Source organism: Lagopus muta, chromosome 4 (genome assembly GCF_023343835.1).
Source record: "Lagopus muta isolate bLagMut1 chromosome 4, bLagMut1 primary, whole genome shotgun sequence".
Taxonomy (NCBI): domain Eukaryota; kingdom Metazoa; phylum Chordata; class Aves; order Galliformes; family Phasianidae; genus Lagopus; species Lagopus muta.
Window position 1 is genome coordinate 58,526,042 of NC_064436.1, and position 144,179 is coordinate 58,670,220.

At 37.9% G+C, this 144,179-nt stretch overlaps 2 protein-coding genes across 4 annotated transcripts in view; one reads left to right on the forward strand and one right to left on the reverse strand.

The window, feature by feature from the left end:
- The first annotated feature begins 26,985 nt into the window (after positions 1-26,985).
- Positions 26,986-111,845, forward strand: SLC2A9 (solute carrier family 2 member 9). 3 transcript variants are annotated; one of them, XM_048942144.1, is made up of 12 exons: positions 26,986-27,063; positions 32,404-32,502; positions 41,509-41,669; positions 48,140-48,264; positions 49,351-49,496; positions 59,910-60,042; positions 66,187-66,374; positions 68,649-68,759; positions 77,331-77,432; positions 79,633-79,708; positions 98,017-98,144; positions 108,507-111,845. In XM_048942144.1, the coding sequence occupies exons 1-12, from the start codon at positions 27,001-27,003 to the stop codon at positions 108,762-108,764; spliced, it is 1,590 nt and encodes a 529-aa protein (XP_048798101.1). In that variant the 5' UTR covers positions 26,986-27,000; the 3' UTR covers positions 108,765-111,845. The 3 variants fall into 3 exon arrangements, with proteins under 3 accessions (XP_048798101.1, XP_048798102.1, XP_048798100.1); XM_048942143.1 differs by lacking the exon at positions 26,986-27,063 and adding an exon at positions 28,081-28,299; XM_048942145.1 differs by lacking the exons at positions 26,986-27,063; positions 98,017-98,144 and adding an exon at positions 28,065-28,299 and having other exon boundaries at positions 108,507-108,712.
- Positions 111,846-142,224: 30,379 nt separating this feature from the next.
- DRD5 (dopamine receptor D5) overlaps positions 142,225-144,179 on the reverse strand; it is a 2,003-nt gene continuing 48 nt past the window's right edge. Inside the window, exon 1 of the mRNA XM_048942146.1 lies at positions 142,225-144,179. This exon is cut by the window's right edge and continues 48 nt beyond it. Within this exon, the coding sequence (XP_048798103.1) occupies positions 142,761-144,179 (1,419 nt within the window). The 3' untranslated portion in view covers positions 142,225-142,760.

Sequence of the window (144,179 nt, forward strand, 5' to 3'; positions counted from 1 at the left end):
CAGGGAAAAATCCTGTGCTTAAGGCTTATTCAGTGCTTTAATATCATAATGTGTTTGTTTGTTTGTTTGTTTCCCAACAGTTTTGAAGTAAAGCATTCCTGATGCTATCATTCTGAGTAATGGACTCAGCAGCTGAAACAGAGGATGAAGAGTTTTCTTATTTTTACAGATACACTTTTTCACACCCTGATCCTATGTTAGCCTGTTGGGTATGCACCTGTGGGCCTTTTGCTGGCTGCAGCATTTCTGAATGTGCTTTTTAAATGTGGATGGAGAGAGAGTGAAAGAAAATGTTCTTCCTCAGTCATCTATTGTGCAGTATTGCCATGTGTGTTCACACTTGTGAGCATGCATGTGCATGTACACTCTTCTCATTGGAACACTGAAACCTTTTAAACGCTCAACATGTAGCAACGATAATATTTCTTTCACTATGTGGTAAAGCTTCTGCCCTAGAAAATGTGGCTACTCTTGTCTTTTACAAGAAGTTATTCAACTACTAAGCTCTTGATTTTACACATTCAAGTCGGAGTGGGAGAGCTTAGATCAAGTTATATACTTTGCATAGAACTGAAGTATCGTGTTTCTGAATCTGATTTGAAAAGACTGTCATCTGTGATGATGGCAGATTCTAGAACAGCGGGTCTGAATCCAGTGAAGGGATGAAATGGCTGCTCCGGTTGGAGCTCTTGGCAGCTCCCACAGCCCCAGTCTGCAGCTGAGGACTGATTGTACTCACAAAGAGTCAGAGGAAAAGAACAGGAGCTCTCAGGGAAGAAAATTCCTAAGATTTTCCTAAAAGATAAAATATGGAGTTAGTCAAAGACTCCCACAGATTGTGGGATGGCTCTGTTCCATAAACAGCCTGATTTACAGCAATGTCTGTTTGCTTTTCTCCATTTATATTCCCACACACTGTGGTCTCTTCCAAACACAGGACCCATACCAGTCACATTCAAGAGTGCTTCCTCAGTCACAGAGGGGCAGCGCTCCTGTTGTAGGAAAAGAAAGAGCTATTAACAATTGCACTGGGACAAATGAAGCCCCTGAATTGTCAGGAAATGACGTAAATCAGAAAATACATTATTTTAACCCTCAAAAGATGTCTTGGAGCAATAGAATATTTCTAAGACGGTGTTAGAAGAGAAAGGAGTACAGCATGCACAGGGAGATTTTGGCAGGAAAAATTAAAAAAATAACTGGGCGGTCTTGATCCTGAGCCAGACAAAAGTTCAGAGGAGGAACAGAGCTGCACTTACAGCAGCCTGACAAAACTTGGCTTTGCTGGGCCTCAGGGAAGGAATCAGAGGTGAAGGATGTATTGCAAAGAAGGGCACTGCACTTTGTAAATAGAATGGTTTCTAAATGTCCTTTGCTTTCTTGTTGCTGTCCTGACAACAAAAACAAATAGAATATTGAAAGAAATAAATAAAGAAAGGAAGAAAGGAAGACTACCTCTCTTCATCCATTTATTTGTATCAATCATCTGTAAACCAGAGACCACTGGAAATCAGGAGGTTCAGACTTTAATGGGGACTGTGTCAGGCTGAAGGATTACTGCCAGGCTGAATGCTGGGCATTGGATCAAGAAGCCTTGCCTCCCAAGTGGCTGCTGCAGGTAACTTGATAATAAAGACATTAACAGCTTTAAAGGCTTAGAGCTCCCTGAGATGGTTGTGTTTTCTCATAGCTTGTCATGGAGTATTCTGCATGGGAGTTCATCCAGACTGTTGAATTGGGACCCTGCAGATCTGATCTACCAGTAAGATCCTTGGATTATTTTCAATGACTTAGGCAAAAGCTCCTCTGTATCATAATGATGGACAGATTAGTTAACTCCACTCCTAAATTCTTTTTGTTGTTGTTCTGATCTTCTTGGAAAAGAACAAACTTGAAGTAGCAAGCAGAAAATCATAAGCCTCAGTAAACTGCAAGTCTGCAAATGGAAACTGAAGATTTATATAATACATATATTAAAACGCCTTATGTAAGGAAATATCATACTGAATTATGTATTTTAATATTGAATTTAATTTTAATACTTGATTGCAGTTATATATTAATATATCTACTGCATATTGTTTTCATATACAAAATGTACCAATGTAATAAGCAATAGAAGATAATGCACCTAAAGACTCTGACATGAGAAAAGCTGTACCAAGCTTTCATATATTGCAGGCTGCCCCATAAACTATCTTTTCAAAACCTGATAAAATTTCAGTGAAAAGGAATGAGATACTTCGTTCATCAGCATCTTGCAGAACCCAAATGGAAAGTATAATATCCACTATTGAACACATTCTCATTGATAATCATGGCCTAAAACCAGACGGTGTAAGTTTTGAAACTGCTCATATTTCACTATTATGATTTGAAAACAGCAGTTCTAAGATGTTCTCCACAGATGAGAAACCAAGGCCTGTGTCCTTGGAGCTTCTATCTTTGCAGACAGATCCTCTTTGCATCCCTGACAAACATCCAGTTCCAAAAACCTCTAGCCAAGTCCCAGTGAATTCCACTGGAGCCAAGTGGAAGCATTTACTTCTAATCTAGGAATGGGTAATAGAGGTGGGATGAAATCTATATCTTTTATTTTCATAGGATATTATAAATAAGGAATCATTTTTCATGAAATGAAAGCTCAAGTGTGTGGTTATTGATGTCAAAGGAGGGTACTACATAAAGAAGAAAGTCATGATACTGAGAGCAAAGTTTATGTTTTTCCTATCTATAAACTGTGACTTAGCTACTTAAAAATATATACCTTTGTGTTTCATTGTATAAATGTCCTTTTTTTTGTTATTTTTTGTTTGTGTGATCTGTTACATGGAATTTTATTATGACATAGATGATATAATGTGTTTTTGATGTTTGCTGTTACAATTTTTTTGCAAAATCTGTTGATCTAACATGAAGAAACAATTAGCCACATGCCTACTATCTGAACCTGTATCTAGGTTTTTCTGCTACGTGTTTGGAAAGCTGCTAACAGTGTGCTAGAAAACAATTAGTAGAATAACAGTTCATCTTTATGCAAAATGGGCATGTCTTTCTCTTATTATGTGAAGATAGCAAGTAAGATGTGGCTCCAAATGGATTGTGTTTCACTTGAATGGTTATTTTAATTTTGAAGTCATTTGTTCCCAACAATAACTTTTAAAAAATCTCCTGGTGTTCACAGAGTCCACTTGGAAATATGCTTGAAAGTCCCTGATTAATGTGACTGATTGGTATGTACCTACAGGTAATTTTACTGTTCAAATTTGTCATTCAGCAAATGCAGCATTTCATAAGACATTATGATGTAAGACATATTTTAACTGTTAGTACAGGGTCAAGGATAGTGGTAAGCTGATTCTATTGTAGAATTGAAAAGGAGTACTTGATTTTATAATTGTAGGCTCTATTGTAGTATTATATATATATATAAAATGAGGACTGGCACGATCAGCATTAAATAAGGCTTCTCTGAACAGTTAAGTATTTTACTGCTCAAGCCTTTGATGCAGATGAAGTGAGGAAGAAAGTTTTCCTTCCTTGTTATTTCGTATCAGTAGATGTTATCCGTAGATATTTCTTCCAAACTTCTTTCACATTCATCTTGCAATAAAGACTTAAAGGTCAGCATAGATTCCCTTGGGTCCTTGGCCTTCCATATATGTTGGCTATTAGGACAAGTGAGTGCACTACTAACACTGCCAGCTTCAAGGTCAGCATATATAAGGTCAGCATATAAGTTTTAGAAAACTGTAGGTGTTGCCAGCCTGCTAACCACATTAACATGGTTTTATATTTTCTCAGCCAAATCAGGGAAAATACACAATTATCCATAATAAAATGATCAGCAATAAAGAACAGTAGCTTTTCCAGTAAACATGTTTCCTTATGCCTTTACAAATGCCAAGTCTGACTAAGTAGTCCAGATCACAGTAGGAGGTGAATACCATGACCAAAGTGCTTACAAAGTGCCCTAATTTTCAGTGAATCACTTTTACAGATAGAGCAAAAGCAGCCATCATTACCTCTCAAATGTGGCTGATAAGTAGCAAATCTCCATCTACAAACAGGAAACTGGAATAATAATAAAAAAAAGAACAACCACAATTTGATATGGAAGCAGCCTGCATCACCTCAAAATAGGACTGAAGGTGTTATTGGAATCTTACAGATGTGTTCTGCCATCATCTTCAGTTTTCTTACTCCTTTCCAGAAGGGAAAATTCAGAAGTCTCAAGATCCTCTGCATGCTTTGTGAGAAAGGATGGTACACTGGAAGAAGATTTCTTCCTGGGGCAGAAAAGAGCCCTTGTGTCTGGACAAGACCCTAGGCAACTTTCTCCTTGAACAGAGGAGATCAGGAGACCTCTCAGGGTCTCTTCCAACCTCAGCCATTTTGTGATTTTGTGATTCTATGATTCATGGATTAAAGCAGAGGTGCACCTCTTTGAAAGGAAAACAAAGGAAGAAAATATCCACTGGCCACAGAAAAAGAAAAGAAAGAAAATGTCATGAGATTCCAAGGAAGAAAGTCAAGGACTTCTCTAGAAGCTCAGATCTGTGCAGGCAGGAAGGCTTCGTGCCTTCCACTGAACCTCCAAAAATATAATTTTCAGATGAACCGAGATAAAGCCAGTACATAAACCAGAGGAAGAGGATTTGAAAAAAGCCCAAATGTGGACTCAGAATCTTTGGGTTAATTCAGTTACTTTTAAAAAGTTAATGCTGTTCCGTTACAGTGCCAGCTGCCTCTCCTCCCAAAATAAATATGCTGGAGTGGTATTTATTGTGGCCTGTATGTCCGATTGGATCAATAAGTTATTTCTTCATCTGAGAATTACATTTTTCCCTTCTGTCTTTTCTAATATTTTGTTTCCTCATCTTGCATTTCACATTTATTTCTTCAAGACATTCTGATTTTGAATTTGTGGCTAAATATATTTTCTTTATCTGCACAAAAGAGACTCTATAAGGCATTCAGACAATAGAGGTCAGGACTTGACAAGTGCTCACAACTTTTAAAAATCAGATGATCTCCAGTTATGTCTTTTGTATGACATGCTGGTGGATATAAAAATTGTGAAATTAACAATATCTTTGCCTCAGTTTCCTCATCTTTAAACAAGGATTGATTGTAAAGGTAAAAATATTTATGTACTTCAATGATGTTTAAACCAAGTGTCTAATATTCTCTCAACCTGAATATTTCTTTTATTTAAGCAATACTTGAATATCTACACAAGGTTCATTTCTATAAGTGGGAAAAATCTCCCCCACATTCCTGTGTTCTTCCACACAAATTCAAATATTCTGTGGTTTTACCTGTCTGCAAGCTGCTTTCTATAGAGCAAAGTGCTGAGATACCAGAAACCTCAACTACTGTGCAGCATGGAGCAGAAATGATCATTTGCATCTGATGGTAAGGGAGAGCTGGGCGGCACTGTGTAAGAAAGGAGGGCACTTTAGTGGATGAGGGCTCTTTCTGAGCACATGTGGTATGTGGGTGCCCAACTGCAGAGAAGGGAGGAATGGGTGATGTGTTAAATGTAGTTGGACAGGAAAGGAAAAAAGCTAAAGCAGGAGTAGGAGTGAAAAAGAAATAAATACTGCTAATAGTAAGCCACATAATTGCAATGGAAGAAATCAGAAAAAGGTTAATCCTGCGATGTCAGAAAACCTTGATAATCAGGGGGCAAGCCTGCCTGTGTAACAATAAGGGGGCAAGCCTGCCTGTGTAACAATAACTACTCCTTCCTCAGAGTAGTTTCATCCCTGTCAATAAACTAAAGTTTAAATGTAAAATGAAAGTACTTCTGGAAGAATTCAGGGTTATCTCATCATATTTCTACAGAAATCACTGCATTTTTTCTTATGTTTATTTTGTTATTTTTTTGCTTTATTTTAAATCTGAGAATTTTAGAAATACTGAATAAGATGAAAATTTTTCTGTTAGCTTTATTTTAAATTGAATATATTTCATATTCTATTTTAAATTATTTTCAACAGCTTTATCCACAGAAAAAAAAAAAAGAGGAAATTAGTCTGTTTCATACCCACCAGGTATGAAACTTCTTCTCAGACTGAGGTTGAGTCCCTCCCTTCCAGGAACACCTGAGGGAATGCAGCTGAACTTCTTTGCTTAATTAGTCAGTATATCTGAACTTAGGATGGAGTAGCATGCTTAGGACAAGCAGTATAAAAGAGAGTTGGCATTGCTTAAAAGGAAAGACTGACTTAATGGAAGATTGTGTAGGGGATGAATGAATAGGTAAGTATCAGCCTAAATCAAGGACATAGTAAGTAGAAGACTATATTTAATATTGCAGGTATTTTTTGAATCTCTGTATTTATACGTTTGCTTACAAGGTGAGGAATTGAATTGAGGCATACTGACTTAATCTGTTAAAGGTATATGTCGATGATTATTTTTCAGTCTTACAAGCATACAGCATGCTGGCATGGATTGTGATCTATTTAGAGCTCAGATGACCAGACTTCTTCCATTCTGACTTATACTTTTTCCTTAGAATGGTTAAACTATCTCTACATATACATATATTTGCTTTACAGTTCAGGCAAAGATTTAATGCATGCGATTCTTTTAAAACATATCTACTACAGTTGTCATGAATTACAACAGATTCTAGGATTTTTTTTTTTATTTGTGTGTTAAAGTAGACATACCTTTAATATCCAGTACTCAAATTCATCAGGATATGCTTTTTAGATTGGAAAAGAAACATAGCTAAGAAACTATAAACACTTTCAAAGCTTATACATATAATATAGGAAATATTTATCATCCGTGATGTACCAACACTCCATTAAATTCTTCCTTATGGAGAATAAGTCTACACGACTGAACTGCATGTATACTTGAGTGTATACTAAAGCTTATACATTTTATTTCATTATTTCAATAGGTGAAACATCCAGGTTTTAGTCCCTGGATTAAAAAGTCAAGCTATTCCTCAGAGAAGCCTTTCAGGTACAGGAGATATCAACACTGTCTCTTGTGGTCAAAGATTAACTGAATACTTATATACTGTCTTCACCTGCAGCCTGCATCCTCCTAGCCTTTGTCTAACCTCAGTTTAACTTATTCAGGGTGGATTTAACAACTTGTTAAACTTAGCTTGTAGTCTTATCATAGTCAGTGTTTTGTGAGTGTTCACAGGAAAAATCTCCCTAAGATGTATTGTAGTGCCATCTATACATAGTCTATTCTTTCTTGACTGTGCATACTTCTATGGGGACTGCAGGAGCACAGCGCTGAGACTCCTGCACCGGTGTGGAAGGTGAGGTCTGAGGCTTGGTCTCTGTGCTGTCCCTTTCCCCCACATGCAGCTCTACGGCCACTAAACTGATGTGCACTGATGTGGCTGAATCTACCTCATGTCCCTGAGCCAGTTTGGAGAACTCTCTGCCCTTATCTCCTATAAATCCAGCTCGAGGCTGGTGAAATGATCACTTGGTGACTGCAGATTAGTGGGATTATATGGGGTTTATTTGGCCTGTTAGATTTAATTTACTGCAGGGTTTAGATGGAATTGGAATATTCAAAACTGATCTTATTAAAACAGAGCCTCTTTCATGTTTTAGAATGGCCCTTCAGCATAGTGGCTCAGAGTGTCCCACAGGATGAGGTTTAATTGTGTCTTGTGACTAAGTGGGACTTGTTCTCCCATTAGTTGTTCTCACCTTATGTTCTTGACTCAAATTGTCTTGCACTCCCTACCAAGAAACTACTTATCTTCTGGATAGAGAAGCAGAAGTCTAATCCTGGGGCTTGTTGGCAGTACTATGTAAATATTTAATATCAATTATAATGGTTCTTTGGGGGAAAAAGGGTGTATAATGCATAAGACTTACTGGCACTGCTATTACCGTGCCCTGGACCCAAGCCAAAAAATATGGTAAATGTTAGAGGAAGCACACTTAGACCCTTGCGACACTAATGCGAATACAGCATGCTCCCTATCAGTGCCTCTTCAAGTAGTGTGCTGTCATTTTGCTTGGATTTCACCACTTCAGTGGAAGTTGTCAGTCTCTGGTTGAATCCAAGACTGAGCTGCAGGAAGGTGATTTGAAAGCAACTTGGAAGAGCCAACTGGATTCAGAAGTCAAATTTGATTTTTAATTTATTACCATCCACGTGACTGAAGCTATAAAATGCAAGATTACTTAGGTGAGCTTATTCTTCAGGTACTCAGCTTGTTTCTCCTGAAAAGCTCTCTGCAAGGTAAGGTCAAATTAAAAAAATAAATAAATAAAATAAGAAGACAACTATGGAACAGGATATACATAGATAACAAAATTAAAAATATACATATATATTTTTATCAGTGTTTTAATGTCTGTCATGGGAAATTCTTCTATATTTACTAGCCCAAAGACCTTCTAAGACAAGTGCTGTTGTCTTTCTGAGGCTTTAATTGAAGTACAATTAATCTATTGACAGGAAAACTAATAAGCAAAGAAAATAAATGCATACTTTTTCTAAAGAATGATGTTTTTTTCTCTCATGTAATATACTACATTTAAGTAGTTAATATTAAGCCAGCTTAGGTGCTGTAAATTTCTCATTGCCTGCTGACTATGTTGTTTCTTAGTTAGCACTCAGCTCCTTCCGCTTCTTAGAAATTCAGTGCTAAAGGTTCATCCTCATGTGAGAGTTAAGTGGAAGTGCTGGAGAGAGGAAGACATTTCTTGAGGAACCAAGATGCATTTTATAGGGTATTTGGCTACTGTGCTTGAGGCCTTAGCATCTTTCAGCCAGTGGAGAAAGTTGGCACACCACCTCCCCACCTCCATCAGCAGTTCACTGACTGAAAGCTGACTTGCAGGCAGGGGTTGCTGTCTTTCCTAATCTCATCCTTTCTGCTGACTGGGAGGAAAGGAAGAGGCTCTTCATGTTTTCATTGCTTTCCTTGTGTGTCAGCACAGCAGAAGGTGCTCAGCAACCACTCATCTGCTTACCGGTTCACCAAACGTTTGTTTTTAAGGGAAATCTGATTCTGAGAGAAAGCTATGCATGTAATACACCTTTTATCTTCAAAAGGCATTGTTCTGAAACCACTAAGCTTCTCAGAGACAGAAGACTCTAATGCTTTTTTAATTGCTGCAAACATAGATTAATCATATGCTAATTTGATAGGTGGTTCTGTTGCAAATTTCTTCTGTCTCCACGTAGAGCAAAATACTTTTTTTTTTTTTTTTTTTTAAAGTCAGAGGAAGTGTCAAGTCTTTGGTATAAAATCTGAGTCTTCATCTTGTTGTTTGGAATAAGCCTCCTAACCTTTATACAAAGAAATAATCTTACAATAATAAAATCTGAAGAGGAGCCAGTACAGTGATTCCTTAACGTACGTAGTAATGTGTATAGAAATGCAACGCATGAACAACTCCTGTATCCTTTCTCTATTGTACTTAACAGTGATTTGTGTAAGTTAATGAGAATCTCTCCACTGGATCTTGTGGGGTATGGTTTAAGTCAAAATACATTCTTAAAACTGAAAGATGTTTTCTCAACTGGAAGGCAGGGTTGAAAGTCTTGGTACAATGTAGCCCTGGCAAAGTAATTAAGACATGTCTTACAGAATTAGACCCTGTGACTGAGTATATTTTATTGTACATATGATGAGACATTTCTTAACCAATAGGCCCGGTTCTGTATTGCATATTCTACATATGTTGAGGCTAGAAGAAGGCTTTCATAGAAGAAAGATTTTCTTGTAGATTTAAGCTGTTCTCATTTTAGTTTAGTTTAAAAAAAGAAAAAAGTCTACTGAAGAGTATTGAAGGCTTAAGTTAAGGATCCAATCTTGTATTTCTTCTTATTTGTTATCTTTTGGTTCCGCAATAGAAGAAAAACAAACCTATGTGTAAAGCAGGCAATGATCATTAACTGCCTGAAGTCTGTCAAGATCACAAAAACCCATCTTCTCAATAAATTTTGTTAATTTGCAGTAAATTTTCATTTCAAGATTTTTATGAACAGTACCCCTAGGCTATAAAATGCCTTACTTCTGCAAGGGCCCTTTGTCTTCAGAGGTAGGAGGCAGTAACTGACTACTCCAGAAGAGGAGACAGTAAGCTTGCCTATGGGCTTATTTTCAACTTCTGTATTTGTTTCTACATACCTGTTCATCCCCAGTGCTTTGGAGTTCTGCATAACAGCTTAATTCCCAAAATGTTTCACTTGGAATATGTAGGAATTCCATGTGCACTCAGTCATGAAGTGTAAAGAGAAGTTAGGCAGGTGAAGCCCCTTAATTTAGCAGTGAATACTTTTCCTTTCATGTTGCTAGACTGTCATAATAAGTGTAGTTATGTAGTAATGAAAAAAGTATGTGTAAAAATGTGTTTAAAATCCAAATATCTGCATTAGTGTCTGACACCTGAGATGGTTGTTGCCTGCCTTGTTCTGTACCACTGAAGCGGGGACACCTCGCTTCTGCATGCAGCTCTCCTTGCTTCTTCATTAAGCTGGTAAGCTGGTGCTTTCCAGCTACCTAGTCCAGATATTGTGAGTTCTCTCTGTAACATCTATGTGAAGGCAACCTCATTCCTTATTCACCCCTTCCTTTTCTCCCTGAATTGAAGAACAATACTGGTCCTCAGGCTATGGATAACTTGTTCCATGTTGCCTGGCAGTGGAGGAGGAGAGAAGAAAAGGAAGAAGGTGGCTGTAAGAAGAAAACCAAAGAACTGGAAAATCTACTGCTCAGTACTGATGATCTGGGTTGGTTTTTTTTTTTTTTTTTTTTTTTTTTTTTTTTTTTCTCCCCAAAATCAAGCCCCCACAAGCAGTGCCATGCAGAAGTACAAGATGGTTGCTCCCATCCAATGCCAGAGGGTTATACCTCAGGGGTGTATGTTTCCCAGTGAGTCCTTGGAGGTTGAAATCACTTCATAGTTCATAAAACTGTAAATCAAATTGCTGAATATAAATATTCAGTCCCTCCCTATTGTAAAAACAATGATAGATTTGAAATAGAAGTGAACTCCCTATTTCTGATCCTAGGCTGTATTTCAAACTGCTTGAAAAGAATGTATCATTACTGCTGGCTTTTAACTCAAACTGAGCTGGCCCATGAACAGGAGAGGAAAGTAACAAATCAGCAATGAATCATTTTGTCCCTTGTAGAGGGATCTTACCAAGGGGCACTGGTCCTTCTCATAGCTTTGAGTTAATAGCCAGAAGTTGTTCCTCATTCCTAACCCCAGTGCTAAAGTGTATGTGCCAATGAAGCTTTTGACTCATCCTTGACTTTTACTGAGAATAAACTTTTCAAACAAACAATGCATACAATGAGAAGGAGGAAAAGTCGTAAAGATCTGTTTAGCTAGGGAGTAGTCAAATCCCCTTGCTATAATTGCAGACAGACTTTCAGTTGCACCATGGAGTATGAGAAAAAAGCATTTATTATTTAAATCCTGCTGCTTAATTTACAACTTGCCAAGGTAGAGGATTTGAGCTTTTTGTGGTCATAAAACTATTTTGCGTTATTAATTAAATTTTAAATGGAAACATAAATAGGAAATATGGGGCAACATCTGGATTTTTCAGCTGAAAAATCTTCATTCTATAATAGAAAGCTGCTGCAGTATAAACTTCAGCACATAGCAAGATGTTGTGCAGAAGAACAAAGAAGTAATCTATTGGAACTCCTGAGTAAATGAAGCAGATATAGTGAGATCATAACACAGAACATGTATTGCCAGAGTTTGGTATCACCTTTTACACTTAACAAAGGTTTTTGAGTAATCTCAGACTGTTACAGATACGGAGTGGTTCTATTTCATGCAAAAACACCTAACAGTAACCTTGAGGAGGAGAATAAACTATAGTTAAAAACATTTTGTCAGCTGAGCTGTTGGTGTTTCAAAGTAATTCCTGTAAATGTGAAAGAACATGTAGAGGAAAAAAATGTAAAAGGAAATAACAGTCAGATTCCTCCCTCCTTAGCTACTGGAAGAAGAGGTGAAGCAGTATGTGATTAATAGCTGTAAGGTCTTTTCTCAATCTCTGTAGTTACTTGAAGCTGTTGCATTATGCTTTTCACTGCCCACATCTGCAGAGTCCCTACTATAATCACCAAGAATTTTTTAGGAACAACCTGTATTGCTAAGCAAGATAGCATCAGTTTAGAAGTGGTAGTGAATTAAGATGTGTTTGCATGTTTAGTGTATAAATGCAGAGTTTTGTCTAAGTTTTTGCATGCAGCCAGCTGTGAAGAAAAGTGTTGATATGGGGAATAGCACCATATTTTATCTGCTGTCCTAGAGATCCACTGTCAGCCAAGAACTTGCATAATACAGACAAGTCTTGATTTGGGCAGAGAGAGCTGTGGCTCATGTGGGACTGTGTGCAGGTGTGAGTCAGAACGAAGATGCGTATGTAAATGTGCTGCAATCTAACCTCATAACTGAGAGATTATCTTGTCCCTGCATCTCTTATCCCACAGAGGATCTTAAGCTTTAATCAATCATTGTAGGTCAGGATAGAGCTCGCTTGATGAGGTTTGAATGCTGTAGAGTCTGATGTGATTAATAGTGTTTGGCATTAGTGTTTCCTGTTCTAGATTTTGGGGTGAAGTGTAAGCATGGGTGATGTCTCTAAAAAAAGAAATGTGAAGAATGGCACACTGTGTTCTTCACTCCAACTAGGACAGTATTACTTATACACAAAAAGGAGTTGAAGAGTTAAAACTAGTTAAAGCTTTGAGCAAAATCAAGTCTGCAACAATAGCATACTGTGGGATGTTGCACCTTTTCTTTGTATGTGAAGGAAAATAAGTATTAATCAAAATGACCAAATGACAAAGTCATGGGGATGTGGGGGCTGTGGGCAGAACTGAGCATCAGAACTGAGTAGGAGGCCAGTCCTGCAGAGAGGTAAGAGAAGCTGAGACTGGGTTAGCAGCTTCAGGAGTGAGCTGTGTGGCTTGAGTTCAAATGATGTGAGAGGTTGAACTGGGAAAAGCAGTAACAGAATAGCAGCGGGAGACCAAATGGAAGAAATAACATCTTCCAAATTTCTGTTTCAAAAAAAGTATGAAATCTCTCAAATCTGCAAGACAGAGAATTTAAGCACTGAATTACCCCAGGGAGTTACACTTATGCAGAATATTCCACATGAAGAACATATACATATATATATATAAATATATATGGCATCTGGCATGTGTGCTCTCCTAAAACATAAGCATTTATGATGGCAGGTAAAATTTTATTTGACACAGTAAGAATTCATAGAGGTGCAACAGTGGCTACATTAAATTCTGTCCATGTTATTCTGGCATGCTAGATAGCTGTTCCTGGCAGGCTATCTAGAAGCTACATGTCACTTGAAACAATGATTATTAGACAATTTAGTTTTCTACTGTTCAGGCTTCCCTGGGTTATGCTTTACAGCCTAGTGAAATAGCCAATTTTCCTGCTGTTGTTAACTGTTTGAGAATTGACCCAGGTTAGGATAGAATTTGGGGATAGAGAACACAGTTCATACTAAGTGATCATACATGATCTTCAAGTTCAGTTTAGACAAATTAGAGCTGTTTCCCTCCTTTCTGTCTTTTCTCTCTACAGCTTTTAGGATTTTGAATACAAAGTTGGAAAATATGACTGCTGTGACATTAACATGTTTGCTTGTAGATTATCATCTTGTTCTGGCACAGCTGATAAAACAGTCTTTGGTTCTGTTTAAATGTCATACTGTTTGTTGGTAATCAGTAATTAAAACATGAAATGGGTATTTGCTATTGGTCTTTCTTTGAAACACTGTTGCACATTTTACACTGTTTGGTTTGAAGTTTAAATGCCATGCAGACAACTCAGGGGTAGGATTAATAAATTGTCTTCATCTCATCAGTTGATCCATAACATTATGGAAGATCACTAAGCAGTTTTACACTTACGCATCCACTGAGCTGATTTTTGTTATTTATCAGACTTGCTGGGAACGTGTTCTGAATTAAACTAACAGTGGAGTGGGGATGAGAAGAAGAAAATGTGCATAAGATCAGAGAAGCATTGACTGTATGTATTGCTTAAAAGTTTCAGAAGTTCCTGCAAGACATATTTTGCCATATTTGGCTGCTTACAATTCCCTGACTGGCTGAGGTGTTTTTAGACCAGACCTATTCTCACTAATTGAGACTTTTTATCATATATATATATATGTATTGCTCTCTATAACTATATGATGGGAGATAGCAGTGAGCTGGGGGGTCGGCCTCTTCTTATGTGCAACTAGTGATAGGACAAGAGGGAATGACTTCAGTCTGCGCCAGGGGAGATTTGGGCTGGACATTAGGAAATACTACGTTTCTGTAAGAGTGGCCAGGCAGTAGAATGGGCTGCCCAGGGAGGTGGTGGAGTCACCGACCCTGGAGGTGTTCAAAGAACGTTTGGATGTTGTGTTGAGGGATATGGTTTAGTGAGAACTATTGGTGACCGGTGGACGGTTGGACTGGGTGATCTTGTAGGTCTTTTCCAACCTTGGTGATTCTATATATGTATATGCACTCTATGGGGCTCAGGAGCATGCCTTACACACCTGATGTGCCAAAGCCATTGTTGAGCAACGTCAGTAAACAAAATTACTCCGAAAGTCAACTGTACATTCAGTTCTCTCAAAGGTTTTGTCTGGGGAGTAAAACAAAGCAGGCATGATGGACATATGATATTTAACACCCTGGGTGGTATTACTCTACTACAAAAACAGGGTCATAAAAGAATCTATAGACTTTCACATATTTAAAATACTTCCCGTTCCCAGACTTCAAGTATAGATAGCCAAGAACTGCCAAACTCCACCCATAGCTGTTGATGAACTGCTATATCTCAACTGAAGGAGAAACAGTGTAAGAAATTGTCAAACAGAATGGGAGTGAGAAGACAAGAATTTCAATTAAAACTGTCCTGAAAAGGAAGTAAACACTTAAACAAGAATCATGATTCCAGCAATTTTGGGAAGCTGGAGGTAAAAGTGAGGAAAAATAAAGGGATTTGGATCTACTTCCTACAATGTGGAGGTTGGTGGCCCTGCATGAGGCAGGGCAGTTCGAGTTTAATGATTCTTGATGTGCCTTCCAACCCAAGCCATTATGATTCTGTGAGAGGAAATATCTAGAGTAGGACATATTTCTTACTGCAATCTGGATCTGTAACAACACAAAGGCTCTTAACATTTACTCTAATGCTCTGCTTTTCTTTTCTGCTTCAGGGAACCAAAGTGATCCACAATAGATTCAACGTCTTCCCAAATTAAAATTTCTACTGGTCAGTTTGTTACAGTGTAAATGCTGAGATTTACTTTTCTACATTTATTTGTCTACATGAACAAATGGGCTCATCTACCACGTAAAGCAGAAAGTGTATTTCTACAACTGTCTGCAATCAGTATTAGGTTTGACTACTCAGAGGAGTCTGTTAAGCAAAAGCTGCTCTCACAACTGCTCTGCTTTTCAAAGTAACTCAGATTAGATTGAGCAATACGTGTTGCAAATAATGGTGGCATTGTGCACTGCTTTAACATGTGTTGAAATTAACTTTGCAGAAGTAACAAAAGTCAATAATATGACCAATGCCTGGTGTTTTAGCACTTGTGTAACTTGTATGTTGCTATACCTTCTCTTGGTCTGGAAGTTCAAATTATGCTTCACAGATCTGGCCACATAAGAACCTTGGCTTTCATTACAGCCATCAGTTGAGGGAATCTATACTAAAAACCCAATTGACAATTGCATATTTCAGTACTTGGGAAATAAGTCCGTAACTGCATACATTCTTCCTTAAGGTCTAGTGTCTACTACTTGGAGATTCCTGTTTCTGTTCTCAGGTTTATTTTATTAATTAAAAATGTAAGTCTTATCATGAAAGTAATGTTCTTGGAAACAACAGTATGCAGTATAGTAGACTTCTTCCTGGATTTTCAAAATATATGGCTTTAGTCATAAGATATAAGTCAGATATAAGTCAGTCACTGTCACATCGTTTTGGTATACTTGGCAATAAAACTTGAATCTTGTGAAATAATCTAGGTCCTTCTGATAATCTAGTGAAGAACACTGATATCAGATGAGGAAAATCATTAAGTAAAATTGTTCTTTCATATATTAGATTACACATTTTATTAGATAAAAATACTGTAGCTTGCTCAAATTGCAAATCTTCTGCAGCAAGGGTGGGCAGAAATCAAGTCTCATTGAACTTAGAAGCCAGTATTTGAAGTCAACAGCCACTGTGGGAAATATTTGAGCATGAGTGAGACAGAAGAGACAAAAGGAATCTGATAGCTGTCAGCATCAAGCCAAAAGAAAGCTGTGGGACTATCACAGGGTGCTGTGCAGGTGATAACTTGATGATTTATGTTATCTGAGAAGCTGTACATACATTTGCTTGGAAGTTTATTCCATTAAAAGCCAAATAATTTTCTCTCTGAAAGAGATCCATTTGCCAAATGCATTAGATCTTTCAGTGGAATTTAAGTACCTTCTCTGGCATGCTTCCTTCAACATCAGTAATCAGTGTGTGTAACAGTGCAGTGTGAAAAGTCCTTGGGTAGGCTTTCTTTTTCTTTAATTTTCTTCCTCCCCTTAACTGTGAAGTTGTAATATGTCCACTGCAGTAAAGCAACACAACAGGGAGAGCAAAAGAAATAATATATAGGGACTATTTCATTGAGGATTTGAACTAATGAGAAGTTATTCATGAAAAGTTACACACAACCTTGTGTTCCACTGCTGCAGATATGCTCAGCTAAACCTTGTGTGAAGTAGAGCCTGCCACAGATTATACTTCTTCTCCGCAGGATAAGTATGGATGCAAAATAATGGACTTTAGTCAATGCTTTTTATTCCATAAGCTGAATACAAAGATGTCTTATTCATTTGAAGTCACTGTGAAATAAATTTCAAATGTCTTCCTGGAATATTTTGTCCTGTTTAGGTAATTGTTTGTACAAATTACACAAGAAGTTAAGTAAATTACTTAAGGTTAAGAAGTATTACTTACCATTTTGATTGAAAATTGACATTTAAGTTTACTGCAGAAAAATTTCATTGCAACTTGCTTGCAAATAGAACAAAGCAAATCTTTTTATGGAGAATACTTTCTGCCCTTACTAGACTTAACCAGCCAATAGAATTCCACATATGACAAATAAAAACACTATTTTAAACACCTATATTGTCATCCACTTCCCTTTTTAGAGATCGCAGTTCAGTGACTCCGGAAATGAAAGCATGAAGTGAAAATATTTTTAGGCTCAAGATACTGCTTATGGGTAAAGAGCAAGAACAACTTAGATGTGTGAAGAATTTATTGTTAGTACAGAATTTATGAACAATTGTGTGTTTACTGTTAGTATAACTGGGATTTTAAGATCCTTACCTTGTCCCCAACTCTTCTGGGTCCTAAGGTTGATGGTTTTACCCTGACTGGAAGGGTGGGGACAGCCATATGTGTCTCCAGTCCTTGGTTCTTTCTTTGTTGGTTTGCAGGTCTTCATGACATCTGAATTTACTATATATGGTGCCTTTGATCTATGTTAGGTAATAAAACTTTATTTTCATTGTTATCTTTAAAACAAGCTTTGTCCTGCTGCAGCCTGTGGTTTTCAGTTAGCAGATGATAACTGCAGTGGAAGGCCTTAAAACAAGCTGCCTTCCCAGTACATACAAGGCCTACAGAAGAGCAGTGGTGGGACATTTTGTTGAGGATTGTAATAATAGGACAAGGGGTAATGGATTTAAATTAAGAGAAAAGACATTTACATTAGAGAGTAGAAAGAAACTGTTTACTTAGAAGTTGGATAGGCATTGGCATAGCTGCCTGGAGAAGTTGTGGATGCCTCATCTCTGGAAATATCCAGGTTGGATTGGGCTTCAGCAATCTGGTCTAGTGGGAGATGTCCCTACCCATGACTGGGCAATTGGAACTAGATCGTTTTCAAGGTCCCTTCCAGCCCAAACCATTCTACTGGTTTATTCACTGGTTTTGGATGGCATTTTTGGATTTAGGGAAGCAACTATGGAGAAAGGCATTGTCAGGGTAGAAGGGGGTGAGGGCACAGAATCATGGTCAGGAGGGCCAGTAGGTTAGACCGCAGCAGCCATGAGCTGCAGATGAAGGACAGCCAGGAGCAGAAGATACCTAGTGGCAGTGGCTAGGTTCAGACAAGAGCCCTGAACAGCAGACGTCTTCTGGTGAAGTGGCAGGCCTAAGAAACTGAAGTCAACAAGTCAGCAACATGCTGATGATCCCAGCACCCAGGACCAGACACAGCCCCAGCGATCTACAGATGATTGCATTGTTATGAGGCTGTTCTGAACAGCTGCAAGGTTAAAACTTGCTAGTGAAGACAGCTAGTGGGATCAGCTTATCCTGGACTGAGGACAACAGCTGAGAACATCACCATGCCATCAGGAATGAAGGTGGAAGGGGGAATCCCCTGTGTGGCTTCTCATAACAGATCAGATCTCAGAGGCTCTCCTCCTGGATGGGTGCCTGCAATGCCTGCATCCATCAACCATGTTGGCCCTGAGCCCAGGACATATTATGTGCTCAGAGCCCTGACTGAGAATGTTTGGAAATAGTAATAGCTAACAGACTTTGACCCCACTTGCCTTTGAAATGCAAAGCAGGCACTTCATCCCTCAGTTTCTCCATAATTTCATAACACTTTGAAATGTAAGGGGCTTTCATATTCATGTAATTGAGACCTACTGAGTGTGACAAAATATTCTTGCAATATTTTTAAAGCCACAAAAAAGATGCTTAAATGTCTCTGGTAATCACAGTCAAAGATAGGAGGAGGGGTATAGGGAGGGGAGTAGGACCCAACTTCTATCTATCACTCACTCGTTCCTCAAAGTGAGACAAAAACACTACGTTCACAAAGTACTGAGTTGTACTATATTTACACACAAAATTTTACTTACATAGAGGAGAGTAATGAACACTTCGAAGCCAATTCCTACAGCATGTTGTCCTCCTCTTTTAGAAGGAAATATTTTGGTAATTGGTAGAGAGAACAAATGTTGAGCTGCTTCTTGCCAGGTTTCATGAATTTGTGCAGAGACTAACTCGTTACACAAATATCCTTGTGTTATTTTTCATCTCTAGACAAGGAAAAGCTAGATATCAGGCCTAAAGCTACAGCTAAACAAGCTGAAAAGGTCTGACCACTTAAAGCCAAACTGAGGTTTGGGACTGTTTAAAATAACTGGGCAGGTTGGATAGGGTGAAGGCTGGCAAAGTTTGTTTTCCTAGCTTGATTTCCAGGACTGACTTTCACACAAAAGCAACACAAGTAGATATTTCTACTCTGGGCTTGCTCTGCCTCCTTTTATGCACATTCAGCAGCGCAAGGAATTCTTGGACTCTGGGCTCCAGCAGTGGCCTGTGGCTCCCAGGGGGCTGAAGAATGAGTCCCGCAACTCAAGTTCTGAACAAGCTGAAGACTGGCTGAGGATACAGTGCATGCAAAGATATTTTGCTTTATTTCCCCTTCCACAGAGATCATGAGTGATGTTTAAGGCTGGAATAAGTCAATCAAAAATGATTTTTTTGTGTGTATGTCAGAACTCGGAGCTTCATCTGGAAGGGCCTTGTGTTTTAGAATATTAGTGGTTTGAACACTCCTTCAAAAAAGATCATTAGCTCTGCTCCAAAGGTCTTAAGGGGAGTCGGAAACAATTCCTAAATGTAACAAGAATTTTTGCATTCCTGGTTGGAAAACTCTTTCACATAGTTGATTGCTAGCTCTTGGGTGCCTAAAATGAGGCCTCAATCAAAAAGGTGTGAAGTCTTTCCCTGCCTATTGGAGGCATATGCTACTGCTTCTCAGAGAGGAGGGAAGCTCAAGCCTTCAGTGCTTTGCAGAGCAGAAGTTACCTCACTTACAGCACCAATAAAGGTAAAATAAGCTGATCAAACATTTCAGTTTGGAAGTTTTGGAGATATTTTCTGAAATTTAATGGAAAAACCCTCAGAAGAGGGCTACTCTGTCTTCTTCAGTACTGACCTCCGAATTTCCACCCTAGAAAGACTTTATTTTGGAGCATAGTCCTGATTTTTAGCAAGAGCTACATTTAGGATATTTCCTATTCACCTGGAAAGAACATCATCAAGGAGCAACTCTGGTCTTAACTAGGGGTGTGACCTTACAGTAGAAAAGCTTCTACTTGTCAATATTTAATTTAACATTTACTAAATGGTGGGTGGACGCCAGGCTGACCTCACTGGAAATAACTTGGCAAAGATTTAACTAGCTTTCATTTGCATGGAAGGTAATGCTGGAAATAACCCTAATGTAACAATAACATTAAACCCACAGTTCATTAGATTTTTTTTCCTAAATGATGCCATAAGAGATTTGCATGTGTGAATAAGAGAAAACTGTTAAAACAGTGCTAATGACCAACACAGCAAAAGGAAATTATTAACCCCATTTTCCTTCAAAGAACTGAGAAATTACTGTAGCTGATCAAAGTCAGTAACATGGAATGATTAGTTCAGAATTTTTCAAAATACTCCGTATGTTTATATATTTATTGTTGATTTTGTTGTTCTTGCAGTTGTTGTTGTTTAGCTGAACTGTATTCTACTCTTTAACACATCAAGGAGTTTTTGAAGAACTGAAATCTGAGCATAGGTTTGGTTTCCTAATTTGAGACTGAATTTGTGAATAGGCTCACCTGCATGGAAATGAATCACATTTTTAAGTGTGAACAAGTATTCACGTGTAGCTACAAATATGGTATATTCTCTATTTATTTATTTTTGACATTTCTAAGTTCATAAAATTGAAAAAATTCTTATTGAATGTGAAATTAAATTCCACTGACTTCTCCCAGAATATTCAGTTGGTGAGCTTCTCACTTAAGCTTGCTTGTAAAGATGTCCTTTTTTATTTTTTTTGTTTATAATTTCAATTTAAAATTAAACATGCTTATTTCTTGTGTGCTATCTAACAAAGGAATTCTTCTTTATTTGTCCTGTTTCTTGGTTCTATCTGTGTAAATTGTCCTTGAGTTGGTTTCTTTGTATTCTTAGTCGAGTAGACATATTCATAAATAGGCCAAATTCATAAACTTGGACCTAAAACTTGGGAAAACTTGGATCAAGTGAGTAGTTCTGTTTAGTCTGACAGGATTAGTTCTAGCACAGTGGGCTGCTCTTCTATCATAATAAAGCTCATGTTTTGTCAACTGGCACGCCTTTCCAAAGCTTATAAAGCCACATGAACTGCTTTTGTAGCGTAGCAGTGCCAGCTTTTTGGCCTCCTCTTACTTATTTTACTGTCCTTATCTGAATCATGGGACATGCTGAGCAACGCGACCTTGCCACAAATGAGGGGTGCTATTAAGAAGTAGCACATCTGCACTGTATATTGTTAAATTGCTACAGCTTAACCACTTTAGATTAGTTTAAAAGTTATGAAGGTTTCAGTTAGAATATAGGCAGCATAAACTGTTAATTAGGTGTGCATAAACCTGGATGGTATCTTCTGTCACTCATATCTAAGATACAAGAGTCATTCAAACCTCATTTGCTTCCTCATCTTCATTCCAGACACTGACAAGAAGAATCTCCTGTTTCCTCATAATCATCATAACATGTATGTTATAAAAGGTTAAGTGATAAGACTTTTTTTTCTCTTAAAATTAAAATACTGAATGCCAAGTTTAATGATACTTTTAGATAAAATTTGCTAGGAAATACTTCAAAGAATTTCTTTCCTGACCCAAAAAAGTGATGTTTTCACAGCAGCATCTTGTGACTGGAGAAGGACATCCATGCTTATCTGAAGCAAAATGAATGGCACTATCTTTTGAGAAAATGTTTTTGTTCCTTTTATTGAGATTTACTCAACAGGGTGAAAAGAGATCTATGAACACAGCCAGAATAATGATAGCCTGAAATAGAAACCAGGTACCACCAATAACAAATTGAACAATGTTACTTCCAGAACCACCCAGAGTTCAGAATGTCAGCCAACTGGTGCTTCTCTGCCTGTTGCATCTTGGATAGTTTAGCATCTGCAAGCATACTGATAATCCAATTAAACTAGCTATCATGAGGAAATGCTGATGAGCCTAATGTAATGTGTAATGTGCATAGGATTTTCAGAGTAAGCAATACACATGCTAACATGGAAAAGCCAAAACTGAGGACACCTTCTCATACCTAACAGTGTTCTTATCAACACTTATCTTTGGCATATGCGGATCTGACAGCAAAGAGCAAACTGTTACAGCCTTGTTCTCACCCATGTTTTGTTTAGCACCTAAACCAACATTGATACAAAGTTCCTATCTGTGGCACAAAGCCAGAACAACAACAAAGATAAATCTTTTTACAAGCTACTGTATTTTTTGTTACTGTACAGTATGTTTTGTCTCCAACCTCTGAAAACCCTGTAAAGAGATGACTCCCAGCCAGTACTGTGCACTCCTAGATACGTAAGTACTGGCCCTACACATCACTATTAAAAGCCATTTAGGGCACATGGAATGCTGTGGGTGTTCCTAAACCAGGATACGTAAATAAGCAAGAGTACACAAATGCAGGTCCTAGCCTCAGGCACTTGCATTTCAAATATCTATTGGTTCAAATGTGGGAAGTAAAGCTTTTTAACATTATGTGGCAGCAGAAACAAAGACCTCTTGTGTAGTATTGCAGCCATAAAAGGCAGCTCATTTTCTACTGGTTAGAAAAGATTTATTGCACAAATTCCAGCCTAAGCATTTTACTACTTTTTTCCTAATTACTGTTAATTATTTATTCATTCTGAAAAGGTATAAAAAAGCTACAGCTGGCACTACGTTTTGTTCAATAATATAAGTGTTCTTATTTCAGAGAGGAGGACTGCTGTATAACAACCTTCTGAACGAGCTGAACGCTGGAGAGCACTGAGTGAAGAGTACTTTGGATAAGTGGTAAGTAATGCCTAGACATTGAAGTGGATAGCTTGGAGCAACTTCTCCAGTTTGGCAACGGGTTTGATGTGGGCACTTTATCTGCATACAAACCAATTTCTTGACATTTCTAAACAAATGGTTTCCGGTGTTAGACAAGTACTTCGCATCTGAATGAGCAGTCATTAACTCCACAATCTGTCGTCTTCTCCTTGGTAATAGATTTCTGCAGATCACAGCTTTACATGTTCCATGAATTTATATATTAAAAAGCTAAACTTAATTTGAAATAGAAATTAAGTTGTTTATTTTCTCAATAAGGATCATCTTATATATTATTAATATAACTTCGTGACAGTCTGGAATGCTGAAACCCAGATACAGAAATAACCACATTGTAAACACTTCAGGACTGACACGGGTATTGGGGATGAAAGAGCTACAAGAGCTCTGTAACACTGTATCAATTAATTACTTAAGAGATCAAGTGTTCCTGGAAGCTGGCGTGTCTACAGTATCTGTCCTGCAGATTAACTCTTGCTAAATGGTTCAGTACCATAGGAATGCACTGTGCCACGTTGAAGTCATGCCACGCCTGACTCCAGATGACATTAGTATTGAGACCATTTGACCTTTTATGCAAACAGTACGAGAAGCACAATCTCAATTGCACAAGGATCTATCTTAACAACACTACTTGAGGAGAAAATAAACCCTTGTTATGAATGAAATTCCATAAACACATTTTACTCAGATAGTTGGCAGTTATGAGAATCTAATACATAAATTGGTCCTGATTTGGGTGTCAAAACCACCCTTTACCCTTGTTACCCCCTGCTGTATTCAATCATCATTTTTGATAATCAGTGGTGGATTTCTTTTGTATGAGTATGTATGTGCAATTTTCAGTAGAAAAGGAACAGACCTGTAGAGGTAGATGTCATAGAGCAGCTTCAGATACACGTAGCTGAGAGCACAGGGAAGTGCTGAGTTTAAGTCTACTAGCTTGCAGGGATGGCTCCTTTCTTGAAAGGGCGAGTGCTCAGCCATAGAGGATTTTGGCTGTAAGTTGCATGGAAAAATTAGCAGCGGTAGCTCTAAAGCACACAAGGTAGGTGAAGGAGTGAGATTTATGCTTCTCCCCTCCATGCTCTTTTACAAGAGTTTTAGATCTGAAAACTAAATAATAATAAAAAAAAAATTAGTCTTCTGAATCCTCCTCTTATATTCAGTATCGGGCATAGGAAACAAAAGCACTGAAGTTGGGAAATTTTACCTTTCAAATAAGAGAACAAGCGAAGGGGGAAGAAGCACCCTCACAAAAAGAGATGTTTGCAAAGTGAGATACAATCATTAGGCATAGTCTATCATAGAATGGCTGAGACTGGAGGGCACCTAAAAGATCTAGTTCCCACAACTGGGATTGTTCATGGTACAATAGGAGTCAATTATTACTACTTTTATACCAACATCTTATACCAAACCTTTATGATTGGCACTGCATTTCAGTGTTCTCTCTCTGAGAGAGCTTGTTCTCCCCATTTTTAAAAGAAACCAAGATATTCAGTTCTATACCTCAAAAAGGCTTACTCTGGGAAGTGTAAAAATTCATCAGCTGTAAGCAGCTCTTCTGACTTCCACATTTTCTCTGTGTGTGGCACTACAGTGTTGATTCACACATAATATTTTAATAGAGGTTGTGTATTTTGTGCTCAGGAGACAGATGTGGAAGTGATGCATGGCCATCAAGAGGAATTTTGTTACCATAACTTTCTAACTTGCAGATGAACTGCCTGAAGCTTGCTTCTGTTGTGCCTGAAACCTAGATTAGAGTAAGCTTATTCATACCTCTGTCTGTTTAGTTTGCTCTGCCATCCATAATGCTCCCACTCTGTGAGCTGCTGAGACATCCTAGGGTCTCAGCATCCAAGGCTAACAATCACAGAAATCAGGTGGATTCAGTATACTTTTTATTAACTCAACATATACTTTGGTAAATAAATTGCTGGATGCATAGGCAAACAAAATATAGCTCTGAAGGAACTGCAAGACCTGATGTAAGTGCACTGTTTTGATTTTTTGGTCACCTCTCAACTAACTATACAAACTGGGGGAAAGAGAGGCCTGTTGTTCCATACTCTACAACAAAAAAAAATAAGACAATATTTCTGGATATATATCTTAACTAATTTCTCCTGCACTAGCAACAAATGAACTGCCAGGGACAGAATGCACTTTTCACCCCATCTGTTAAAGCATTTCAGTGAATGTCAATTGGCAGCAGCAGTGCAAACTCCAGATATTCATTTTCCCAAGCAGGATGTCACTCCTATAGATGCTGTGAGATGCTGCTGTCAGAAAATCTTGTTTCTACTTGCTCTAATCTCACAACTCTCCCCTGCAAACAAATCGGTGAGACTGCAGAAGGAACACTAGCAAACCCACAAAAGGTTTCAGTGATCTGTATACTCCCTCTCCAGTCTAGATTTCTTAATTTCTGTATCACATCGGATGTGTCACAGTCCACTGGGTACTTATGAAAAGTTGTGAAACTAGAATTACATAAAGTACAGGAGGGATAGTTTGATCTGAACACCTCTGCAGATGAGGCATAGTCAGCTATTGCTGGCTTTCTGACAAGCCAGAAATGTTATAAATGTGTTTTAAAGACTGCTCAGAGAGCAAGAGATTAAGATAATTCAGCCATATAAATATGTGGCCATGAAAGGGAGACATGAGTTATCTATCTTTGCTGGTGGTGTAGCTGTGAGGTTAACATTTCTCTTTAGATGTTTACCCGACAGCTTATGACTGAGCCCATGCTGTTCCTGTTTCAGTGTTATGCCCCATATACTCTCCGTCCAGTAAGCTCTTAATTTCCAGTTAGATAATGCTCTGTTGGCACTCTGTCAGAAGCGTAACATTTAACACATCATCAACTTAATTACCTGCCTTAAATGTGAAAAAAATAAATAGCATGCGGGTGCTGCAGAGAGGAATACTGATGGATTACTTTTGATATTCTTGTTAAACATGGCACGGAACAGGTGAAATATCCAGTGGTAAGATTAAGTATATCTTTTATAAAGTGAAAAGTTTTCACCTTGAAAACTCTCTTTAAAAAACAAATTTAGCAGCAACTGACTAAAGCCCTTTGCAGCAGAGGGGAAAGTTTTGTTTGTAGGCTTTCAGTATTGAAACTGCACTGGGAAGTGAAGAAGGAAGACAGTAATTTTTCTGGCTTCAGTGACTAGACACTGCAGATGCTTTCCTAGTTCCTCTTACCTTAAAACTCGGCCTGATTTCTCGGAACCATTCAGAAATAATGGCCCCAGCACTGCCTATGGTATTTCTTCTGTTAGACAGGATCTCTTCTTAGAAAACCTCCTGTATGCATGAGGATCCGAACATAACTTTTGCTCCAACCTGCTCTTTCTCTAAATTGACTGTTAGTCCTTGCGTATCATAGCTCACTGTCTTTTAAACTCCTGTCTAACAGACACCTTGCATTCAAGACGGGATCTATTATTACCATTAATATATACATTAATATTCGAAGATCAAAGATATCCTTGAGATGCTGAAGCAGAAGAATTCATAATCCATATTCAGGACAAACTGAACAGATTGATGAACTGCCCAAGACCATGACATGAAGCATAGTGTAAATAACAGATAATCCACCCTACCTGAAACTATAGAAATCAGATTTGTTTATTAATAAATGATTATTAAAATGCCTTTTAATGCTGTTGAAGCACATGTGGTGATGATTATAGAGGAATTTTCTTGACAGGGCAATGAATAAATAGACCCATCCTTTGCAGAAGCATTCATGCAGTGGCACAGCTAATGTAAGGAGGTGAGAGTCCTCAGAATCATTCTGACCCAACATTTAGACAAATGCTAATATAGCCCTACAAGTGGATGACTTCAGCACAGTTGTCGTGTAGTTTTTGGTTGTTTTTAACTGCATTTTTGATGCTGCTGTGCCTACCTGGCACTCTTGCTGCATGCTGCTACAATTTTCCCTCTTTTCCTTCTCAGCTATCAATTTACAAAGTAACGGAATGGAGAACAAGCAGCAAAGCAATGGGGGGGTGACACAAAGTAAGGAAATGAAGAAAAAAATGGTAAGTGAATGCCTCAACTCTTCTATCAGTGTATTTGCCATTATGTCAGCATGTTAAGGTGAGAAATAATGTCTGTGCTACCCACATACAGCCATATTACTGGCATTTGAGTGTCAACCGCTGTGAGCTGCTCCCACTGTGTTATGTTAAATGAAACTAAATAAAACACAGATACTGATTCATCTCAAATGCGCTCCATGCATTTTAGAGGCTCAATTCTCCTAGTTTGCCCCTTGTACTGCTGGGGACCATTCAGAACGATTAGAAGTGTTGTTTGGGTTATCTGTCTGTGCAGATGTTTCTCAATATGAGCGATGACTTCACATGTTAATAAGGACCACATGGCTTTCTGTTCAAGTGCTGCTTTGCTCAATGTGTGGTGAGGACACAGGTTGCACAAAGACTCAGGTTGTATATTGGGAACAATTTCTTCTCAGAAATTGGTGGTGCACTGGCACAGGCTGCCCAGGGATGTGGAGGAGTTACTGTCCCTGGTGATGTTCAAGAACTGTGTAGGTGTGGCACTGAGGGACATGGATAGTGGGCATGGTGAGGATGGAATGGTGGTTGGACCAGGTGTTCTTAGTGGTCTTTTCCAGATTTAATGATTTTATGACACCTCCAAGTTTCTACATTACAGTCTGCCTTCAAACCTGCTGTGCTTTATGGCTTAACTTCTGTGTCTTTGGGAACTGCAAGGTAGTTGTGAGGTATGGGGCACGTTAGCAGTGGAAAGAGTGCAGATTTACACCACTATGGATTGCAGACATCTGGGAATAGTTTCCAGATGTACTTAGGACTGGTCTGAGGCACATGCGTTGCCAACTGGAAGGCGCAGCTTAACTCTCAGCGTTTTGATGCGTGTTTGCAAATAGGCACCTGCGGAACGAAGAGGTGGAAGCGCTGACCACCGCCCCCCAAGCAGCGCGGAAACCCTCCGCCTCCCCGGGGCTCACGGCTATTTGTTTAAGTTATTCAGCAGCGCTCTGGACCACCCCATCCCTCCCTCCGCACAGGCCAATCTCTGCGGTGGCGGAGCGGAGCTCGGGCACGGCCGCGCTGCCCCTCGCTCACCCCCCGCCTCCCACGGCCGCGCCCCGCGCGCTGCCCGGCGGAGATGCGCGACCGCTGCGCACGTGCGGAGGCGGCGGCATGGAGCCTGCGGCGGCGCCCGAGGCGGATACGCTGGTGGCGCGGGAAGCGGGCGGCCGCCGCTCGGGGAGAAGCGCAAGTAGCGTAAGGAGCCCGAGGGGAGCGGGGACGGCGGCGGAGGGGTGCGGACTGGGGGGAGAAGGGGAGGATTTGTGACCTTTCTCAGCTGGATAAGGGGGGGAGGAGAAGCGGGCTGGGGCACGGCGGCCGTGGGAGCCGGAGTAAGTCCCCAAGTGAGGACGGGCTCAGGTTGCAGCGCGGAGCCGTCCCCGCTCGGTGCCGGCTGGGCTGAGCTAAAAATACCGTGGCCGCCCGAGCCGGGAGCGGAGGGGGGCGGCGGGGACGGGGCAGAGCCGACCACGCGGTGGGAGAGAGCCCGCAGGGCGAGCAGCTCCTGCAAGCAGGGCGAGGAGAGCGGGGCTGCACTCCGCTCAGCTGGGGAGGGCAGGGAGCAGCCCGGGGGCCGCAGGTGGGCATGCACCTGTCTGCCCAGAGCCGTCCCAGCAGCGGTGTGCAGGGTCGGGTGCGCGAAAATCAGGTGCCTATGGTCGATAAGAAGCCTTAGCAGCGTCTATTGAAAGATTCTAAAACTTCCTTCTGTGCTTGTGCGGTGTTTACTGCTTGCAACTGTGTTTGATTTTAACCTGGAAAGGGGGCTATCACCCACTAACCAAAAAAGCAAAATCATGAATAGTGCTTGGAAAACTGAAATGCAAACCAGTGTACTTTTAAAACAAAAGCAACTGAAGGTTCATAGTACGCAAGCGTTGCACCCTGCGCTGAAAGAAGAAGTTGAGTTGGTAAAAACATTTCCAAATGCTATCGGAGCTCTGTGATCTGTGATAAGAGCAAAAAAATATGGACTCTTACAAGTAAGCAGCTCTCCAATGCCTGGGGGTCTTTGCTTTGGTCCAATATGAAACTTCCTTACTGCACCTTTATGCAGGGTGACAGCCTGTGCTAAGAGCAGCACACTGATAGTGGTAAAGGAAAGTAGCACTGCTGGGGAAGGTGTGACCACTTCTTGTTTCCCAGCCACTATCAAACAGATTGCTGGAAGCTTAGCTTGCTTTGATCACTTATTCACTTATTTATTTAAAATATTGCCACAGACTTAATATTATCTTGAGTAATTTTTTTCTTTCTTTTTTCTTTTTCCCTTCTTGTTTCATTTTGCTTTTATTTGGCGTTGCTGAAACCTGAGCAAATATTTGAAGTAGTGCACGAGGAGAGACAGGTCATGGAGAAATTGAAGCTCATGTTCCAAGATCTGTAAAGCTTTGCATGAGGCTCTGTGTGCCTTCTGCAGCAGGTCATATATGAGAAAACTTCAGGGTGCTGAAGATTGCCCTAAACCTTGCGTCTGCGGCACTTGAAAATAAAGTGGGCATTGGGTTTTCTAATTTGACAGCACTCCCATCATTTGTACTGCCTTGTTACTTAACCCTGTGTGCATTTAATTTGCTTGTGCTGAAAGTTTCAGGTGTTTGCTGGAGTTTTTAATAAGTATAGATTACGTGGTCCAAATCACCTTGTTTGCAGGATTTTTCCGAGGTGTTTAATATTGTTAGAGCAGATCTTATGTGGTAATATTGCTAAAAGGACTTGCACTTATCATTTATGAAACCTTTGGGAACACTCCTGTGTATCTCCTTAGTGTTCTAAATTCACAGAATCATAGAATCATTTGAGTTGGAAGAGACCCCAAAAGGCCATCTAGCCCAACTTCCCTGCAGTGAACAGGGATGCCTACAGCTCCATCAGGTTGTTCAGAGTCCCATCCAACCTGAGCTTGAGTGTCTGCAGGGATGGGGCATCCACCACCTCTCTGAGCAACCTGTTCCTGTGCTTTGCTACCCTTATAAAAATGTCTTTTATATCCAATCTAAACCTCCTCTCTTTTAGTTTAAAACCATTTATCCTTGTCCTGTCACAATAGACTCTGCTGAAGAGTCTGTTCCCTTCTTTCTCATAGCCCCACTTTTAGATATTGAAAGGCCATTCGGGTCTCTCCAGAGCCTTCTCTTTTCCTGGGTCCCACTGCTAGAGCCTGTCTAGGTCTCTTTGAATGGCTTCTTTCCCTTGAGTACATCAACTGCATCACACAGCCTGTTGTCATCTGCAAACTTGCTGAGGGTGTGCACAATCCCACTGTCAATGTCACTGATGAAGATAACAAAGAGCTTTGGACCCAGTACTGACCCCTGAGGGACACCACTGGTCCCTCATTCAGAGTAGCAGTGACTCCTAGAAGTGAAGGAGTGGCTGTTCAACTCAGAGAAAAAATGGGCAAGGTGTTATCAACACCTAAATAAAGCCTTATGTAGAAATTTCTGCTTCTTATTACTGGAATAATGCTGCAAAGCTGCGTGTGTGGCAGGTTCATTTTAAGAAGCTGGCTAATAATAATAAATTGTACTTGGCTTATTTAATGAACTCTATGGGATATATTTCTTATGCAAGATTTTCTTCTACTGCTGTACACTTCCTCCTGACCCGACTGAAAATAGAGCAGTTAATGAACTGTGTAATCTCTTCGAAGGCTACCACGCCCTATGGAAGAAGTTAACCACACTGGGCTGTCCCACAGGGCATGTTTGAGCCCTTCAGACCTGCAGCTGCAGAGCACAGCAGACCCCATGGGTGCTGAGTTGTGTGCTGCAGCCCCTGCCCTATCAGTGGATATCCCATCATTTCTCCATGAACCCAAGTGACAGTGACTGTGTGGTGGCAGCGTGAACCCCAGCATGTCAAAAGCCACACTGCAGCCACTTTCCCTACTGTACTTGTCCTGGAGGAACTTGCTCCTATTCATCATCACTGCTGTCATGCCATATGCTACCTGCTCAAATGTAGTTGGTGCTTCAGATCTTCATTTCCCAAAGGAAATGTACAGCTTTGTGCCACTGACAAAATGTATAGATTCATTAACCTGTTGTCTGCTCTTTGTGATGTAGATGAAGCTGAAGTTGCAAGGCCTACTTACACAGCTTTTTCTCCTTTCAAAAGCATTCAGGTTTCAATGAGCAATCAGACTGGACATAAACCAGTAGTCACTGCTCCTGAAATTTGAGATTCTTAGCAGAGTTTTTAAAAATAATAATAATAAAAAAAAGATGCTTTAAAATGTCATCCACTACAATGAAATTTCTTAAGTCAAGAAAGGTGAGCTGTCTTCTATAATGTACAAAACAATAGCCAAGCAGCCACCAAAACACAGATTTCTCTTAGGAAATCTTTTGAGAATTAAATTAGGACTGTCATTGGTCACGTGTGCAGCACTCCAAAATCCAGAAGCAGAACTGAGTGTCAGAAAGTGATGCTGGATGAAATGGAAAGGACCCTTAAGTCTGGAAGCTTCTAATCAACTGACTGTTACTCCGGTATCTGAGCAACGTTGCTTTTTGTTTGGATGAAGAAATTAGTAGTGGAGGTTGGGGCTATCAGCTAAATGCAGGAGGAGGGATAGGGGGTGGAAGGAGGAAAATTGTAGAGGGTGAATTACTGGCACAATGCTGGGGGAAAAGAGCAGATGGAATCTCTGTCTGAGCGTGTGTGTGCGAATGGCAGCAAGTTGCTGTTGGTGAGGTACATCTGGGTTACAATATCTAGTTTGCGGGCACCAGTTTGTTTGTTTGTTTGCTTGTTTATTTAATGCTCAGAATTTCACTAATCCTTATGCTTATGGGGCTGGGTGGGGAGTAGAGCAACTTCTTAGGCTACCCCCTAAGTCGGGTCTATCCCAAGTCATGTTGCATCAAGTATGTGTTAGCGTGTGCTTTGTGGTGTTATTGTACATTGCCAAAGTTTTCTTTGATGAGATATGCTTCTATAAGATTTTGCTTTTTATTTTTTATTTTTTATTTTTTATTTTTTATTTTTTATTTTTTATTTTTTATTTTTTATTTTTGTGTGTGCTGGGGGCAGATGGGGAGATTGAAGCAAGAATTTGTGAGGTTGAAAGAAGTTTAAATGTTTACTTATGCCTTGGTAAATGTTAACTGAGATGCTGTCACTTCAGATTTACTGTTTCTTGGTCTGCAGAAATGGGAAGTGCTGCAGGCCATTACTCTGCATGAAGGAGATCTGCCTGCAGGAGCTACACAAGGAGTACAAGCAGTGTTAAAGACTGCAGCTTTTCTATTTAGAGTATACTAACAATGCCTACATCTTTTCCTTGTTTTTCAGAGTTGGTCTGGAAGCCTAATTTTAGCATCTTTAACTGGTGCTTTTGGGTCATCTTTTCTTTATGGTTACAATCTCTCTGTGGTGAACGCGCCTGCAGTGGTAAGTTACTGACACAACTGGAATTAAGTATCAGTAGAGGGCAGCCTTGTCTATCTAATGTGCTCTCTCCAGCATCCTGCTCTTACCATCCTGCTGATACGGTGGAAGAGGTTAAATCTTCTATGTTAACCTTTCTGTACTTGAATGGCTGTTTCTGGTGTCTGTGGGGTTTTCAACTAAATTCAGTATTGGTCAGGAAAACAAATGCTGCTGTCGAGATGAGGAGTTGTGCAGGGTTTCTTTTACAAAAACCTTCCCAAAATACAGAATAATGCTAAATCTTGCGCAGTTTTGAGTGATAAAGCATTTTTAAGAGCCTGTCTTTCTGACTAGAGAATATTTGGTAGCTGCAGGCGCATATTCAGCAACTTTCGTTCATTCAGTTCTGGAGGCTGACACATTTCATTCCCACAGTTGCACTGCTATAAATGTCTCTTGCTGCCTCTTAAATCATGGGCCACTTCTGCATTTCTTTGGTTCTGATTTTGAAACTGCTGTGTTGACAGTTTGCTGCAATGTATGGATTATGTCTGATGAGAAGAATATTGTAGAATCAGTGTACAATTTTTGAGGGATTTCATTAAAATATCAGCTATCACATGGAAATCTGAATGACTTGTTTTCATACTGATGGCCTACAGAGGCACTTAATTCAATCAAGCAGCACATTAAGCAATTCAGTAGAGCTGCAAGAAACACTTTTTTTTTTTTTTTAAATAGGTAACTAGTAAATTTTTTCAGTGAGTTGTTGATACTCTGTTTTTAACAAGTTCCTTTCCAAAGTTCAGCTCCTCCTTTTATGGAAATCTGTTATTAGAATGTGTGGCTAAGCTTCACCTGAGCAGCTCAGTTACATGAAGGATGGATACAATACTCATGCAAGTAATGGAAAAAGAAATTTTGAAATTTACATTTTGCATTCATATTGTATTTAATAAAGCAACAATGTGAAGGATTAGAAATTGACTCACCCTGTAGGAAGCTTTCATTGTTCACTTGACAGCTTCTGGGAATTTTCCTGAAGCTCCTGGTACCATTTGTACCAATAACACCGGTTTAGACCGATTGGATGTTTATTCTAGTATGGCATGTCTGTGCATCACCTCACCCTGCAATCTTCAGGAGATAAGTACGGCTTAGACAGAATCAGCAGGAAGCTGAAATTCTGGGAACAATGGTATTGATTGTAGCGGTGATAGGCATCTTTCCTGCACTGAGTCAGTGCTGTCAGAGGTGAAGCATGAATAGTCTGGCTTCTAAACTTTTAAGTGCGATATGAAAAATGGACCATCTGGTAATCAAAGCTCTCCTGCTGCTTTCTGCATGGGTAAAAGAAAGAAAGAGTGATCAGAAATGTTATTTGCCAGTGCCCAGATTGTTAGATTTGAGCCATGTTATTGATTATAGTGGTGATTAGAGAAGAATGAAGTTGGGGAGACTGGAATTGCAACTATATCATGAAGAAGGTTAAATTTCAAGTGTCACGGATAGTAGTACTTCCAGCATTGTCTGTTTTTGCTTGAAATCTTTATTTGTGGCTATTGGACAGAAAGTTTGGCACCGTGTTGGTGGTTCTGGTCATGCTGTTGACAGGTGTGCATGAAGTCTGCCCTTTTCCAGAGTGGTGTTGCAGTATTTGAGAATTTAGTATCTTCCTTATTTGTGTTAGGCTATACAGTAGGTAGGGCCTAAGAATAGTCCTGTTCATACTCCAATGGAAAAGAGTATGTAGTTGTGTTGTTCAAGAGCAGAATACTACTAGTGTGGCCCCTGGTCCTCTCTGTAACTCCCAGATCAAGCTGTGTCATCCATTTGTCTGGGACAGGCCACATTCCCGTCCCTATCCTGCACTGGCCAGGCTGAAGAGAAGAGTCTGGGAGCTGCTAATAGCCAAGGTGAGGAGGAATGAGCAGTACCAACACTGTGATTCTTGCAGCACAAGAATCAGAACCTTTGCTCCATATGTATTCTCCTGTGTGGCTGTGTGTCACCAAATGAAGTGAAGTTGAGAATGATGTGAGGTGACTGAGGGGAATGGCTTTTGCCTGTAAATAAATAGCGCTCTTACAAGAGGTCATAGTGGGAGTGCATTAACTCCTAAAAGTTGTAAGTTGAGTTTAATTTATAAACTTGGTAAATCAAGCAACGTGATTTGGTTGTGTGCAGCTTACACCAACATTGTGGTGGGCATCTCTGTGTAGGATGCTAAGTATCTTTTGCTCCTATTTACTTCAGTACAATTCCTGTTGACCAACTTTAGAGAAATTGCTATATAATGCTTTCGGGGGTATTTAGAAAGTGCTTGATAATGACTGTTGACAAAAGTATGAGATGTTTCCAGGAGACAGGATTTGAACACTGAATTGTACAGGGGAAGTTCATTTAAGGCTGAAACCATCAACTCTGTGTGCAAACAATTGTGTATGTCTTCTTTCTGTGCTGAAAGTTGTGCCAGCTCATCAAACCACAGGGAAATACCCCTGCAGTTCTCAGCTGGGAGCTTTACAACAAGCCATTTCATAAGGTTCAGTACTTGATCTGACTTACTGCAATGGGGAAACAAACTGCATCAGATCTGCCCAGTGCAGATTTGTCTGTACTGACTACTCAGTCCCCCACCTTCCTGTGGGAAGGAGCAATAACCCATTGCCGGTGTGCTTTCCCCCTGCCAAGCACTTCTTGTCTTCTTCCTGCTGGAAGCTGTGTTTCTGCATTCTTTTTAGAGCTGGCACTGGGGTAGCTGCAGAAATGTATAGCTCACTGTCAGCCAGTTGGGTAACTGTGAGTGGCCCTCAAAACTGTGGGCCAGGGCATTTTTCTTCTCAAAAGACCACCTCTTATCTCCCCTTGATGTAAGTTATTTAAAGTTAGACAAGAAAAATCACCTTATATGTGTGTGTGTATATATGTGCTTATATATGCTTTAACTCTGTTCTGGTGTGGCCTTACCTTCAGTACTGTGTGCAGGTTTTGGCATTATGATATAAAAAGGACATAAAATTATTAGATAGAATCCAAAGGAGGGCTACCATGATGGGAAAAGTTCTAGAGGTCAAGACATGCAAGGAGAGGTTGAAGTCCCTCAGTTTGTTCAGAGCAGAGCAGCTGCAGAGGGAATGGCATGGAGCTGTGTCAGGGGAGAGGCAGCTGGGGGTTAGGGAAAGGGTCTGCACCAGAGGGTGTTTGGGCACTGGCAAAGGGTATGCATAATGGATTTGTTGAATCAGATTTGTTTTTTGCTTTTGGTTTTCATTTCCATGTGCAATACCTCCAAACCTGTATGTGTTAATACTTTCCCATTTAGTGTCAGTGGAAATCTAGGCAAAAAAAAAAGAAAGAACAAAAAACAACAAAAAAAAGTGATGGCATGTTTGTCTCTTATTCTTAAATGCTGTCGTTTGTACCTTTATTTTCTTGAATATTTACGCTTGCCTAATGTCTCATTATGAGTAAGAATATAGTGCTGAGAAAATTAGTCATGACAAGGGGAAAAAATTTACATACTATTTTTAGTTATTAGAATTAGCAAGAAATGCTAATAGTGTTCTAAAAATGCTTTCTCTTAGTATTCATCACTATCAAAAATGAATCTCAAATAAACTAGGTATCAAAATCTAAATATAATCTGAGTATTGATATTAGAGATAAGATTTATTACTTGATTTAGTGATGAATTTATTTGGATATTCACAATGAAATATAGTTTGCTGCAAAGTTAACCAAGTGCAATTGGACATTTTTCATCTAATAATTTGTTTCTGTTTGTATGGGAACTATAAAATAGAGTGGAAATAATGAGGTATGATTGTCTTTCTTTTAAAAGTCAGGGCACAATAATCTAGCCAGAAATTTAATAGAATGAAGACACTGTGAACACTGTATGTTCTACCTCCACTTCTCTAATGTACTTGGCATGTGCAGAGACTGTGTTTCAAGCTAAATAAAGCCCTCAGGTTGAACAGCTCATGCATAGCAGGCTCATGCATACCTAAGGTTGGAAGTTCCTAGCCTAAACAGGGAGAGCTTGGTGGAAGTCTTATCCTTCTGAGTGCTACCCCAAGATACTTTAGAGGCTGTGTCATGCCTGATGAAATCTGAGAGGAGCCTGACGAGACTTTGAGATACTGTAGAGCTTGTGAGGGATCGTATCACACAGGTGTGCAGAACTGTTCTGCAGGAGTGATCATGTGGTACCTCAGGCTTTCTGGAATACCATAACCCCCAGTGGCATCAGATCTTTTCTTGGTTTCTAAATGAGAGAGGAATAAACGTGAAGTTTGATGAAAAAGAAATCAAATACACAACGTCTTTGCAGGTGATACAAAGACTGTGTAAGAAATGTGCTAATGGGGATATGAAGCCTTTACATTTTAGAAAGATGAGAAAATTAGGCATAACTGAACATTAGAGTAAGAGTAGTTGTTAAAGCCATCTTGGAGAAAATTACAATTGTGCTCATATAGGGAAAGCAGAAAAATTATATGAACTCTGGCATCCTGATGGCTTAAACTGTGAGCTGGTCATGGGGTCTGAGTATTTTCAGGAGGGAGAAAAGAATTCCAGAGAGCTGAGGATATAAGGCTGATAGATCAAGCAGAAAAATGATGTTCCAGAAATACAAGGACAGAGCAAGAAAACTGAATTTATGTTTTGGAATGGAAAAGTCTCTGAAGGTTCCATGCCAGAAGGCTTTTTATAGGGATGTATTGGATACATTTTAAAATCAGTAGAAATGTGGAATAAAATTAGTCATAATTTTCTATCTCACTGACAAAATGCCATGCATAAGACTGAAAAAAATACCCCAAAATACTGGCTACATATCACTTCTTACAAATAACATAAATAATAGAGAAATTGAATGAATTAATGTGACTTGAAGGAAAAAGTAATTTTGAGGGACAGACTTGGAAGATAGAGGTTAAGAATTAGATATTTGCACTTGACAAACTAGCAGAAACTATAATACAAAAGTGAGAATTTGGGAAAGATCAGACATGGCTTTTGTGAAGGGCAACGATCCCTTAAGGGTCTGGAGTTTTCCACAGAATCAAGAGGCTCTTGGACTTTCAAAAAATATTCTGGAAGGATACTTATGCAAGTCTTTTAGGAGGAACTAAGCTGTCATGGGGGAGTAAGTGTACGCTTTGGGATAGATGAGTTGTTAAAATATAAGAAGACAGGAGAAGCCAGGTTTCAGGTTTTTGTTTCTTTAAGAGAACTCAGTTGTCTGGAAGACAGATTTATTTCTGCATCTTAGGTATCTGATTTCATGTTTGATACTTCTTTCATTACTGAAAATAAAATGCTTGTTTAGCTGCCTGAACTTCATTCAAAAAACATCTTATGTAAATGTGAAGGTAAGAAGCTATTATTTATTTATAGAAGCAATTTGTCATTCTTAACTTAAACAGTGTCAAAAAAGCTAGCTCTTTTTTTTATGTTACTGTGGCTTTTTTTTCCCCTGTAATATCAAACCAACATCTAAAAGTTCTTATCTTCCTCCTCCAGCAATTATTTATCTTGGCTGTGAATTTCTGGGAAGAAAAATGTTAACTTTTGTTGCTTGGCTTAACATGCCCTTTATTTTGTATGGCTGACTGGTTCTGTGTTATCATAAATAAGTCATAAAAGTGGAGCAGGCTCCCTTCTTCCATCAGTCCATGAATACCAGTTCATATTGAAAAGATCCAACCAGTGATCAGAGTCACGATCTGGTGCCATTAAAAGAAGGTGAAGGGTCTTAATAATCAGAGACTCTTTGCTGAGAGGCCCTGAGGTGCCCATCTGCCTCCTGGATAATCTCTAGAAAGGTTTGCTGCCTGCTGGGGGCTTGCATTCAGGACATCAAGAACAGAATATCTGGCATGATAAAGCCAGACAACCACTATCACCTCCTAGTCTTTCAAATTGAGTTGCATGAGGCTGCAACCAGGAAATTAAAAAATATCACAGAATCACAGAGTTTGAAGGGACCTCAAGAGATCGCTGAGTCCAACCCCCCTGCTAAAGAAGGTACCCTAAAATAGGTCACACAGGTAGGCATCCAGCCAGGTCTTGAATTCTTCCATAGAAGACTTCATAATCTCTCTGCACAACTTGTTCCAGTGCTCTGTCTCCCTTACCATAAAAAAGTCCTTCCAATGTCAGTAAGGAACCTTCTATGCTGAAGTTTTAGGCCATTACTTCACGTCCTATCACTACACACCACTAAGAAGAGCGTGGCCTCATCCGTTTGCCTTCCACCTCTCTTTAGATATTTATAAACATTTTTCAGATCTCCTCTCAGACTTCTTTTCCCCAAGTTGAACAGACCCAGGTTACTCAGCTTTTTCAAAAAGACTCCATGTCCCTAGTGAAGATGTTGGAGGGAACGTAGGTAGTGTTCTTCACAGTTCTCTCACTTGGGGACTGGGATCTGGGGAGAAGGAGGAGAATAGATCAGTTGAATGAATGGCTGCATGGGTGGTGTCACATCAAAGGCTGTGTGTTCTGAAAGCCCATCTGAAGGGCCTCTGTACCAACACATGCAGCATGGGGAATAAGCAGGATGAGCTGGAAACCATGGTGCACTTGGAAAACTTATGATCTTATTGCTATCATGATGAGCCTATGTAAACTTAATGAGGTTCAACCAAACAGAGTGCAAGGTTTTGCACTTGGTTCAAGGTAATCCCAGATATGCTTTCAGACAGCTAAAAGAACTCTATGAGCATAGTCCTGCTGAGAAGAACTTAGGGATCCTGGGATGAGAAACTTAACATGAGCCAGAAGTGTGCACTTTTAGCCTGGAAGGCCAATGGTATTTTGGGTTGCATCAGAAAGGAGGTGAGCAGTGAGGGTGGTGATATTCCTCCTCTATTCTGCCCTTGTGTGGCCCTATCTGCAGTACTGTGTCCAGGTCTGGGGCCTACAACACAGGAAAGATGTGGAGCTTTTGGAGAAGATCCAGAGGAGGGCAACAAACATGATCAGAGGGCTGGAGCACCCCTCCTTCCAGTACTGAAAAGGAGATTATAAGCAGGAGGGAAATCAACTTTTTACATGGATAGATAGTGATAGGACAAGGGGGAATAGTTTTAAAGTGAAGGAAGGAAGAGTAAGATTAGATGTCAGGGGGAAGTTTTTCACTGAGAGAGTAGTGAGGTGCTGGAGTGGGTTGCCTAGAGAGTTTGTGGATGTGCCATCCACGGAGGTGTTCAAGGCCAGGTTGGATGGGACCTGGGCAACTTGATTTACTACTTGGTACAGCAGTTGGCAACTCTGCCTGTGGCAGCGGGGTTGGAACTTGACCCTTGTGGTACCTTCCAACACAAGCTGTTCTATGATTCTATGACCAATTTTTTTTTCCACAGAATCATAGAATCACAGAATCGCAGAGTTTGGAAGGGACCTCAAAAGATCGAGTCCAACTCCCCTGCCAAAGCAGGTAGCCCCCCTTCCCAAAGCAAGTTTCAATTCAGTCTATCTTTTTCCTAAAATTACGCTAAAGAAATTACTATGAAGGCACTCATTTTTATAATACTACATCTTCATAGGAAAGACAAGTGAAATAGCATTTCATTTTGTGCAAATCTGAGCTTGCGTTTTAGGTCTGAAATACAAAGCATCAATGATAAGTACTGTTTCATAGTAAGCACAGTGCAGGCTTTGACCAATGGGATTCCTATTTATATATCTTCTAAAGTATCTTTAATTTTTTCCCCATTAAGTTTCATAATTAAATGTTAAAAAAAAAATGGGCTACCAATGTAGTAGAAATTCCAGGAGAAGATAAATTTCTTCATAATCAGGAAGACAGGTTTTGGACATGCCATTTGGGAAGTGGGACTGAGGTGGGCGTGTTGAACCCAGTTTTTCAGTACCCACAAACAGGCTGATGCCCTTTAGAGCTGTTGCTTACAAATGTCCTGATCTTCTTCTATTTCTTCTATATCTTTTAACAAATATTCAACAATTCAACAAATTTTGAAATCTTCCATGAAATGTTGCGTTCTCTGTGGTAGCTTATCAGCTAGAGTGTTTTCTTTGTATGTGCGTTCACGCAGGCTTCTGGAAGAAGCACAAGGGTGGTGAGGCAAATAAGAGGAAATGGGGAAAGCAAAGAAAGAAGCTACCACAGTTGTGATATGTGTGTGCAGATGCATGGACAGTCTTCATTTAATTCCTCCCACTCCATGTCCAATCTGTCAACATTCAGCTTTTGGTGCTGTACCACGGAAAACAAGCTGAACTTGTTTCTTGATGTCAGTCATGTTGTCCTCTGGCAGGTATCAGTTGTGATTCCCACCCTCTTTACTCCTGCATTTCTGCCTGCTTACCAGTCTCTTCAAGACATTTTCACCTCTGTCCCCTCCCTTCCTCAATCCCTTCTTTCCTTCCTTATTTTTTTACCCAAGGTTATTGTCATGATAGATCCATGAGAAAGCAATGAAACTACTTGCTCTTAGCACAAGATTGTTTCATGATCAGTGACTCAACAAGAGATTCCACTATTCAAACATTTATGGTTGTTCTTTATTTTTGTTTATTTATTATTGTTTTCAAGAAGTCATGGCAGATGATAGTACAGTTTTGTTTAGCTTGTCCAGAAACTGTTATTCTAGGATGCGATACCCCAATTGCTTGAGGTTAAGGGTATATATGTGAGCTATCAGCAGATCTCAGTGATGTGCAGAAATGTGCCAAGTGTTCTGTTGTTAATTTTGCACTGGCAACTTAAATCATAACATGCCTTCTTTAGAGAAGTTTTTCTTTTATGCCTCTCCTCTTTTCCTCTTGTCTGCTAATGTTTTCTTTCCACAATGCCCTTAAAAGCATGTATACTTATGGTTCAGTTAGTCTGTAGTACAGTTGCATCTATAGGTGGGTACCCATTTTTTGGAGGAGGAAGATAGGAATACAAAAGTGGTTCCTGCAAGCAAGCTGCTGTTTGTTCATCCAAGTGCTGTGAGCTGCGTACTTAAAGACGGATTTTCGTATGTACAATGCTGTATTTTCTTTCAGTATATCAAGAAGTTCTACAATGAAACTTGGGAACGAAGATACGGCTTCTCAGTGGATGAAAGCACCCTGACTCTCCTCTGGTCTGTAACTGTTTCCATTTTTGCCATCGGTGGCCTTGTGGGTGCTATTATTGTTACCCCAATTGTGAAGTTCTTTGGACGGTAAGTTCATTGGAAAACTACTGACTTCTAAAGCAGTTCCTAACCCAGCTTATCTAGAGATCTTTACTTGTATTTTATTTTTTAAAACCCTGTTCATCTCTACCAGAATGTGAAGTTACAAAATCTCATTTCTAAGAGTTGTGAATTTCAAAGAATAAAATTAATACCTTTTCATCTGACCATACTCTGCTACATTTGACTTAATAGAAAAGTTTGCCCAGAATTGATATCTTGTTGAGGTGCCAAAAATGTTGAATAAACAAGTGTGCAAAAGGAAAAAAAAACATAAAATAGGAAATATTTTAGAAAAGATTGACAGATTCTTGTCCCACAAGTCTCCTGGGTATCTTAAAGTTACACAAATAAAACATGTTTCATTTATGTCTCAACAACTTTCGTTATTACACAATAGAAAAACTTTGCTCCTTTTTTTTTCATCTCCTTGTGTGAACTTAAAACATGGATTGAAGACACAGACTACCGTGAAGTTTTTATTTCTTCTTCCACTTTCTTGGTGACACATTCACCATTCTGTTCAACGAATTATTTGATCAAATCTTGACCATAGAAAATATTAATATTTTACAAATGTTCATGCTATTGTACTTTGCATTTTTGCAGTAGGTAATAGCTAGGTATTTCTCTTACATACCATCTTCTAAAGAGTTCTAAAATTGATTAGTAATTTCTCTATATTTGGAAGGAGTTGGATAAAAAAAACTATAACATGCATCTTAGCTACTAATTTGGCTTTTCCTTAATTATAAAATTTCAATTAATTAATTCTCAAATAAGAAATTACAAATTATAAATGATTGAAAATCATTTTATAATCTCTGCTTGATTGAATTACCAAAGAAATTCATCCAAGAGGGTCAAATATAAGTCTTCATCTTCACTGTTCTTACTTGTATTCCACATTTTCACTATTTCTACCACATACTTTGCATGGTACTCTGATCCTATATCATCTCTCTAAACTCCCCTGTTCTCAAATCGTCTGCTTAGATTTTTTTTCTTGGTTGCCTCTACATTTTTTTCCATCTCTTCTACGTTCTTTTTCTTCTTTTTACTCCAAACAATGCCATTTCACATTTTTCCATTTTGTGCTTACAAGAAGTCCCTATACTCTACTTTGTAAATCTATTATATGCTTGTCATTAACATATTTTGTCCTGTCAGTTCAACATTTGATTTTGTGTTCTTTTTTTTCATAGTCACTTTTTTTTTTTTTTCTGATTGTTTGCAATTCCTATTGCCTATCCATCAATTTGCCTTTTAACACATTTATTGAATATATGAAAGTCTCTTTGTGTCAGACTGTTTAATTTTTTGGAATTGCCACTGAATCATCTCTGCTTTAGTGAATTATATAAGAAATGAATTCAAAGAAGTCTCCTTTTTTAGTGTAGAGTAGAACAGGTTTGTGTGATATTTTGTTGAGGTGGTGGCTGATGCCAATCATAAGCATACCTCTTTGATGAGAGCACATTGTATTTCCAGGGTAGGGTTCTAAATCTTTGGAAGCTCTATCCCTGTTTATGATGTTTATCCCTGTTTAGTCATGAAAACAGTGCTCTTGTCAATACAAGTAATAGTACTTGATTGGAGATTGGAAGGAACTGTATCTCTCAAAGAGATTGGAGTGGCTGCTCATCAAAATGTACTTCTTGAGTTTGCTGTTCACATTGCAGTGTATTTGTCTGGTTTAGGAAGCCAGACTGACATATCAGTACAGTAATTGAAGAGCACACTGTGAAGTGTTGACACAACAATAAAATACTTACGTTGTTAAATGGTTCAAGTGTAGGTTGAAGAATTTTGTGTATGATGAAAGTGTGCTCTATTTATACTGACATCGAATAATGTACTAAGGGGATAAAAAGCATTAGTCAGAAATAATGTGAGACTTTTAAAAGAGAACTCTTGCCTCGTGTAGCTGTAAGATTAATAACATAATTTTCAGAATACTGGATTTCTAAGCACTGCTATATTTCAAGAGATTTTCAGCGCAAGGTTTTCAAAGGGCCTTCATTCACATAAGGAGAAGTCCTATGTTCAAACAAAGCAATTAAAGTAGTTTATCTAGATTATCTTGGTAACTAGAATAGTGATCAGTATTCATTCTGTTACTGGCATCGACTGTTATTTAAACATGTAGAGTTCTTCCTATATTTTTTACACAATGTATCACATCCCCTAAGATGAGCTTCTAGAATTTTATTGCTAATGAACTTTGAGACAGTGATACTTTTTTGAGGACACTTTAATTCAATAATTTTTATAGTTGTGAGTTTCATGCAAAAAGGTTATTAATTCAAATCCCTAATTTAAAAAAAAAACACAACGTGATTAATTTTTGCAGCAGCGGAGGTCATGTCGTTGGTTGGATTTTGTTCTGGCTTCTGGATTTCTCCATTATCATGAGGGAAATGACAACTTTGAAATCACAAGAGAGATGAAATTTTGGAAAAAAAAACCAAATTCTGATGCAGAGATTCTCAAGTCTTTTCTATATATATATATATATATAATTTATATATTATATAATATATATATTTATTATATATATATTATTTATATTTATATATAAATATATATATATATATATTTATATAAATAATCTGGTGAACACATGGCTCATCTTTTATTAATATTTCCAACTAGGTATAAAATTGGAAATTCCATTTCTACAGCAGAACAGATATCCAATCTTAAGAGAGAACCAAATTTTAGTACAAGGTTGTAAAACATATTGTTTCTCTTAGAATATAGCTGCTGCTGGAAAAAATGCTCTGTGCTCAGACAACCAAACATTTTTTGGTTGCTTCTTCCTTTTGTAATGCTCTAGACTGGAAAAAGCTCTGAATTATTTGAACAAAAAGGGGAACAAAGGCATTTACATTTAAATGAACGCTTGTCTACTATTTGTAGTGCAATATGTGACACAGAGACAGTTTATCATGAATGTGATAAATGTATTTAAAAACCCCAATTATTATTTATTTAGTTATTTTTTGTCTCGTTTGGGTCTTTTTAACAAACAATGACTGTCTGCATTCCTGTACGTCAGCATAATGCAGTACATGGCTCACACCAGCCCAGGTTCCCTTTCCTAGATCTGACACTGCTTTGCAAGTTAGCTTTAGACTGAGTTCAATTTGCTCCCTATTTGCCTGCTTACCTCATTACAAAAATAGGGATACTAAAATCTTCAGCAAGACTGAAATGAAGTGCGCTATGTGAGAGCTTGGTGGGCAATTTACACTTCACTAAGTTTCATGTATTGTTTGAGAATTGCTTCATCAGTTTGTTGCTTTGGATGCAAAATGTATGAGTAGGTTGACCAATGAATCAATGTGTCTTTTCTCATCATGAGTTAGCATGTTAGTGTATGAAGTTTGTGCACTTGCACTATGTAAGTGTTGTGAGCGTCTGTCTGACCAGATTGGCTGGAGTTTCCCAAGTGGAAGTGTCTGGTACAGTGTTCTATGAAGTATGGTATCATTATATTGCTTATGTTAGAGTTATATAAGCAGTATAAACAAGGGATTTGATGTATTCCCTTTTTTTGTGCCTTGTTTCTAGGGTAATACAGTTTTGCCCTATGTGATCGGGAGAGCGTGGCTAATTTATGATCATAGCAATTCTGAATATAACATGACCTGATTGAAACTAAATCAGGACAGTATGTGAAATCTGGAGAGTTTTGCTGTGTTCTTTTTCCTAGGAGATATGATGAGTGGTTACCACTGTTGGTGGCTGTGGTGGGCTGGCCCCAAGTGGCAGCCAAAGGCCCCTGAGTTGCTCATCACAACCCAACTTGCAAACAGGGGAACAGAAGTGAGAATACACACAGGTTATATACAGGAAGGGAAATGACTTTCAAGTTACTAACATGGGCAAGCCAGACTTAACTTGAGGAGTTTAACTTAATCTGTTGATTAAAATAAATAATTAATTACTGATCAAGTAGTAGGGAAAGAAGGAAGGCAAAAATTGAAAAACCTTTCCTCCTACTGTCCCGGACTGGATGTTACTCCAGAATCCACTCCTCACCTTTGATATCACCATGGGTCACTTCAATGATCAGGGAGTCAGGGTCTATGCAGAGAAGCTTAATTTTGCCCATCCTTGCTTTTTTTCTATGCTCCAGAATGTTGCTCAGAATAAGTGGTCATTGGCTAACTGCTTAGAGAAGGATGCATGTTTTGTAAGCCCTTTTATTTGTTTTTATTTTATTTTTTGTTGAAAAAATAACAATAATAAGTTCAGATAAATGTATAGCACTTGTTTGACTTGACTCATTTCCATTTTTGACAGTATTTATTATCATACAAATTATATTACCCTCTAAGTTTATGTCCGTTTAAACATAACAACAAAACCAGCACTCTTGACATCTGCATTATATAAACACAAATTTAAAATTAACTGTTTTTATTTCATTGTTCAAACAATCTTATTCAAGCAACGTTCAAACAGTCTTAAAAGAAAAAAACTATGGGAAATTTGGAAAAGTAATTTAAATATAAGTATTCAAAATACTTCCTCTTAAAAATGTATTAATCTATTGTAACCAATTGGGTGATTGGTTCAATGGTGGAGATGATTCTGTTTGTTGCCTATGTGTTGAATTCAAGATAGATGTGAACCTCTGTGTTACTTTTTTTCTTTTTTTTTTATCACATTTGAAAAGAAAGGGAAGATAGCTTTTCTGATAATTTCTGTTATTTTACATAGAAATCACATTACGTAGAGGCTGCAAATCCCTTGAAGATACTTAAAAATGTAATACCACTTCAGTTCTTCATTGAAAATGGTATACTGTCAGCCTACGTAATTTACTGTCAAAATCAATGGATTTCTCATAATTAACATAATCACTGATGTTTTTCTCCACATTAATTTTGTTGCCAAATCAGTTGTTTCCTTCATAGACTGTTGTGGATGGGACTGTAGGTTTCAGTATTGAACCATAATTCAAGACAAAAACAAAACTGCTCTTAATTAAGTGACTGCAAAACCTGGTAAAGACAGAGCCCTGTTGCTTTACTGCATAGAATCATGTAATTGTTTGACTTGGAAGAGATCTTTAAAGGTCACCTAGTCCAACTCCTCTGCAATGAACAGGGACACCTACAGCTTGATCAGGTTGCTCAGCACTCCGTCCAGCCTGACCTTGAAGGTATCCTGAGCCAGGGTTCCCACCACCTCTCTGGGCAACTTGTGCCAGTAACTCACCACCCTGATTGTAATAAACTCTTCCCTCGTATCCAGTCTAAATCTCCTCTCTTTTAGTTTGAAACCATGCCCCGTCACAACAGACTCAGCTAAAGAATCCGTTCCCTTCTTTCTTATTGCCCCCCTCCAGATACTGAAAGGCCAGTATACCACACCTACGGTTCTGCTTGGGAATTTCAATCTCTGAGATGGGGTAGATTTTCTACTTCATCTTTCAGCTGAAGATAGTTACAGCAGAGCTACTGACCTTGTATCTTTAACCACACTTCTTCCATAAGTTCTGAAAGAGACCCTGCATGTCAGTGCTCAGATCTGACTGTCTGAGGCCTATGAAATGCTACATATTTTCTTTAATAAAGTGTTTTGTTCTGCAGAAGTTAAGAGACTCATGAGTCACTGCTGTATGAATGAGTCCTCAAATTTGAGCAGAAGATTCAGTAAAATGAAAACTCCACGAAATACATCCATTGGCAGAGTGTAAATGAGAAAGGATTTTCTGGAATTTTTAAAATATATTTTCATGTATTTCTTTTTGTTTTCTTTTTTTTCATTTAATAAAGCAAATATTTTTTCATCAAGAACAGCTTTGAATTTTTTTTTCCAGTTTGGCTATTATACAGTGAAATAATTCAAAATCTGGGGAAAAAAAAAAGAGATTTAAACAAATAATTTGGTTAACTTCTAGACTTTGGGAAGAGATTGATATTTTTTCACCACTGTTGAGCCCAAGTGTCTTTTTCTAGCACTACGAGTAGTGATTTTCCTTTGTGTGTATTTTTAATTTCATTGGTTTAAATCTGAAAGTTCTCAAAATGGCAAAACTTATATGTAAAATAAAAATGCTTAAAGTTAAATTAACTTGTTGTAATTGGAAGTATATTCACTGGTTCCTACACACATAGAAATCCAGGACACATTTATTTCTGCTCACATGCAGAGTCCCAAGCATGGCACTTGGGTTCTTAGTGTGTGTACCTTTGAAGCACAGCTCTGTTGTTGACAATGATATTGTTTATTTTAAAGCTATGGTATAGATTTGGAACTATATACATTTACATATAATATTGCGCTTTGGAACTCCACACAGTGTGTACAAAGCACCATTTATTAGGCCCTTTTTGGATTCACTTATAGCTATTTAAGTATAATAGCCTCATGTGCTTGGAATGTGACAAGATCTGTCTGTAATGGTGCTGATACCTACATAAAGTATCTTCTCTTCTTAGGAAATGTACGCTGTTGCTTAACAACGTCTTTGCAGTGACAGCTGCAATACTGATGTCACTCTCTCAGCTGGCAGGATCATTTGAAATGCTCATACTGGGCCGCATTATAATGGGAGTTGATGCAGGTAAGCTTTTATCAACTGTACTAACTGTATCTATCAACTGCACTAACTGTAACTATCAACTTTACTAACTGTAATGCCTGTACTGCATATAACCTTTCTCACCTCCATCAGTTAGATATTTCTTTGCACTAAAGAGGCATCTTGGGGACTAGGCTCACTGGGACAAAACATTAGAGCAAGGGTTGAAGTACCTGGCATTCGATGAAGACACTGTAATTGCCCCTAGCTGCTGGTGTCCATCTGGAGTGTTTTTCCCAATTTCCTTCCTCAACTCCCACAGCATATGCAATAAAAGTCCTTTTGCTGTGAGGATGTAGCCTATTTATTAAAGCTTCTTGCTCCTGTGTGTTTGGAAGCTGTTGGATCTGAATCTAGTAGCAGAAGGAGTAAGAAGAAGGTTTAGATATTGTCATTGACTCAGTGATTCTAAGATGGTTTCACCCTGTCTGTATAACTACATGAACCTAAGCAACGGAAAGTGTTTTTCTTTTGTATTGCTAAACCTCAGTTCTAGAAAACTTTGGCTATGCTGTCCATAAGCACAAACTACAGTTGTTTAAATGTGGATGTGTGTTTCACTTAAATGTGCAAATTATGGGTAATATTGATGCTAGCTGTTGACCTTCGTCTCATATTTCCAGCAGATGATTGAATGTTTGGAGCATTTTCAGTATGAGACAGTATGCATAACCAGGGTGATGCATTTGTTTTCTCCTGGTTTTGAGAAGCATGCTCCTCCTTGTTTCATGCCTGCTATTAAAATTTCTTTGCAGCAGTAACCATGCATTAAGAGGAACATCTGGTGACACTTTTTATGGTAAAAACACTTCATTTGACACTGTCTGCTCTCTGGGCCTGATGTTTTTTCTTCCTTACCTGCACCAGTGTAAACTGGAATTTCCTTCTTGCTCCTCAGAAATCTTTGCTACTTCTCTTCAAATATTGGCCTGTAGAGATAATCATTCCCACGGCTGCTAAATGGTGCAAGAGTAGTTACACTCCTTTCAGTAGATGTTCATTTTGTACTTAGTATACTGAAAAGGTGGTATGACAATTTATGCTTTTTTTCTCCCCCTTCATTTGTAGGCATTTCCTTGAGTGCCCTTCCCATGTATTTGAGTGAAATATCTCCTAAGGAAATCCGTGGTTCATTGGGTCAGGTTACAGCAATTTTCATCTGTGTTGGTGTTTTCATGGGGCAAGTCTTGGGACTGCCAGAGATATTTGGGACAGTAAGTATTCAGCAGACTTCTTATCTCCACATATTCTTTGAAAATGCAAAATATTCTGTGAGAGAATGCAAGTGTACGTAAAGAGTGATATTTTGATATTTTGACAGAGTTCCTTTTAAAAGCAGAAAACAGCTCAGTTGCTTTTTTGTTCAGAAGCACTTTGGAAAGTGGTTTCTTATATGTCTTAAAAGACATAGTGTGTGTGTAACTGAGTTTGGTAAATATGGCAAATGGCAAAAGATTTGAACAGCTTCTATGTACATATGCATGTTTTCCCACCCCATGCTCTTACTTGATATACATTTATTCATGCTTATTTCTGGATTCTCTCAATATCCTGGAAATGTTTGGGAGCTTTTGCATATTTTATTTACAATTCTTCAAAGTAATAACTGAAACTATTTGATTAGAAGTTGTACAAAAACCTGAGTCTTGCCCAGTGATTACAGCACTTCTTTAATGCACTCATACTTAGGAAATGAAGGAGAAGAATTAACATATACTTATATGTAAAGAGGATATCTGTTCTGATACAGAAGGATAACCTTGCTCACATAGGCTGAAATTAACTTAGTGGCCACTGGATGTCATCATTACTCTGAAAACAAAGTCAAGATTTATTTAGGGTGGCACTGGGAATACTTTTGGACCAGAGAAGAGTTTTCAAGACAAGGTGGAGGAAATGTCTGCAGCAATCAACTTACAATGGAACCTGAAAAAAGAATACCTTCTGACAGCCTGCAAAAGTAGTAAATAGTTGAAAAGTGAGGAGAGTTTTTCCTCCCATCTCCACTCAAATTCATCTGCTTTGTAAACGCACCATAGCATCCTCCCTGATTTTTTTTTTTTTTTTTTTGGTCTGATCCGTTCTCCAATTCTGTCTTCTTATCCTTGGACTCATTTCTCCTGTTGAGCACACCTGAAGGGAATGTTTTGATTCAGCTTACCTTTTCAGTACAGATTATTTTCTTCTCTGCTCCTTTAAGGCAACAGATCTTAGGTAAGAACTTTAGCTGGCTTTCATTTCCTTGCCTGTCTTCTACAATGTTCTTCTTGCTTTGAAAGCCAGAGTTTTACAAAAGAGTATTAAAAATGTCAAGATGCTGATTCAGCTGCTTATTGTCAGTTCTTAAGTGGTAAATTTTATTTAAAACTAATCAAACAAACAAACCATGAATACACTTCTAAAGTTAAGGTGTTGTGTGAAAATTCGTACTTCCTTGCTAGATCGTTGGGATATTTTGAATAGAATTTACCTATTCCTTGTTTTCATATCACTCTTGCTTTTTCTGTTTAGGCTATCCTCTTCTCTCTCTCTCTTTATCCCTTCCAAATTAAGAAGATTGCAATTCTGCTTCTGCAAACTGGTTCAGTATACTAGTAGTTAGTATTACATTGTTGAAGTTAACAATTAGCTTCTGTAAGAGGAAATACACTTTATCTGTAAAATCATTCCTTTTCAGGATTAGTAACATTGATCTGTGAAAGGAACTAAGTTTTGGCCTGTTTGAATTAGCATTGTTCCAATGAAATTATGGCGGTTAGCTTGATTTATCTAGTTGGGTTTGTGGGTGTATTTTCCTTTTAATAGATTAATAAACTTTAGCACTGGAGGTAGGGAACCTTGAGCTGTTTGAAATCATTTCCAAGTAGTCTTATCCTACTTTGAAGGCTCTATCTAATTTTCTGCTGGTTTCAGCCAAGCCAGGATTTTGTTCCATAGCTTTTTGTTTCCCTTGATATCAGTAAGATAGGAACAAGCATTTGCCAGACACTTCTGTTGAAGGTGGAAGGAATCAAATATGGTATCCTTTTCAGGATTCTTCAGCTCTTGCAATACTTTCCTCCTTTTCTCCATGGCAATTGCTCTCAAACTTCTGTCACTGTATTTAATTATATTTAAAGGTACAATCAAGACTTACTGGCTGCTTTCTAGATATCAGCTTCTTGCTGATTAATATTGTGGCTTCTCTTCAGTAATGATGTGAGAGCTTATGGAATTGTTTGCAGATCACTATATTTTTCTCTCCTCTTTCTCTTGTTGGAGAAATCTCTTATACATTTGAAGTGAAGACAGTATTTTAGATCCACAGCCACTGTATTTCAGAGAGAGCTACATGTTCACAGTGTCTTAATGATTTCAGTTGTCAGTGTAGAACAAACTCCTCCTTTCCTCAGAATTCTGAAATGATTTTCATTACAACTTAGGCCAAGGCTGTAATGTGACATTCTGTGGTATAATTCTATGCTTCTGAAATTTGTACATTTTTTAAAGCAACTAGAGAAGGAAGCTCCAATCTGTTGGAGCTTGTCATCAGTGATAACTTTAAGTACAACTGCTGACATTAGTATCCAGAAAAACACCTTGGTTAAGTCTGTCTAGCAATGACCTAATTTTTAATCTTGTTTTAAAACTTCACATAAACTTTTGCTGTTTTTATGGTTGTGGTATTGATGCTATTAATTATAGTATCTAAGCTGTGATGCTTTTGATGAAAGGAGGGACAAAGGCTGATCTGGACATCTTGTTGGAAGAGGCTGTCTGGAACAGGAATTGATGTGAGAAGGGCTGCAAAAATGGCCAACTTTCCCTCTTACAAGAGAAGGTGATAAGAACATCACATGCCTGTCTGAGGAAATAAAGGAAGAGGAACTGACTGCACCTTGTTAATTTAGAAGGAAGAGCTAGAGAGGTTTCCTTAATCTCAGGGATAACACTGCTAACAAGAAGTGTTCTCTGTGAGAAACTGCTTGCTGAAATTCGCCAGAGTGATGTTTGGAACAGACTCCTGGCTGAAGTAGCTTGAGCAGAGAATTTAACTTTTAAATTGGAGCTTAATGCATTTATCTGGATTATATGTGATTGTTGCCTTCAGTAGTTCTATAGAAGTCTTTCTACAGAAAAGGATTTACACAGGCTTTGGGGCATAGCCTTACCAGGTTTTATTCACTACCTAATTGGTAACTTCTTCACTTACTGAATGAAACTGTTCATTTAAATGTGGAAAAGTGATGAAAATACATCTGAAGCTCTGAGTATTACTTGAGGCAATTCAGAAAGTGCTTACTGGTCATTGTGTCAAGTAGGTTAAGCAACCCATAGTGATTTTTAACAAACTTTTGTTTATAAAACTAGTGCAGGTGATGCAGGAGGCATGTCCACAGGTCCAGACTTGGTGCTGGGGTAAATGGCCTTGTTACTGCAGTCCATGAATGCAACTCTGATCTCTGTTTTTGGTCTGATCTCTGTTTCCAAGATCATGCCAAAAATGTCTGAAGCACTGGAGTTAAAAAGTGAGGAAGTGCTGCCCTGTGCCACGCCGTCCAATTTCCTACTTTCTACACAATTCATATCATGATTTCTCCTTCAGAAAGATTATCAAGATTTGTATTAATTTCTTTTTTCCTATCACAGCAGCCTTCCTAAGTGTTCTACTGGAAGTGCTAATGGTTGAGAATCTTCTCATTTCCTTCTTTTTTCATAACCAATTCTGTCAGTTTATTTTCATTGCTCTTTTGGTCAAATATTATTAATCCTTCATATCTTTGTTTTTTTCCTCACCTGTAGAAATGGTCTCCCCTCATCACTAGTAATCTTTATGTTCTTAAAATATCCCAAATATCCCAAGTGGGAAGAAACCCACAAGCATCACTGAGTCCAACACCTGGCTCCACGCAGGACCCATTCACCAAAATTGCAGCAATGCTTCTCATTCAAGGCTTTGATTCCGATATATTATAGCCTATGTTAAACCACAACAACGGAATCTCTGTATAGACTTGGGAAATTGTACTGTGGTAAAGCTGTCTGGTGATCAGAATACAGAGTGCAGCTACAACCATAAAACACAAGAAAAAGCAGCAACTTATTTGATGACTATTTAGGACACTTAGACGGAATTACTCATCATTCTCATGATTGAGTATGGTACTCTAATTAATTAAAGGAGCTATATTCTTCTTGGTCTGGGTTCTTTCATTGGCTTAAACAAGAAAATAGAACTTTTTAGAGCACAGATCACATATTATTCTCTTTTAATTGTAAAACAGCTAAAGAAGGTTTTTAAAATTTCACTCAAGTTCACACATGACCGATTTCCAGACTGCACGGACATAGAACTATACTAAGTCCTTGAGACTCTATCTGGATGTTTGGCCCCATTCAATTCTTTAGCAACACTTAACAACAGTTGTGTCTGTCTTCTGAAGAGGCCACGTCTGGGCAGTACAAATAAGTACACTGAGATCCTCCTTGGAGAAACTCCATAATCAATTGTTATAGGGAAGGAAAGCTGATATCTGGAGTTCTTGTTGAGCCATGTGACTGCCTGATCCATGAAGCATGGATATCAGGAAAGGTTCTTCACCTGAGGGTGGTCAGGCACAGGAACTGGTTCCCCAGGGCAATGGCTGTGGTACCAAGCTGCCAGAGTTCCAGAAGCATCTGGACAACATTCTAAGAGAGTGGGTCTCATTTTGGGTGGTCCTGTGTGGAGCCAGGAGTTGGACTCGATGAGCTTTGTTCGTCCCTTCCACCTTGGGATACTCTGTGATTCCACTGTGAGGATAATATACTCGTTTTCATTTGCTAGCATCTCATTTTAGCCTTCTGTATTCTAGAGCTGTTAATTCATCAGGAAGCCATGGCAACTGCAGATGACAACCTGATGTTGGCCCACAGGAACGGAATCATGTTATCTGCCATAACATGAGAGCTGAATTTCTCCTACTGGCTACAAGATTATTTAATCTAGGACATTTTTGCTTATATAGCGTGTGCAGCTTTCTGCATATTGAAGGAGAAAACAGGCTTGTCATTTGTTAAAACACTGCCCTTCAGGTGTTCCCTCTTTCTTTCTGTGATTCTGAAATTAAATCAGCCAGAGAATTTTTTTGACAGATTGTTCCCTACAGATCCCTTGCCAGTGCATTGTCAGCCTCAGTTCTAAAAGTTCAAATGTGCACTTATGATCTTGAGGGAATATTCTCTGGCCTAATTCTGGCATATTCCACATATTTTCAGGTATTTCTGTAGCTATGTTTCTCCTGCATGTAAGTCTGTGTTTCACTCCAAAGCTTTCCCATAGTGTGTTAACATCTTTCAAATGCTGTAGATGTAGATTCGGTGTCATTTCCATTTTTGTATAGCTATAAGAAAGCTATATAAAATTATATGCATGAAATCAGGATAGATAAAACTGGAATTGTTGCTGCAATTTCCCCTGTGGCTGCCTGGGTCCGGCTGCTTCTCAGACCAGAACAGATGTCTGCTGTAGGTAGGCCAGTGGAAAAGTAGGTTTTGTTTAATTTACAAACTCCTTTTTATACATTTCAAGTCTTTATAGATCATACTTGTCTAGATAGATTACACTGTTTCATAGGGGGTAGCATGTCATACTAAGCACATTGCTTTGCTCATCTCCTAAGGCCTATTAGGGCAGCACCTTCTGAGCAATTTCTATTGCTCCTGTAGGTGTTTCCAGGGGGGAAATAGTTAAGCAAACAGGAAAATTCCTGATGTGTCCATCTCTTGAATGAAGCTAGTTTTAGTCATCCAAGAGAATACAAGGTGCTGGAGAGAGCAGCAGTGAACAAAGGTAGGAAGTGTCTTGCTGAGGAGAAAAAGCTGTGTGAAGATAATGGCTCTTATTGGCAATTCCATATTGGGTAAGCAGAGTTAAACAGAGTTTGCCTTCTGAATAGACTTGAGTGGCACACTGTCTTCTTCCAGATTTTTCTTTGCCTCCACTAGATACATTCAGAATTTTCTAAATTTTACTGAATTTTATCTATACTGCAGCTGTACTATGTGTCTGGTAAGGAAAGATTACTATAATGAGTTCCTTTCAAATCAGTTCTTCATACAACTTGGAAAGGTGATTTTTTTCAAATCAGCTCTAAGATCTTTTGTAGGTCCCTGGTCAAACTGTAATGAATTACAAGACCCCTTGAAAATCACATATTTGAAGTGATGGACAGCTGTGTACTTAGGAAAGTTTGTTTAGGAATCTTTCATGCTGTTTTACCAAGTTCTTTCAAAAGTACTCCTTCGTTTGCACTAATAAAGTGATGCAGTCGATAGTCTTACAGGCTGCGTTGCTGAAGGCTGCTCTTTGCCTTTACCTGTTGAAATTCCTTTAAATATTCTTATTTCCTTGTTAGATTCTGGATTCAGGTTCAAGGATTCCTTAAAAACAGTCTGTATGTCACAAACGAGAAACAAATGCAATTCAGAATTGCTCTGGTGGCCCACAGTCTGTAAATGGACACCAATGAAAAAATTTTGAGATTCTTTTCAGATAGATCTTGCACATTATAACACAAAGTATGAGTCAATCAGTCTTCCTCATACTGTTCTGAGTTCTTTTATTCTATACCTCTATCTTCCGAGACAAAAACTATGGTTAAAGATATTTATCTTTCAAGGTTGGATTGATAATCTACACATTATTAAAATGTAGAATAAAGAACTCTTGTAGCAAAGAGAGAGAGAGGAGAACTTATGTCAGTGAACTCTTGCAATTCTGTGATGCATCATGGAAATGAAAGTAGTTTATGCCTCATGGATGCATGCTTTTTGTAGAATAAGAAATCATGGCTTTGTTGCTTCCATTGCAGCAGAAAAGGGTCATATACTAATGTTTTCCTGGGTCCTTCTCTAATTCCCAGCATGTTCTATCTGTGATTTCAAATATCTAACTGTGTAAAATGGAAAAGTATAACACTTTCATTACATCTAGTGATTTGCCAGAAGTAAAGTGGAGTAAAATCTTATTGGATGCTAGTAGTGGTATACTCCAGTGGAAAAGTACCTTAGGTATCCCCATGGGGCTAGCAGATGCACAAAACCCAGGAGATCTCCATCCCTCTGGGGCTGCAGCAGGATGCTTCAAGGCAACTAGAAATTACAGTAGATGTGATTCTTTTTGCATATGTGTGATTATATTTTGCCAAAATAAAGTTACAGAAGTTCCTGTGAGGTGGCTGTTATGCTTTTAAAACTATGATTTTAAAATAAATTTTAAAATTATTTGTCTATTGAGATAATAGAACCTATAGAAATGATATATTTCCTCACTCAATTTTTTTGTTCCTATTATGCATCTTGTGTTAGGAGACTTAACTGGCCTGACAATTTTTTTGCCAAAATGAGTAGCTATTTATAGGGCAATACAGCCCATCTTCCCTCTTCTACTATATGACAGACAACAATTCAATTATCTCTTTTTTGTTATATGTATGTGTATAATTTTAGCCTTTCCTGTGGTGAAAATGTCTTACCACTTTATCAATAAATATTTTCTAATTAACAAATATTAAACATAACCAGTAATTAAACAGGCCATTGAACTGCATACAGTCCAATAGTGCAACAGTCAGCAGGGCTTATTGACGTTTTCCGTATCCTAGTTTGTTTTCCATCTCTTAACTTGTTCCATTTTCTACATTTTAGCCAATAATTCTCTGACATAATAACATTTGCTTTATTGTATTCTAGTATAGTTTTATCTTGTTTAATTGACAAACTGTAGGCATGATTTACACACACACACACATATATATATTTACCACCACATAATTCTGCAGATTTGCTCTTTATTATATCAGCCTTTGAGTATGTGGTTGTCAAACTTGCTCCTCTACTTAGCTGTCTTTTGTAAATAGATCAAAGCTGAGTTTTTCCTGTCTCAGCCTAAGCAAATATTCACAATGTGACAGTTCAAAATTGAAATCATACCATCCTGACATGTTATTTGTACCAGTTCTAAGCAGGTGATGAGTCAAGTCCTCTGTAATTAAAATATTTAATGCTCTTCTAAGTTTTTTGTGAAATAAAATGTGATGGGGTTGTTTTCTTTCCTTTCAGTAATGCTCCTATTCTTCTCCTTAGTGACAATTGAAGCAAAGCACTGAAGTAGCTTCCAAGTCATGCTTAAAATGTCTTGTGTCTTCATTTAATTATTGCTTCTGAGCATTGTCCCAGAGCAGGTTCCGTTCTACTTAAAAACATCAGGGTACCTTTCCTTTCCCTTCTTTCTTTATTTCCTTTTATAATGTCTAATTCAGCTTGATTTTCTGCAGTTCATATTTATGCTTTCATCCCAACAAATGTAGTTCTTTTAAACTCCGTTTAGTCTCAATATTTCTTTTCTGTATAGAGATGAAGAATATGAATGTAGATAATGTAAATTAACAGAAAAACAATTAGAACCAAAATTCTGTAGAAGAATTGAACAAGCTCCATCTGAAACCTTTTGAAATGGATGGAAATGTTTCCACTGATTTTAGTTGCTTACCAGTGTGAGTTTTTTTTCTATAATATGGTTAAAAATAAAATAAACTTCTTAACTTTTCCTATCAAAATGAAATGTTTACCCCATATCTAAAGGGCAAAACAGCAGTGTCATCACAGTCATATGAGTTCAATTAAATTACAAAATTCAGGGATGATCAAGCTTCCTTTCAGAATGTGAAAGTATATTTGATTGTTTTATCTCAAATTCTTTTTTGAAGTTAGCATAATAAAAAGTAAATCAAAAATCCTTCATAGAGGAAATAAAGGAAGCTCAGTGTTTTATGAGGAGAAAATTCTATTATACTGTCAGAGTGTGTTATTTACTGTGGAGTGTAGGTTCAGAAGTTCAATCTTTTTCCTACTTATTTCAAAATAGCACTTTCAGAAGAGTTACCTGAGAGAAAAGTGAAGTAGAAAACCATACGGTCTGGGAGAATTTAAAAAGGCAGAAATATTATTCCAAGCAAGTCCCAGTAGGGTGGCAGAATATTCATCGTAATAATACACACCTTAAAAAGTGGCCTTGGTATTGTGGAAAGAAAGCCTACAGGAAATAAGATGTGACAACAAAGAGCTAATTTTTGTTTATTATTATTATTATTATTATTATTGAGGTATTGAAAAAAGTTAAGCCTTATAAACCTACATAGTATGTAGTAAGAGTATTTATATTATAGGAAACAACGATAGAGATTAAACAGGATTTTTTTTATAACTGTGTAAAATAAATGTCTGTTTACAGACAGATTTAGAATACAACTTTAAAAAACGTTGCATGTTTTCTTAAGTTTCTTAACATCAGGAGCCCATTTTGCATATGTGATTTATTAACAATTCTTAAAGTTTTAATTTTCTCATTTTTAAAATAAGACTGATAATCGTTCAGTCTTGATGCTTGTGTACTGGGTAGAGTTCTACACTCTACTGAATCTAAAATAATAAATAAATTCAGAATGAAGGAACAGGATCTTGAAGTCCTCATGGTAACAAAGGCTTTGAGAAGGACTGGTAAGATTGATGCTTGAATTCTTTGAAAAATTCCTTTCTCCAGTTCTTTTTTTACTCTCATCAGAGATTTAAACAAAAATAACCTGTCACTGAAAGGACAACAGAAATCTGCAATTAGGAAATACCCCTCTCATTCTGCCTGCAGTTGTTAAACTACCCCATATCCCAGCTCAGGTTTTCATGGTGTGCTGCGTGTTCTGTTTGAGAAGATGTACTGCTGAAGTGGGAAAACATAAGATAAAAACTGTCAACAGAAATTAGCTGGAGGACTTCTGAATTTTGATTTGACTGTGGAAAATTATATTGAAATAAAATGTAGCCAGATCTGTTTAGGGAAAATTTGGGGTCTGAATGGACAGATTCATTTTGAGAGGGAGAGTGGATCCAAACTCCCTGTGCCTTTCAGAGTTCAATCAGAGAGGATGTGGTGCAATCTGCTTTTGATCTAGCCAAGCTTTTGAAAATGTGCTAGACATTATGCCTGAGCAGTAGGTGCACTGAAGTCTCAGCAGGCTTTTCAATTAAGGACCAATTCTCAGATTAGAAAGAATTGAGTTAAATAGATGAATGTTGAACTTTAAGGGGAAAACTACTAAAGAAAAATGCATCTTGGTATTAGATAACTGCAAGAAAAGGTATCATAAGAACATGGACTGATAGCAGGCCACTTTGCTGCAGAAATTTATACTTCAGGCAACTTTCTTCTCCAGCCACTCTCTGTTTTCTTGATGAATGTGTGATATTGGTGCAAATGAGGATGACTTGTAGAATATATATTTGAGTATATATAAATATTTTTTGTGTGTATGGTTGTTAATGCCAAAGGAAAGGAAAAACATGTGAAGTAATGCTGTTTTCTAGTTCCCCTGCCTCTCTTTCCATGCTCAGTCAGTTGATGACCTAAATTCTGTCTTCCTCATCCCTTGAGGAAGGAGATCTAAGACAAAAGTGTTCAGACTTCCTACTGAGCTCAGGAAGAAGATGTTACCCGGTTCATTGGCACAATATGTCAAATGATGAACTTACAGCACTTTCCATCAAAGCTATTTTTGTTCCTGGTTTCATTATGAGAAAATACTACTGACTATCATATTTGCTTCCGTCTGCAGGAATCTCGGTGGCCTTTTTTGTTTGGAGTGATCGTTGTTCCTGCATTGGTACAAATTGTGATTCTGCCTTTTCTTCCTGAAAGTCCTCGTTACCTCCTACTTGAAAAACATAATACCAGTAAGGCAGAAAAAGGTATGATGTGTTACTTGAATTCTTGTAATAAAGCTGCTTTTTTTTTTTTTTTTTTTTTTTTTGTAGGGATGCAGTCTGGAAAGGAATATTTATATTAGTGAAATCAGAATATTCCAACTGTAAATATGCTCCTGGCAATTATTTTCCCCTTGCCTTTTCCATTTGTTTCTGTATATCACTAAAAATCACTGTTGCTTTGGTTTTTTTTTTTCCTATAAATGAATTTCTCTAGCAATATATAATGTTATGCTCAGTGATAGAAACTGAAATCATCCTCTTGCTATGTGTCAGACACTACATGCAATGTTCATTGGGGAGTGAAAGAAGATTTCAGTGTTTGACTGTCCTTTATGTAAAGTCTTTGCCATTTTCTTAATGAAAGCATTTTTTTTTTCTTTTGTTCCATAGTGGCTTTGTTTATCACATGTTCTGTGACTCAACAACCTCTGTTAGTTTGATAAAAATAGCACACATCTATTTATCTGAAAATGTTCAGTGCTCCCATATTTCTTGCTTCAGTTTCACAGACACCGACCAGAATATTTTGCTCTTAACTTACATTCTATGCATAAACTTTTTTTGATGTTACAGATTTTGCATACTCTGCCCTTTGAAATAACCATGGCCAGTTACGGTTCCCAGTACACCATCACACTAAGTTTATTTTTGCTTATTGTAGTGATAATTTAAAAAGAGGACTGTACATAGAAGGAAAGAGCCTGTTTGTAATATATTTGGTCTCCACAAATGTTCAGCAAGTGTCAGTGAATGTCAGTGGGAGCCATTTCTTCCCCAGGGAGGAATTCAATGACACACCTTTGCTTCATATGCATTTCTATGTCAGACACCCTTTTGTCAGACTGCTCCTCTGCTGCTATCTGTTGTATGGCAACAAAATACAATGGAATATTGGCAGGAAGATTAGGATCAGACAGTTTGCTTGTTTGTTTGTTTGTTTGTTTAATTGTAAAAGAAACTTGTCTTGAGCTTTGCAGAGACTTGAGGAGGCAGAAAACAGCTTTTCCAGAGGGAAACCATGGCAAGCAGCTTAGGGCAGGCAGTTGAGTAGCTCAGTTCTGTAGCACTATGCCTGGGCTTGGAGAAAATGTCTTTTGGTGCCAAACTTAAACTGTCTCTGTTCAACCTGATAAAATTGTAAATGTATTTGCTATATATGGCAAAGAGCCTGCATCTGCAATCATGTTGCATAATGTTAGACTTGCTTTAGAGATCTATTCACAATACTTCTACAGTGCTTGGAAACCTCACTAGTAAGAGTAGAGCTACGTCTCTTGCATGTAGAGCTTAGAAACTGCCATAATTTCTCATGAAAATAACCCCACCTGCTTGGAAATTCACACCACTTACTGTTGGTAACAGGCCAATTGCAGTCCGGGATGTTTTCAGAATACACGTGTTCTAAAAATGTTTGAAAATGAATCTAGAAGCATCGGAGGTGGATTTTGAAGTAGAAGATGTCAGAATAGCAAAGTTACCCACACCTTATTTCCAGTGATATGGTAATTGAGATGAGAGGGTCTTCAGCCAGTAGCTTAATAAGGTTTCCTGCGGATGAGAAGATGGATTTCAGGAGTCACTCTGACAAGTAAAGCTGTAAAATTAGGCACCAAAAGGCAAAGAAGTCTGATATCACTAAATTTTTAAAGTTGATGGATGTGAATAGAAGCCTTTGGGCCTGATTAATTCCAAAATCAAGATTTAACCCTGATATGCAGTGTAGTATGTATAGAAACTCTTTTTGAATGTAATCTGCAGAGATTTAAATACAGCTGGTAACTGGTGAATATAGATAGATCTGTGTTAAGAGCCTAGGACAGTAATGTCGATATATTCCAATCAATTTTCTTCCCTTTCTTTACCTACTAACAAGTCATTCACCCAAGATTAGACCACTTGCATCCCAGGCAAGGCAACCTGTTAGGATATCAGATGCAGAATAGGTACGGATCGTTGTTAGGTAGGATTTAGCTGTTCACTCTCCATAAAATCCCCTCTGTAAGTCAGTATAGATCATATCATATTTCTCTGTTGTAAAGTATCTACATGGCTTATTGTAAATCACATTAGGGAAATAAGCATTTTTTTTCTTACCATTGCACATCCTTTATAATCTCCCTTCTCCTAACATAGATTTGCAAATGAAAGTATCTTTGTATGCTGAGTCACCATCCCTGGAAGTGCTTAAAAATCGTTTGGATGTGATGCTCAGGGACAAGATTTAGCAGAGGGTTGTTAAAGTTAGGGTAGTATGGTTAGGTTGCAGTTGGACTTGATGATCTCGAAGGTTTTTTCCAACCTGAGCAATTCTATGATTCTATGTGTGTTTAGTACACAGATAGGTGGGGAAGATGCCTGTGTGATTCATGGAATGCCTGGGTGAAAAATGACCAGAGAGACTTGCACTTTCAGCCTGATGGGTGGGATTTGGAGATTTCCTCCCCACCAGGGCACACAGAGAAATCTAGATGAGACAAGAGCTGAGCCTCTGTAATGCAGCAAAATAATGAAAGCTAGTGGGAGGGATTCACAGAATAGGAATGTGAATAACTGAATCAACAATCAAGAAAAATGGTCTGCATTTTAGTTTTATCTGTAGAAATGTGTAAGGAAAAGCCTGTGTATTAGGGAGACTAGAGAATCATGAAAAAAACTACTGATCTAAGCCATTAATGACAATGCAGTATTCTCCATTATAATGATGACTACAGTAATGCTCTGGAATTATTTGTCTTAGGTTGGATCTGCATATTAATATGAGAAATGCGCAAGTCTGTTTTGTGACTAAATCCTTTTCTGTTTCCCCTAACGGAAGAAGGCTACTTGTGCAAATTTCATGCATTTCATTGTGGATTATGTCTTTTTGGAGAAATATCAAACCATTATTTGCAAAAGGTCCACTGTATTTAAGGCAAATGACTACATTACATCTTTTTATAACATACTCTATGTAAAAGCTTCTAAAATGGAAATGATAATGTTAATCTTCATAATTATTTTAGAGCAATAAAAATCCAGTGGTATAATGTAGGTCACTGAGTTTCCACAGAGTTCTGCGCCTGCTTTAATCTCTCCATTTTTTTTTCTGCCCTCAGGAGATTAACCACATTATAACTACCAAATTACAAGTGGCCTCATTCTCTTTTGAAATATCTTGAAGTCTGTATGGTAATTTGGTTTCCTTTGCACAATCTTGGAAGTACTGCAGTGGAAAAAGGATTAGGAATCCACATATAGCTGAGTCCCTCTTATGCAGCTTCAGTTAAAGTTTTAAAGAAGTCAGTTTTAAAGAAGAGACATATTGATTTTATTCAGACCCTTTAACCACTTTCAAATGTTTCATCTTCACATAGCTGAGATGAATGGAAACTAGTTGTGTAAATGGTAAGGGTTCCTATTTCCTTTTCCCTAGACTGGAAACATTCACTTCTTTTGCTGTTTTTCAAGGTAATGTATCTTAGTCTGCTGAATATCTAGATCTTCTGGTCTAAGAAAATTAAAAAGAAATCTGGAGAAGATCTAAAGATTGCTAGAACTGTTACAAGCAGGGTACAGATGTGAATGCAAGGTATCCCTATGGAGAGAAGCAGGAAATGAGCCATTGCAGTGGGAGGTAGGAATGACTGCTGTGATTTTCAGTGCCAGTAATGCAGGAGTATAAAATGCAAAATGAATAGAATTGAAAATAACAAATTAAAAGTCTTGATTTTTCCCGAATAGTGCAGAGTGTATTTTCACATTAATTATGTATATAAGTGTGATTCTTACTGCACTAAAGAAGTGCTAATGAAAGAACTTTAAAGATATGTTGAGTAGCTGGAAAATTTGTTAATTACTGTTGTTTACTGAAAACTATGTGTGAGTAGCATAGCATTTTCCTAACATTTTTTGACTTGTTAATTTTATGCATCTGTCAAAGTTTCCTCTTGACTTTTACATCTCTGGTCCTAATACCAGGGAGGGAAGAAAAAGAAAGCAGGTGTCTATATTTTTTTCCTGCCTTGTGCTTTGTAATTTTTGGTAATTGCTGTTTTGTGGTTTTTTTTTTTTAACTTCCTGGTCCCTCTCAAAATGCAGCAATATCCCTTGTGCAGAACAGACAGATTGCTTCCATTTTACTTGACTGCACCTATATTTTTTAACTTGTGTGCCCTACAGGAATGCAGAGAATTCAAAGGACAGGAAAAAAATCAAGAAAATTGTGCACTGACCTAATTTAGACCAATAAACTGGATGCTTAAAAATCTATGAGAATCATTTCAAAAAGAATATTGTAATATATGCCTGGTTATTCTCACAGTTATCTGCATTTTCTTTGTCAGTGCTCTAGCAGTACTGACAGAAGTGTAATTTAAGCACAAGAAATTGACTGTAGCATGCTACAGGTTGTTCCAATACTACACATCTTTTCAACTTTACATTTCCTATCATAGCCTTTAAATACATCACACTCATTCTAACTAGTGCTTTGCAAGTCATTTAATAATTAGTGAGAAGTGGCACGACAATAAAACTCAGCAGCTTAAATTCTTGATTCTAAGCTCTGAATTTGTTATTTCATTTCTGATTTATAAGAACGATGTGAAAGGACAGTGCACATGCAGTCTTAGAGAATTTAAAAATTCTGATTTCTCCTTTCCCTAAAGAGAAACTGAATATCAGAATAAACAAATGTTATGAATCAAATCAGCACACAGAGGTGCAAAGCATTCATCCTTTGAAAAATGGTGCCTTCTGTTAACTAGGGTCTGCCTGGCAGAGTGTGCAGCGCTGCACACTCACCAAAGTGATGGAGAATAACACATTGGTTGAGGCCAGCTTGTACATGTGGCCAACCCCTCACAGCATCAAATGGCCACTACTTGGCCTTTTTATCTACTGAGTGAAGTTAAAATTTTCTTAACTTCAAAACCTAAATGGAGGCCAGGTGTTTTACTCTTGACTAGTCAATGTTCTTTGCTTTCTTGACCATCTAAGTCCTTTTTGTGATCCAAAAGAATAGGCAGAAAATACAAAGGTTACTGATTTACATGCAGTGCTGTGCAAAGCAGTGGATAAATAAAAATGAGTTGGGCTCTTAGGATAAGTAATTCAACTTAATCATTTAATAAAAATAACTCATTTCCTTTAACAGGAGCAATATTAAGTGACCTGCTGTGTAAAGGATTGTTTTTAGAGTAAGCATCCTACTGGGTCACAAAGTCTTGTTACAGGAATATGTTTAATGTAATTGTTTCTCTGCAGTCATTCCAAGATGATGAACATTTTAAATATCTCTTAAAAAGCCAACCCCTGGGTTATGTTCATAAAATTATGGTGAAATAATCATTAATTTATACCGTATCTGTATTACAAGGTTGGTGGAGATGCACCACCTCCACCAGGAGGTATTCACTTGTAGTACCTTTTGGAGGAGATGTGAGAGGAAAAGCTTTTATCATTCAAACTGGAAGGGTATCTCAGTGAGTCAACAACATGCGATAATATAATACAAAGTTGGTTTTTTTGCAGGAAGATACAGGGTAGTTTGCTTATATTTATCAGGTAAATTCACTCCTAAATGTAAATTGTCAATAGATAGAAAGTTTTTAACCTCTTTGGATAATTCTTTCTAGTAATAAATATATTGAAGAAGTTAATTCTTATCTATATGCCATTGAAAATTATATATTATGAAGACAAATAGCTGTTCCTTTCAAATGTTTGCCTTTCTTGTTTCATCAGGCACATGAACATTTTTACATATTATTACTTCTCTATCCAATCTATCTGTAACAATAAAATCTGCTATACAATTTGGTCACAAAAGTAGCTAATTTAAATAACGTTAAGAACTGCTTTTATATTAAACTTTTCTTTCTCAGCATATGCAGGGTTTTGACTCTGACTTTATGCAGTATTATATATGAAATAATATAGGGAGAGGTTTGATATGGTGCTAAATTATTTATATTCTTGTTGCCGTTTCAGAAATAAGTTGCAAGGATTATACCCAGAATAGAATCAAATCTTTGGAAGAATAATTATTTTGGAGCCCATGAATGTCTCCGGCTTGTCTCACGTGTCATGCAACAAGTCTGTTACAAATGATTAGTGTCTAGCTTAAAGTTTGTTCTCTGTTTGTAGCATTTCAGACCTTCCTTGGGAAAGAGGATGTGTCTCAAGAAGTAGAAGAAGTTCTGGCAGAGAGTCGAGTCCAAAGAAACACCAAATTAGTGTCAGTGCTTCAGCTCCTTAGAACCCGTGCTGTACGGTGGCAAGTCATCACTGTGGTCGTCACCATGGGATGCTACCAGCTTTGTGGGCTAAATGCAGTAAGTGTCCTTCAGACTGTTGCATCTTATTGCATATGGTTGCTGCTGAAATAAACTGCAAACGTGACTCCTCACTGTCATTTTGTGCATTAAGTGATAATTCAGTTTTCACGCTGTAAAGTGAACTATAAAAACATTTGTATAGGTAAGGTATGTTTGTTTTGTTCGGTTTCCCTAATTATGAGATTTCAGTGCTAATAAGATATTTTGTTCCTTATCGTGGATACTTTTTTGTGAAGAGAACTGAAATTAACTTCTGGAGAACAGGCGTCTCAGGGAAGACCTTTCATTCTCTACAGCTTCCTGGGTTGAGTCACTGTACCTGGGAGTGTCCAATAAACATATAGATATGGAATTGAGATACACGGTTTAGTGGGCATGGTATGGGTGGCTGGTCATTGGACTCAATGATCTTAGTGGTCTTTTCTAGCCTTAATTATTCTATGATTTTAATCCAGAGTCTCTAACATTATTGATGACATAAGTGAAATAAAATGACACAGCTAAACTTCCAGGAGAAGAAGGGCTTGGGGCCTTTATGGATATTAAATAAGTGACAGAAATTGTCCAGTATTCCATGGCAGAGCAGAACCACACTCTCATATCTTGTGCGTGTGTGTGTCAGGGATCCAGACCAAAACGAAAGGTGGAGTTGTTTTAAAGTATAATTTAATGCCTCAAGAAAAATTTTTGTTTTGACCTGTGTGTTTCAAGCCAAATTTCAAGCCTTACCTTTGTTTTATTTCTACTTTATTTCTCCAATCTTGTTACACATTATAACATTATTCACATCAAATTTACATTCTGAAATTGATTAACTGATTCATCCAGAAACAAAAAATGAAGAGCACAAAAGTAAATGATGAAAGCCATTAAGAGAAGTATTGGAACACTTAAATACAAGCTCAGGTTCCTTGTCTCTTCTGCCTGGCTTTCCTGACTGACCTTGGCAAGTCACCCAAAGCTCAGAAAATGAGGAAGAGGTACAGATGTGTCAACCTGGTTCTCGGTTTATCTAGATGTGTCTGAAATCACTTGCTGGGTGTGAGTCATTGTCAACAAGGTTTCACTAACCGCAAAAGCATCTCTTAAGTCATAGCTCTCACCCTTCACTTTGTCTGTAGTGCCCTGTTAGTCAGTCTGATCTTTTCAATAACCACCATCTGGGCAGGGCATATGGGAAAGCTGGACCTTTTTCAGGCAAGTCTCTCAGGTCCCTCTCAGGGGAAATTACCAAATGGCAGACCTCTGTAATAATCCTGCTGATATCTGTGTATATTTACTCAATTTTAAAGCTTTATTTTATAATTTAAAAAAAAAAAGTTCAGAAACAGTACAATCGCCAGTTTCCATGTAGAATAGAAATCATGGTGAAGCCCTGATCATATTAATCTATTTGATTATAACAGAATTTCAGACAACCCAACCTCAATTGACAACAGTAAATGAATTCATATTAACGTCTTTTCACCTGATAAAACGTATCTCTGATGCATAACATTCATAACAGTTAGATTCCACCATTATACCTTGGTTCTAAAGCAGAACAAAACCACAGAGAAGTTGTAATTCATTGGTAGACTTCTAATATTTTCATATAAAATAATACATTGTACTGCATGTTACTTTGACAGAGTATTCCCAAATGGGATCCTTAGGCTTCTGTGGGATCCCTCCTGCCACCAAGGGTCTTTATTTTCAACTCCAAGAAATCTTGCTAGGGATGCGGGCCAAGCAGCAATGTGTTTTCTGTAAGCAAAAGACCTACTGTAATGTGCTCTTCAAGCTTGCTATAGAGAAGACCTGGCATCAGGCAGCTGTAGGAAGAGATCTGTATGCATACAGCATGCAATGTAATATGCATTAGTGTTGTTGCATCAGTTGCCTTTTTGCCGCTTTCTTTTCACAGAATTATAGAATGTTTGACATGAAAAGGATCCGTAAAGGTCACCTTTCCTGAAAATGTCCAACTCCTTTTCAATGAACAGGGGCATCTACAGTTCAATCAGGTGCTTAGAGCCCTGTCCAGCCTGATCTTGAATGTCTCCAGGAACAGAGCAGCCACCACCTCTCTGGGCAACCTTTTGAAGGGAACTGTTGAAATTATTAGGAAGGAACGTGACAGGTGTTTGCAATCCAGTTCATTTCATCCTAAAAACTATTGTTGACTCTTCACCAAACAAGTCTCAATCTAAGAGATACTTGAACTGAATGACAAAGGCTTGTATTCCAAACCACAGTGATTAATAACTCATTCTTTTCTCTCTCATATAGATCTGGTACTACACAAACAACATCTTTAGTGAAGCTGGAATCAATAGCAAAACAATCCCATATGTTACTCTAAGCACTGGTGCCGTTGAGACCCTTGCTGCTGTTTCTTCTGTAAGTAAGGTTAAAGAATTCATTAACATGCTTAATACTTAAATTACCGGTTTCATCTCCTTATATAGATTAAAATATGGCCAGAATAGTATATTGAAGATTAAGTGTAGTAATTAATAAAAACAATTGAAAATGCTATTTCTGGATTTAATTCTAAATCCAATTGTCCTCTGTATGAGTGAAGAGGAGGAAGGTCGGAAGTGCAAGGCCTAAAGCACCATAAGTGAAACACATTACTGACTTGACTACAACACTGGTTGCTGAAGGAAATTCGTTTCTGTTTACATTGCAATAAACAAGAAAAAAATAGGCAGGTCCTTGGAATGGAAGGTTGCAAAGGAGCAAATACTCTTTCCTTTCATTGTTAGATTTCTTTTTATTATCTTCACATATCTTACACCAAGTGTATTTGCAAAATATTGGGCACAGCAGACAAGCATTTTTAAATGTCAGATGGAAGGCATTGGCAAAAATCCTTTCCAGTGGCACAGCAATTGCTTATGACCTGCAAAATGTTAAATATATCTATCAAGTTTATTTTCTTGCAGTCACAAGGATCTTTTTATTCTCATTTTTGTGAATTTCCACTTTTTTTTTTTTTCATAAACCATCACTTACTTATGTCTGTGTTTGTTTGTTTAAGGAACATACTTTTTAATATGGGGAGATAGTACAATCCCTGGAAATCCCTACCTCTCACAAGTTCATGATACTCTGCTTTAAGATATATGTAAAAATTATTATTATTATTATTATTATGGCAGCTATTTGAGAGAAGAATACATCTATTCTGTGGAAAGAGATGATAATTGAATGGGAATGATTTCACAATATTAAGAGTGCTCTATTAATGGGGTCTATCATCTTCAGTTCCTCCCTGCTATCCATTTGTGGGGCTCAAGCAGAGCACAGAGCATGGCTCATTCAGAGAGGCTGTTGTGGCTACCTACTTTGTTTCATTGTATATTTAGTAACTTCTTTATGTATGAGAGGAATACATTCAGTACTTCTTTCTGTGCCTCTGGTAATGCTCATGTATTGGCATCTCTACCTTCTTAAAATTTACTCTTTCAGCTCAAGAGAAGTGTTGCTTTGAAGCCTTATCTTTATTTCAGTAATCTTCATAAACGTTCCAGTGCTGCTGTTTAAAAGAACAAGAGATGAATTCAGTGTTTTAACTGAAAGTTGTACCGCTTCTCATTTCTATGAATAAATTCCTTGTTTTCATGCCTAGAAGTAAGAATGGGATATTTCCTTCCTCTTGCAATGTCTCAACTACAATTTTTGCTTTTTTTAAAAAGTGTATTTGGGAGTGTTAGATATGGATTCGGGTGCATACGCCTTACAGACCTTATTAAGGGTGAAAAGGGAAGAAGCAGAAAAAAGCAAGGGGAGAACTTAACTTTCTTTGTATTTTTTTGTGGTACTTCTTAGCAGAAACCAGACTTGCTAACAAATTCCAGGGTTTCAGTAAACACTCCTATAAGTAATAGAACCAGATCTCTTTAGTAAGTGGTCCACAATACAATCAGTACCACCTCTGATCATTATACAGCTGCAAGATGTTCAAATGCATGGACTTTGAACCTCAGTGAGAATAACGGGGATTCATCTGTTGATGAACCTTTGCTGATATTTGATAGCCTTGATGGAATTTCTTTCTTTGAATTTGTCTAGATACCTTTTGACTTCTAAATGTTTTTAGAATCAACAGCATCCTAAAACAATACATTTCACAATTTAAAAAGACAGTGTATGAGAACGACTTTTGCACTGAGACTGTTGAATATAAGATACACCAGGTATGGGCTATAAGAAATGATAATAACTAATTGCAAAATTATTCTTGGAGAGATAGCTGTCCCTGTGGGATTCTGTGTCTGTTTGTCTGGAGTCCATTGGTCCTGAAAAGCTCATTAGGCAAGAATGATTCTCTTTATAATCACCTGTGTCATCGAATCTTATTAAAGTTCAGAAACTCAAAAATGTTTGCAGAAACTAAAGAAGATCTTAAAAAATAGGACTTGTGGCCTGAAATTTACAAGAATAAATTCAGTAATGAAAGGTTCCCAGTGCTGCACTTTAGGAACAAAAAGCTTCATATGCACAAATATAAAGTGTCATGTGGAACTCTGTCAAAAGGCTTACTGAAGTCACAATCCATCATGTTTTTCATTTTCTTTCTATCTGCTTAGCTTTCTCCCCGACAGCAAAAGGAGTCGTACTGATCTGCACTGAACAAATCTGTTTTGACTGCTCTTATCACCTTACTATCTTCTAGCTGTTGTCAGACTGATTGGTTAATAATTTATCCCAGTGTCTGGGGAGGACAAGGGATTCTGCCTCTCTTCTCTGTGTGCAATAAAAGATAGGTGTTCTCTCTGCCTAGATCCAGTGCTCTCAGAAATTACCATTGAGTCACAAGATTTTGGGGATTTTTATGATTATGAAAGCCTCATTTTTATTAATAAATTTAGAGGAGGAAAAAGGTAGTCTCTAATCAATATGCTACTGCATGCAGATTCAAGGGGAAAAAAGTGACCTGGCAATGAAAATAGTTTTTTTATCCAAGCAAAATATTTATGTAGCTCATCATCTATAATTGTAGCAAGCCATAAATAGTTGCCTACATGAGCAAACTGTTGGCTTCTAAAATTGCCTACCATGCTAATTTGTTTTGTCTATGTAAAATTTCAATTGTGTGAATTTGCAAATGACTTGCAAATGCTTTGCTCAGTCCCAAGAAGCCATGACTAAGCATTCTAAGAAGTGAAATAAAAAAAATACCTAGTGATTCATTTAGAATATAAAATACTGAATTATTTTAGATGCAATGAGTCACTAATTACTTGTTACAAACTTCATCCTCATTTCACAGTTTCAAATGTAAATGTGTGCAATCTTTATAGAGCAAATCCATGAGCTGAGACATGCTTAGATTTATATATTTGAGAAAAGTAATGAGAAAGAACAAGCAGGAGAAAAGAGATATTGACCAAAAAACTTCCCAGACATGCTGGAGTGCAAGTGGGCATATTTTCACTGCAGGGTGAATTGCAAATTGTGATCCTGTTAATGCATGCTGCCTTAATCCACAAGTGGTCAATGTGATCATTTTTAGGCAAGGATATTATTCCTTCTAAATTGTTTTATTACAATAGAGCTTTAGGACAGACAAAATTACATGCAAGGAATTAATGATGTCATGCCTTCCAGGAAAAAAAATCTCTTATGAAACACCACTCTGTAGATTTGAGCGACAGTCTGTTAGAGACTACATTTCCTTAGTACAAATCTTTCTGCAGGATATATTCAGAAAATGAAAGTTCTGTAGACACAACTCCATGCTTTCAAGCATTAAAAATGTTTTTTGAGTTGTGTTCTTTTTTTTTTTTTTCAGTCTGTTTTATCTTCAGGGTATTCAAAAGCTAACATTAGAAAATAAAACACCAGCCATGATAGTCTATCATAGATCAAGGTCAGAATCTAATCTGTCTTTTATAATTGTGTGCCTGACACAAGACAGACATGGAATTTTTAATAAATAAATCATCATTAGTAGGAACTTTGCTTCAAAAATACCACAGCTTATTGAAGTCACACAACAAGAATTAGATAGTGGGTTTTTTGTGTGCTGCCCTAAGAGTTGATCCAGGCACTACCAAGATGAAGGCTGGAACAAATCTGTGTGTGGGCTGCATCTTGGTCAGGCTAGCCTAGCAGACATTCAGTATGGAAACCATATTTATTGAGTGGAAAAGTTTCTCTGTCAGGTGAGATTGATTATGGATAGTTTACTGCAAAATAGAAACTTAGAAATAAATTTCTTTGCTGATAGTGATCCCTACACTGGTAGCTACCAAGAAGGAGGCTTGGCGTTCAAACAGGTTCTTCAGGGCAGTAGTAAAGGGCTGGAGTTGAAGGAGTTTTTGGACTTGCCCTCAGAAATATGGTTTGAATTTTGGGCAGTCCTGTGAGAGCCAGGAATTGAATTTGATGATCTTTGTGGGTTGTTTCCAACTTGGGATATTCTGTGATTCTGTGATCTTATCCAGCCATGGCATTAACATGGATTCAGGTGAACTGATATGCCTGCAAAGACACTTTAGGCTTGTGCTTATGTGATCAAATGTGGCGCTGTACCTTTAAAGTCCAGTTTAGGTACTGTTTCTTTGTTTTGCAATTGTATAATTCATACCAGAAGCATAAGGATATAAAAATAGAAATCAAAAATCCATTTGTAACTCACAGTCTTCTGTTACTCTACTTTTCTTGAATGAGTGATACTACACATTATGTCATAAATAGACATGTCAGTGGTATAAATATGATTATCCACTCCAGCCCAGCTATTTAAAATGGAAATAACATGGACTTGGCATGTCACATTAAATCTGAGTCTAGACTTAAAGTATTTCTCATATCTACTTGCAAAATACATGGAAAAGAAAGTATAGTTACTCTCAATGTTAACATATAGATCAGACTTCCGTATAGAGCTGAGAAATGAAAAAAAATCTAATAAGGTTATTAGTATGATTTTGGGGCCAGGAAGTGAGTAGGGAATAGTATTCATTGCCCTCCCATTTGGGCTGCAGAACTTGCTTACATATTCATCTTTCTCCCTGTCTTGTCTGATCTTTTATAACGTGATCTGCTTTCAACATGTCAGTCCCCCAAAATCAGCAGCTGACTCAAGCGAAAAGATCAGCATTTGCTTTTTAAGCTTTATTGATAGGTGTTTCCTGTCAGACAAAAGAAAGTATCAGTTGCCTTATTATCAACAAACATTTTAGTTGGAAGGATTTTGGTTGCAATTTTTTTTTGTTTTTTTAAACACATTTTCAGTAATTTAAGCTATGTTAATCACAGTGACTCCGGGCATAGGTTTCTACAAATGTCTGTTTATGATCACATGTTAAGTATCAACCTACTCAATTTGGCAAATAACTCAGTATGCTATCACTTGTAAAGTTCTTTTTATGACTTTACTACAGCATATGCTGAATTCCTTATTATTTCATTTATTCTGCCAAACTGTATATTTTTTGTTACAAGTCTTTAATAGGTAAGAATTGCCAGTGGAGCATGCAGACTTATAAATACTTGAAAAGTAGTGAATCATTTTCAACTTCCTATGAGTCATGGGCCTCTTGGTGAGTTTTGCAAGTTAACAAGTTTTGGAGTTGTATAGTCATAACCAAAAATGAAATTATGGTCAGTTTACAGTCCTCTTTATGACATGCTTTACTTTTTTTGGTTGTTTCTTTTTTTAACCAAGGAAACTTCAGATTTCATCTGAGTTTTTTTTTTTTTTTCCATCAAGAAAATGAGAACAGACAGCAGAGAAATTTGAAATATTGATGCTTTATCAGAAGTTTCCTTAAGAAATCCTAGAAGATAAATTAGTTTATTAATTACAATTTAGTGAAAAATGCTTGACGGAATGGCTGTTGAAGCATCTGTGTACTTAATTTAAGCAATATTTTAAGCCCCAGTAAAAAAAAAAAGGGCCCTCTGAGAGGCTTTTCTGATGCAGATTGGTTTTTCATGTTTGAACAACTGTGACCTGTTAATATTTCGTGGGGTGGTTCTGCACCTGTCTGCCTGCTTCTCCACAAAGACATTGCTTCCCAAGCACACATGCTGCCTGTTACCACAGTCTTGTAGTTTTTGACCAGATAAGGAGCATGCATTAAATTGTTGCTCTTGCCTTTCACGAGCTTGACTCAGTCTAGTATCCCATTTCAGTTGAGACTGCTATGCCTCATTTGAATCTGTTCCACAAGTAGTTGTGTTTTAATGGGTTGTATTTTGTTGGGTTAGAACTACTGATTCAAAAAGTATGACATGCACTTGAGAGAAGTAGAGGAGTTTTTATCTTTAAAGTGAAAATAGAGTGCTTCTGCCCATAATTGTTCAGGTTGATCATGTCTAACGGAGAAGCTTCTGAGTCAGTGTGCACCAAGGTTTTGTAATGCTGTCAGTGTGATTTACTTAGTATCACCTTTGGAAATAACAATTCCCAGCAAGCTGGGTATGTCGTAGTGTCCCAGTGAGTAAGTACAAAAATTGCTTTTAATATTCTCTAGAAGATGAAGTTGGTCCATTCCATAAATCACAAGATATGCCACCAAGAACTGTAATGATAAATTCTTTGAGGCAAAAACTGTAGGAAGTGTCCAGAAGCTGAAACATTCAAGTTCCTAAGAGCCGTTGTCTTAAATAAATGACAGTGACTCTGAGCGTGATGAATGCTTGAGAAGCTTGACTTCAGCTTGGGGAAAATTACGTCTGAATGAAAAAAATAAATAAATTAGAATACATTAGAAAGTATTGCTCTCTTCTGCAGATAGCACATGGGGCCTGCTATAACGTTGTCTGTACTTGGCTGCTCACAGTTAAAACTGGGAGTTCCTCAGACCCACCTAGATTTGCCTAAATGTGCCCAAAATACTTACTTCAACTTATGCAGTCATGAGTGTATGTACAAAACTCTTTGGAGTCTTCCATTGCTGGGATTTGCTTTTCTTTGAGCTTGATTTTTTTTCTGCATTTTGCTTTGTACATGAATCCTCTGTGAGCCAATTTTCCTCTGAGAGAAATGTTCAGCACTCACTCCTTTTTAATACAAAACTCCACCAGCTGGTGTAACACCAAGATTTTTTAATAGCAAACACCAATCTGTAATTGAAAAAGGGAATGTCATTTTTATGCCAAATTGTCTGTGCATCATCCATTGCGGCACACACTGCAGAAGTCTCCATCTTCTAAAGAACTCATCAGACCACTTCACATCCTTCATTTTTATAAAAACTTTCTCTTGGTTACGTTTATACGTGGCCACATGTATTTTCAGGATGGATTCATTAGTCATAGTTGAAAATACTTGGCATCTTCTAGGGTTTTGGCAGTGCAGCAGTTGCAGTTTCAGAACATTTGGACTCTGTGAGTGCAGTGTAAAGCCTTAATAACATCAGAGGGAGTCTATTTTAAACACTGCTCTGAAATAAATTCTATTACAGAATCTGTGGAAACTGTCAAAATGAGTGTATTTCCTCATTTAAGGAAATAATGCTAGAGCTGGCTGGCTGCTCACTGCGTTCTGCAGCATCACAATGCTCTGCGGTGTGAAAGACGACCTCTATGGGGTGAGGGGGTGCCAAGTCCTAAAGCCTTTTCTATCAGCTGCTGCTAAGGCTGGCATTGTGAGAGAGGAATTTCTTCCCTGATTGGCTGTGCTTCCCTATACAATGTTTCTTCTAGATATTCACAGTGTAGTGGTCTGCGTTGCTGCAATAAATAAGCAAACAAACAAATAAATGGGTGTTGCTCCAGATTTCATTTTATTTACTCAATTTATCTTCTGCTTGAGAGATGTCTGAAAGGGGGTTTTCAGTCCCCAATACGTAACTGTGACAAACAGTTGTGAAATTCTAACTCTAAGTTATTTGAAGTGAGAAATATTGGGCTTCATCAAATCATTTTATCATTTTCATTTTGTAATTTGTAATTATAGTAGTTGTCAGTGAAAGCAGTATATTAGAAAAATGTTATGATAGATATTAGTCTAATGACTCAGACTAGCAAAAAAAAGTTTCTTGTTGCAGCTTTTAAAAAATTTCTTCTCTGTTTTCATCTCTAACAGAAAAGTATTCAGACTTTGTGACTTTTTACAAAGGCAATTTATTTTCAGGTGTTAAATTTAAATTCAGAATGTGAATAAATGCCTCTTCTATAACCCCTTTTCCCTTCTTTTATCTGGCTATTCGAATTAAAACTTCATCATGGCTAACTTCTGTTTTTAATTCAGACAAGCCAGAAATTAAAAAGCAAATTGCAGATGAAGGAAAAATGATTTAATCTGTGTTTATGAATATGTTATGCTGAAGACACATTTTAATACATAATTTTTAAACCATTAAAGTTCATTTTGAAAGATATACTGAATTCGCCATTGAAATTAATAAATATTTGTTATACAGTTGAGATGTATTTTGTTTCAACCTTTTGATGTTTAAAAAACATTAATAACATTATTGTATGAATTTGGTGCAAATCTGTTGCTGATTCCATCAAAGCAGAATGAGTTTTCCCCTAAAAAAGTGAGTGGTAAGATGAAATTGAGCTTGATATCTTTACCATCATCTTATTTATATGGCTAAGGTGCAGCCTTCTTTATTAAGAAACTGGGGATAGTAGTAACTTTGAAATATGCCAAACTAATAATACTAATGTGGAATTAACCTGTTGCATATTTTTCCATCTATGTGGTTACATTTGCTCAGTAGGAGAAATGCATACATAAAACCATATCAAGTAATGTTTTTGGTGGTTTCACTGTTTTTTTCCGAGCTCTTAAAAAATGCCATGCTGATTTGTTTTTCCAAACAGGTAGGACTATGTAAACATAATTATGAAGACAATTATGAATTCAGCAGAGCTGATATGTACAAAATATTCTCTATTGCTTGTATTTTTCATCTTCATATTTACCAGAAGAACACATTACATTCTCTGATTTCTTCAGTGGCATATCAAGAAACCCATATGCCTCTTGTTGTTTTGCAGGGCTTAGTTATTGAACGGCTCGGACGCAGGCCTCTTCTCATCGGGGGTTTTGGGTTGATGATCGTCTTCTTTGCAGTTCTTACTGTGTCTCTGACTTTGCAGGTATGGTTCCTATGTATTTTTTGCTCTCTTTTGTCTGTTTTAAACAGTATTCTTACATAAGCATTTTAAATCATTTTGATGTAAGGATGTCTGTCTTTCGCTTGGCTATAAATTTGGTGGTTTCAACATGCTGTGATCAGCTGTACCAGCTTTTGCATCAATTTGTATAATTCATTTCATGGCACAACACGAACTACTCTGAAGACAGTTTTACCCATCGTTGGGAAATGTTATGTTCTGTTTTATTTTTATCTTGTAAAGCCGTCTACTTCAAGTTTTCTTTCATACTGTGTATTCTAACCTTATTCTTCTGCTTGGATGTTTTTGTTTTTGTTTTTTGTTTTGTTTTTTGTTTTTTCCAATTGTGAAAAGTTTCTACATTTAATCTTTTTATCAAATTACATTTCTGATATTTTCATTGAAAACATGAAGACCTAAGAGCAGATGTTCTGCAAAGGCTAAGTTTTCAGATGCTATTAGAAGTCATGTCCCTAAATATTTCAGGCGGTCAAAGGAGGATAGATAAACCAATCTAAAGACATTTTCCATTGTTTATTCTTCAATTTTCATTGTTGTGCTGTTTCCCTCAGTTTTTGAATGCTTTTGGGATTTAGAAGTGACAGTCTGGAGCAGCATGTTTTTGAGTGGTCTTCTATCAAGCTGTTCCTTGCCTGATGTTGTTTCTGTGTCTTAACATTAATCCGACTTTCAAATGTTACTTCTTGGTTGAAGAAAAGCAGACGCGTGCAGCAACATGGTAGAGTTTTATTTGACTCGCCTGTATGTGTAGTACAAGAAAGTTTTACTTCACATACCTATCATGACAGTAAGACTGCTCTCCAGAGGAGAGCTTTTATTGCAAGGTTTGTAAACTGACTAAGAATTGCTAAATGGTTTAAAACACCGTTTGATGGATGAGGAGATTCAGCTATTGGAGATCCCTGGAGTTTGAGTCCTATTTCACTTCTTTTCAGAAGTGTCTTGGTCTGTTATAGATTAGAGATTGGGAATTGCTCTGAACAAAGGACCCAGGGTTGATCTCAGGGCAGTTTGTATCTCCTCTGTATTTGCACCTTCACTTTCTCAGTGCCTTAAGGGACCTTGGTTGTGAGTTCAGATGGGAACTCCAGAATGTCTCATTTTGGCAGGTATACAAATCATTTGCTCTATATTAATGCCCAGGAGGCTGTAATCATGTTTTCTGCATAAAGGAATAAGCCAGACTGTAAGAGAAATCTGTCAGAAAATTAAAGTCATTATTTAATACTGAAATAAATAATAACCTATTTTAGCAAATGTATTTTACAATGACTCTCAGGATGATATGTAACTTCAGCAACTTTGAAAAAAAACAGTTAAATTATAATAGAAGGAGTATTCACATTTGCTGATGGAAAAAGAAATTGATAGAGAAAGGAGTGGGGATCTATGAATTTCTGCTAACATAATAGCATTCTTACCAAGCATTAATGGAGATAGTTAAAAACAGTGTCCTGAAATCTCAGTAGGAATCATATACAGTATTTCCAGTTCCCATTGTTTGGAGATCTGAATCAAGAAACATATTTTTTATAGTAAAATTAACACAGATTGCCTTGTGAGGAAAATAGATGATTTCATTTATAAGTCTGTTAAGGAACCATTTATATCTTGTTTTCTTGTCCCAATAGCTGGTGCTTGCACACATAACCCTGCTTGTTGTCAAAAAAAGGTTATGACTAAAAATGCCTTCACTGTGTTTTTCGTGTGCTTTGTGCAGGCTCAGATAATGCTGTCCTACTCAAAGGCAGCCTGTTGTATCTAGACATCTGCCCAGTCTTTGGCTGGAGAAGCTCTGTGGATCATCATTGCTGCTCTTTTACACATCCAAAATATGTTAGGAGAATAGAAGTGCAAAATCTGTGTAGCAGAAGGAAAAACTCTTTTCTGGATTGGCTTGAGCTTTAGAATAAGAATTGTGACTTCGGTGGTGCAGGAGATAGGCTAGTATTTCTCTATGGGATATGACAGAAAGCAAGACCTTCAGTACAAATAATCTAATAAAGTTCTACAGAAATGCTGTGATTTTCTAAAATAGTCCTAGTCTAAATTCCGAAATAGGGAAGCATTCTGGAGAACACTATCAATTGTTTGTTTTGTTTTGTTTCAATGTTGATGATGAGTACAATGCACTTAATATTAATGTCTTTTTTTCTACCAGAATAACGTGACTTGGCTTCCTTACCTCAGTATATTTTGCATTCTTGCAATTATTGCATCATTCTGCATTGGACCAGGTATGTGCATATTCTTTTGTGTTAATTTGTATATCAAAGCCCAGGTATTCTTGCATTGGTAGTTAGGTTTACATATAACTTTCTGGAAGCAGTAGTTTATTCTTGTCTAAAAACATTAAGAAAAGGTAATAGCAATACAGAGTGATAGTAACATTCTTATAAAAACCCATGCACATGTACTTCTACTTAGCTTTCAGCTGTCAGAAATAATCTGATGATCAGTCTGCAATCAGTACCAAATTAAAATGTTGACTATTACCAATCACCACTATTTTCTATTTTTCTATTTTCTATAGAAAAACACTCAAACTAGAAGCTAGGCATTTCATTTAAGAATGCTTTGATTAACAGATCAGTGCCAGTAGGACACTGGGACACTGGGGAGGGTTGGGGGAGGCAGTTCCTTTCTTTTCTGCTTCTCCATAGATGTGCAAGGGAATTTCCATAGATGTGCAAAGGATTTTCCACATAGCTTCTTCAGTACGATGATGGAGAAGTTCTGATGATGGAGCTGCCTTTTGTTTGGCAGTTCTCTAGTGATTATACCTGCTTCAAATCTGAGGCCCTTAGGTGACTGTTTCTGTAAGTTATCATGAGTTTATCAAAGGTTTTTCCCCAGTTCATTTTGCTTTCATAGAAGGGTTGGATACCAATTTAGACAATCCAGTGTTCCCAGGCAGTAATATTTGTACTTTGTTTTCCTTAAAAAGAACATGTTTAAGGAATAAAAGAGTAATAAAACCAAACCGTTCTCAGAAGTGGAGAATGAAAGGATAAGAGCAGCAGACACAAGTCTCAGCAGGAGCAGTTCTTACTGGATAGAAGATTAAAAAACTTACACAGAGCATGATCATTATTATCTAAGTGTAATACTGCCTTATATGATGTTGCTCTGGAATTCAGTTACTTGATCAGATTCGGATCCTGCAATTAACAAATAATGAAATGTTAACAGAAGTATTTTGCAGACAGATAGATAGAAGAAGAATTTAATCCAAATTCAGTTCACAGAATGTCAAAATATGATTACATTTTCAAATTCTCCCTTACAGACTGTTCTCTACAAAAAGGGATTAAAACACCCCTGTTCATACAACTTTTTTTGTATCTTCTGCTGTAAATCTGAAAGACTTCTGTTCCTCTGAAATCTTGTTTTCTTGAAGAGTTGTGTCTCTTCCTTATAAAGAATGTGACATTAAACATTAATCAACTTCTTGTACATCTTCACCCCTGAAGTTATCTAATTAATTGATTATGGTTTATTCAAGGGAAGAAAATAGTTGCTGATATTTGTTGTAATTTTAATGAAAGATAACTGTAATATTTTGGATCCTCATTTGGAAAAACTGAGGAAAAATTATGCTACATTAGAAGAAAATATGGAAAATACTGGAATATTTCTGGGAAAATGGTTTGCTACTAATCTCTCTGTTTATTCCTCTGCATATGATAGCTGGCTGGGAAAGGGAAGGTGCCTAACAGGCTTAACTAGGAATGCACAGTCTTCCTCTTCTTGATCATTAATGCTCCCACTGTAGGGGCAAAGTAATGCTTCCTCCTTTCTTACCTCCAACTCTTCTCATAAGGCGAAGAGCACAAGCAATCTTGCAATCCCCTTTTCCTACTCTATGAAAATCCCAGGTTCAGCTAGATCTCTTGTATAACTGGTGCGTGATTTTTAGACCGAGAGCTTTTTAAAAAGAAGAATTCTGTAGAACAAAGCTGCTCTTGCTGTTTCAATACCTAATGGAAATCAAATATTGACTTCAAATTTCTTGGATACTTCCCTTTCAGAGTTTTAAGTTGCTTAAATAAATTAAGTGCAGCTACTTGAAGCACCTTCTTTTGTTCCTCCTAGAAAACTCTGTTGAAACAAAACTGCAATTTGTTCCATACTACAAACCAATTTTTAGAACTTGCACATCAAGACATTCTTATGTGTTGTTGTAATAAAGGTTTTGTGTGATGCCCTCTAGGTCTTCCATTGGAAGCAATGGAACAAATGACCTTTCTTCCTCCTCAGGTTTCTTGTGGTCTAGTAGACTTTCAACCTTTTCCAGATTAAATACCTTTTTCTTACTCTTTCCTCTCAATAATATTTTAAGACAACACCTTTGCAAGAAAATTTAAAATATCTGATACTCTTCTGTAGTACTTTGGTATGTTTGATGAAACAAGACTAAGACTCAGAAATAAAATTTCCACCTTTTTGCTCAGTAAGTTTTTTTCACCCAGAAAAATAATATATTTTTATTTATTAAGTTGCAAATTTTTAATATTTTAGCCTTTTGTAGAAGGCTGAGCATCCTTTGTTTGTATTGGTTAAACAGGTAATATTATCATGGTATTGTTCATGCTTAGTGTCTTACGAAATCCATCTGTAGTTATTTAGGGTGTTTCAGCATTCTTCAGATTAACTCCCATATGGTTTGTAACGATTCTGCAGATACAGATCCTCATCAAGGGTGAATTCTTTTTACAGTCAAGTTATTGACTGTATAACTGTACAATACTGGTAGTTGGAAGAATTATCACATCTGAAAAAAGTAAATAATGTAGAGAACTGAGCTCAGAAAACACTCCTAGAACTTTCTAGATAATAAAATTGCCTTTCAAATACAGTATTTTCTCTCTTGTTAGAACATCTGATACTTGCTTAATAGCTTATATATTGTGTGGTCTTCTACTTTCAGAATAGCATGTGGATGAGTACCATCTGCTCCTTACAGCTAGAATCAACTGTTACTATAAACTGCATTTTTTATTTGTTTCAGTTTTCTGAACTCAAGTTTTCAGCTTACAGATGTTCTCTAGGCTTATTGCTTAGCAGTAAAGCATTAATGCTAACAGCAGGTATGTTCAGGCATGAGAGAGATTTTATATTTCATCATTTTTATCAGAAGATGATTAACAGAAGGCAATCTTTCATGTATTTGCTCAAAAATTAAAGGGGCTCTTGTGTTCAAAATAGACTATCTATGATCTGAAAGAGAAAAAAAAAAAAACCCTGCAAAAGTTGCTTAGCTCTACAAATTAGGGAGCTGTGCTTTTTCAGACATTTGGTTAATTATACACAAGTGAAGGCACTTGATTAAAGAGAAACATATTGCTTTCCAGTATTATTTTTGGTTTTGTGGACAAAATTGGTAAGTAGTTTTACAGTTTTCATCTCAAAATGTGGAAGCTTCATGGAAATGTTTTTCTTGGCCATGCATTCAACCTGCCAGAAATATATGTTTCATTTGAGGAAGTGTCATCCAATAAAGAGTAAACAGAAAGGGACTGATCATAGGATCATAGAATCCTTAGAGTCGGAAGGGATCTCTGACGGCTGTCTTATCCAGCTTCTCTGCAATGAACAGGGAAACTACAGATAGGTCAGATTATCAAGGGCCTGATCCAGCCTCACCTTGAAAGTCTCCAGGGACAGGGCATCAACTACATCACGGGTCAACCTGCTCCAGTGCCTCAACACCCTCACTGTAAAAGACTTTTTCCTTATATCTAACCTAAATCTATGAATCCTAAGTAGATAACAAGTAAAAACAAATAAAGAAAAATTAAAAACATAATTCAAAGAAATTTAATAAGAGTATGTATTCAAAGCATTCATGCCCTTGTTCAGGTTCAATGTCATGAACAAATGCACTGATTAGAAATATTTTGACTGAGTAAATAGCGTGCAACTTGCTGGAAATTTAGCTAGTGATAGATTAGTTTAGGTATGCGCAAAGCATCTTCCTTCTTTGACCTTGTGTTCGATTGATTAAGGAACTGAAAATGCTAAAGCCAGTTATCCTCATGTTCTCAATTAGCAGCTGCTTCTTCACAGATACAGAATTAACATGTTGAACTACACCTGCAGAATCTATGTAACTTTCAGAAGACCCACACTAAAATCTGAGTCAAACAGGGAAAGCATAGGTTCTTCTTATTTGTATCTGTTTTGGTGAATTCCCAATCCACCCACTGTGCCTTTGCAACAGCTGTGCAAGAAAATGATTTTTGATTTTGCTGGGTGAATTGAATATTTATATGGTTGTGCATGCAGGGGGAATTTGAATTTTATATAATGCTAAAAATTGAGCCCTTTTACCTGCTAGCCAAGTAGTTAGAAAAAAAAAGGCAAGAAACCCTACAAAATAAACCCAAACAAACAACAACAAATGGAGTGTCCCAGGATGCATCCAATTCAGTTTCCTGCAGATGTGTAGCACCACCTGTCAGGGAGGTTGTCAGGTAAGCTGGGGTAAGGATCTTTCACTGCTTGTTTTTAATGCTGATTCAGTATGTAAAAAATGCTTAAATATTCATTCTCTGAAGCAGAGAATGACTCTTGTGCCATGTGTCAAGAGATTCACCCCAGATGGTTGGACATGTGGTGCAAAAGAAAACCAACGGATTAATTGAGGGTTACAGCAATGCTGGCGTGGACTTCCAGGCAACTTTCCTAATAGAAATAAGCATAACAAACTATAAGAACTTTGGTGTTAAGCATTTCCATGTATCTTTGTATGAAGAGATTTATTAATATTTTTTTCTTTAGAATACTGTTTTAAGTGCGGCATCCTCCGTTCCAGTTTTGAGAAATGGAGGAGGTAATGCTGCACTGAGATGTTGGTCTTAAGACCCATCTTTAAAAACTAAAGAAAAGAGTGGGAGGTGGATTGTTTAAAAATATTGCTAGCTTTGATGCAATCCTTCCGTTATAACATTCTTTCAGAAACTGAGGAAGTATTGGCTCTTTCATATCAAACCTTTGCAAGTTCAGTGATATTGGAAGCACAGTAAACTGAAACACTGGATTTATTTTAACCTTTGGTAATAGGTATAAATAACCCAAGACAATATTGTTCCAGTAAGACCAGTAAAAAGGTGTTTGTGTTGCTCTTCCTTTGACATCCAGCTCACGGGGAAGTTAGTCACCTGTGTGCAGTAACATCTTTTCTTCCTTGGGACGTTCCTCAAGAGTTCCTTGGAGTGCTCTTCCAGGGAAAAAATCAGCTTTTATTACCACAAGCACTAGGGGAAGGTTTCTATATCTGAATAGTCTTTTTTATATCCATTGCTCAAGCTATCTTTGTTCAGGAAATTTATGTTGGTTTGGTAGCCCTTCAAGTATACTGATATGGTTGAAGTCTCACTTCATCATCTTCATTTCTTGTAACAGATGATGCATAAGTGTAGGCAGTTAGAGTGAAAAAGAGACTTAGAAACTAAGGAGCAGATTTAAGGATACCTGAAAATGTCCATAAGAATGATATCTCTAAATGTCACATGGAAAGCTTCTCTGTAACAGATCCTATTTTATATTTAAGTCATTTGAAAGACAGTATTATATTAACATAGTATATGCATGTTCTTTTACGTCTTTTCCCAGAGACCTAATGCATCATATTGCTGCATATAATCTCTCTGTATTGCAATGTGAAAAATACTCACTGTATTGTCAAGTGTGACATCATCATTGTTGTGATGAAGGCTTAGAGCAGACTGTTAGAATACAACAGTGCTCATTCAGCAGTTTGCACAGGAAGGCTGCAAAGAAGGGCTGCTGTCAAGGTGAAGTAGAGTTTTACGAGAAAAACTGCAGAGCAACTTCTTAATGCCTAACAAACGAGAAGGTTGAGGGTATGTTTTCTGTTTCTAAATACATGTTCAAAAGGGAAAATAACACTGAGAAGAGGGAACAAGTTGACAGCAAATGTTGCTGCAGAAAATAACAACAAATCCCAAGTCTAGGTGCTAGGTAGCCTGGAATGAATTCAGAGTCAAAATTGGAAGTCAGCTGCTAATCACTGGAGTTCAGTTCCATATTAGCTTCTCAGTGGAAACAGTGAAAGGAGAAACTAAGCAAACAACTCTTATAAATTTATGAAAGGACTGTATGAAATACTGCCTGAAAGAGATGAGTATGGGATTTGACCCAGATTCAGTCTAACTCTATCCTCCCTTATGTCCAAGTCCTGTGTTCTCCCTTCATCTCCAAGTGAGATGCTGGATCTAAATATTTTGTACAATCTTTGCTTCCATTTGTCAAAAAGTTCATGTGCCTGAAAAGACAAACATGTTCTTAGAGAGGATTTTCTAGCTGTCATTACATGTAGCATGTAGCCCATGACTTAAATTTAACTTACAGCAATAGTACATCCGACGTTATTGTGTTATATTCTGTAACACCTCAGAAGTGTTTATCTGGCCCTAAATCATTTAGGTATTTCTGCAGGTGAGTAACACTCCTCTTGAGAAGAAATCCTGAGCTTGGTTGTATTTGTGTAAGGTTGAATTTAGCATGAATAGGATCAGAAGTGAATCAGTGTCAGTTTGCATCTATTCCTATTTTCAAAACTAGTTCCTATTCAGTATGAATAAGGATGGCAATATCATATCAGCAGTATGTTTCCAGGCACAAACTCGTCACAGAAAATGGAAATAAAAATCACTCTTTGATGGAATTTGAAAAAAAAAAAATATTATGGCTGTGAGATCTTCCATTTGTTGCTTTTAATACTGATTGCATTTTCAGGCATGGATAAGAAACAATAGCAAACCAGACCGTTTTAGAAAAATGTTTCATTCAATTTTTGTCTTTGTTTTGAGGGTTTTGTCTTTGTAATATAAACTTGTCATGGTTTATTGACTGCAAGTAATCTTTCCTAACACAGCTGAGTATGGATATAGTGGAAACATGGTAATGGTATATTCAGTATATGTTAAACTGACATTACAGAGTAAACAAAAGAGAACTTGGAGGAAATAAATGCTGTGCCCTGAGGTGTATCAAAGACATTTTGGTATTTAAAGTTTAAAACAGTCTGTGCTCTTATTCTGAATGCCAGCATACAGCTGTAGTGACAGCAGAGCAGTTGTGATAGAAGGGTCACTGTGAAAGCCATGGGTTTGTTCAGTCTGAAATGTCATCAGAGAAGAAAAAAGATCTCAGATGTGAAACAGAAAGAAAGGTGTGATAGCATGCATGTAGACATAAAAGTACTGAAATAAATTGTCATTATTATCACCTGAAATAGGCATTTGCTGAAGCTCTGTGTGATTTCTCTAGCTTCTCCACTTAGATTGGGATGTAAGACTTTCTAATGCTCATGGTGTCCCACAGAGCCATTCTTTCAGTACAGTTCAGGAAAGTGTTTGGAGTTTGCTCAAGTGGAAAAACATTCTTTTTTACTAGAAAAATACATTGTGTTAAAAAGAAGCAAAAAAATCAGTGTTGTTGTATATCTAATTAAAAAATGGTAGATTTGAAAGTTTAGGTTAATTCTCAAAGGATCTTTTATTCTGTAACTATAAGCCTTTGCAGTCATTCCAGCAGGTGAGCATCCTTTGATAAAGTTGAATAGTTCCTGCATCAGGTGCACAAAAATAACCTTTAGTTTTCCTGGTTATTTAATAAGTTCTGGTTTGTTAACAATTATAAAGCCTTTGGGGACACAACAGTAGATTTTAAATGCTTCCCTAAGAGAAGCTAAATGTTCCGAACATGAGCTGCAATTGCATTCAGGGATAACTCATCTCTGACCCAGAGATATATAAGTACAGTGTAATAAGTACCTTAAATTGTCTCAGTTGAAGATTTTCTGAGGGATCTCTGGCCCCATCCCCTGCCCCATTGTGCCTCTCCATTGCAGCAGCCATCTATCCAACACAAGTTGCCCTATGGGTGCCATTTCAGCCACCCAGCTGCCAGCAATCAGAGCCTGCCATATTAATGCAGAGTGCCATTTTTTTAATTTATGTGAGCTGTGAAACACAGCAACAGGAGATCTGATTTACCAATTCTTCTCCATTTAGCAATGGAAAAAGCTACTGCCTACACTTGAGGAAGGAGAATTTTCAACTTACTGCTAGTAAATCAAGGGGATAAAATAATGAGAAGTTGAAGGGCTTCACGTAATAACTTGTCTTTTCGTTGCCTTTCAGCAAACAGAGTTTTTGAGCTGTTAAGGAAAAGATATAACAGAATTGCTTTCAGCATGGTTGCATCACCACTGAATTTTGGAGAGGGTAAAATTACGTGTCCCTTGATTATATTAAAGAAAGTGTCTTTCAACACATATTTGGGATATTTGTTTTGCTTGAATTCTACTTCCTATAGAGATCAGTGTAAAGTAAGCGTGTATTTTTTAACAGTTCTATTACATAAGTAATTTAAATCTTTACAATTAGTGGAAGTTCTGAAGTAAAATGATCCTCTAGTGTTCTTAAGGTATCTATCTATCTGTTGGAATTGCTGGAGATGACGCATGGAGTTCTTAGCAGCAGGCAAACTTATTAACTTCCTCCCTTTAACAATAGATTTAAAAATTATTTTAATTGAAGCTTTCAAAAAATGAACACTTTGACACTTGAGAGCACTCCTTTTACCTGAGCTATCAGGTTTGCCTGAATGATAGCTAATTACATGCTGATGGCTCACAACTCCAAATCTTAAGAAGTTTACTGCTGAAAAAATGCATCCATGTGCTCTAGGACTTCATAAAAAAAAACTGATTTATTCAAATGTTACGTAAGTAATTTATGTACATGATTCAGATTAGTGGGGAGTAGAAATGGAAAGCCTAGTAAAAAATACTGAAGGCTTTAAAATTCATGATTTACAAGCTATATAGGTATTTAATCAAAAAGCCTTTTTCTTCTGTGAATTAAGTATAAAATATTTATATTTACAAAAGTGAAAACTAATAAATATGTAGAACAGCACATGTAGAACTAATAAATTAGAACTAGTAACTGCAAGACAATAAAAATATTTTATTTTCCTTATGAGCAGATGCAATGCACACAAAAGGAAAGTACTTAGTTCATTTCATCTACTTTCTGCTAAGCTCCATGGCCAACATTTAAATGCAAATGTTCACGAGTTTTGTATAACAATGAGAAGTTGCTCTACAGATCAGACAGTGGGTCTCAGTAGCAAGACTAAAATACTGAAGGTTACAGCAGTGGGAATCTTTCAGGGGAAAAAATAGTTCAGAAGGTCAAATGCATGATCAAGGATTATATCAAACATAGCTTGATAGTATGTGCTTGAAAAAGCAAGCAGCTTTTTCTTTGGAATCCCCAGATGCTATCTATCTATCCTGCATCAGAAACTCCACTTTTGTGGGGAACATTCAGTTGTGCTGAAAACAGTTATCTTGGCTTTGACAACTGGGAGGTGTTTCCTGTCCAGTCACCAAACTGTCTGCAAAGTATTTGTCAAAGCTAGCACTAAATGTACTGCATTATTCATCCCCTTGCTTCCCCTGTAAGGGGAATTCAAGCCTAAGGTTTGAGGTTTGAGAAGGTTTAATGAAGGTTTGGATGAAAGGAAACTTTTGGTTCTGCTGATGTTCTTCCATTCTGTTGAAAAAAAATAAATCATACTCTAATGTATGTATACAAGTAAATATTGGGGCTCATATGAACACATAAACATTATCACACCTGGAACTATCTTGAACTTTTTTTGCATTTCTTTGGTCTCATCCTGCAGTCCAAGTGGTACAGCAGTTGAGATTGCCTGTGTAGTTCTGCTGTTCACCTGTATTACCACTAATATTAGCATCATAAAGCTATAGTCAACTGCTGCATAATTTCAAAAGTAGAGTTTGAAGTGTTCTAGGGCTATTAGCTGGCCTCACATTAGGCTAGCAATGAGGCACTGGCTGAAAAAGGTGAAGGTTTTGTCCAGATCTTTTCAGCTTTTAAGACTCTCTTCTTTCTGAACGATTCCACTTCATCAGACAGCTTCAAATCTCTCACTGCAACAAAACTGTTACTGTCATTTTTCGAGTCAATACTTGTAAAGAAAAGACATCTTTAGGCTCTATTCATTTGACTTTCTGTATGGTTGAAAACAGATATTGCTATTTGCTACTGGGCACAGTAACTACATGTCTACTACTCTTCATAAACTTTCTACAGTCAGAAACAGTAGCAGCTGCAGCAACAGCTGAATTATTTAATTGGTGGTGTCTGAGACACCACATTCTAAAGACTTCAAAATTTCTCAGAAAATATAAACAGTGAAAAATGTCTGTTACTCATCTTAAACAGGAGGGACAAGGAGAGACTCTTCTGCCCCAACTTCTCTGATCATGTGCAGCATTCTAACTCTTGGGATCCTTCAGGAGGAACACAGCTTTGCAGTGACATAATTGTGTACTTCTATTATGATTAATCTGTTTGTTAAAACATTTTGTGAGAAAAGCCTGACATGCCATACTGAGTTTTTGAGTTTGTTTTAGCTTGCACAGGCTCACAACAAGCAGCATTTTGTGCTAATGGGCCATTATCTTGAATTCATCACAGAGAAATCATACCTGATGTCTCTTCCCCCCCCCCCCCCCCTCCCCCCCCAGTAGATTATTACAGAAGCCAAAAGCCTCAACTTGATGGGCTTTTGTCTTTTTTGTCCTGTATCTAGAACTGATCACACTCATGAGGCTTTATTTCAGGCATTTCCTTGATACTACTGTCCCTGCAGTGAACGAAAACATGACAGTTCTCTACACTCCTTAAAGTAAAAACTCCTTTTCTAAAGATCATTTTTAAAAAATAAGTTTATATTAACAGAAGTAATTTTAATCAGGATCTGATTATCATTTTAATGATACTGAGAATAATTATAGAATGAATAATATCATAAAGACTCTTAGTCATAGCTCAATAAAGAATTTTTTTTCTTCATGTTCAAACAGAAGAATAGGAAGTCAGGCTATAATTAAGATTCTGATGTGATAAATGTGTCTGAAAATACAACAAATGTTTAAAAGGCTATTTACAGGCAGCTAAAAGTTGAGTGTATTTTTGAATTGTATTTTTTTTAATAGTTATGGAGAATTATTATGGTGAAGAAAAAACAAATGTTGCTAGTACTGCAGTAGAAATGTAATGTTGATCTTCATTTTCCAAGTATTTCATGATAAATACAGCACTAAGTTCTAGGCTTTCACATCATGAAAAAAAATAACACAAGAAAACCAATACATATGTGCAAAAATGACCCTAAGCAAAATAAAAGTATAAGCAAAACACTAAAAAATATATATATTCTTTGGATTTGTGCATCAGTTGGCAGAATGGCTCATGTCTGGACTGTCAGTTCTATTACAATAAAAAAGCAAAGATTGGCTCTACAAAAACAAGAAACAAACAAACAAACAAAACCCATCAACTACTGCTTAATAGAAATTAAGATCAAGAAGACTATATGATCATCTAGCCTGTTTTCATGTGTGTTACCACTCACTACTTTTCATTCAGTCTCTAAAGCTTTTCCAGTAGAACAGGAACATCAATTTGTTCAAAGTGCTCAAGACCAAAGTAACAACAAATAATTGATATGAAAGAGGTATCTTCAGATAACACTAAAATATAAACCCACAAAAGGAGCAGGAAAAAATGTGTAAAGATGCTCTACTCAGTGTTGAAAATGAGGTGCACTTGGGTCAGTACAGGCAGATAGGGCTTCATGACTGATTTTACAGTCTTTCTCACCATGGTGCAAAAATATGCAGTGAAAAATGGCTTGTATTGAGCATATTCAGAAGTCTTCAGATTAGGAAGACCGGAATCTAATAAACCAGAATAGTAGAGAAATTGTCTAGTTTAATCATTTTGGTAAATGACCATATGACAGATAGTGGACATTTTGTGCTGGAAGAGCAAGCAGACTCAAAGGTGAGTGTTAGGCTTAAATGAGGTAGAGATCAGTGTAAAAAACTGCATTCTGCTCTTGGTTTTCAGATCTAGGTTTCATTAAAAGATCATACTGTTAAAACTGGCTGAGTTCATAGTATTTGGGAAATAGGGAAAAGGAAAAGCTATGAAAAATTAGTACTTGGGCTTCCAAGAGCAGAGCGGCATTTGAAAGAAGATATAACTCAAGTAGAAGAAACTGTCTTAAAAAGACTCAATTTACTTGGGCTCTTCAATTATGTAGTATGCGTTTTGCCTTCATTAAACAGTTTTTTGAGATAAAAATGATTCAGTCAGTAAATGGGTGCTCATAAAATTCTGCTTAAGAACAGTGCCTTACAGAACTAAAAAATTAAGAGAAAATGCATTAATTATTATTCAAGAGGGGAAGAACTTCACTGAAGAAGAAATTATCAGATGGTTCAGATAAGGGAATACACCAGGTCATTTGCACTGAAAAATTACATGAATTAAAAATAATTACTGAACTGAACATAGAAGGAATATTATGTTGTTTCTCTTTGTCAATGGCCTTACTGCTGTATGTCATACATGTTAGTGTCAATAATTGAGATCTGAGATTTTTTTTAAACCAGTGATGTTGCAGCAGAGTATATCAGTATGTTTTCGTGTTGTACTTGGTTGCTTTGTTACTTTAATTGATCGAAAGTGATGTGGTTTACCTTGCACCAGCAAAGACCCAAATGCCTGCCAGACTGATTTTCTGTAGGCTGTTGGAATAGCAGATTTATAGATGCTAAACCAAACATTACTTATTAAATGCAAAAGCCTTTTCCACACAGCATTATATTACAAGCAAGAATGTTAATAACTGTGAGGTACTTGTTACTATATTATTAGTTTTTGCCAGATTCTGTATTTTTTATGTTTTCTAATTTGGTTCTATGGTTTGCACTGCTGGTTTGTCTTAGACTGATGAAGCTTTAAACATCCTTTGTTCACGTGGCCTTTAATCCAAACAGAAGAGCTCCAGCTCTTCAGATGGTACAAATTAAGGTTGTTAACCAACTGTACTGTTTTATACAATCCAAGTGCCTGTTTTCCTTAACTCTGTAGATCAACAGTTCTCCTGTGGAGAGCTGGGGACATTTAAGAGAGACTGTGGCATGAAGCTGTGAGTCAGCCCACCTCTATCACACATTCTGCTCCCAGCTCTCTAATCAGGATTAGCTAGCAAGGCAGTTGTCCTGCCTAAAAATGTAACACCTTTATTGGGAAGGAGGAGTATATTGTTCCACCAAGTAGAACGTGCAACAATTTTAAGTAGAATGTGCAACTTAAAATAATCTGGCAGCCACAGAGAATCTCTGTAAAAATCAATATGTTCTGTCTATAGGCTCACAGGGACAGAAAGCACTTGCTGGTTGTGCTGGGTGCCTCACCAGCAGATCTCCTGTAGTATATCTTTCAGGTGCATCTGTTTGAGTTTTTAGTTTTTTGGCAGCTAAGGCTTGGGTGCAGGCTAACATCCTTTTGCTGTCTTTCTGAAGAATATTGGGTTTCTTTGCCAGTGGCTTTCCTCCAGGAGGTTTGTCTCACTTCCTTTGCCTCTCCCACATAGCAGTCCTCCAGAATTGTCTTCTCCCAGTTGAACTGCACACACTGAAGCCTGTCATTGAGCTATTATTCTGTTTTCCAGCCCTATTAGGTTATATCAGTCCTTGCCTTGTGGTCAAAAGCTATTTGGCTTGATCTGATCTAGAGCTACACAGACATCTTTTAGCAAAACAGAACATTGTTGCAAAATGCTTGCCTGTTCTGTCAAAACATCTCATCTTGAAGACTCCTTATCTCACAGTGCAGGGCTGGAAGATCTGGCAGGTCTTGCCCTAATCAGGCTTTCCAGGATTTCAAGCCCTCCTATTGGGAAGGCATTCAGCTGTCTCTTGAGTTGTGGAGCTGGAAACCCCACAGTTTTTGTGGAGCTGCCAGCTGGGACTGAACACATGGGACTGTGCCTTGAGCCTGTGCTAAGAGATGAGCAGAGAACTTGGAGTTCCTTTCTCTTCCCTGCCTTGAGGGATGCAGTTTCCATTGCTTCTAAAGGCAGTTTACCAATCTAATAAGTCTCCCTGTCCTGTACTAGGCAGTTATTCTCTCAACAGTCTTATTTCATAAATCATGTATATAACTAGGACCAAGTACCAGTTAGGTGCTGCATAGAGACAAAATTAGGATCTCTGTATTTCCTTCAGTTTTCAGATTTTCTGTGTTTAGACTTTTGTGCTGAAACAAATAACTCTTGCTAATCAGTATTTTTTTGTAACTGCAGTCGATATGTGCATTTAATATTTTGAAAGGAAAGCGTATTGATACTCATGCAAATGTAAATATATATTTGAAAATCTCTAGCTGGTACAGCAAGAATATTATTTCTGTTCTATCATTCCAGTTTCATATGCAATAGTCTATTTGGTTGAGACTCTGGATGTTTGCCATCAAGTGGCATTGAATCTATGTGTAACTGCACTAATTATGGAAGAAAATGAGTAAAATGCACAGATATAAGTGTTTTGGTGCATATCAAATTCTGTCATATAGGCTTAGTATAATTTCATTAAGCAGGTCATTGGTATACAAGGCTTGCAATAGCAATGTGCAATTCCCAATAGAAGTACCATGTTAACAGGTGGAAAAATCTTTAGTGGCACTGTAATATGTCAAGAGCTTCTTCCATTATGTTCGCTGTAATGCTGAAAACAGGAATGTATAAGAAATGAATTGCTGTAAGTATCGTGGTCAATGCATTACTCCTCTAAGTTAATGTTCAGAACCTATTTTGCTGAAGTTTTACGGGAAGTCATAATATATGTTTTCATTTTTTGATCAGTGCTAAAATAATGCTGTTCCACTGAAAAATGCTTGGAAATTCTCCTAATGGAAACACTATTTCCAGATTCATCACCCATGAGGAAGAATACCATTTAGCTTTATGATGAAGCCATTTAACCAAATTTAAGCTTATGAGGCTGCAAAACTCATGACAAAACATTTAAAGACTGTTTCAAAAAGACAGTGCATTGGTTAGCCTGCTTTTGGCTCTGGTTTCCAAGCAACCATTGAACAGCAGCCAGCATGGATCAATTAATTCATTGGGTATCTTACACTGAAACTAACTGTAAGGATCGGTTGGTAAGATGACATATTGTTGTGATGACTAAACCACTCAAAAAACAGTGTGCAAAATCCTGAGATTCTGTAAAGATAGAGAATGAGGATCAAACCTGCATCAGAGACAGTAGTGACACATTCTACAAAATGCCTTGACCAGTTTAAAGCATATTGCAGCTTTCTTCCAAGTCACGTGCTTGAATTTTTTTCTCAAAGAGAAAAAGGGGAAAAAAGATCTTTGAGTAGCTCTGCACCTTGAAATGGCTGGTGAAGGGTGGATGCTTGGGGTTATGAATTTAGCTGATTTCAGGTGCCTTCACTGTTGGCGTCTTAAGGATTTACATTTTTCCTTCAGCTTATCATAATTTCTCTATTCATTTCACTCCACTAAGGAGTGAAATGGTTCTTGGTAAGCTTTCATATCCCCTGCTCTACATCCTAGTAAGGTCAAGTTTCTGCTCTTCCTGGCATGTAGCAATATACAACTATGATCTACTTTCATCCACTTTTTCATTTGTCTTTAGGCCTGTACTGTTTTTCAGTTAATTCACCAATTACTTTTCAGGCTCCTTGATTTTTTCATATATTTCTCTTAAGTCATCCTTCTATATAACCTGGCTTTCTCTGCTTTGTGATGCTGTGGAATTCTTGTCTATGCCATGAGAAAATCTGAGGATTTGCTCTGCCTGAGGGTTTGTGCACCTTTCCTCTTTTTTATGCTGTAGACATTTGAGAGCTCCAAGGAACTGCTAAATTATTATTTTTTTTTTTTTAGACTTTTCAATATGCTCTTTTTACCATCACGAGATTAATTGATTAATTTTCAAATTAGATTGAAGAGTTTTTGTGATAAGCAGGACTAATAATAATCTGCAGTGATTATTAATATGTATCCAAATACTACTATCTGAATTTCAAGGACCTTTTTTTACTAACAATGCTTATGCATTTTTATTTCCACAACATTTATTCTTTCTGATATGTTTCTGTCCTGAACTTTTTTTTTTTTTTTTTTTTTTTCATTTTTGCCTCTGGCTTTTTTCCTCTCTTGTACAATGTGTATTTTCTCAAATGGATCCAGAACAGCATTTTTATTATACTGACAAGAACGGTAACACCTCTGGAGACTATCCTACAGCAAAGGCACGCCAGAATAAATGATCATAAATGAATAACTTCCATGGTTTCTATGTATCCTGTCATTCAGTTCTTCACTGTGAGAGGCAGGTGCACTGGCAAACCACGCCCTCATGTGACATTTGAGACCTAAGCCAGGTACTGGCAGGACAGATGTGATTGTTATTTTGCCTGCCATAGTATAGGATTTGAACCCCAATCACAAGTACATGACAAAATAGGCACTGTAAACCACAGAGGACTGATACATCATTTCAGTGAGTTATGCCTGTCTGGCTATTTGTTCTACACAGTCAAAGTACTATTGGCAGTGGTCGCTTTTTTGGTCGAAGAATTTGGATACCACTTGTGACTTGTGGAAAGACTTTTAAACTGGGGCACGGATGACCCAAACACTTAGTGTTTCTGTTTCCTATGTATAAAATAGGAATAAATATTTATTTGCTCTGTCCTTCTGTATGTGTAATTTATACTGACAGTCTTTGGAACAAAAAGTTGAGTTTGCTACAGTTGTAAAGATATTCTCACAAAAAGTCAAAGTTGATGATGGGGCGCTGCCTATACTGTATAATCTAACTTTTTTCTGCATTACTTTGCCTTCCTTTTATGCACATGATCATGGTCTCTGAGTATGAAAGATCTGAAATGGAGGAATATCTGAGAATGTGTCAACTGCATATCCTGTTCTGTATTTACAAGTCACTATCTGATACTTGATAGAACAGTTTCTAGTGCACGTGTTTAAGTGCAGTGGCTCTGAGCACAAGGGGCTGTACGACAATGCATCACCATACAGCACTTCCATGTGTTCACAGCTGTCCTTTGGGAAGGGAATATGCAGCCTGAATTCAAAGAGTAGAACAAAAAATAAGCACACAGATGAAACAAAAGCATGTAAGAGGAAGATCCAGTGTGTGTACAAAGTCTTCTATAATGTTTTCACCTTAAATTATGTGTATTTTGGAAAGAGGATTGTCATAGGGGTTTTTGAGAGAAAATGTGTCCTGATCAACCCAATTTTCCTGAAATTCACCTGATTTTGATTGTTCATATTAGCTAGTTAAAATGCCTAAAACAGCTAAAGGAATTACATAAGGGATGAGCAGTGGATCTTAGGGGACAGATTCTTTAACAGGGTCTGTGGTGACAGAACAAGGGGAAATGGTTTCAAACTCTAAGAGAGGAGATTTAGGTTAGATATAAGGAGAAGATATTTTACAATGAGGGTGGTGAGGCACTGGAGCAGGTTGCCTGGAGAGATGTGGTTGATGCGCCATCCCTGGAGACTTTGAAAGCGAGGCAGGATAAAGCCCTGGTGGCCTAATCTGGCTGCGATGTCCCTGTTCATTGCAGGGGAGTCAAACTACATGGCCTTCAGAGGTCCCTTCCAACTCTAAGGATTCTATGATCTTACCTGATAAGCTAAGTGGTAATGCAGAAAATGAGGCATAATAACAAAGGCAGACATGAGGTTCTTGAGTTAGGAATTGGTAGCAACAGATTACTGAAAACATGACTAATGTAATGAGATTAACTTTTTTCCAAACTGCTACAAAATAATCCTGCAAGCAGACGTGTCTAATTAACTGTAATAAGTATCCACTTAGCAATTAGAATTCATGTTTTATTCTATGAAAACAGTGATATTTCTATAGAAATATCCTACTAAAAATGAAAGAAACCAAAGAAAAATCAGGACTTTCAGCACTAGACAGCTGTTCCCCAAGGGTTATTGTCAGGCCAACAACATGCCAGTGCTGTACAAAATAGCCCACTGTCTAAGTGGAAGGAAACACGAGTGACAAATGTACTATTCTGCAGAGCTTGGTATTATGGAGGTCAGAGTCCTTGGGTGATGGGAAGAATAGACCTTGCCAGAAGTGCCAACTAGTAAACGTGTTATATAAACATCAATGAAAAATGTGCCTACAGAGCAGCGAATGCTTTGCTTTTTCATTACTAAAATTAAGTGGGCAATAATTATCCAAAAATATTATTTAATCTCTTCAGAGCAATCTTTCTAGTTTTTAATGCCTAAAAGTATTTTGGAATATTTCTCAAATTTCAGAATTTCAAGCATTTTAGTAGAAATGGTGATTCTTATTCATCACGTGGCACTCTGGAAGTTGTGTGAATTCTCCGTTTCCTGTCACTAAGATGCAGTGGCATTAAACAACAAAATGTCACATTCCTCTAAAATATGGTTTTGATAAATCGTATTATCCGCTCAGAAATGCTTGCTGATGAAATGTGCAACACAAAGTGTGTTTGCCTCTGTTATTAAAGAAAGCGTTGGCAGAGGACATTTACTAAAACCACCACCTTCTTGGACCCTGTTCCAGGTGGGATCCCGTTTGTCCTCACAGGAGAGTTTTTCCAGCAGTCTCAGAGGCCGGCTGCATTCATGGTAGCTGGGACAGTCAACTGGCTCTGCAACTTTGCAGTCGGACTGCTCTTCCCTTTCATTCAGGTACTTAACATGCTTGATCTTTGATGCGCTATAGTTCTTATGCTATAAGTAATTTTCTGGTAATAGTAAATGTCTTTTCATTGAAGTGAATGAAATTCCTACTATGTTTATGATGCATTTTAATTGTGCTACCCATGTATCATCCGAATGTCTCAGGAAAAATTGTCCTCTGAAAAAATTAATAGCAGTATAGCAGTGAACAACCCTAAATGGCAAATTACCAACAGGAGTACTGTAGCAGTGCAATTTGATGTGATGGCTGTGTCCATAAGTCACACCGTCCTTGTCATCTGCAGCCATAATGATCCATCTTCAGCTTTATTGTATGCTTTGAGAATTCTTATTTGGTGAATAGTCTCATTGGTGAATAAATACAAAGAAGGTGTTACTGCTGTGTGTGACTTCTTAAAACTGAAAATTATATGATGCATTGTTATATGCAGTACTGTGCACCAGTATTTGCAGATACTGTAAAATTATATCTTACTCTAAGCCTGTGTAAGGTAACTATCATTTGAGAGTGAAACTGCTTTAATTAAGTAGTTCTGTTTGAAATTATCTGTCTGAAAGAATTTATGGGAGAACTTGAAAGAATTATAAAATCTGCCCCTTGGTCTACATTTGACACAATTTAAAATTTCTTTTAAGAGGAAAATGGCTTTAATCATTTTGATGACTTGGATCACCTTCAAAAGTTAACATGAGTATAAATGCTGTCATCCTTCCAAACTGTGCTACTGTTAACATTAACTTCAGTTCCACCGCTCTGAGCTGTAAGTGTTTAGGTTTGTTTTAATACTTAGTGAAATCTGTGAGTGTTCTCCAACAGTTTTTTTTAGCTCAGACAAAGGAGCTGGTTCAGACTTCTCAGCTGTGATATTCAAAAGCAGGTAGAGTTGTCATTAATTTCCCATTGAAGTCATTGGAACATCTACCAAATTCAGCAAAGAAACAATTAGACAAATCTGACGTGTTTTTGAAAACTTCACCTTAGTCATCAGCATCAGCATGAATTCACTCAGCTCAGGATTCTCCCTCTAATGTAACCTTTTTGTTCTGCAAACCCCCTCAACAGGTCTTATATTTAAAAAGGATCTCAGTAAATACAAATATAAAGGCAAACTGCATTTTCTGTTTCTTTCACATGCATGTTAATGCTTTGTGAGTGTTTCAGTATGCATCCATACGAAGTTTGCTATTGCCTTGGGAAATCTATGATTTTGCATCATAAAAAATTCCCTTTATGTGTTTACAGGATTACCAGTTTAGTTTTAATGAATAAAATTATGTTTCCATATTACAGAGATTTTGGCTTTTAAAAAGTAATTTAAAAAAAACGCCTAAAGATGTTCACATCTTCACACATCTGTGTGCCTGGCTTTCCATGATTTTATTGATGTTGAAGCCTCCTTAAGAGGAAGTGTCTCATTAACTGTACACAGCAAATGGCTCAGAAGGCTCTTTTCAGCTTTTTTTTTTGTGTGTGTGTGTGTTTTACATCAGTAGCCACTGCTGTAGTTTATGGTGGCAGAATCCCAAATCCAAAGCAGTGAGCTGACAGCACCAATTGCTCTTTCCCTGCAAATTATGAGGGAATCATAGGAATAACATAATGATGCTTTGAGTTGCGTAATCTTGAAAAATGGAGAGAATTAGAAGAGAAAACAGGAAACATGGCGATTATGTGAAAGAAAGCAAAATTAAAATGATTCCACCTGGAAAAAAAATATGAGGTAGGAAAGACTGACTGTGAATGATAGAAGACAGAGAAAAGATCGGTTATTTTCTTTATGTCAAAAGGATTAGAAGGTGTTAAACTTCTCTGACTTATCAAAGGAAACTCTATGAATTTCATAACAACTTGAGCAGGAAAATTTGAGGGATCTCTAACCTGAAGGCCTTCAAGGTTATATTAGTCATCCTTCTGCAAGCTCATTGCTGCTTAATATATTCTCTTTTATGGATAATAAAAGGAAACAGATCATTTTCCCTGTGGCAGTAGTGATTCATTGAAAAAAAAAAAAAAAAAAAAACAACCACTGACAAACCTGACCAGAGGAAGTCGTGCATTCCTTTTTGTCTTTAACTACCAGCATTCAAACTGACTGATTGACTTTTGCATCTCTATTTTCTAATTGCACTGGTGTGTGTTTCGTGTTTGCAATTCTGAATTATCACTGAAGGTTTGATGTCACTCTCAAATTTATCAGTTAATTATACAGTGATAAATATAAAATTGCATCTACTTCTGTATTAAATTTAACTGGTTTCACCCTCCACCTATCGGATGCTTTGTTGCAAATTGTTTAAACTGCTGAACAGAAGAGAGTGAAAGTTTTGATAGGTATTTAACTGTTGACTGACAAGCACAAGTAAATGTATTTCAGGTGTTGGCATTTCCGTAAGTTATTCACAAGCCATAAAGAGCTCATCCTTCTGTGTGATATTTATTCCAGTCCTTGAGTTAATGAATAACTTCTTAAACAGAGGAGTGATGGATGGCTAAATAATGTAATACAAACATGCTTGCCCATGAGTCTCCTGCTCTCTTTCTCACTGGCACATCTATAAACAGAAACTATTTCCCAGACACTCAGATGAATAAAACCCAACTCTTCTACACACACAAGTAGATACAGGCACAAACCTATTAATGTAACCAGACTCAAAATTATTACTTGTGGGCATTTTTTGGCACCACCTCTCTAAATCTGCAGTTCTACTTTATGCTGCTGGATAGAAAATCTGAGACCTTTCCTGACTTCTCTGGAGACTGTTATTCAAGAATATGTTGTAAAGAGTGAGTGATAGCTGGTAGGAATAGCTATGCTAAGGAGGTCTGGATAGTGAAGGACAGGGCAACATAGTAAACAAGAAATACGAGTGTTTATGTGTGTGGAAATAGATGCGATGGGCTGAAGCTAGCAGATGGGACAACAAACCACAGCAGAAGAAAAATGCTTGAAAAGCTCTGGTGGTGTTCAGCAAGTGTTCAGCTGTTAGTCTTCAAAAAGGATTGCAGTAGCAGCCTTCTGTACCAAGATAGGTCAGCAGGACATTAAATCACATGTTATCTAGTGTTGTTTTTCTAAAGCATTGTAAAAATACAAAGAATTACTAAGAATTAGCAGTTAATTTTAGGACTGACTATGCTCTTTTCATAATATTCTGATGCATTCTTATTTCATTTTTCAGTTTCTTCTCTTAGAATGTTATGGGGCATTTAAAGACTACATGGAAAGCAATATTCTGCTGCAGAAGTTTTCTGTCATAATAATTTCCCATTCTAGAAGGAAGACTGCAGAGTCTCTTTTTTAAGGTGCTAAGGTCATGGTGTATATGGAGTGCTTATTCAAAAGATACTTATTAAAGTATCTCTGTATATTTTATTGAAATTGGAATCTTTCAGTGGATATACTAATTTACACTGTAGAACACACCTTCCTTTCCCAGTAACACAGTGGAAACAGAACTAAGCCAGAGAGGAATGAAAGAAAACAGTCGTTTTTATCTGCCATAAATGTACTTGATGTTTCCTACTTGATTCTTTTAGTACCCCATGCTAACTGCTTTGTAATATGTATGGTAAAGTACTAAAGATAAGGAGATGGGGGAAGAGGAGTTACCAGGGATCACAGAGGAGTATTCAGGTGTGCTTACAGGTCCACTAGGTGCAAAGATGACTGCTCCTCAGTTGTGTTTGGCTTTTGCCTGTGGTACTGTGAGGTTGCGTGCCTACAGCAAGGAAAGATAGAGTTTGAAATATTTAGAAATGCTGGGGAAGCAACTCATGGAGGTCTTCAAATCTCTTCACATGGTTGTACGGAAATGATGTAGATCCCTGTCTAAATGACAAAGAACTTTGCTGCTGCTGCAGCTGCTTAGAAAAAAGAAAGAACTTAAATGGGATTCATTTATCATCTTTCCATCTTTCCAGGCCTATGTACAGTCCTTGAGGACTGCAGTGATTTTTCCCCTTTTACTTCTGCCCCAAGAGAAGCTTGCATTGTCTCAAAATAGGTAACATTTCTCATTCTCTTGCAGCATTTTTGCAGCAACTCTGCGGCAATACTTCTACAAGCTGCATGGTGTTCTGCAGCCATTTGATTGAGCAATAGCATAGAATATCTCATTTTTGCAGGGGCTAATAAAATCAGTGTGCAGTTTGAGTGTTTTTCTGGTTATAAAAAACATTGTTTTTACAAAGTCATAATATTTGTATTTACCATCATGTACTTTTTTGTGCTGTTTCTGTGTAACTGTAGATTGAGGCACATTGATAAGCAAATATATATTGTGTTGTAGATCTGAGAGATGAACACTCACATCTTATCAAAGGCTTGCATATAAGTCTTAAGTTATGGTTGAGTGCTTATACTTCAGGTTGGGGAAACAAGCAACTGTCAGATACTGTCAGAAACAACCTCTGCAGCTCCTTTCTGTCTCACTGGCAATGGAAAGGGCTGTGCTTTTTTACTGTGGATAAGTCACTAGATGTGGGGCAGGCTTCAACAATAAATGAGAAACTGATCATCTGGTGTAGGAGGTCAGGACTGGTGCTTCAGATACTGATGCTGAAAGGCAGAGGCAACTACTGAGGTGACAAGAGTAAAGCACATGGCAGTGTGGAAGGTCATATTCCTGAAATAGTGAAAGTTTTTACTAGATGGCTTTTTAAGCACAGGACTCAAAGACAATACTGTTTAAATTTTCATATGTATTCTTCATATGTAAGCTTTTTACTTACATTATTATATTAGAAAAGAGAGATCTGAAAGAGGCAAAGTACAAATTATCACTAGCTTGAGACTGAGTAAACTTCAACTTTATTTTATTTTTGCATTGAACCCAGTGTCCTGAAAAAATATCATGGCTTGATATGTGATCCAGATGGTGCTCAGTGTAATATGGAGTAGTGCTGTCACACAGCTTGTTCACATTGCTTTCTACTGTGATACAAAGACCTATGTCTGTGCTTATTTTCCCCCTTTCAGAAGCTAATTTAAGTAATGCTTAATACAGAAGTAATACTGGTGAGTTCTTACTGGAGGCTCTTCTGAACTTCTGCTCTTTTTCTTCCTTATTTTTACACTTGAGATTTCTATTCATTCATCTAGAAAGATTTTCCTAACTGTGTAATAATTTATATTGTCTTTTTCTGTTAAGTACAAAAATTTCAATAACAAATGTATGCACAGGTAAGTCTATATGCAGGTTCTCTCTGTCAAGTTATTTTAAGCTGTTTTATATCTGACATGCAAACTACAGTATATGTATCTATGGGGAAGTGGCTGAAGTACCCCTCAAAGACAAGAAAATGAAATGTAGGCTATCAGGAGGTTAATGAGAAAAAAAATGCTCTTAATTAGAAGCAAGCTGCTGCAAGCATAGAATACAAAGATCTGTTATCTTTATGAGGAGGTAATAAATGTATGAGAGTTTGGGATGAAATTGAAGTACGTGACTTTGAAAATTGCTCTATTTTTTACTTAATGAAATACATTTCATGTAGGAGCTCTGTCATTCTTCATTGTCCTGCACCTGCAGTGGAACTTTAAATTATGTCTGAATCTCAAGGACAAGGGGTAAAGGACACAAATTCTCATCCATTTGCTTTCATTCAAACATGAATTTGAACAAGAGCAAGTAAAGCCAAACATCCACATGAATAACTGTTTAGCTGGCAACTTTTTTAATAAGGCATCAAATCATTACTTTTGATATCATTACCTCAAATATCCAATTTGACTGCTACTGATTCTAATCTTCATGGTAACCACCAAATGCAAGCATCCATTGCCAGTGCCAAACATGCAGTGACATTTCAAGTTGAGAATTTAGTGACTGGGAAGGTAAAGGGGTTCGTTTGCCTTCCACTTAAAGTTTTGATGGTACTGAAGGAATCTCTCCTGCTTTTTTCAGCCTAGCAATTAAATTTTTAGGGCAGATATTATGTGTGTTTTCTTGAATTGCCCCCACTCTGCTATATTGAAAATTATTTTGTGATCGATGTCGCTATTATGAAATGCAAAAGCAAATAAGAAAGCAAAAATGGAGAACAGGAAGTGCCTATGTAAGACTCAGCAGCAATTGATGGAGAAATCAGGCAGAGTGCATAAATAAAAACTCAAATGGAAATTGAGAGACTTTGTGTAGATACACATTTGTTTGTTTCTGGATTATGTTTCCAAGACTAGTGAAAGACTATAAAGGTAGTTCAGTAGGAAGGAATCACATTGGTATCATATTTGGAAAGAAAATCTGACATTTGCTGGGAGTCAGAACTTCTATTTTAAAAATGTTTGTTTGGTAAACTTGCTAAATCTGATTCATTTGTGGTAAATTTGTTCATTTGTGCATTTCTTTTCTGTATATGCTCAGGAATGTAAATTTTCCAAATTTCAGTGTAGCAGTTGTGCCTAGAAATTGATTTTTACTATAAAGTGAGTTAAATCAGTAAATAGCTATCTATTGCCTGAGGAGCAAATCTGGGGGAGTTTCTTTTGGGTTGCTTGTTGGTTTGTTTGTTTTATGAATCCTAGAGATCTTACAGTTTTAATTCTAGGATTTCCATTTGCTTGTGTTTACTTTTTAGCTTGGGGGAAAAAAAAAAAAAAAAAAGCTCTTTTGTTCATCCATTCTGAGCATTTGAAGTCACAGTGGTAAAAATTAAGTGTTCTTTAGCATTATGTTTAAAGAGAGACTGGGGAGAGATTGTTTAAGGAGAGACTGGGCCTATACATTTTGCATAATGCCAATAGCAGCCCTGTACAGTCTGAGAATATGTTAAACTTCATGTTTAAAAAGATGTTGCTGTGCTGCACTGCCTTATTCATACACCTCAATTACAGAGCTACAAGCCACTGTCTGAGTCAGGTCTGATTTGCCGTGCTGGGGATCTGATTTGGCAGAATTGTTTAAGTGCTTTGACGTTAACCCCTTTTTGTGGTAATCAAATGCATGTCTTAAATGAATAGTTTCCTGATTTCCCACTTTTCAGAGAATACAGAGCCTTGATCAGCTGCAGAAATATAAAGAGGATAAAAAAATGAGTAATTCAAGATTCAAGTGGCAGGACATTTATAGAAACATTGGGTTTAAATAGCCTCCTTAGAAAGCAGTACAAAAATGGAAGGTGATGAGTTTAAAAGTTTGTTCTTAACTTTAAAATATCTTGGGCATCCTTGAAAAATTCACTCTAAGTCAACTTTGAAGATTTAGTAGCCTACTGACTATCTAGGAATACCCAAGGTGATCTCTTCAAGAGATGGCAGCAAAAATCTGGTCTGCGACTCTCATACCCTCTGCTGGGAGCCCAGGAAGGCAGACTTCCATAACCTATGGAAATCACGGTCCTTCAAGGACATTTGTGTATCTGACCTCGACTCTGAATGAATAACTATGAGCCTCAAGAGCCTTCAAAAGATGGGGCCCTGGTTATTCAGGAAAACACCTGAAATATTTGGTAACTTTGAACATCTGATGTTCATGCAAGAGGATACAATGAAGAAACAATGGAAAACAGATGGAAATACATGCTTCTATTCCATGTAATTAGTGAAATATTGTTCAAAAGTATAGAAAAATATTTAGCTTTTCAAATTTTATCATGTGTGTTATCATTAGTCATATGTCATTAAGAATGCACATATCAGTAGGGGATCTTGAGGCCCAATGGGCTAAGAGCACAGAATTGCAGAGTATCTGTACTTTGCATGGCCCCAAAGGCTTTCATTGAAATTCTTCCTCAGTTTTTTATTCCCATTCCAGCCCAACAGACTTCCCTCTCAGAATGAGTGTGCAGTAACTCAGTGCTCACACTCTTCCCAGCGCACTACTTCAGCATCTCTTGACGGGAACATCAGATATACTCATCCATCCATTGATTCCTCCCTCTAGCACCAATCAATTCAGAATACATCAGAAAAAGATAAAAATGAATTAAAAATCTAGGCTGAGCTGTATCCCTTTCATACCCCATTAAAGGTTTCTTTTGAGTTAGGATTCAAGATTTGATATTTACCTTCTGCTTTATCCTGCACTTCTGTCCAAAATTCCTTTATCAGTGTGCAGTGCAGATAGATTTCATGCTTATAATGGGTAATGTAATTTATATTCTTCTGTTGCAGACACGGATTCAGAAGATATTAGCTGAACTCTGAGTTACAAAGGCTTGTGAACATGTTTGTCTTTTCTCTGTGTGTAAAATGATAACCTGCTTTAAAGAAATATTATGACTGAACGCTAGCTGATGAGAGAAGTTACAATCATTTTGTGATTGCCCTGTGGTGTTCCTCTCCAGGAATTAGGGCTCCATCCTGCTTCACGTGAGGAGTGCAAAGTAATGGTCTCTTGCTACAGAACTCATTTGCAGGATTTATAAGAAAAAATACTTCATATCTTGTTCTCTGTGAAATTTCATCTGGAGGCCTTTGGGGGCTATACGTAAAAGGAAAAGCAGAAATTAAGGACAGCAAGTTTATTACCAGTAATCGTAAACATATTATGTAAAATAATTGCAAATGAATCGTGAAGTAATGACAGTGTTAGAAAAGGTTTCAGCACAAATCAAAGAAGTTAATAAACACTAATTCAAATAATGGTCAGCAAAGAAATAATCAGGAGTGACAAAGTTGGGAGAAACCTGTGTCAGCGTTACCAAGATGCACAGTGAACTGGTGGTCAGGCTAAGTAAAACTGGACATTAATGGTTTATTTGCATCAAGGAGAAAGTCTAGTTCAATGAACATCTTAAAATGGGAAAAACATAATTCTAGATTGGAATCGTACCATTGCAGTGAACAGTAATTACACATGCAGAGAAGCCAGATGCAAAATTTGGATTTTTTTAACATGACAGAATGAGTTATGAGGCACCGTGAAGTTATTTTTTCCTGTCTACTGAATTCATTTGCTTTTGCCTCTGTACAAGCTTGAAAGCCATATCAGTTTCCTTTCCAGAATATTTTTCCTCCTCATCATCCGTGCTCATTGGCTTGTGATTGTCAGGTTGTTCAGGAGTTTGTGCTTCTAAGATTTAACAAAAAATGTATCCGTGATTTCAAGAGTCCATAGGCAGTGTTTCAGAGGATGCACTTTCAAGCCTTTCCTATTACAGTCTGGAGCAGAGGGGCTGAACTAGGTAATGAATGATCCATGGAAAACATTGTGACCAGGCAGCCACGAAGTTGGAGAAGTTTATTTTTTTTTCTTCTTCATTCCACAACGTGACTTCATATTCTTCTTCCATGCTATATTTTATGTATGCTGAGCAAGTGAAACATAAAACCAGTGCCAGGAATTGCATAACCCCTTAGGATTCCTTACTTACCCTATAATATAGAAATGGTGGACATATAGCTTATAGAAAAGTTGGTGTTATGTCATGGTTTAGTGTTGTCATGATTATTTCATATACATATATTTAATGGCAATTGTAAATATGTCTGGGAACTCACAGCCACAAGTTTTAACCAGTGTAGATTTCTCCATTCAAACACCTCATATTGAGTCTGAGACATTAATTTCTCCCCATGCTCACTATTCATGACCTCACCCAAGGCAGTGGAAAGAGTGCCTTATTTGTGGATCTGGAGATACCACTTTTTGTTAATTTTGCCCTTGTTAATTAAAGCAAGTAAAAATGTTCATTAGACATTTGCTTTAAGAGCTCAAAGACAACTATAGGGATCCTGGACCTTTGAATTTCTTCAGGAATTAGGGATAGTTCTTACACTCCTCTCTAGCAAGAAAGAAGTATATTTTCTGGAATTTTTTCTTCTTGAAGCTCTTGTAACCTTGGAAATGATAGAAATGTCTGCCTTTTTTCTCCTTGTTTATTTTGCAAATCTCAGAGCTGTAACATCTGTGACGCAGCTGCCTCTGGCTATAACAGGTTTCTCGTCTGTCATGTACAGCTGCAAGATATCACAAAAGCATGACTTCTTTTTGTACCTAGAAATTGAGAGGTTGTATTCAGAGCAGCCTGGTGAAAAATCTGCCTGATCTCCAGCAGTATTGCACAAGTGCAAGGCTGGGTCAAGCTGTGCAGGCAGCAGAAGCCCTGCTTCCCCCTCCTGCTAGTGCACGCAGCCCCAACCTGGTGCCTTCCAGCACCTCTGCCTGCAGCCTGTTGCTCTGTCTTTGGGCCACTGGTGCTGGAAGAGCTGCAGATTCATGCATTTTTATGAACCTCTAAGGCACTCTGACTTGCAGTGAATGCCAGCACTCACAGTACTTGCTTAAAAATTGCTCCACACCGCCCACTTGGATTTTCACTCCATTTCTGATGTTAATTTTCTTACGACTTTTTTTCGCCTTGATGCATGCAATGACCATATCTCACTTGTTTTCTGTTCACAGAGCGGTTTACAGAACTACTGCTTCCTCGTGTTTGCTGCCATCTGCTTTGCAGGAGCAACCTACCTGTTTTTTGTCCTGCCTGAAACTAAGAACAAGACATTAAGTGAGATCAGCCATGCATTTGCCAAAAGAAATAAAGTCTCCTTGGAAATGCAAGAAATGAACCATTACCCAGAAGAGAGGAAATCAAGTGCTGAGCAAGAATCAAACTTCACTTCTTCAGTGGACAATGGGGAAACAAAACATGCAATTGTGTAAAACAGGCATGTTCTTTTGGGGTGGCTGGAGGGAAAATATGTTCTTTTCATTGAGTATGTTTATAGTAATTGTATTTTTAATGTGACAACATGAACCACTTCCTCCTCAAATATGTTTTAAAGTGAGTACAGGTGAACTCGTTAGCAGCTAGGGAGATGTAGGGGAACTTGGAGGCAGAGTAGCAGCAGCTGTTTAAATAAGAGCCAGAGTTTTCTTGGACACCTGTGAAGTAGTGGGGTGGAGGAATGTAGCATACTGGCAGTGAGGAGCAGTAGTTGGCCAGGCACTGTTGTGTGTTGATGGTGAGGTGTGTGTGCACCTGGAAGGAGATGAATGGGAAGGAGTGCCAGTAAGGATAGGGTTGCTAGGAATCAACATGAGCCAACCTGAAATGGGACCAGCTTTCCTTGCTCCCAGTTGGTAAGCCTACACGTGAGAAGTGAGGAAAAAGAAGACAGGTGATGCTCCTCCAACCTTCCAGTCCTTCTCCAGCTATTTTGGCTTTTCTCTGCTTCTTATGAAAACCTCCCAGCTATTTGTGACTGGGAAGCTACAGGGCCTGATGGGTTTCTTTATCTGATCTGCAAATCATGATCTATGATTTTCTTATAGTTTCTGAGTTTGCTGGCACTGCATTTCTGTGAGATACATATACATATTTTTATAAGACTGTTTCTAGAATTTTTAGTATGAAAGGAAATGTAACCCTCATATTGAAGGGAAGGAACTTTGATAGTAGTTGTAGGGTGTAGCATTGAAAAGAAAACCAAATACCAAGTTTCCCAAGGGTGTTTTTTGTTGTTAATTTTTCTTTGGGTTTGGCTTTTTTTTAATTATTCTCTGTTTGTGTAAAATGATAACCAATTCCTCTCTTTCAAGTTCCTTTTAAAACAAGTCTTAGGAGCCAAAATTTCTCTAAGACCCAATAAACACCATTTCTTAACACTCAAATTTCCAAAGGAACTTGGAAATCTATTTCTTATTTAGACATTAATTTGGGCTCAATTCTTAAGCTCTGGGCCTTCTCCATGTTTATGAGCTTCTAAGCTACTTAATGCTCTTAAAACTGGACTTAAGATCTGCGTAATGTCATGATAGCAAGACTCAGCAGGTTGCCAAGTGGTAGGTGATCCATTGCCTTTCATTAGGATATTTTTAACAAATTCTTATTTCCAATTTGTAATTATGATAATGGTTTTTCTTTTCTCTTTAAGTAACTTGGATGCTAAGGGTGTAAATAAGCAATTGAATAGCTGTTGTTTCATATGAAATGTCAGTAAGTCTTAGTGCTGCTCTCAGTGAGGAGTATGGCACAAGAAGCAAGTGCAGCATTTAGGTAGAGCCAGCTACTTCCGTAAGTTACATTTACTAATGTCCAAATTCATAAATTTGGAATTAAATATATATATATATATACTCATATATATCCAAAATATAAATGTATATGATTATACATATATTCATATATAGAGCAAGAAATAAATGGATAATTGCTTTCTAGTATTTATTCTGTTCAGACTTCCCTGACTACTAAGCTGCTTATTGTTTTGTTTCATACTGTAAATTAAGATCAAAGATCCTGATAGCTATTACTTCTAAATGATGTATAGGGTATACTGTGATTTATTTATTTGTGATATATTTGCTGCACACACGGTAAGCATAGATTACCTAATAGGGCAATTTTACCATTGGGTAACAAAAGAAAATTGTTCTAAGACTTTATGCCTGGATTTATCCTATTTTATCGGGCTAGAGATTCAGCAACAAGTCAGACAGAAAAAAAAGATACATGTAAGGAAGAGAGTTAAGAATGAAGATTCAGATTTATGATACTGGTGCTACTTTTAAGAAACTGAGTGTATCAGGGCTATACCAGCTGATTATGAGATACAGAAGCTAATCAAATACTATGGAGAAAAATGAAGAAAGGTGTCTTCAATAACCCCTTCTAAAGTTGTATACCTAAGAAATGGATATGTCTTCTTTTGGTGGCTCTTGTTGCCTACCCACGTGTTACGTGAGGCTTTCTAAGTGGTGGCTAGGTAAAAAATGAACTTGAAAGCTATCCCTACAGACCATTTCCAGAAGAAATTCTTCTACTGCCTGTAGAGCAAGACTGGCAAGTTCAGACCCTCTCATTCAGGTTGAAAATTATTTTGCAATTAGGGCTACTGACATGAAATGATGTGATCTTACTGAGATGAGGTGGCTGGACTAGAATCCATTATTATTGTGAAAATTAGAAAAATGTAGCACTCAGTGCTATTCATTGATGTGCATTACAGCAACATTATCAACAAATAATGCCTACCAGATAACTTCAATAAAATATCATGTTGGCCTAATAGAGCAGTTCAGTTGGGCTTCTGCAACAGGATAAAATTATCTTACTATTGTTTGAAGTTGCATCTGGAGCCCAGCTATAAACATGTTGACCAAAGGATGTTCAATAGAATTTCATATCGCAGCTCGGGGGATTGTGCATTATTAACAGTAGGGGTTGTGTCCCCCTTGCCTCTCTCTTGCCATAGCCCAGATAGACACACTCCATATGCACACTTTCTGCAGATGGTGACTGCAGACAAGGACAGCGGTTGCCTCTCCTCTGCCCTTTGCTCCAGCCCATGGCTCAGTTGCAAATCGTTCCATCCTGCTGATGTACTCTGGTGCAGGTGCTCTGCTTGCTGGCTAAGGAAGTGGCTGCTGTCTCCTCTGCCTGGGGCTGTGGAAGTTTCTGAGGAAGCTGCAGATGTGTGGGTACTGTGTAACTTCTCATCTCTCACCCTGAAGAGAGTTTTGTGTTGTTAAATTTGTTTGGTAATTATTATTTTTTTTTATTTCCAATGTTATGCTGCTATAGCTTCTCCAGCAACAAGAGGACAACATAGAAAACCAAAAAACATTGGTGATATTTTCTGGTTGAATGTGTCATGTCTGTGGCCATGTGTTTGTCAGTGGTGCTACGTGGAGCCAGGTTCAGTTTTCCAGTTTCAGGGAGATACCATTACTTGGTTTTTCTTTGTACAAGCATTGCTGGTGGGTTGTGTGTGCTTGATCAGCCATGTCCACGCACAAAGACTGCAAAATAAATCTTTGGAATTAAATACGTGATGGAAGTTTTCTTCTGACTAAATCTGAATCTCCTCAGCTGTCCATGTTCAGCTCTCTGGACGTTCTGTATGTCCCAGTACAGGGCTGTTTGTCCCTTCATATGAATGACTCAACTCAATTTGGACTCTGCCTTTGGCTAGTTGGAAGTTATGGGGAAGAAACATCAGCCCTGAAACTGCATATTTTATGGAGTATTATATTCTGCTTCCCAAGACAGATTCCACACTTAATTCTTTCATATTTTCATTTGTGTAGGGAACCTGCTTTGGCAGCGGGGTTGGACTCGATGATCTCTGGAGATCCCTTCCAACCCCTACAATTCTGTGATTCTGTGATATGTTTATATTATTAGGCTGTGGAAATAAAAATAGAGGTATCAGTGAGGGGTATTAAAACTGGCTAGTGGTAGAAATAAAGGCGTGTAAGAATTATTGAACCCAGGGGGCCTTTTTTGCAGAAAGCTGCAATTTGCTATCAGTGATTTTGATTTCCTAAATTTCTTTTTGATGTGGAATTCAGCCAAATGACTTTCTGGTACAGAGATATGCAAAACTTGAGATTTCAAATGTGCATAAAACTTGAATTTCATACTTTGGGTTCTGAAGCCAATTTTCACTCCACAAGGATCTGCTCTCTAGAGGGGGAAGATGTATTTCAGCCATATGGGAGAATTTCCATCTTCAGGCTCAAATGCAAAAAAAAAAAAAAAAACCAACACCAAAACAACAGAAATTTTCTTTCTTCCTTTTGACTATTTTTATGTGCTCTTCCTTACAGAGATCACCATGCAAACTATTACAGCTCCCATCACCTCACACAACAGGAAGAACAAATCAGAGTAAAGCATGATAAGGAGACACCTGATGTGTTTTTCTTTCAGCCCAAGTTCATAAAACCATCTGAAATACAGTCTAAAAATCTGAACTATATAGACCCAAATGGTGAAGCAAGTTTGTAAATTCCAAGATTCCAGCTGTTACGTTAACTGAGCTCTTAGTTCCAATCTGGGCCCATACTTAGCCCTCTCTGGAAGTGATGTTATTACAGAGTGAACCCTGTGAAGAGGTGAATTTCATGGCAAAAGCTTGGTGCTTGGGTTTGTAATTGAGTTATCACAGCTCAGTAAGCAATGAAGCATAACCTGAGTCACTACAACTGTCTTCCTTGGTAAGCTAAGCTGCATTAACGTCACTTTTGCTGTGACCTAAGAGAAACACAGGGCTCAGAGGATAATCAGGGCTCCTTTACATGTTTCTGCTACAATTCTGCTAAATTTCCTCCTACTCCAGTTAGTACAACAAAGCAATGCATGAGGTTATGGGAATTTGTGATTGTCTTAAGATAATTCCAAAAAGTAAAAAGCAGAATATAACCCTGCTTGGCCCTCTGAAATACAACCTGTTAAGAGTATGAACAAGAATGAATTTGTCTGCTGTTTGTAAGCTGCCATTTGTAAGACATCATGATAAGATCTAAACTACAAAAGGGAAGATTTAGATTAGATGTTAGGATGACATCCTTTACTCATGAGGCACTGGCACAGGCTGCACAGAGAAGCTGTGGGTGCCCCATCCCAGTAGGTACTCAAGGCCAGGTTGGATGGAGCCCTGGGCAGCCTGAGCTGGTGGGGGCAGCCCTGCACATGGCAGGAGGTTGGTACTGGTTGAGCAGTACAACCCCAAATTTCATATGGATTCAACTCTTTGAACTAAACTTTACTTTCTTTTTATATGCATATGCGTGCAGAGAGAGATTGGTTCAAGTTATCCCATCATAAAAGACTGGCTGTTTTAATTCTCATATTAAAAAAAAAATAGGCCATTTGGATATTATTTTTCAGAGGAAGAATGGAGTTTTTTCTTAATTCTGTGAAACTATCTCTCTTAAACAAATGTGAGGTAAATACCAGTATAAGAAGTTATATTTACTTTAAAACAACACCATAATAAACCAAGGTTAGACAATTTATGTTCTGTCATTGACTTGCTGAAGCCTTATCTTCCGAGCTAAAAATCTCTATGAGCTGTGATAGACCAATCATTTGCGTAACTAACAGTGAAGTTAGTTCTCCTGAGCAGTGATGCTCAAATGACTGCTAATATACAGTAAGAGAACCAGTTTCCTTTTGTCAAATATGCTTAAAAATGAGCACACAAATATAAAAGTTATCCTTAATAGCAGCATTTGAGCTTTCTTTCAAGGCATCAAAAGTACTCTTAAGACTCTTTTTTCTAACTAGAGAACAGGTTTGTATTTAAGTCCCTCAGGCAGCAGGATGTATTTACATATGTTTAGCTTGGGTTAAGCCAAATAAAGTCTTCCATGATGTAGTATAAAACATGCTGGAAGGAGTTTCAGGTATCACTCTGAGTTGACAGTGAAACCACTGCTCTGTTTGCACCAGTAATCAAAATAAAAAAAGGGGCAAAGGAATGGCAATAGGAAACATGAGAAAAACGTAATATTACATGTCTGCTCTCCCCTATTTTAAAAAAGGCATAGAAGCATTTAGGTGATTAGGGTTGGTTTTTTTTTATGTTTTAGGAAGGTTAAGGAAAGTTAAATAGGTTAACAGGATGAAATATGGCTGAGGAAAAAAGAATGCAATACAGATGGCTTGTTTTTACAGTGAATGGCTCAGGAACGCACAATTAAAAATAAATATAAAACTAATAGAAAAAAATTTAAATGCATAACTAAAATTTTAGAATTCATTGGAACAAACTAGAATTAAACAACGTTATTAGGATTAGATATTTAAATTTATGGTAACATTCCAATTGAAATTAGGCAAGAGAGAAAAGAAAAGCTACAACTAACAAGAGATAAGAAGTTTCTCTAAGGAGCTCAGTAGTTTGTAATTGGCTATTACATCCATCTTTCACCTTCTTTTGAGATGTGTACATAATTTGTGGAGGTAAGATGATATTCTATGTGGATCATTGTTCAGTCACATTGTAATAAATCTGCAGTGAGAACTATGAGCTGACCCAGAATCCAATAGAATTGGGGAAATCCCAACACTAATAGGAAAAAAATATCAGGCATTCAGTTTTATATGTTTCCAGAAAAATACCAAAGCCCCTAAATTTTCTCCATACAAAGGAACTTTTCAAATGCAAATTGGAACATTATGCTTAGTGATAAGCATTGGAAAACTGTGTACTGAAGTTTCTTTCTTTGCTCTTTCTAAGAGCTCCTTCAGTCAATTTTGCAAAGATATTACAAAGGTACAAGACTTTTTTGGTTATTCACATTGGCTGATAAATATTAGAAATAGAAATGAGTATTAGTAAGAAAAAAAAAGATGGAACAATACAGCAATAGTAGGAGGCGGATCATTATGTCTGGCAAGTTTCTGCATTTTCTATGACAGCTGGTATGGATCACTTAAAATTTAAAAAGCCTATTAGTTTTTTTTTGTTATTTTTTTAATATTCTCAAGTTGTATTTGTAGATGGGGTCAGCCTTGTGGTACAAGCTAATGGGTTGAAGAAACAGAATCCAAATCGAGTGGGTTGTGTCAGCACACAGGATGTAGGAGGTGATGAAGAGATGATCACTCTGCAATGCAAAATTGTTCAAAGTTTTTTTGACAACTTTTTTTTTCAAATTTAGAAGTGACAGAAAATTGTAACACATCATACATGCTTTCACTGTCATTACACTACTTGGAACGAGTTTAAAAACGTAATTTGAAGGCAAAGACATTTCTTTTGTCTTTCAAATGAAAGATCATAAAATCAGAATCATAGAACATCCTGAGTGGGAAGGGTCCCACAAGGATCACCAAGTCCAACTCCTGGCTCCATGCAGCACTACCAAAAACCCAAACCCTGTGTCTGAGAGCAGTGTCCAAATGCTCCTCAAACTCCAGCACCTCAGGACCGTGCCTACTGCCCTGGGCAGCCCCTTCCATGCCCACTGCTGACTGGCGCAGACCCTTTCCCTAACCCCCAGCTGCTCCTCCCTGGCGCAGCTCCATGCCGTTCCCTCAGGTCTTGTCGCTGTCGCACAGAGCAGAGCTCAGCGCTGCCCCTCCGCTCCATGTGAGGATCTGCAGCTGCCAAGGTTCCTCCCCTCAGCTGCTCTGCTCTGGGCTGAACAAACTCAGCTGTTGCTCATACTTCTTGTCCTCCAGACCTTTTACTATCTTTGTAGCCCTCCTCTGAAGGCTCTGCAATAATTTTGTGTCCATCTTTACTGCACACAGTAGCTGGTGACAATACTTTCTTCTGTATCTCATACTAGATTATAGATTCCTTCTTGACAGTGATTTTTAATCAATTATATATCATGAATAGTGCCATCAGACCAATTTTTTTTCCTAGCACTACATTTAAAATGGGATGTCTTCTAGGTTGCTTCTGCTTCGTAATCAAAACCAAAATGAAAAAATAGCGCAGTATAAAACCAATGCAGCTCTGGATCTGCATGCTATGCATCCTAGAGAGGTTACCATTAAATACTTGAGATGGAATCTACAGGGATAAACTGTAGACATTTTCCTGAGTAAAGCTACTGGGCATTTTACCTTTGTTTCCATTGCAGATTGGGATTTCACTCAAAAACTTTTTGCAGCACTGAAAATATGCTCACAGTGGTATAAGAGTAATTGATTACCAACATGAATGAAAGTCAAAACATGAAAATGTTGAAGGACTGGCTCCTTGTCCAGTCAAGAGTAGATTGCACAGATGTTGCCAATCTTGCTGCCCAGTTAATTAGAATACTACTGCTTCTTAGGAAGAATGAAATTTAAAAGAACTCTACAATTTGCTTTGCGAGCTGCTCTGTAGAAATTAGTACAATGAAGAGATTTGCCCTAGGCATCTGTAATATTTGTCTGACCTACATACACAGCTCAAACAATGTGCCCTCCTTACAAAGGGTAAAGTCAGGCTGAGCTTCCACATACTGTCACTGCCAACAGCAGAATTCCTCTTTAATTTAGCATTTGCTTAAAGAACAAACTTTAAAACTTATTAAGATGATATTTGATATGCTTAATCTGCTCTATGGCCTTCTGTGTTTCATATTTATGATTTTAAGAGTTGCTTCATTCTGTATTTTTTAACGTTCTCATCATTTATAAATGTCTTTCGTAGCAAAAGAACTCCAGCCCTTTCCTGTATCTAAGCTGCAAACACTTAAAAGAGCAGATTCTCTTGCATTATAAAACCAAAAAATAGCCCTGCATTGCATTTATTTAATTCTTCCTCATGTAACATCTTCACAATACCTGTCACAATCTACATTTTTGTTGGTTGAATTTACATGTAAGAGAACAAGGATGAATGATAGAATCACAGAATCACTTGAGTTGGAAGAGATCCTTAAAAGTCATCTAGTCCAATACCCCTGCAATGAACAGAGATACCTACAACTTCATCAGGTTGCTCAGAGGGCTGTCCAACCTGACCTTGAATGTCTCCAATGATTGGTTTTCTACCACCTCTCTGGTAAACTTGTTCCAGTGCCTCACACCTGTTACTGAATAAAAACATCACAGGAACAAAAATCCTAAAAGTCCAAGGAGGTGACAAGGCTGGAGGAGTCCATCTTCTCTTCTCTCAACGAGCCAGCTCTCCTCTCACAGCTCTGGGACTGTGGAGCTCCCTTCATGTCAGAAGTAGGACCGGCTCCTCTCCACTTAAGTGCATTTTTGCATGTTTACAACAGCCTCTCAGATAAAAACTAAACTGTGAGGGAAATGTGAGAAGCAGAAATAACAGAGAAATGCTGAGCACAAACCAGCCTGGCTCTGCCAACTGACCCTCTGACCTGAGGTGCATCCTTACCACATTCAGCTTAACACATAGCATAAAATCCCACAAACATTTCCACCTTGAGGGAAAATCACTGCTTAAAAATAAACCATAACTGTCAAAAGTTTGCTTGTTTTCAGGTGTGGTTGTCCACTGGCAATGACACTGCTGTTATGCACCAATTTGGTTTCACATTACTTTTTTTTGATGGGTCAAATACAGTTCTGTCACAGTGGTGACTAATCACTCTGAATCAGATAATGGACTTCACTACAAAAAGAGAGCAAAACATATGAGACAGCGAGCTATTAGATAGTTATTCCTTCTGTGCGTTCAGTATAGGCATGCAGAATGCTTATCAATTTAAAAGCCTTTTGTAGTTATAAAGGCAGCCAGGGAAAAAAATGTTTGGGGTATTTTTTTAGTAGTTATTTTAGGATAATTGCTGCTCTCAGATGTTTCTTCTCCAGTATATTAAAATAATATGCGCAGAGAAATATGCATATCAAACTCATGAAAATTCTCGCTGTAGGGTTAATAGTGCAGTGTGATTAATTTTTAATGTAATTTACAAATGCAGAGATTTTCTTATTCAAAACAGAGACTGTACAAAAATGGTCTGCCATGGTAATGAGTGCATTCTGTTATCAAAGCTGTTACTGCAATTGTGGATATCATATCCATACTAGGGAAAGAATTATGTATATATTTTCATATGCAGAGCTTTTTTAATGCATATCTACTTATATGTTTCCATGTATATATTTATGTATTAATAGGTATGTAATGGCTTTATGTGGCTTACAAGATTTCAGCAGAAATTCCATATCCTAATAGCAGTAATCCATAAAATCCAGTACACTCTGTTTTCTTACACATGTTGGATTAAGTATGACTTTATTAAATCATACATATTGAAGTACTTCTCTTGAACAGTTCACAGATACTTATGATTTATGTATCTGTGAAGAGTTCAATGATTTACTTTCTTTAGTTAGAAAGAAGTAGTTATAGAAATCATCACTGAGGTGGCTCTATCCATTAGAATATAAATGCAGCTGTGCACAAGTAGCAAAGAGGGAACACAGTTTCCTGCCAACTTGGATTTTAGACATTAATTCCCATTCATTGATGCGAAGGTTGTATTAGCTATCAGTATACTTCTATGCAAGCTGTCGGAGCAAATCTAGGGCCAAATAGCATTACACTTCAAATCGTAGTTGCTGAACTTAGAGAAGCTTAAAATATCACTGAAAATAAGTTTTCAAGAGTTATTTTTAGGTTGGGCCTATATAAAGTCTATTCTGAAATTTTCACATGGCTTAACTAGCAACTTGAATATCTCGTAACTTCTTGTGATCTTAATACTGAAATAGTGAAGTACCTTATGCATTGCTCAGTTTATATTGGCAGTAGTATGGACAGTTGTATTCATATATTGATGCTTGCATCTTTTTATATACTCTAGCACAATGCATATTAAAAAAAAAAGTGATTAAATAGGTTTGACTTCTTGAATGCTAGACCATACGCCATTAGAACGAATAGAATCATAGAATCATCAAGGTTGGAAAAGACCTCTAAGATCATCCAGTCCAGCCCTCCATCTACCACCAATATTGTCCACTAAACTGTGTCCTGAAGTACCACATCTACACATTTCTTGAACACCTCCAGGGACGGCAACTTTATCACCTCCCTGGGCAGCCTGTGCCAGATATTCTGACAAAAGTAAATTCAAACTTCCGGAATAGGACACTGACAATATGATGCAAGGCACAATAAAGCCAACAGGATCACAACACAAGAGTGAATAGCCAGAAGCCGTGTGGGGAGTAGGGATAGAACAATTTATCTGACTGCTTTGAAATGCCCCTGAATCCCCATGGCCCTGTTTGGGAAAGAACTGCAAGCTGGGAGCCCCCAGGGCACAGATCAGGCACAGCTGTTTCCTTCTCTGTATGGAATAACCTGTATTTCTGTGCCTTTAATCTTTCATGCTTTTTTTTTTTTTTTTTTTTTTTTTTCCCCTCACACTGCAATCAAACCTTTTCAGTGAAATTTTCTTAACTGACAGGATATGAGAAACAATTGTTGAATTTTTGAGTGACTTCATCCAGAAAAGCCTTTCTTCCTTTTAACCGATGTATTTTTGTCTCTAATAAGCAAGCTTGAGCAATTGAACATTTTTTTCATTATTAAAACTTACTTTACTCTTAAATTGTTTCACACAGCAGCAGAGGAGCCAGCCATAGCCATGCCATTTGTATTGTTTTTAGCTAACACTCTAAAATGTGGCAAACTGAGCTTGACAGTACTTGTCGCACAGAGACAGGGTACAACAGTGCTCCTCTTGACTGTAACGGAAAAAGAAAAATTAAAAAAAAAAAAAAAGGAAATCAATGGGAATAGAAAAAAAAGCTTTAATTAACATCTAGAATTTAAAATGCTGAATGTATCGATCTGGAAAGTCGCCTAGTAATTACAGCTGAAACCTCCAACATATAAAAGATACAGTACTGAACTACACTGCGCTTTAACACCATTTGGCAAAAAAGCAGCCAAACAAGAAGTAAAACCCACACACCAAAAATTGCTGCTGAACAATTCTATTCTCTTGGCTTGACCTTAGTGGCACCAGCAATTTTTGTTTTATAATATGGAGTGGGAGACTCCAGTTAGTGTCATCAGGACTGGGTACTGTGAATGAGTGCCTCATTAAGGCAATGCAGTGAAGCAGTCAACACCATCGTTAACCACAGAAAACTTACAAAGCACCTTGCTGTGCACTAGGAATCTGATAGGCACAAGCTCAATTTTCCCAAATGACTCAAGCAACAAATACCGTGCTGAAAATAAACAGAAAGCATTTTTTTCTATACATATTCCAAAGCTCAACATCTGTTCCACAGTAAACATGACACAGAGTTGTAGAATATTAGTACTTTCACAGCAAAGGTAATTAAGTTCTTGGATTATCTCTCCATCTGTTTTCAGTAGTTACATAGTATGTGCATTTGCGGGGAGAGAAACACATGCTCTAAGTATCAGCATGTTCACATAGCTTAGTGGCTTTTCTAGTGCGTATGCTAAGAGTGATCTATGGGACATTGCTACGTGACTTTCTCCCAGCATCCCAAATATCACAACACATGACAAGCAGTGGAGTTGCACTGATGTGAGAGCCATAGGCATGTTGAAGCATTTCCTATCTGCAGACCTTATTTGAGAGCAGAGGCTACCAAAGAGGTACTATTATTTCTGCTCATCATCCTCTCAAGGTCTTTTTTACCCTTTGGTGTTGGAATATTTTGAGGCACATGGGAGATCTATGACTTTGCCTCAGAAAGATTGCAATATGAAACTGACTGAAGCCAGGGAAGCTGGTCATCCTTATCAGAGTTAAGTAAATCACCATGCTTCTAAGCAGCAGGATAAAATCGAATTCACCAGAGACTGCTCTGTGCTGCCCATGGGTGGCAGTAGTTTGAAGGAAGAATGCCCTAAGCAGTGTACAGCTTTGTCCCACTCTAAACAGGGAATGCAGAACCACATGGGACGTATGAACAGGGAGAGGGTTAGAACTTTAACAGCCCACCTTCATTTGTCAGATAAATGTCACCACAATTTGCTCTCAGGCCCTGGAAACTGCGAGTGAAGATATAGCTCTCTGTGCTCAACATGATAATGCTGTTCAGACTTGTAACCCACTTCAGTATCCACTACCCTGGGGTTAAAAGGGACCTTCTCTCAAAATCACGTAATTTCTTTTTTTTATTACTGTTACAAAAGGCCATTTGCAATGCGGATGTGGCCAATCCATACTTCATGGGTCATCTCTTACTCTTGGGCAGATAAAGCATATCTCCTATACTTGGTCTACGTCACCTCACCAGTAGCAAGGCTCTTCTGGCTCAAGAGCTTACATGATCACTTGGTTGTGGGAGGAACACCTCCTGTGGGATGAGCCTACCTAGCTCATTCTACAGCCAACCACATCACAAACCAAACTTGTCCACAGCAGCCACAGGAACTCTGGGCAGATATCACCATCTCCTGTTTGTCAAACATTGTTAGGTATTTTCTTCATGGACTACCTAATTTATACCCAGTGTACTGGCCATTTGTAAGTATTTACAATGTTGATGAGTCAATAGAGATACCAATCCCTGCCTCAAAGAATTTGGCTGGAGTTTAGTCATTCAGAAGTACTTCTGAAGAGTGCTGAAGTGAAGTCTGGATATATCCAAGGTGTGTCAGCTATCACAGAAACCTCCATCTTCGTGTTACACCATTTCTCTTATATACAAGTCTACTAGTCAGTAAATTTATCTTCATCTTGTCCACAGAATTTCTCTTTACCTATGAGAGGGCTGTTCAAAAAGCCCTCATGTTGATGAAAATGTTGCTGAATAGCTGTCAAATATTAAAAATTATCTTCACTCACCAGCATCACTTTGCCAGCTGCTGAAATAGCAGAACAACCAAAGGACTTAAGAAAAATTTTTTGAAAAGACTGTGATAGTATAACAACAAAGAAGAGGAATTAAATGTACCCCTAAAAATAATGCATCACCCTCAATTTTGCTGCTCATAACATCTAAAGCTTTCTTCTCCTGCAGTAAGAAAAAGTCAGGGTTAGTTTTAAATTTGTTCCCACTTCTACTGTTGGTCATATTTCTTGTGCTTACTTCATTTCCTGCTCACAACTCAACACTTGGGAATGGCAATGTTTAGTTTATTGAATTTTTCTTTTTTAAAATGCTAGTGGCAACAGGCAGTTCTTTTCAAGAGAGTTTGCAATGAATCTGAGCAATAGCAGAAATGATTAGATTTTGAAATGAAATGAGTACAGCCAGTTGGGCAATGAGCATCTTTGAAAAAAGGCTTTTCTACCAACACCTGAACACTGGGAAAAAGTCAAGCCCCAGTGCTGCATGCAGAGAGATTCCAAAATCTAGCTTTGCAAATTATTCAAAATAATTTAAAAGTGTCTTTGCTTGAGCTGGTGTTGAAGAAGCATAAGCAAAGTGCTTTTTGCAACATGATTCACACAGAGATCAAATCTGCTTCAGTCAGATTTCTGTCCAACTGCTTAATATTCTAATGATCACCTTCTTATTCTAGATGTTACAGGAATTAATTTTAAAAAGAAAGAGATGACACGCAGGGGTAGAAATTAACCTAAAAATTATCCAAATCATTCTTCTACTGTCTATCTTGACATTGCCTATTCATCAGAGCTTTAGGGTTGCTGGAATCACTCTGCACCAGATATATGAGGCTGCACAGCTGAGAAACTGGGCACTGGCACAAAGACAGATGAATAAGTAACATCTGAATATCGTGGTGATCAGTGATTGGCAGCACTGCATTGCTTCCCATCAAAGGTACTGCCCCATCTATAGGACAGCCTGGTAACAAGGCTTTTCTCCAGGATCACATAATTCAATTTTAGATCAAGAAGCTGAAAAAATAGTATTTTCCTAAAGCAAATGTCATCCTTCAAATTCTGGAGAAATTCTGGCTTTTATTACGCCTGTGTAACTTTGCAGAAGTTAGACCAGGGTTTATGTCACTGTAATGGTGATAAAACTTCAGTCACATATGGAGAATCAAGATATTGTACCTCCAGTTCATTGTCTAATCTGTCTAAAGGCAGCCAAGAGTTTTATTCTCAAGCATAGATAATGGTGTGAAAAACTATGATTTAAAAAAAAAAAAAGCCATTACTTCATTTTCCCATTTTGCAATTTATTTTTTTTTTTAATTACCATTTGTTTCATGGCTGGAAATGCTGCGTAAATGCTATTGCTGTTATTCATAGTGCACAGTCAACCCACATATATGGTTTCTTCTGATGGTAATGTACAAATAGCATGTCTCATGTTTTGAGAATCACTTGACTTACTTTGCACAATGCTTTCTGAACCTCCCAGTCAGAAAAGATGGAAACAATAATTTATATTTATACCATGTGTTGCTTTTTTCAAATATATATAGGCTCTAATCTTTTTCTTCCTGGATCTTTCTGTTGGTTCTTAATACAAAGGCAGACACTAAAATGCATATTAATTATACAATGATCCAACTATTAAGCACACAGCTTTTGTGCTTTAGAAAAAAATCATTCTAGTTATGAATTTATCTAAATATGATTTTAAAACAGTGTGTCTATGGAATAATTACTACTGTTCTCCCAGTTAGCAAAATCCATTTTCTATTATCATATGCTTTTCAGTGAGAACTAATAAGTAATAATAAAATAATATAAGCACATGAGTGAAGTAGGTTAGAACATGTGAATGTGCCTAGCAAATAGAGTTGAAATATGTGGGATTGGTCCTTGTTACTGTGTTTGGACAAATGCCCAAAACCATTTTCCTTCCCTCTTGTATCTTCACAGGAAATTTCTTGTAAATCTTTTTCTGATAATCCCTTAAAAATTAAGAAATCAAATATCTGTAATCTATTCAGGCATTGCAGAACTATATTATTTGCAAGTGCTTTCAGCCATTGATCATGCTTTGGTCTCCAGCTATGGAGGAATGGGTGCACACTGTTTATAAATTGTTCATCTGGAAGATGAGGACTCTCAGATTTCTGAGAATAAGTCAACCTAAATCTGGACTCCTGTTTATATCCACACAGCACTGTACCAAACTTGGGGTACTGAACCAGGTCCCATGTTCCTCTGAAACAGCCAGCACACAAGTGTATCACATCTAGAACCTTTACAAGAGTTACAGTGTGCTTTGTATTCTAGAGCCAACACATACACACAGGCTGTGTATACCATCATCTAGAATAAACTGACATCCATCCATGCCCAAGCTACTTCAGATATAACAGATCTGGAACTTACTTAATTGTGTAACATGTTAGAACTGCCAGAAAAGAGCATCATTTTCTATAAATTTGTAAGACTTCTTATATTATTTGTTGTATGTGCATTAAGTTCCACAATTTCTTACCTACCAAGATTTGAATTAAACTCTCAAAGTGCACCCTCTTACTATGGGATGTGTCAAGTCATTTCTGGAACCACTCTTCCTTTGGTGTTATATTCAAATGTGGCACATAGCTCACAACTTAAAAAAAAATAATAATGTAAAAGATTAGGATTAGGTGAATGCTCTAGTTAAGCTCAAGACAACTATTAAAATAATAAACCATGACTAAATTTATTGTTATTTTCATTAGAAACTACCTGTCAGATCACTCTAGAGAAGATGCAGTCTATATTGTCAGAAAAGGAGATAAATGCCTTTTGCCCCCATCAGTCTACCAAAAATCTCCCAGGCAGAGTCCAGGACCTGGGATAAGATAAGGACAGTTCCCAGTAAGAAGATTCTCATTTTTATCGAACACTGTGATGAGTTGGTGCATCCTGATAATTGGACCTATTTCTCCACTTTTTGAAGTGAATGCCCACATAAATCATCACCATGCCTCAGTAAATGCTACACAAAACTTTCTGGTTATGTTCCTATTTTCAAAAGAGGAACAAGGAAAGAGAGAAAATCTTCCAGTTTCTCTTTTGTCAGTGTTTTCCTTTTTACTGGACCTAAAAGGTTTTCACTGGATACACATATTTTTATACAAGGCAGAGCCCATTGACAAACAAGTTACTTTACCTGGACTCTTCCATGTACCTTCTAAAGTAACTTACAACACCCACTGATCAGACAGAAGCCAAAGACATTGTACCAACTACCGTGCTGCACCTTCAGGCTGAGGACAGCCACCCTTTGGTTTGCCATGTTTTTCATCTTGAACTCTCTGAAAGAACTACCTAAAAGAAAATAGCTTTCTTCATTCATTGTGATTGTCAAGTGGTAGGGCTTCAGGAGATGACTCATTTTGAACCAAAAAAAAAAAAAAAGTAAGAAAATATTTAAGTTCCCAAGTTCAGCACTCCAAAAATATCTTTCAATTTGGCAAGCGTGGGTGGAAGGAGCTCTGAACTGCAGCTCTGCTTAGCTCAGGAGCTGCAAAGCACAGGTCAGATCAGAGAGATATGCAACGGAGAGCAAAACAGAGAGCACTGACAAGTCATTTGCCTCAACAGAAAAAAAAAAAGAGAGGAATCATTCTGACATAAATTTTAAAGCTTAATGAGCATTTTATCCTTAACTGGAATAAAAGATATTAAAAGGGGTGCAGAGCCTGAGGATGAATCTAAGAGACTCTTAGTGGATCTGTACACGAAAAACACAGAACACTAAAGCAACTACAATACTATTAAAGAAGGTCCCTGGGGATCTCTCAAATAGGTAATTCAGGTTGCTCCCTACAATTACAGCAGTTGCCATTCTTCATGGAATTGCCAGTGGGCATAAATCAAAGCCTGAAAACTGAAAGAGATGATCCATCTCATTAACAGGTACCTATCTTGCCTGGAATGACTCAGAATCCCTGGTTAAACCCCTAAAGAAGGTGATCAGAGGAAACAGTGATGTCTAAGTAACCTATCACCAGAGAAAGGCACTACCTTGTGACACTAACAGTCTTTACAAGTTGCAAGATGCAGTACATGTGCAAGCTCTTAATCAAACTATTACATATTTCTGAAAATTGTGACATGACCTCTTGTCACACTTCTCTTCAGACAAAGGAATATAATGTTTATTTTCAATTACTCAGTTGATTCTCTTCTTTCTTAGTTTCTACCTCCAGTGTACAACCATTCTTTACATATTTCCCCCTCATTTTATCCTTATTTTCCTTGCTTGCATGCAAGTCCATTCTCACAAGATCACCCTTCAGAGTGTCCTACAATTGAGAGTCTCTGCTCCTCTTCCAGTCCTGCCTCCTGCCTTGGACCATGTCTCTTGCCTGCTCTCACTGCCTGTGAATGCATCACTAATTCACACAGATGTCAGTAAAAGAAATCATACTGATCCCCAAAGCAATAAACAGTCCTCTACAGTCCCAAACTGCCCTTGTGCCTGCAGCCACGGGACCAAGGTCATTGTGGTGGCATTTGTATAAAATGACCAATGCTCTGGAGCATTTGCAAACCTCAGGCTCAGGCCAACATCCTACAATCACTACTATTTTTTAGAAATTTCCTGGCATGGAATATGACACTTTCTTTTTCCCTCCACAAGAATCCTGAAAAAGTTGACATGAATAAGAAATGAATGAATTTTTCTATCTTGGCTGCTCCTCCTCAGGGCTATATCTATGCAGAACTATGTAGAGCTACTTACTGTCTATGTTGAAATTACCTCATCTTCTGTTCCACAGAACTGTACACAGCAAAGGCTACAGAGTGACCAACAGCCAGTAGGAAAACAGGGGTAAAACTAGGGATTAGTAAAAGTAGGATGGCAAACAGTATCTGGAAATTTGTCTACTTCTGTGTGCATTATTTTTAGCTGAATTGGAAAAAAAATGTTAAAAGAACTTTTTGGTTTCAATTGAAAACAGGTACCCAAAAATTAGCTTCTAAGTAAGAACAAATGAAGCTTAATAGAGTAGTGAGTCAAGTTGTTGGAAGAAAAAAGAGAAAAGATTTCTTTTTATAGCAGTAATGATCATTCCGCCAGTGCAAGTATCTTTGAATGCATGATTGAAGATAATACTCAAACAGACAAACGTTTGCATCAGTAGAGACATAATCACATACATTTGGGATGTATTCAAAAAATTGAATTTCATCAGATCATCCATGCAAACAGTAAATTCCTCAAATCAGCCTGCCTTCATCTTGCTCTCTATCCACTTACAGAAGGCAACAGGCAACCTCTCCAGCTTCTCAGGTTTTTTTCCTCTTTTAAGGCAATTTTACAGCTATAGTCAGCCACATATTAGACATGCTGTGGTACAAGGGGAAGAGGGTGGAGCTATTATAGCCCACAAAAAAAAAGCAATATACAGTAAGAGCCCCTGTGCCCTGCCTGGTTCCTACCCAGCCAGTGCCCAGAGCTTGGGATGGAGGGTCTACAATTCCCATCATCTTTGTTCTTTGGTTTACAACAGAGAGAGGAAAGCAGGAAAGGCTGTGCCTGTGTGTGCAAAGGTATAGTGTATTGCCCTCTATCATTATTGCTTTTGTTGTAACTTTTTCTATTTTACAAGCTTAATCTTTACTAGAGTAATTCTTCCGTTTTTTATTTAAGAGTATCTGCAGCACATGGTTACTCAATCCAGCACAGTAAAATAAGGTCTGTGAGCAAGGTGCTGCTGACAGTCCTTGGTCTCCTGGTGACCTCACAGTGAAGTGGGCAGTGAGGTGTTTTCATATCTACAGGTCAAACGGTGAACCACAAACAAAACAGATCTGAAATTGCTGCTGCGGAAAAACAAGAAACAAGGACCAAAATGTCACTGTTATCTTGCAAAGTGCTGCCTTGAAGTGAATTTGGGAATCTATGAGAAAGAGATTGACAGAACAAATAATGCAAGGGCACTTCCTTTCCTGATAAAATATTTAATAAACTTTATCAAGAAGACAAAACTAAGAAAGCTGACAAAAGAAAAAAGGAAATAAAATACGTAATTATTATTTTCAGTTCAAAGTAATAAGTAATTAACAGAGCGACGAGAGGATCAGATATCTTTGCAGTTTTGGTTTAGTGCCAGCTGCTATATCTCCTTCCTAAAGAGCACCAAAGGTGGCTGTAAAACTTACACAGGTTTCTAGGGAAACTGAATATGTCCAATAAGGCCTTCCCCTTCTCTGATCCACAGATTCTCTGAAACTTGAAAAATCTTTAAGAAATATGAAGTGAATTTTGAAAAACTGAGTAATATTTTTTTCAGATAAAAATGCATGGAGTTAAATTGTAGCTATCTGTTCATTCAGATTCCTCGTCTGCTCTCCTTCCGCTTTTCTGGAGAAAAGGAGCACCAGCTCAAGGCCATCTGTATAATCTTAGATGACCAGAATGACGTTAACATTTTGGTCCTCCCCACCTTCACCTCCATGGCTACATCCAAGCTCAGGCCCTTGCCTTGCTCCTCGACTGACCTATGCTACACGTATACTGGTGCACCCATATACCTCTCTCATCCTGAACCCAACCTGCTGACCTGACTTCTCAACATGACCTTGGACCTGCCTCACCTCAGTGAACTGACTGGCCACTGGATTCTCAGCTGAATCTGATTACTGTCACCTGCCCTGTTCCTCTTGTTGGGGTACAGAGAGACCATGCCCTTGTTGGCTGCCACCTTTGGCTCCCGCACAGAGCAGCCTGCATTTGCAGTTTCCCCACGCAGCAGTTTCATACCATTCAATAGCAAATAGCATATCAGCCACCAAATAGCTCACTTTGGGTTCATTTTGCTGAATATATTTATTGACCTTTTCTAGCCCACCTTGCCTCTCAAAGCGGAGCTAATTTCAATACTAAATAGTTTGTTCAGGACATCATTCAATTGAATTTTGATATCTCTGAGGAGGGAAATTCCACAGTCTTTCTGAGCAACCCTGCCCAGTGCTTGATCATCCTCATGGGGATTTTTTTCCTTGTATTCACCTAGAATTTCCCTTGTTAAAGCTTCTGACTGTTGCCTTTTGTCCTTTCTCTGTGCATCATTCTGTAAGACTCTGGTTGCATCTCCTTTATAACCTCCTTTCCCATCTACTCTCACTTTGTGGTATCATTAACTGACTCACCTTTTTTAAGAGTCAGAATGAGTTGGCTGTTTATTTGTTACTTCTCTGCTGATCTCAGAGCAGAGGAATGCTGTATTATTTCTTCTGTACAGGTCCCTACACACCACAGGCATTTCAGAATACATCAGACACTCCTGTATAAAAAATATCCTATCATAAGAATTATTTTTCTCTTCTGTCACAAGATTTCAAACTTTGTCTTCTAGTAATGTTAGGAGGGTTACTAAACAGGACTGGTTTCCTTTGTCAGGGGGCTGAAGCAACAGCTTTGCAGTCAAATGTATAATCACACTGTGTAAAGGTCCTATTGGTTGCTGTCAAGTGGAGACAAGAATTGATTACCCCAGAAGCTACAACAATTATCTGTACCACATTCATCTTTTCTTTCTATGGTTAAGAAAGTCAGCATTACAAGACTGCATTCCACAGTTACTGTAGTAAACAGTGTTTCTTAGGAACGCGTACTAATTTTGATGTCAGAATTGTTTATGGAGCATAAACTGGAGTTTTCATTTGAATGAGGGTTTGCTTGCATTTTACAGAAAAATGCTTCCCTTAAATTGCACCTATCAGCCTTGACTTTAGTGTAATTTTTGTGGGGGAGGAAAAGAGCTGGGGGAATAAAGTATTGCTGATAGAATTTCCTAGCAATTTGGCAATCAATTGGGGAAACACAAATTACTTTAAATGCATCTGAATGAAATATTTTGACTTGAATTCACATTTCAACTTCTTGTTGGGAGTCTGAATTACCATGTCTTAGGTTGGAAAGGGAAAGAATCAACCCTAGTGAACTTCTAGACTGTAAGATTGTGTACTGTCAGCTGCACCTTGAAAACTGGTGTCTGATGCAAAACAACTCTGCTTTCATTATATGGCATTAGATTGGAATCAGATTTGGCCTCTGAAAAATAAAATGATAAACCCACTTATCCACAAACCTACTCAGTTACTCCTACTAGTACTGACTGTTGTAGTTACTATTTTTTTTGAAGTTCCCTCCAAATTTTAACAGTGAAATAGATATGCACTGAAATATATAGTGTCTTAGCTGTGTGAAGGAGAACAACAGTTGGCCTCTGCATGCAGACCAGCATCTTCTCTGCTGTCATTCACATATGGCTCCTGCCACAACCATCACCCACACACCCACAAATGCAAGACTGGGTCTCCCAGGTTCCACAACGTGTTCTATCACTGAAGAGCATTTAATTTGCTTGCTCAGCCTAATATATATACTTTTTTTGTACTATAACCTATGAAAATAGCTAGTATATGAAAATAGGTATATCCTCCAGTCAAGGAAATAACATTGTCTGAAGGAAATCTTTAATGCCATGTTAGCTGCACAGCACTCACTCAAATGGTTAATAATGTATGGCAGTGTTAAGTAAGACTTGATTCATTTTCCTTTATCCAGCCAGTAACACCTTGGATACATAATTGAAAAAATAACTAAAATGTTTTCTCACCTTTATGTATGGCAACAACTGGTCTCAAAACTTTTCCTTAATAGACTGAATAAAGAAAAAACACACAGGAAAGAAAGGTGAACCATTCTCTGGTTATTGTTGTTTGGTTGGTTGTTTTTTGGGGGTGGTTTTTTTTTGTTTGTTTTCAGCTTTTTTCCTGCTGTTCTATTATCAAGTAATAATTCCTATTCCATTTCTTACAACACTATGCAGTTATTGAGACAGCGTATTAAACCAGGGTAAAACCATTATAATTTCATTCTGAATGAAGCCAACAGTGGTTACAGGATACTTCAAATAAATTAGACAGAACTGTAGCAGGCAGAGGCTTAGCACAAGAACTACAAAGGACATAAACAACTCCTCTGTAAAGTGCAATTAGAAAGTCTGAACCCATTTACCTGAATGCATATAGCTCACCAATAAACTAAACTGGAAGTTACTGTTCTCTTTGACATGTGATATGAGAAATAAGGGCCATCAGATGAAACAGAGAGGCAGCAAGCCAAAAGGAGCACATTTTTCAACCCGTTTGACATCCCAAGACTTTAAGGTGAAACAATAGTGAACTTCCAAGAGCAAGTCAGTTATTTGTACAGTTTTCAGAAAAATCAAAAGTAAAAAAATTGTAGAGGAATTGCAGCTTGTCAAGGCTAGAAAAACAGCAGTGCTTGTAGCAGGTGGTAATAACTTTTACTACCCTGTATGATAAACAAGCAGACTTTCAGACACACATACTTGGCTTCCTAAGATAAAAAGGCAAGCTACTTCACACTTGAAAAAGAGCTTTTTTTTCCCCACAAAAGTTCAACCATTTGTTTGTATTAGTTGGATATAACATACTATAGCTTTCTCAGGATTTATAATAGTCAACTACAATAACAGTAAAGGACAGAAAATAAAATGTGACTCCTCAGTCACTGATATTTCAAGCATAATTTAACATGGAGCAGCCATAGAAAAAGAAGCGCCTTCATTTTGAGTTGCAATTTTAGAAAGATAAACTATGCACATCTTACCAGCTGCAACCGTTTCTTTCTTCTGGGATTTCAGTGCAAGATCCTCCTGAAGACCTCAGCAATCTCCCTCCCCTTTCCAGGAAAGAATTATTGGCTCACTTTTAAGTAACTTCCATACTAGACTGATAAACAGGACATGAGTTTTCTTAACCTTGGAAGAAGTAAAAATGAGCACTTCATAAAACCCACACCAGAACTTATTAAAAGTTTGACAAGAAGAATTTCAGTGCTCCTCCTTCATTGCTTCCCATAGGAAAGGCCATGCTGCTCATATTGTAGGAGTAAAACCTATCTTGCAAAGGTGATTGATCCTGTCTTTACTAATCAGTTCTAAATTTCAGCCAGAAAGCAAATACAGAGACACATCACATCATCCCCTCTACGTGTGTATCGTCTTCACTTGTATCAAATATTTGCTAAGAGGTAGAAGTGGGAGAAAGCCACTGAGACTGAAAAGAGGCCAGAAATCAATCAAGTTACTGCTTCCTGACCCTAGAAAGTTTTTTTAATTATTTTTTTTTTTCTTTAACCTTGCTGAGCATTGAGTTTCGAGGCTGGACATCTCATCTTTGCCTCTAAACAAATGCAGTGGTTTACCACCAGGGAACTAACTCAGTCAGTGCTGTGGCAAAATATGAGCACAAAAGCCAAGAGAGCAGAAAAGCATTTCCAACTCTTTTTAGTTCTCACTTTTAGAAAATTCTAAAATTAGTGACAGCTATGGGGGTGAGAATACCAGGTCGCTAGTTTTACAAGGAGTTTTGATTTGCTCTGGGCCTTTAAATAAATGGGAACCATATCCATGCTAAGCTTCCAAAGCACATTTTTTTTACATTAAGGCCAGTCCTTCTGAGCTCTGCCCACTGTGAGAAAAGAATCAGGTTGAAAAATACTGCTAGTATGACCCCAGGTGTGAGCTGCCTTCAAGTCTTTTCTTGCTGGAGGAAGAAAATACACAGCTGTAGCCAATTCATGAAAACTCAGCCCCGCATTGAATGCCAGGGCTGTAAGCAGTGGGTCTTTGCTGCTCACTTCTCCCTGCGCTTGATCTTTCTCCTTCTTTCCTATATTATCTTTCTGTGTGTGGATATTCTAACTCAGTGATGGGGATTGGTCACTGTATGTAGCTCATCCTGTAGAGAAATCAAGAAAGAACAAAGGAAGACCCCACTGGTCAAATTAAAGGGAAATGTGAGAGCCACCAGTTAGGAGGCTGCTCACACAAAATGCTTTTGCACACAGAGTGTGTGGTGTGCAGGAAAGCAAGGGCTGGCAGAAAGGAGCAGTCATCCTGGAAGTGAAGATCTTGGCTAGATGAAGGATCTGTAAAGTTGGTGTCCTTCTGCTATTGATTAGTAACTCCCTATGGAGATTATCAGAAACTTTCAGTTTATTGTATCTAGTCAATGTGAATATATTTTTTTTCCTGCACAAAATAATTTTCCCTAGTACTCCAACCAATATGCTAGGAACTGAAGGAGAGAAGAGGCAACAGAAAAAAAAACAACACAATTTTAGAATGGCAAAGTCATCTCTTTACATTGCCTTCACCACTGAATGAACTGTCCTAGCAGATTAAAGTTATGCAGTCTGTATTGCTGCCATCCCTGAACTCATCACATTCGCTCTTATACACAAGGCACTGAAGCATGCCGTCTTTTTATAAAGCAGTAGAAGGTGGGCTGTGCCTCTCTGAGTACCAAAGAAAGCTCTTGGCTTTGTTCAGGAGGAGAAGATTGGGATAGCTTTAAGCCTCCCTGAGGCTGCCCAAACTTGCAAACGGGCACAGATGTAGCACCAGCACTACTCCTGCCAGTCTGAGCTGCTTGTGGGGGCACATCCTATAGGATTGTCCTCAGTGTGCACTGATTGATCTTCATGCTGAAAAACCATGCCCCAGGGCACATCAGTAGTCCCTGTGTATGAATGGGCACGGCACACTGTAGTGCCAGAGCTTCACTTCAGCTCTTGGTGAGAGAAGGAACAACGCTGCTGTGGCACTGAAGGATTTCTCCCCTGCTGAGTGACACAGAGCAGATGCTCAGTGCTTGCAAGAGAAAAGGGGCGGGAGCTCATGCTCCTGGTTAATCTATGTGTTCAAAGACACCCTGCTTGCACAGGTTTGTGTTGCATTTCAAAGTCTGTCCAGCTGGCCTCTGGTTTCGTTTACAGCATTGCAAGGTGCACAGGAGTAGATACAAGTAACCATGGGAGAGAGTGAATATGCATATGCATACAAAGAAGAGCATCAGATTTTGTCTAAATTCAATATTTTATTTGCACAGAGTAAAGCAATCATAGTATCAACTAGAGATTTCAAAGGGAATTATGAGCATTCAGGATGTTTCTGGAAGAAAGACTTGGTTCTAGCAAGCCAAGGGGACTGGGAGAATCCTTTAAAATGTCCGACCATTGCACAGCAAAAACAGCACCATCCAGTACAGCAGAAAGATGGTTTCAGAGTGTACTTTGCTCTCCACTCCTTGACCAAATATTCCTTACAATATGATGCAGGTTGTTGCTGAGGAAGTAATTGTTAAAGTTCAGTGTAAGTTAGAAATATGACAGCTGTTGATCTGCTTCAATGGACTGATACTTAAGTAGTACCTGCTCAATGACCTGCTCGTTCACTGAACTCTGATCATGCCTTTCTCAGTAACTGGGGAACTTGGAGATTCCTCCTGATCCCTCACCTTCTTCAACCAAATTTCTAGCTTCCATTTTTAAGGAAATAGCATGATCTCCCAGCTAATTTCACTCTTTCCTTCCAAAAATTCTCCTGTCCTCTTATCCTGTTTTCTCCCCTGTCCACAGACACAGCTCTGCTATTGACAGGACAGTCAGTCTTTCTACTTTATTCAGTGCTGCTGAACTGGACCTTCAGTTTGCAATTTTCTGTCCCATCTGACCTATGAAATACTGTTTGCAAGTATTATTTTTAAGAAAAAGGTATTGCTTGAATTATCAAGGTAGAGGTTGGTTAATACAGAAAAGACTTCTGTCTAAGCTGCCATTTGAATTTTTGACACTGTGCTACCTGAACTAGATGTTTTCAAAAGTCATGCAGATGCATTTTGCACTCTGTCAAAAAGCTCTCACCTATGTTTCACCATCAGCAAGACAATGACACTGTTTAATACCTGTTGTTGAGAGACATCCAAGAGGTGCTTCTAAATCATCTCATCTTCTTTGCCATCTGTCTCACAATGCTTACAGATAAGGATCAATTAGCAAATCATGAAAGAAATTGTCTAAACATAAAATAGTTGGGGGAAAAAAAATTGCAGGCTCTTCACTGCATAATTCAAATCTAGATTTTCAAAGATTCTCAACTGTAAGCAGCCAAAATGCCTTTTCAAAATGTGAGAAGACTGTGTACTTGTATCTAATTGTTGTGACAAAATTGTAACAGCAAAATTTTAAGATCTGACTTGCTTCTTCTGTACGAATTTGCACATCTTATTTAGAGAGAAAACTATTTTATTACCCTACATATGTGATTAAATGTGTTCACATATAAAGAATATAAGCATGTATGTGTGTAAGTGTATATAATCACATCTATACACCGATCAGAGTAAAAACATTCTGCCTTTATTTCTATTAAAAAACAAATTGAACTTCTTGTAGAAAAAACACTGTTTCTGCCATGAGTGTCCAACCTTTTGTCTTGCCTGAGCTGCGCTGAGTGAAAAGAAATTGTCTAGGGCCACATACACATTTGTCATTCCAAAATTAAAGCCTCTCACTTATTTCCATAGAAACCACAACAGATACAAAGAGCACAATAACACTGTTTGATAGTGCAAGGTCTCAGCTACAAATCACGGTCATCACCATTAGCAAAGCATTTTCACTGGTTATGAACAAGAGCCTGCATGCCATGTTTGTAACAACCTGCACCAGCAGAGGTGACCCTTTGTCACCACTGCTGAAATGCATCACCCACCACCTCACTGCTCACATCCACTCCTTGATCTCCATAAACATTCAGCAAGCATCAGTGAATGTCAATGAGTGCCATTTTTTCTATATGGAAAAATTCAATGCCATACCTTTGCTTCATATGCATTTCCATGTCAGACACCATTTTGTCAGACTGCCCCTCTGCTGCCATCTGTCTCATGGCAACAACATGTAATGGAATATTGGTGGGAAGGTTCAGCCTTTACTGCCATACCACAAACATTCACCTCTGATGTCATGGGCCAGGATCATAAAATATGAGGCATTACTTTCAGAGCAGCCCTCATTAAATAAATATTATCATTAATGTGCATAAATAGCAAAGCTTATTTTAATTTTATTTTATTTTTTAACTAAAACTCTGCCAGGGCAGATGGCATGGGGTGGCTGCACTGTGGGCTGTGCTGTGTCACATGCAGTCCATGGGTGCAAATTGATCTTGCCTGGTTTATTCCTAATACCAATCCATTCTCACTTTCCATAATCAAGCAAAATCTCTACAAGCTTTTTTAAAAGTCTGTTTATGCTTGTCCTCTAACCTATGTTCCTGGTGAATAATCTTGAGGAAGGAAATAACGTTGCTTGGGGGAAAAAAAAAAAAAAAGGAAAAAAGGAAAAAAAAAGATCTTAAAGAATTCCTTTGGGCTGGAGACATAATGTAATTTAAGTACAGCTTGAGGTTGTTCCAGATTTGGTGATGTTAAGGTACTCAAGCAGCAAACCATGCCAACAGCTTCTGTTTACTGAAGGAGACTAATTACATGAAGTTAACAGAGAAAGCAAAAGGTCAAGGCCAAAGGCTGAAAATACAGATTTTTAATTTTACTAAAAACCTTTCCAACTGGAAAAATGGGGTCAAAAGTTAAAAGAGGGCACTCTCAACTTCCTTGTTAATATTTTACTCATGAGACATTTCGAAAGTGTAGCAGGTGGACTGCAGACAAGACTTCTCTGATGTCTGTGGGAGCAACCACATTTTGACTGTGGTTGTTGATCACCTCGGCCAAAACTAGGTTTTGTTTTGCAGTGCATTCATGGAAAACTGTATGAATTTAGGATTCCATCTGCTCAGTATGAGACCTCTAAACTGGGACTTCTGTGTAGTTCAGATATCTAAACCCAAGCAATTATTGTAGCTATGTCAGATGAATCAATAGCCTGGCAGCTGCTAAACCTCATAGGCCACTCCTCTTGATGCAGGTCTCAGTTTAGTGGACATTCTCCAAGCATGTCTAAGCCATACCATTTGCAACCCCTTATTTTAGAGTGTTGCTTTGAATAAGAGAAATCTTATTTGTCTTTTTTTTCTGTGGTAGACAATAATCCGAGCACATGTCAAAAATTCACATATCCTGAGAATTGTATACACATCTGGGATCGCCCTGAGCTAAGTGCAGCACCTTGCTCTTGGTCTCATTGAACCTCATTAGGTTTTCATGCGCTCACTTTTCAAGCTTTCAAGAAGGGATGGCATCCCTTCTGTCTGTTGTATCAACTGTACTGCTCAGTTTGGTGTCACCAGCAAACTTGATGAGGGTGCACTTGATCCCACTATTGACATCATTGATAAAGATGTTGGTGAGCTCCAGTCTCAAGACAAACGCCTGGAAGACACCACTCTCCACCAGCCTCCACCTGCACGTGAGATGTTGCCCCCAGTGTCTCAATGGCTGCAACAATCTAACCAGTTCTTTATTCAGTCTGCATTTGCAGTTGGAGACTGGTGTGACACATGGAATAGCTCACAGCGGTGCCATCACAGGTATACACAGTATACACTGGCTTGCTGCCATGCAAAGTGATTAAATTGCTGTCCATTTCCTTATTTTTCAGATCTATCTCGTGTATCAGCAGATTGCAAGCAGCGTATGCAGAGCATTCCAGCCTATTCTGGTAGTAATGAGAGCGCAGTATAAGATACAAATTATTGTTGTTAGAGGTGGGATATAAATCATAGGAAGATATATTTTTCATGGATTGGAAATTTTTATTTATGTTGTGTTTTTTTTTTTTTTTCTGATTGCTGCATTGCATATTGCTATCTTCACAACTATGACATTATGACTATGATACAAATGATTAAGTTAATAAAAATGTCTGTCCTCCTTTAACAGCCATCTTTCTACAATATATCATAAAGAACGTTATCTCCAGTTGCAGCTGAGAATGGATTTAGACATATAACAAGATAAAATAATCTTCTCAATGTTCTATTAAACTAAACTATCCTGGGAGGGCTGGCAGACTTCCCGAAATGAGCAATCCATCATCTGCTTCAAATGATATTATTATTTGTATTTCAGTCTTTACTCCCCTAATCCCATTATTTTTCACTGCAATCTTTTCACTGCTAAAATAATAATAATTTAAAAAAAAAAAAAAAAAAAAAAAAAAAAAAAAAAAAAAAAAAGGATGAAGGAAGAGGCAAATGTTTGGAAATGGTCTTCATTTATAAGTATTTTTGTGCATGTCAGTGCTTTTAGACCAAAAGTATATCTTCATCTTTAAAAACATCAGCTCATCGTGCATGACTCTGAGGCATGAATCTGTCCAAAAAAAACATTATGCACTATATGGTTTCTAGTATACCAAAAAAGGATCCAATCATTGCTGATCAAAGAGGAGATGCCCTGTGTGGACTTGAAAAGTCTTCTTTGTTTGAAAACAAATAAAAAAATATGAATACAATAATTATTTCCACATAGCCTGGCATAAAATAATACTTTGTTCAGCATGCCAGCTTTAACATGCCATCATCCACAAGCAGAGAATACCAGTAGTAATATTCAGAAGAAGCCAAGACAAATAATTTCATTGCTCTGTGACCCAAGCCCACATCCATCACTGAGGTTTTAGACTAATTTAAATAGGCACTGAATCATTCTAAAGATCTGATGCATTTAATTAAACAGTTGCAAAGATGGCCTCAGAGGAAAGAAAAATCTCTGCACTATTATTACCCCCACCACAGGTGTAAACAGTGGGTACTGTGTGACAGGGCCTCAAATGCCCTCCTAGTCAAGAGGGGCAATTTTGGCACACACAGACAGCTGAAGGACATATGACCTCTCATACCTGCAGTTTGATGCACGGTCTGAATACAGCCTTCTCAGCCTCTTGAATGCTGGGTTGATACAATTGACTTCTGAATGATGTAAGATTGGGCTTAGTTTTATTTCTACCAGAAGCCCTCTTAATTTTGAAGAGGTTTTTTTGTTATGGGTTACAAAAACGCAGGAGTTCTTCTCCCTGCAGAAACATTGCACTTGGCTGGCACAACGAAAACAAAGGGATAAAGTACTAAACATAAAAAAAAAAAAAGGAGTATTTTCTTCTTCTTTTGAAAAGTGTTTTGTTTGTGTTCACCTCTGAGAAAGTCATCCATATTTCTTTTGCTCGCGGAACAAACAAACAAACTACAAAGCACAAAACTGCCCCAACTGTAAAAGTCTATGCTATTAAAAGCTTTACAGAGGTCTGAATAATATGAGAATCTTTATGATGTCTGCAGCATTTCAGATAAAACCCAGTTACTTCCATGTCTTTCATGTACCAACTTCCTAAAAACGAACTAAAATAGCTTCGTATATTATTGGGCTGGGATTTTGTTTTGTTTTGTTTCATTGTTTTTCATTGAGAAGAACTCCTCTGCTATTAACTTAAGCAGAAAACATGAAGACTACTGATACACTGACCTCCCTTTGGTATGGGGTTTTCCAGGACTAACAGAATATGTCATATCTGAAGACCTGACTGGCTCAGGGGTAATTTAACGAGTATTGCAACCTATGATCTATAAGCAATAACACAAAGTAGAAACAGCAAATAATCATGGATCCTAAAGGTTAGCCATCATTCAGGACCAGATTAAGTAATGATGACTCAAAGCCAGACTGCACTGTGTATTCAAACTACTAAAGTGCAAAGGACAAAAAAGAAAAATCCCCAAAAACTGAGCCAGCAATAAGTGGCCATGCTTAACTATGGAGAAAAATGCATGACAGAAGCATAGAAAAAAAGATGCTGATGGGAGGTACAAAACCATTCAAAGAAGTGAGTTCCAGAGTGACACCATAAGGCTATAATTGTTACAAACACCTACTTGTGGTTCCAATGAACTCTGCTCACTTGACAGGCAAATGCATTAGATCTTAAGAAGGAAATAATTAAAAAAGTAGAGCAGCCATTTCATCTGAAAGAAATCAGTTTAAAAAAATAATTTTGGGGGATGATCACATCAGAATGGTCTGCCCTTTTTATACTTCAAGGCAAGAAACATATTTAAAATCTTATCTCTAGCTTTGTCAGAGATAAGAAATTAACACACGTTAAGAAGCATGAAATTGTCCCTATGTTACAAGCCAAAGTCAAGAAAAAGGCTTTCCTTCAGATCCTCAAGGTCAATCTGTGCTTCTAGCAAAAAAAAAGGTAAAAAAAGAATAAAGGAGTATCCCCTCACTGACTTTTGAAGCAGAAATGTTCCCTTTATGCTTCTGGGTTCTCAGGGATGAAGTCAGGGATACGCACCTACTCCAAGGAGAGAGATCACCTCATACAGCAGCCATCAGAAACCAGTTTCAAACTACAAGTTAGTAATAAAAAGTGGCAATGTGAGCGATTTTCTGCACTGTCCTAATTATGCTCCCAAGTCTGATGGCAGGCAAAAATTACCTTCCTTCAGACCTGAGTCAAGATAAAATGCAATGTTTCTGTTATACCATCAAGAGCTGTTATCTTATGCACTCACTGATGGACATGTCATCTTCACCAACCACACCCTGCTGGCACACAGGTTCTCTGGAAGGTCTCTTTCCTTCCCCATTTCCTTGGGCTGTTTCTGATTAAAAATTGGGTAAAATACAGACATTGCCCTGGGAGCTGGAACCAACAACAGATGCACACATCTCTTGCACTGTTTACAGACTTTTTACATGGACCCAGAAAGTTTAATATGCAGTACTGGCCTCAAAACTTGAGCAGTAACTAGAAAATCATAGGATCATAGAATCATTCGAGTTGTAAGGGACCCCCTAAGGTCATCTAGTCCAACTCTTCTGCAATGAACAGGAGTAAAATGCAGAATTTCTCACCTTCATTTTCACTTGGGGAAATAGTTTTTACTCCAGGCAAGTACTACCCAACCAGAAAGGCCAGAACTGCAGTTAACTCCTGGCAGTACATGATTGTATTATCAGAGAAATGACAACCTATTCACCCCAGTTCTCGAGCCATTAGCAGGCTGAGCCTGGCTATGGGCATAGGATTTCTGTTCTTTGAGAACTCCTAAGCCACAAGCATAGCGCCCTTTTTTGAGGACAATTGTGAGGGGATATTACACTGAAATAGCAGATGCAACCACAAAGGCACTTCAGTTAGACGCCTCAGAGACTTCTTCCATCAGATATCCAAAGCAGAGATAAGGCAACCCCTTATTGCTCATTATTAGAGGCTTAGCTTCCGAAGAGGCTCAATCCTAAGTGCATAACATTCACAAATGCTACTTACACTTCTTCTCCTGAAGCATGCTGACTGGTGTAAATCCTACTATTCCTCCATTCATAGCACAGGGACCTTCACCTCCCAATTAGGTGGGCTGGGGCGGAGTGGAGTCAGGATAGACCCTATAGAGAGCGCTACTGAACCAGCACAAACTGCTCAATGTACATCTGTACAGCTCATGGCATGGAGATTCCTAATTAATTCAAATCTTATGCACGAATAACTTGCTTTTACTACCTTTGATCATTTGTCTTGTAAATAGCATTGCTTCTGACTTCTGAGCCAAAAGCGTGCAAACATTTCTAAGTAGTCCATTCCATCTGATGCAAATTTTTCAACAGATACCAAGTTTAAAATACTCTTTTACAATTTGTTTAGACTGTTCTAAAACATGTTGTAGAGTCAAAGTATTACAAGGACATTTCACACATTTGAAAAACATAATTAACTTCCAGCGACAAAGTAAATCACTAAAAAAATGTTTTCTTCTCTTAGTTTCATTGAGTTCTCCAATGTACTACGTCTACACTGGGAGCTGCTAATTACTAAAATCATTTTCAAGCATAATTAATGTTTTTAGACACATCCAGCTGCTAATTCCATTACCAAATTCTTCTCATTAATGGTATCTATAAAGGCAATTTCAAATATAGAATTAAGTGGAAGGGCTTAACAGCTTGTAAGTGTGCGTGCTTGATATTCTTAGCTGCAGAAAGGAAATCACTGATAGGGACATCATCAGTTAAACTGGAAAGAAAAAAAAAAAAAAGCACAAAAAAAAAAAAAAAAAAGCACCTAACTGGCTGTAGCTCCTTTAAGTCAACGGTGCGTATGATCCTTCCTTTCATTCAAAAATTGTATTTTTGCACAGACCGTTTTGCTTTTACAGTAACAGGGTTTAGCAGTTAGTCATGTAACCATTCAAATAAGAATGTTACAGTTTGAACACTGGTTGTAAATCTTTCAGAGTGATAAATGAAAGATAATAACCCCTTGATCAATGTAACATTTATTTATTCATCTGGGAACATGGCGAGGATACCACAGGCAACAACTCTGCCTGGAGAACATGGCTTTCACATAAACTGTTCTGGCAGAAACACACATTTAAATAATCAACCAAATCATCACCTTGCTATTTCTATCTTAAAAGAAAAACAATAAACAAACAAAAAGAGAACTGAAACATAAGACCTGAACAAATGAGCAGTCCAGAAGTTAAGCTATTGGATGTCTATACCAGCCTCAACATCAGTCCCTGTTTGCAAAAGTAGCAACACTCAGCACTGACAATGCAACGTCCATCTACAACTGGACTGACTGTACTTGTACCATGAGACTTCCCCATGGCTGCAGTCAGTTTGTCCCATCAGCGACAGTGTAACAACATCCTGCAAAGCGCTATACAGAGAAGTGAAGTTAGCATGAAGTGACTGATCAAACCACAGCATAAATCAAGCAGATTTTTCCATTTAGTGTTAATATTTTGGTGTATAATCTAAGCAGAAGGGACCAGGAGAGGATGCAGTTTAATGTAAACCATTTGGAGTGAAAGGTGTGATTTTGCCTAGTGAGATCTCCCCCTCACAGTCCAGCTCACAGACAGAGTCAGTGGCAACCTCGGGGTCGGGGGAGATCTGGGACATCCTATCAAAAGGGTCCTCCCGGTTTTCCTCACAATCAACCACATTTGGTATCATGTTCACATACGCAGTCACTATCTCCTTATGGAAAAGGGTGTCCTGGTTGTATGAGATGAGCTCATTGCTTATATTAACAGTCTCCACTGGAGTGCTTGAGCAAAACTGGCCACATCCCAGGAGGCTGGAGAAGACCTTCCTGAAGTCAGCATTGAAGGCATAGATGATGGGGTTGAGGGAGGAGTTGGCCCATCCAAACCAGACGAAGATGTTGAAGGTGGTCTCGCTGACACAGGGGAGCCCAGCTCGGGGGTCGCTGGGTGGGCTCTCACAGAAGGGCACCATGCAGTTCAGAATGAAGAAGGGCAGCCAGCAGCAGACAAAGACGCCCATGATGATGGAGAGAGTCTTCAGCACTTTGGTTTCTTTCCTGATGGAGGACTTAAGGGTGGTGTGATGATGGCAGTCAACGTGGTTGCTACGGCAGCTCTGCGCGTGCTCAGCCGCCCGCTCCAGTGAGGAGATGCGACGGATCTGCACCTGGGCAATGCGGTAGATCCGCGTGTAGGTGACAATCATGATAGCCACTGGGATGTAAAAACTGATCAGGGAGGAGGAAATAGCATAAGTCCTGTTGAGGCTGGAGTCGCAGCTCTCCGATGACCCAGGGATAGTGTTGTTGCTCCCATAGGTGCCGTCGGAGGGCGTCATTGCTGCCAGTGCCACCCATGTGGTGCTCATGTCCTCTGCCCAGGTGGTGAAAGCACCCGCTGCCTCCAAGCCAGTACCGAACCTATCCTCAATGTACCCAGTGGCAGCAGCAGTGGCAGCATCCCCACCTCTGTGCCAATTGAGCTGGACTGGGATGAAGGAGATAAGCACAGACAGTGCCCAGGCCACTCCGATCATCACTAGAGCCAGCCGCTGGGTCATCTTCCTCTCATACCGGAAAGGGCTGGAAATAGCCCAGTACCTGTCCACGCTAATTACGCACAGGTTAAGGATGGAGGCCGTGGAGCACATGATATCGAAGGCCACCCAGACGTTGCAGAAAGCCCCAAAGGGCCAGTAGCCGGCCACCTCAGCCACCGCCTTCCAGGGCATGACCAGCAGAGCCACCAGCAGGTCGGAGACGGCCAGCGACACGATGAAGATGTTGGTGACCTTGCTCCGCAGGTGCCGGTAGCGGACGATGGCCGCGCACACCAGCACGTTCCCAAAGAGCGTCCAGAGGATGAGCAAGGCGAGCAGGCTGCCCGCCGCCACCTGCGCAGCTCCGGGGGCTCCCGCCTGTCCCCTCGCCCCGCC

Excerpts from the sequence above, each read along its gene's own strand:
- SLC2A9 (XM_048942143.1), top strand. The coding sequence starts at position 28,216 with ATGGAGCCTGCGGCGGCGCCCGAGGCGGATACGCTGGTGGCGCGGGAA. Across the intron at positions 48,265-49,350 it reads TATAATGGGAGTTGATGCAG|GCATTTCCTTGAGTGCCCTT; the intron begins GTAAGCTTTTAT and ends CTTCATTTGTAG. Across the intron at positions 79,709-98,016 it reads ATCATTCTGCATTGGACCAG|GTGGGATCCCGTTTGTCCTC; the intron begins GTATGTGCATAT and ends ACCCTGTTCCAG.